Source organism: Tetrao urogallus (assembly GCF_951394365.1).
Source record: "Tetrao urogallus genome assembly, chromosome: 4".
Classification (NCBI taxonomy): Eukaryota; Metazoa; Chordata; class Aves; order Galliformes; family Phasianidae; genus Tetrao; species Tetrao urogallus.
In genome coordinates this window covers 4,077,963-4,222,141 of record NC_136817.1, presented here as the reverse complement: position 1 = coordinate 4,222,141, position 144,179 = coordinate 4,077,963, and the positions used below count along the sequence as shown (strand labels likewise).

Genomic DNA, 144,179 nt, shown 5'->3' with positions numbered 1-144,179 from the left:
TCAATTTTTTTCATGTTTTATCATTACAAATTATGCTTGCAGTATAATATATGCTAGGCTGCAGTAGCTTAGTTTTCAGAAACTCCAAATGAAGGATAGAAAATATCCAAATTTGTATGAAAGCATGAAAAGAATGCCTGTGCAGACAGGTGCCTGCGGTGACTCGAGCCCGTTCTGAAATGGTCTTATTTTCAGAGTTATTAAATGATACGGTAGCACCACTTCCAGTCTTGCTATTTATAGAAAACAGTTTTCTTTAAGCTATGGAGTAATCATTTAATTTTATATACTCTGCTTAACAGAATCCACTTAAGAGTATAAACTTGTGTTTTCAACTTGAGTTTAGTTGTCCGTGTGAAAGTATTTATTATGTGTGAGAGAAGTGAACTTGGCCTCTCAACACTACTGCAAGGAAAACATCAGAAATCCTATTTTACCCAAAAAAAACCAAAAGCATTTGACTGACTGGGTTTTTGCAGATTGATGCATCTTTGGGCAGAGCTGAATTCAGAAGCTCTTAGTCTCAATCAGGAGTTATTATGCAACAATAAATTATGCCATGGGGAAGTGTGATGGTTCATGCCAAAAGAGTACATCTTGAAGGAAATGGAGAGTTGACAGGACAATTTGGCAATCTGGAATTGAAATAGTATGTTAATTATCACCATTGTTTATGTAATTATTATTTAACTAAGCATAATCTCATTAACAAGTTCCTAAGAACTGTGGGAGGGAAAGTATTAACTGATAGTGCTTCAGAATTGGTTATGTCTGTTTTGTACTTCAAAAATAACTATCTTAATTCTGTATTTTTAATCTAGCACTCCCTTTGAAAGCAGTGGCAGCTCCTACAGCTGCGGGCAGTGTGTAGGGAGTTCAGTTTAACATAAGCTGCAACTAAACTAAAACTTGCTAGGTCTAGTCTTCCACAAGTCAAATATTTTTGTCAAGTATCAGAAATGCTTTGATTTTTGCATATAATTTTTTTGAAAAAATTCCTTCGCGTGTCTTCATGGTTCTGATATAACTGTTGAAACAACCACAAATGAAGTGCAGATGCAAAGATATCTGTTAGAAATTTGAATCTGAGTTCTACTTTTTTCTGTGTTGCAAAGTAAAAATTGAACATTTTCTTCATTCTGTTACTATTCTCACAGTGCTGGGAAACTTCAGCAATTAGTCCTCTGCTATCTGAAGTATATTGACACTGAAGGATGTCCCTTGGTTTCATTAGAGAATCTGGAGGGGATATTCCAAGACATTTCTAGGAAGCTTTTCATTAAGTCACTGAAGAGAGAAGGGAAACTGCTGCTCTGAACATGCTGCCTTAATAACTGAATTTGCCTAATTTTCAGTGTTGTTCACTAGATTGAATTGCTTTGCACTTCTTGGGCAAGTGGATTTCCAGCATCTTAACTGTAGCCTTACAAACAAGCAAACTGAAAGGAGATGAAATAGAGTTAAAATTCACTTCACTAAAGCTTACTTCAACCTTTCTTTGAAATTTCTTTATTCATCTCTTCACATCTAAGAAATGCAGGTATTTCATACGTGTATATATGTAGGTGGGCATCAATTATTTGATAGAAATATGTGTTCTCTGGGGTACCAAAAAAGGTATTGAATTGGATTGGAAGAGTCTTAGGTGAGAACATGGAGGAAGACTGCTGGCAGGGTGCTGAAGCTGAGAGCTGTGGTGTATGTTGAGGACTGTAAAGCAAACATGTAGCCTCCCAGACAAAAAGTGTGTTTTTTGAAGTCCTGGGAATACCCTGATGAAACACAAAAGCGTAGAGCTGATGTATTATTCTACAGTTCAATAGTAATAGGAAATGCAAATGCATTTCAGTGGTTTTTTTAATATGGAATTCTTTGACAAGATAGCTGTTGGAAGATACTGAATGCAGAAACAACCTTTTTCTCTAGCAGTATATTATTTTTCATTACAGTGTATTCCAGTTGCTTAAATGCGAGACTGTTCCATTACTTTCTAGTCGGAGTCACGAAAAAGAGATGTTAGAGCTGAACCGCTGATGGGCTGTGTGTGCTGATTTATTAGCTGAGCAGTTCTTCTCGTTCTGCTTTCCTTAGCTTTGCATACGTGGAAGTAACATCAGCTACTTATTCATGCTTTAGGTTTTGTATTAAGGTTTATGTACTGACAGCCTCACTTTTCAGAGTAGCCTGTGTGTGTTACATGTTGAACCGTTCAAGTTAGGTGATGTGAATCTGAGGTGTTAGAATTTTAGGAACTTGCCATGGAAGGGAAAACAGAATCTGGCTACCGAGTAAACAGAATTACAGTCTTGCCTTTTTTAATTTGAAATGTTAGTTGTGTTACTGTCTAGTGATTGACAGCTCTGAGGTCTGGATAGGGAGCCAGCAATGTGCAAGCAGACTTTTCTTCTCTGAAAGCACTGTTTCTTCTCTGCCTTAAGAACTGAACTCATCTACTCCTACCAAATGCTGTGAACTGGTGTGTGTCATGATCGCATCGTCCCGTGCTCAAAATTGTAACAGTATGAGCATTCCTAAATTAGAACAGAAGTACTGTAGTCCCAAACTTCATTACCGTTGCTGTTGCTGTTACACAAACCTTTCTCCTCTGGGTGTAACTTCACTTCAGCAGGAGTGTTGAAGATATTTGTACACTTAATGTAAAAATCCTTCGTATGGTGCTGTTCTTATGTGGAGTTGCAGGTTTCTTTGAAGACCAGGGATTTGAGAATTACAGTGGGCTGCAGTGTGGCTAAGGATGGCAACAAACAAGCCTGGATTCCTTATTCGCGTGGGCAAAGGAACTGTATTTTGTAGGAAGTGCTGCTACAGCTTGTGCTTCTGAAATCTGCTGTACTGGTCATTAGTCATTGGCACCAGTGGCTGTTTCTCCATCTCTAGCCTGAATCCTTAGTGCTTGTGCTGTCTGATGCCCTGGGAAGACCGAGCAAAGGCTGCACTCCATCTCCTTGCCAGCGCTGATGTACTCTGCTGTGCGGATGGATTTCATTTAGGCATTACAGAAAGGAGGATCTGCTTCTGGTATATTTAGAATCATAGAATCACTCAGATCGAGAAAGACCTTAAAGATCATCGAGTCCAATCACAACCCAGCCATCCTACCCTAACTCTAACAACCCTCTGCTGAATCATGTCCCTGAGCACCACATCCAAACAGTTTTTAAGCACATCCAGGGATGGTGACTCAACCACCTCCCTGGGCAGCCCATTCCAGTGCTTAACAGCCCTTTCTGCAAACAAGCGTTTCCTCATATCCAACCTAAACCTCCCCTGGCATAACTTGAGGCCATTTCCCCTTGTCACCATTGAAAAGAGAGCAACCCTGCTCTCACTGTAAGCACCTTTCAGGTATTTGAAGAGAGCAATAATGTCTCCCCTCAGCCTCCTCTTCCCCAGACTGAACAGCCCCAGTTCCTTCACTCTCTCCTCACAGGCCATATTCTCCAAGCCCTTCACTGGCCTTGCTGCTCTTCTCTGGACCTGCTCCAGCACCTCCATGTCCTTTCTGTGTTTTTGTATTGAAATGCTGCCAGGAACTTGATCACTTCAGAAATTGTCTATTTGTGCAATTCTGACCGTGGGCATTTCAAATGCTGAAGATGTTGCTGAGAATTTCTGCAGACAACTTTATTGAATAACCCGAACAGGAAGAAGCTTGTAAGCAGTGATTAGATAAATGCACTAGCAGTTTTCTAAGATTGACATCAGTCAATACAGAGTTTTTGTTAAGCTTTGGACGTAACGTTTTCATTAAGTCTGCCTGCTTTGACAGCACGGTTCATAGAGAAAGGCTGGGAAGAAGAGGAAAATGGTTGTAGAGACTGTTGATTTAATAAAGGCCAAATAAAAAAAGTAATAATGTAGTTTCTGTTTGGAATAACTTCTGACTGGTACTATCAGCAGACCAGAAGGAATAGCGTTCCCTATTTAATCAATTAAATCTTGCTTGGATTGCTGTAGATAAGCAACTCCGGTTCTGTTTTCTTTGAATTCTCTTTTGAATTGGTTGTCAATAAGTTAATGAAGCTATGGCAGCACGCTGTATTTTCACAGATGGCTGGACTGGTTTATTTCAAGTCCTATACATCTCTGTCTCAGTGCTGAATCTGTTCACTTCTTGTTAAATTGTGAACCATCTCACACAGGCATGTCTCCAAGCAGCATCTATGCGGCTTTGTACTCAAGGCTGCAGCTGATTCTGGAATTCACGTATTCAACCATCATATTAATATAAACAGAGAAAAGTCAACGTGGGGGAAAGGAAAGAAGGGTATTATGTATTCTGAGCACGAGATGCTGGAAGAGAGAGAAATAGAACGTTACGAAACGTGAGGTAGTTCCAAGTTCTTTGTCTTAAGTCTTTTTGCCAGGAATAAAGCCTTAATAACTGCTAATTGTGATACTGATTAAAGTATTTATCATACATCTATTGTATCTGGTAGTAACGCGAGTGAGTTAATCAGTATTGTAGAACTGCCTTTCATTAAATACAGACGAGTAACAATCTAACTTACTGATACTGTGGATCGTAGTGGTAATTATTTCATTATGATCACTTCTGTAGCTGTTATATTTTAATTCCAAAGGAAGTTTGCATAATTCCAGTTAATGCTAGTTGATGAACAAATAAGAAAAAAATCTTTTTCTGCCTTGCATAACCCTCAGCTGGGTCTTCTCTGTTTAGCTAGCGATTATTAACTGGCTGTCCTTAGAAATAATAAATCTTTCAGTATCTTAACAAGCTATATCTAAAATAAATAGTAGCATGGAGTGTGCTTGTATTTGCTTGTAGAAACATGGCAATTTCTGAATATGACAGCCATTCATTTCGATAGAAGTTTAAGAGCCCAAATGTTCTGATTACGTAGTTGACATCGTAAATCATTGCTGTCCTTGAAAGGCACCTTTTCTGATGCAGGATGAGGTCCTCATTTTCTCTATAGAGCTCTTTTCCTGGATCTCTGGAGCACGTGGATTTTGCCCCCTGTTCTTCTCATGCCTTTTGAAAAAAGGTTTGAAACACCTCTTCTTGTTTCCTCTGAGAATGCAGGATTGGCTCGCTTCTTTGGAGATCCTGGGGAGAGTCCGGTGCATGCTGCACCAAAGATGAAACTAAGCACATGAAAAATCAAAAACACGGTATCAAAATGAGTAGGAGGAATTTAAATTGTATATGGCAGTAGTGAAGAGTTGAGTAGAAGATTGTAGTAGATATTTACTGTGGAAGATTGTGAGTCCCTGAGAGTATATTAATTTCAAGGAGAGTCTGCACAGCTCTGATGAAGGTTTCAGTGGTTGTTAGAGATGAATCTTCCTCTGCTCTCCCCATGCTTTCCTCTTGTTTTTCTCAACTAAACTAGAGTTTGAACTTCAATCTCATATGCTACCTGACTTATGCTTTTGTGTCAGCCACTGTGAATGTATTCTGGGTGATAGCAGTTGTAATTATAGCATTTTTGTATACTGTAATCATCTTCCTGATTGTCAGCTAGTACAAGGGTATCTTGCAGAATAGGGAGAACAAAAGAACTGCAGAGTTCTTCCATTCTTTGCTTAACTACTTAAGTATATATATATATTTTTTAAATAAAGGGTATATACTGAAGTAAATAAGTTGGTATTTCTAATGATGATGATACTATGAAATACTACACCTGTTCTTGGTGTTGCTTGTTAAATTACTCTGCTGAGGTATAATTTCATGCCTTGTTAGAATCAGATGGGCACCACTGTAATTTGCTGAAGGTGACATAATGGTACAGGCTTAGAAAAAACAACTTGTGTTACTTAAGATGTTTGATACCAAATTTCCACTAGTAGAATTGAAGACAGCAGTCAAGACAAACATCCTGCAATTTCAGTGGGATGATGTGAGACAAAAGTGTCAGCGTGACTGAGTAAGAATATTTTAGTGTTTGGGTCAGTGTGCAGCTTTGCTTGTTTTGCAGTGCTGGTGAGTTTATAAACAGCATTTGTGAGCCACTAGCCGTGGCTTCCTTACCTTCTGAACATGAGGAAAGCTGGAGGTTTCTGCAGCCTGCCTAGCCAGTTGGTGATTACCAGGCACGTGCTTTCCTCCTGCTTTGCTGTTCTGCTGCGAAGTGGAAAGAACTCAGGTTGAGCTTTTATTGTTTTTGGATTCAGACGTGTACTAGAATAGCAGTAAACCGTATTGCATTCATTCCCATGTATCAGCCAGGGTTCTTGATGCAGGTGTATCTGCTTGTGGTGCTAAATACATACAGCGCTTTGCAGATGTGCCCTCGTTCCCCGTGCGCATTGTGAGATGCTGGAGTTGGGGCAGTGGATGTGAGGGGAGGAGAAGAAAGTTTATCTCAGATTTAAATAATACAATGCTGAAGGGAGGTTTTTCTAAGTTCCTAAACTACAAATGCAGGGATAGAAATGACATTTGTCCCTCTTAGCTTTTAGCTGAGGTTCATATGTGGGAGGTTCCCTGATTTTCCAGCATCGTAGCAGCTGTTTTCTTCCTGTATGTTGATGTGGCACAAAAGCACTGTGTCTTTTTATTCTGAAGGCAGTTTTGCGGATGCCAGTCTTAGCAAATAGGTTTCTACTGGAGACCACAGTGCCATTGACTTTCCTTGGCTTCCACAAAGCCCACAGGGATAATTATGAACATTTCCTTAATGTAATGGGCCAAGAACTCCACAGTTCTTTTGGGTTGACTGATGAAAGAATGATCTAAAGAGTATTTCTGCTGCCACTAATGTGGTTTCCTGGAGAAAGTATGATTTCTTGGCTCTGACTTGAATGGGAGAAGCAAATCTTTGTAACTACTTTTGTTGTAATCTATTTAAAAAAAAAAAAGAAAAAACTGCTCTGCAATGAGTCATAGACACATACTAGCTTGAAATCAGAATGTTCAGAGGTGCTTTTGCTCCACAAATAACGAGTTCTCCATGATTATCGGGTCTTTGTGGCTGCAGTCTTTTCTGACTCTTGTGTGTGCGTGTTGTAAAAACACTGCTTTTCAGCTGTGCAGTAATGTCTGGTGGGTGGCTGGTGCTTTGAGGTTCTGTATGACTTCTGTACTTGTTAGACTTTAATATAGCGTGGTTTGTTTGTTTTGTTTTTTTTTTTTTTTTGGCCAGGTCTTTGTAATATTTCAAAGTGACCATGACATGAACACAACGCTTATTTAAGCAGAAAATAAGCTAAAGAAGAGCATGTGAAATAGCTGTTCAGCTGACGAGAGGGCAGTGTAAATACCAGTGTTTCTTGTATATGTTTTTAATTTTGTGATCAGTCACTGTAAGCAGTCAATCTAGAAGTAAATTGGCACAACTACTCTCTTCTGTTGCCCACAGCTTTCTTTCAACCATGAAATATTTACTGTTAGCATCCTTTTTTCCCCTCGAGTAGCCCAGCAGCACGTATAATACATATTATATAGAGCTAGGCAGAAGACCTTGAGAAAACAAGGGTTTGTGCAATATTGACATCTCCAAGTCTGATATAGCATAGTCCCAGGCCTTCCTTTCCAAGTCCTATACATGTACAAATGCAGCTGAAGATCTGAACTTAGAGGGAGTAGTGCTTGTGATAGAGGATTAAATTCTGATGGAACTTTCCTGCGGTGATGATTGCTTTATAACATTAAGGTTTTGTGTCATTTAAAACAGGAGACTATTGGAAATTACAGAATGAAAAAGTGACATCTTGGGAGGCGGGGAAGAGGGCAGATGAGAAATGCCTTGAGGAAATGTCAGGTAAAGTCTTGCTCAAGCAGGTTACTGAGAGGACAGAGTGTCAGACAAACCTGCCAGCTCTGTTTAACTGGAGCTGAGTATCTGAAATAGAGTAGACCTAGCACAGAAGCAGAATTTTAAAGAGAGAAACAAACTAAAAGGAAGTCACCTTTTTTCTTCTGAAAAAACCTTCTAATTTTCATTTTTTTTAAAAACCGACATAAACCAGTATTCTAAGTTGTGTCACCATGAGCAGTATTTCTGTTGTATTTTAGATGTTTCAGCACGTCTGTAGTAATATTTTATGATTATTAATTGGACTGGTACTGTGTTAAAATCTTGGAAACATGCAGACATGAAACCATACAGGTGAGTGTATTCATAACCAGTAATAATTAAAAATTATTGTTTTATTATCTCTCAGAAGTCTGTCTAGGACCCAAACTTGGACTTGGCTAGTGTTTCCTAGAAACTCTGCTTTTAACTGTGTGTGTAGTCATGTGCCGACTCAGAATGTCATTGTGGCCTTAACTGCAGCCTGCAACTGAATTCTTTTATGTTTTATGTTTTAAAATTTATGATTTTTTGTCTTTGCAGTTTCATTTAATAGGCTTTTGCTTTCCTGTCTTTCATCCTGACAAATTTCATCTTCTTTTCTCTGTGCCGTTCATTGGTTTGCTTGTTTTTTATTCCTTATTCTTCTCCTCCAATTAAATGATCTGTCCTTCTCATCTGTATTTCTACAGATGAAAGTTTTGTAGCTTCTGGCTAAGTGAGCCTAACAGGTTGGGAGAGTTCACAGAGGATCTTCATGACTGTGACAGCTGTCTCTGTGAAACAGGCACAGTTTGCTCAAAAAATGCAGGGTGTGAGAGCATGACAAATTTTTTGTTTCGTTTGAGATTGTAGCATAATTTTTGCCCATTCATCTTCTCTAGTCTGCCTTCCTTCTGTTCATTATGCAGAGCTTTGATGTGATCCTGTTAGGTTGTATCTACAAGACGCTCCAGCGTGATTCATAGCTGTGGTCTGCCTTGGTGGTGGCAATAAAAATACCCCAATACCTGTGATTAATTGTGGTCTGTGAATGGAACAAGACTGCTGTTTGCAGACATAAGTTAATATTGTTATTACTGCAAGAAGTGGGAGGTGGAAAGGGCTGTAAATATTCTGATTTGCTAAATATGACATGCTTACAAAGAAATAGTCTTTTCCTGTGGGAGTGCCTGCTGTCTAAACGTGCAAAACATGCATGGGCTGAAAGTCGGGTTTTACTCGTGTGGCATTTCTTTTGAACATATAAACTTATTTCCTCCATCCATTTATCTCTTGTGTCACGACTGAAAGAATGTTTCTTGAAAACTGGCTTGTAAAGAAAATTGCAATGGAGTGGTGATTCACTGCAAACAAATGACAGGTGGCTCTTGAAAGCAGACAGTCATACATGCGTGCTAAGCAGTCATCCAGCTTGTTGGGTAAACTGGCCTATGTAATTCAAAGGAGAATCCTTACAGCTTTTTGTTTCCCATCATTTACCCCGAAAGACTTGTGCTCAGGGGATGGTGGGGAATTTCAGCGCTTCTCTAAAGGAAACAGTTCCCAAAATTGCAGCTGTAGGGCACCTGTGGGTCTTCTCTAAAACCTGATTTGTACCTGTTTTTAGCTGAATCTGAGAGTGGGCTTCACAGCCTGCAGCAAGAAAGGGAATATTTTGCCTTTGCGATATGAAAGTAATGAAAGTCTTGACCCAGTGCCACGAATAGCTGAGCCTTTGGTATCGCTAGTAGCTACACCTTGCGTGACCCAATCTCGTGGCACTGCACTTTGAAGTTAGTAGCTCAGCCCCGTCTCCAGGCTGTGAATAAGATTTCATTCTTTGCTGAGTGATAGCAGAGAACAAAACTGCCTCGTTCGTTTCTTTGTGTCGCGAAGGCATCTGGTTTCTAGTATTTCTGGTAAATGCATGTTGCTGTATTGTTATTATAGGTTTTATTCTCTGTGGTGTTGCTTCAGGTTTCCTTAGTACCAGAAAGGACTTCTTTTTTCCTTGGGTGTCTGAAGTGAGAATTTCAGTGGGATAAGAGTAATGGCTTTTCATTTTAGTTGGTTGAAACTCATTGGTTACATTGGAAAAAGCCAGTATGATGAGATGTGGGTTATAAAGTATCTTGATAGGCAGCTGAGGGTTATTGGAGGAGGTGAGCAAGAGATAACTAGGATAAAATTCTATTAATGAAATTGATTTTTTTTGAAGTAAATGATTATTTAAATATCGTACGTACGAAGTTGATCAATGGATGATTAGAAAAAGTAACTATCAGAACAGGGTGTGCCTTGTTAGCTTTTGTGAATACTCAAGGGATACAGTCTTTGTTCAGGATGCTTTGAGATGCATCCCTCTGGGAAATACTGAAATGTTGTGCCTGCGTCCTTGCCTGATGGACTTCAGGAATGGCCCCACTCCACTACAGGCTATCATTTGACTGAAATGGAGATTTGGCTAATGTTAGCAATCATTTGGTTTCAAAAGTATGGTTTCAGATTTCTGTTACTTTTGAACGAATTGGTTTGTTGATGTCATGAAGCATGTTTGATATCTAATGTATTGTTTTGTTGTTGTTTTTTTTTTATGGTAAGACCAAAATTGAACTTAATAATGAGGAAAGCTCAATTAAAGAGGAGTCAAGAAAACCTTTGAAAGGTATTTCGAAAGTTATAATGCTTTTCTTTTTTTTTCTTTTCTTTTTTAATACTACAGCTGGCATTTGCTTCTCATTTGCTGCTTATTAAATGAACGTTGTATCATCAAATAATGTCCAAAGCCTTTGTTGATTTCAGTCATTGGATTTACCTTGGCAGTTGCGGATATTTTCCACTGGTATATTCAAGGCTTTAAAATGATCACTTATGCGTATGCCTCATTAGACAAAGCACCACATGTTGAAGAAACAGGTTTTTCACACATTAGCAGGAGTTCCCTGTGGTGTGGTCTGTATGTAGTGTCTTCTTTGAGAGAGAAGATGTTCATGTGTGTTTGCCATACCGAGTACCATATTGATAACTAGATAACCTGCTTGCAGAATTTATTAACAGAAAATGGCTCCAAGTTCATAGTGTAAATGGTTTTGAAATGGGCAGCCTTCATTAGTTTCCCACTGATTTTAAAAAAAAAAAAAAAAAAAAAAAAAAAATTGAGGGAAAAAGGGAGAAACAGTGAAAATGGGGAAAAAGGTTGTGAAAAGTCCTATAAAAATGACTATTTCCTGTGATTTTGTTTTTCAGTCCACGTTTCCTAGTGGCAGCTGTTTATGAGTGCATCCTCACTGTGTAAGAGGCATGTGCTGCTTCTTTCTAGTCAGTGGTCTTGTTTATATCTTCAGTAGCAACTTCTAAATCTGTGTGATCTAAATCTGTGTGTAAATCTGGGCTGTGATCAATGGTTCTGTGTCAGGGTGCAGGCCGGTGATAAGCGGTGTCCCTCAGGGGTCGGTCTTGGGACCGGTGCGTTTCAGCATCTTCATCAGTGATACAGATGATGGCATCGAGTGCAGCCTCAGCAAGTTTGCAGATGGCACCAAGCTGAGCGGTGCAGTCGATGTATTGGAGGGAAGGGAAGCATCCAGAGGATCCTGGGCAGGATGGAGAAGTGGCCATGTGAACCTAATGAGGTTCAACGAGGCCCCATCTGCAGCACTGTGCCCAGGCCTGGGGCCCCCAGCACAGGAAGGGCGTGGAACTCTTGGAGCCAGTCTGCAGGAGGGCACTGAGATGGGCAGAGGGCTGGATCATCTCTCCAATGAGGAAAGGCTGAGGGAACTGAGCTTGTTTAGCTTGGAGAAGAAAAGGCTCCAGGGAGACCTGACTTTGGCCTTTTAGTACTTGAAGGGAGAGTATAATCAGGCTGTTTACGAGGGTGGATAGTGATAAGACAAGGGGGAATGATTTTAAACAGAGACAGGGGAGGTTTGGGTTAGATATGAGGAGAAAGTTTTTCACCCAGAGGGTGATGAGGCACTGGCACAGGTTGCCCAAGGAGGCTGTGGATGCCCCATCCCTGGAGGCATTCAAGGCCAGGCTGGATGTGGCTCTGGGCAGCCTGGTCTGGGGGTTGGTGACCTGCACACAGCAGGGGGGTCTAAATGATCATTGTGCTCCTTCTCAACCCAGGCTGTTCTGTGATTCTGTGATTGCTGGCTTAAGTTGAATCTTTCATCAGCTGAACCCCCAGATCCTTCTACTCAGGGCTACTCTCAAAGCATTCTCCACCCCATCTGTATCTGTGCTTGCGGTTGCCCCTACCCAAGTGGAGGACCTTGTACGTGGCTTCTTGAACTCCATGAGGTTGGCATGGGCCCACCACTCCAGGCTGTCCTGTTCCCTCTGGATAGCATCCCTTCCCTTCAGCTGCACCACTCAGCTTGTTGTATTCTGCAAACCTGCTGAGTGTGCACTCGATCCAACTGTCAGTTTCCCCTGTCCAGCTTCAGATTTCTACTCAGCCCTGTGAGCTACTGGAAAACGACCTTATTTTCTTGGAGGTGGGTTTTCCTTTGTGTAGTGTAAGTGGTGTCACAGCCATTGCTACTGTGTGGAAATCACTCTTCTACTGTAATTTGAAGGATTGTTAAATTCAAGCTACTCTTTAGGGATGTTGTTATCTTAAACTGACTTGTGAACAAGGACAAATTTTAGCCTGCAATGAACATAAAATGTTCATGTGAAGAAAACAATCTCGAGCATTTTGTTTTCTACTGTCTTGTTCTATCAACTAATTGCTTCCTGACCAGAGACTTCAGAGGTTTTTATAAGAGTTATTTTGTACCCTAGATTTGTAGTGAGTCTTAGAACTGTTCTGCTGTGTGATAATGACTAAGGTGGTAAGTCATTTTACATTACAAAATAGCCTATTTAAAGGATGCTGTGAAGAAACTTGGAAAGGGGGCAAGCTAGTCAATCTCGCTTACTTTAATACAATCTTGAAAATGAATTTCAATAGCTGTTTCCATGCCAGAGATTGACAGATCTGACCTTCTTTAAATTAAAATTCTCAATGACCACTTCTAACTGCCTTAAAAAAAAAAAAAAAAAAGGCAGTTTTTCACTGAGACACTATGCTTGCTTTGTCTAAAAGTGTTCTTTGGTAGGATGGCTTCAGAAAGTGTAGTGGATAGCAGCTTTTTTCCTGATTGATGTAGGCAAGTGATGAAAAATCCTGCTCAGCAAAGACGAAGCAGATGAGCGAGAAAGCTTGCCTCTCTGAAGTGCTTAGTGAAACTTAAAGAATGTGACTTCTCAGGGTGGTTTTTGTCCTAGTGCTGAAGTATTGGTGTAATCATAGAGCAAAGTAGTTTTCTTGTACTGTCCTCATGCGGGAGTTCACAATAAAAACAATACTTTCCTATGTTATTGAAGAGTATTCAGCTTTTCATTGAATCTTGAAAGAAAATTAAATGTAGTAGTTTAACTTTGTGAAAGCAATTGTCCAGGTAGATGTAAGATGAAAGTGTAATTAAATTACTCTTGCAGTGTTTAGGAAGCCAATAATGGGTATGCGAACAAATAATGCAACTAAGTCTGTTTTAGGTTGTGTATGAGGAAAAAATGTTTTTCTCAGAAAGAGCGGTGAGGCAGTGGCACAGGCTGCCCAAGGGGACGGTGGAGTCACCATCTCTGGAGGCGTTCAGGCACCGTGGAGATGTGGTACTTAGTGACATGGGTTAGTGGGTGGCGGATTGGTGGTTGGACTGGATGATCAGAGAGATCTTCTCCATGCTTAACTGTTCTGTGATGTGTGGGGGTGAGTGTTTAAGGCATGCAATCTGCAGAAATATCCAGGCAGAGTTGCAGGGAGTTGTCTGGCTATTTATGTTAAAAGGTACTTACACTCTAGCAAGTAATCTTCTCCTCCATCCCCCTGCCCAAATTACCATTGTGATCTCTGACTCCATAGGAAAGTAACAGAGAGACTCTTGCAAGCAAAACTCTTGGTTACTTGACAGCGAACACCATATGATAACCTGAGTAGTTCCTACTTCAGTGTGCCCCTTCGGAAAATGCTAACAGATCTGATAATAACATCACACCAGACCTGTCAGAAAATGCGTGAGGAATGTGTTTGCTGGATCTGGGTCCCCTAAAATTTAAAATGAAACAACTCTGTTATGGCAGTAAACTCATGCAGTCTGGTCTTGCAGTGGTCATCTAAAAGTGACAAATAATTGCAGTTATGTAAATACCAATAAAAACTAAATTGTATTAGAACTAAATATCCTTTTATTGATCGGGTGGCTTAGCTTTTGGTGTATATTTATAACGTTGGTGTAATAGTAACCTTCCTGTCTTTGGCTTGTCATTTATAGCACTTTGGAATTTTGTTTTTCTGGAGAAAATGAAGGGAAACGGAGAGAAAAAGGCTTGTGTATGTCAGCATGTGCAGTAGAATGCCTCTAGTGTGTGTTTCTATTTGTAATTACCTTATTTAATCAGAAATGTTTTGCGTCTGTTAAAGAAACAACCTTCTCTGTTTTCATTAGACTTGCCAGGCATGTAGAGTTTCAGCCGGGGAATGTGCTTTGTTTTGAACTCAGTCAGCAGCCCTTAGAAAAACTGTTTAATTAACTTTTTGCCAATGTCAATATAATTCTATTATCCTCCGAAGGCCGGATGAGCTCCCTCTGGTGGCTCATTTGCATTGAAGTTCTTGGCTTTACTTACCGATCTGTTTACTCAGGCGAACAGGGCTGCTGACCCTATGTATCAGTCAGGCATCAGTTCCTCGTGGGCTTACTTTTTAATTGAAAAACATCAGTAATTTCCTTACATAATGAAACACCAGCATTTAAATTCGCAGCAGTTTCAGTTTGTTAGCAGAGGAAATGAAGAGATACTGGGTAAGAAAGTAAGCAAATAATACTGAATTTATCTCCTTCCAAGTATAAATAGCGTAGTAGGCAGCAATAATTTAGGAGTGGTACTGACTTATAATGGGTCTGTTTAGTCTTAAATTTATGAAGTATTTGGATATTAAAGACAGTTTTTCAAGAATATGAAGTCCTTGTTTTAAAAATTATTTAATCCTGTACCTGAACTACAATTAGATGTGAACTGAATCTGTTTTAGAACTTGTTTAATCTGTTTTGTAGCATTAAAGAGAAGCATAACCCATCTCACTTGCATGCAGTTGTTTTAAGATGATGAAGCTAGAAGGTTTTGTGGGTCAGAAACACCAGTGAGTTCAAAGTGAATTTTCCACCTCTGTAATGTAAATTTCCACAGGTCTTTTTGAACTCCGTGCTGTTCTAATTTAATGGTGTCCTTATCATAATGGAATGAGCTATCCTCTCTCAGAAGCAGCAGGAGAAGCCTCAAAGCCAGACAACATGCAGGCTGGACATAAGGGTGAAAGCTTCCTCATATAGAAGATATCTTTTATTGAACTATTTTCAATAAAAGCTGATTATGGAATAGAATATCAAAAACAGAAAGAGAAATGAGGCTTTTGTAATATGAATATTTAGTCAGAGTTAAAACTCTATCCAGGCTTTTCTGAAGGAGGACTGGAGGAAGGGGCTGTTGCGAAGTGGGAACAGGAGGGAAATGACAATATTTTTTAGTTCATAAGAAGTAACTATAAAATAAAGGAATAAATGCAGAATAATAAACAGTAAGCAACTGTGAGAAGTTGACAAAATATAAAAGGTGTTCTCAATGAATATTCTTTTGAATTTTATTATCTTCTTGCATTTTCTTCAAGTCCTTTGAGCATTCCAGTATCTGAAGTTGACAAAGCAGCTAACGTGACAGATGGTATCTAAAAGTAAGCTTTTAATATTCACGTAGTTGTCGCATCTAGATTTTCAAGGTCTTCCCACAGTGCGCTGGCCCTGTGTCAAGTGATAGCTTTGAATCTTGGCCAAGAACTTAAGTCCAGTCTTTCTGAGTAACGCCATTACTTTTGAGGTTGCTGGAGTCAGTTTTGCAGCGTTTCACCTACGACTGAGCAGATGGATTCCACTGATTGCTTCATTTCAGTGTTTCTGCCGTAACCATTGTTGACTGCTTTCTGAGAGCTAAGCTGAATTACCTTTCACAAGAGCGTCATTAAGAAGTTACCTAATAAAGAACAAAAACCAGTGCTAAGTGGCTAATAGTGTAAGTGGCAATATCTGTATTGACCCTCTCCTCTTTAGTACCTCCAGGTTATTTTTTCTGTTATAAGCATAAGCCAACAACTCAGGCACTTGCCAGACAGCTAGGCTCATGTGTGCAGCTGCACAGCATGACATGCAGAGTTCTACATGTTCACCGTGGCAAAACTAGGAATGGTTTTGGTCATGGTTGTGTAATGTCATACACTGAGATTTTATGAAATAACAGCATCTTTATTTTTATACTGCTAAGGCTCACTATTGTTCCTAGGGAGAGCTGTGGTTGTGAGGGCAGTGTTGATCGTGAAGGTGAAGCTACCTGCACTGGAGCATCTATGGGCATAGATATGAGTTGGCTGCTACAATTTAGGTCTGTCTGTAGTGAGTTACCTGTGGTGAGTAACTGCACATCACTGCTGTGTAAATAGCTTCTTGAGTGCTTCTTATTTTATGATGGAGTAGCCTGCCATTCAGACTACAGGTTTGTCATTTAACTTCTTCTGTTTGTTTTCATGAGGTGTGGTTACATATAGACGTATCTCAAGTTGTCACTGTACTCTGTGAAAGTTAAGCCGTTTAGACAGCTGGCACTTTGGAGAACTTATGTGCAAGTATTCTGTTGTTTCATTGGGGTCACTGTGGAGTGATGAGGGAATAGTGTGCTTTGTTTTATTTATGTAAGATAAACTTAGCGCTAACACTGTATTGGAGGCATCTGTTTGAAAGATTTTACTGTTTGACAGTACAAATTAGTTGTTGTTGTTAATTCAACTATCAAGCAGACACAAAAATAATTGATTTTAAGAGCCAGGGGCAGCATCTGATTCAATTTACCATTGTTCTGTCGTTTCATACCTCACTTTCATTAAATCTAACCCGCGGTTCTAGCCCAGGTAAACTTGTTGATACTTCAGTTACAGCGTGCTTATGGAGCATTTTGGAATCAGAGGCATCCCAGAAACTTACCAAGACTGCTGAATACAGTGTCTTTTGAGGAGCCTCAAAATTGATGTGCATATTGCTTTTAGTACGTTTTTGGTGTATTGCTATTAACTGGAAAGATTTCTGCAGCGAGTCCTGTCAGTTTGTTGAACGGTGTTCCTGTACTGTGTTACCTTCATTTTACATTATTTTCCATAACCACTGTACGTACTTAAAGAAAAAATGTAAATGATGAATATATTTGCAATCATGAGCCCTGACAAATAGATATGTAGGAATCTCTGACAGACGAACATCCAGAACTTGTTCCCTGCAAAGCAGCAGAGATGGGACAGTCTCAGCTGCTCCTTTTGGTATTAACATTTGGAGTCATATATTTTCTGTGCTGGTGTGTGAGAGCAATTGGTAGGCAGTACCTGTGGTAGTTTGTGACTTGAGGGAGGTTGATATGCTATGATATGTTACTGAAGATGTGTTACTTGAAGTGAATGTCATTTGAAGGTAGGAGGCAAAGACAACAGTGAATCTCAGTGCAGCTTTAGTCCCTAATTCCACTCGTTTATGGCCCCTCTCTCTTGATACTGCTTACTGCCATATACATTTTTATTTCCCTTAGTGTAATCTACAGTGTAATTTGAACGGTTCCTGGTCATAATTACCAAAGTAAAATAAATGAATGCGTGCACCTCTTAAAATCCGAAGCCATCTGCAGCCCTTCAGGACCAAAGGCATGTAAATCTTTATGAAAGTCATGGGGTGCCTCCAGTGCTTTGGTGCAGGCACATATGAACGTCTAATGTAAGTTTTCTAAGTGCATTTATACTCTTGTTCTCAAACTTATTTACAGGAAACTGCACTGATAGAGTAACTTTTGTTTAATTGCTGGAAGTCTAACATCAGATTTCACCCTGGCAGCAGTCAGCTGTTTGTTTGCTTCAACAGACATTTGTTAATGATGCAGTATCTTCTCAGCTATTCTTTCTTGATTTGCTTTTTGAAATTTGTGTCCATTTTTGCTGTGTTCTTCTTTGTTGAAGAAAAAGATGCTTAGTAATGCTGGTAGTGAAATTGATTGATGTATAGTTATGTGCAGTACCATACATACTAACATAGAAAAAATACCCAATCTCATTGATCTGTTTTAAAGAATTGCTTCTTTAATACTTCCAGTACATGCATATTTATACTGCATCAAGTGTTACTTGCCAGCACTTGATTCAGTTGTGAGCCCAAAGGTGGACTGGAGGGGGAGCTGCGTCGGGGTCTGGTAACATGATGGCTGCATTCAAGTCTAGGCATATCAGCTCAATATGGTGACTTGTGATAAGACATCTCGCAACCATTTGATGTTTAACTTGCAAAGAAGACGATTTCTATTCACCTCGTTTAAACAACTTCTAAATTGTGCTTTTTATGAGGCTTCACTTAAATAAGAGTTCTGCTTTTAGCTGTTATTCCTGAGGCATCTCTGCTGGAAGCCTGCGCACAGTGTGACGATTAAGGCATACTGGTCAGAAGGCAGAGAAGAACAAGTCTTTCTGCTCAGGAAAATCAGAATAATTAAAAATAATCTCCCCAGTTATATTTTCACTAAAGATATCTTTCATGTTTGCCCTAATTCCAGGATTAACTTTGCACTGCAGTAGGTTTTAACTTCTGTTTTCATTCTTCTTAACTCTGGGAGATGGGAGAAGATCTAAGGCAATTTTTCATTGATCTAAAAATTTCATTTGGTTCTGATGGGATGTAATTTGAAGATGCTGTGAAGCCCAAGGGGTTGGTTTACACTGGTGTTGTTTTGTCTGTTTTAGATACCTGCTGCCTGCATTCTTAATCTAGGTGATAGAAACTCTTGCTCATGATAGAACTTCATTTTGTATGATCGTTATCTAGCGTGGGTATCCACTTCCACAGTACTGTGGTGGTCAGACTTGCTCCTCTAGGGTGCAAATGTGGGACAGACTGAAAGGTACAACAGGTACCCTGCATAAGATTTTCTAAAAAAGGTGATATTCTGTTCTTTCTCCTCTTAAAATTTAATGTGGCAGAAATTGCTGTTTTGAGGGAGGGGGAACCACACTAATTATTTGTGTGTGAAAGTGGTCTCCTTTCTGTCTTTTTCTTTCCAGTATAACAGTAAATTTTAAACTGATCATGCTCATAGAGATTACAGAATTCTGAGTTATCTATAGAACAGAAAAGAAAAATATTCTGTTTAGAGAATGCTACTGGAAATACTTACATTTCTGTGGGTTTAGTAATGAATACATGTGAATGATCACATGCTGGTATGCAAGCTTTATTTGTAGCTGTGTGCTGATAGAGTGCTGTTAGGCTGTAACACTGTAGACAAGGTTCTTTTCGGTAGGATCTATCTACAGATTCTTAATGTGCCTCTTCTGCCAGACTGTCATTTGCTGGTTGGACTGCATGATGGTGGTGGGCTTTTCCAGCCATAATAATTCGATGTTAGTGGCCACTGATGGCACTGGAGGTAGAGACTAGCAGTCAGATGGGGTGTGTGAAGAACTCTGTGACATGCTTGGAAGCCTTTGAGGGAGCGTGATCTCCCCAATGAGGTATTGAAGGGAGTGCACTGTACACGGTGTGACTTCTCTGCACTGTTTCTGAGGACATTGCATCTCATTACAGTAGTCTGTAAGTTTCAACCTTCTCTTACATCTTGCGTTCATAGCCAGTGTTTATTTTTGATTAATTATATGGAGTCTACCGTACCAACATCTATGGACTGTTATGTCTACAAATATTTTCTCTAATTCAGCATAAATTTTGGCTTAAAGGTCGTATGGAGACTTAGTGATTACAGATTCCTTCTCTCCTTGTTCCTTGCGTCACCGAGATTTGACCGCGAGTCACAATTGATCAGATACTTTTCTTAATGCACTGTAGCACCGTTGTGTGAATGAGTACGGTGAGAAGATTCTGATTAAATTAGAAATAAACTGCCTGTGTAGGACTTGCATTCTAGTCTGGTTTTGTCTGATTCTTACAGAATTGAGGGTTGTTGTGTTAGTTAAATTAGTTACTAACGATAGTCATGCAGTCCTTTGAGTGAGGCAGAGCTCCAGCACTCTGACTCGTTGGGCACTGTATTTGCTGGAAATTGTATTGTTTAGATAGAGTAACCAGATGGTCATCATAGGAAATGAGTGCAAGTTGCCATCTTTTTTCAGAAGGCAAGATGTGTGAGGAGCAGCTCTGAGTTTACTTGGATTTGCTCAGCCCAGAGCAGAGGAGCTCTGGTGGCTGCACGGGGAGTAGATGGGCAGCAGTGGGCTCTACTCTCTGGTGACATTGACAGCACCTGAGGGAATGGCATGGAGCTGCATCAGGGGACTATCAGGCTGGGTGATAGGAAAATCATACGTGTATTAATATCTGATGCAAAGGCTTTGGGTTTTCTGATTCTTTGTGGTGCACACGAAGAAGCAGAGAGTTAACACAAAACTGGAGTGTTGAACGGAAAAAATGATCCTGGCCCCAGCTCTGCCACTGACTTTTATGATATGCGTTTGGATATGTCCCATGTCTTCCAACAGCTTTCTTCATCTGGAAGCAGTGGTGATCTTCACATTTATACACAAAGCGGTTGGCAGCGTGGTTGTTTTGGGCTTGTTTTAACACTCTGGATGAGAGTCTTCTGGGTGGCAAGTAGAATATTTGGCATATGAACAGCATGGACAATGTCATGTTAACTTCTTGAGGTCTTGGCATGGTGAGCAAAGGTAAATAATGAAGCAGTTAAGCAGAATGCAAGCATGGATTTGCTCAATAAAAAGGCATATTCCTGCCTCTAGGTCAGATGTATTTTTTCTATAGCTGTTAATGGCATAGTTAGGTTCATTGGGAGGGAAAGGGGCCACGAGATTTAATAATTTTAAAAAGGACTAAGCACATCACACCCTTTAAGGTCTTTATTCTGACTAACTCAGAAAGACATGGATGAGATTACAGAGATTACTGGTTAACCTACAAATCTGATTGGAACCTCACGTTCAGATGATTTAAAATGGGGAATTATTGGCACAGTATTAAAAGGCACGTTGACTTTTTAAAACTTTGCTAGATGTGGAAATACACTGACAGAAAGCTCGTTTTGATACCTCAAGGTGCTTCGTTTTCTACCAGTGATTTTATCACAGAGGTAGGTGATCAGCGTGACAAAGCAGAGCCAGGTTCGAGGATTCTTAATCCGCTTGTTCCTCTGGAGGAAAGAAAGGAGTTTGTCTGTAGCTTTGAAACTTTTTGTTACGCTAAGGAGAGGTTTCGTTTACATTATAGTGCAGTCTCAGATTAATAGTTAAACGTTATCAGTCTGGGGTATGACACTTGTTGTTTTGGTATGCTTTCAAAGGTACAGTTGCTTTGAGAAGTGGGTACTTCTATTTTCTTCCACCCTGATGTATATTTGAAATTCAGAAAAATCTCCCTGTGCTAGCATGCATTCAGACTAACTTGGATGTTAACTGCAGATCAGTGTCATTAATATGAATATATACATCAGCAGTGCTTTAAATTCTCACTGTGTTGTTCCGTAAGAAAAAATGAAGCTGTATATATGCAGTAATTACTTGTGAGAATTAAAAATCATAGAATCGTAGAATCACTCAGGTTGGAAAAGACCTTAAGGATCATAGAGTCCAACCACAGCCCAACCATCCAACAGCCCTCGGCTAAATCATGTCCCCAAGCACCACATCCAAATGGCTTTTAAACACAGCCAGGGATGGTGACTCAACCATGCAAATGCAACTGCGTAAAGCTGGATATGAAGATGATTTATTCCAAGTCAGAGTCATACTTTATTCTTAATTGACAACGTATTAAAACATTGCTGGTGTTTACTCTGTTTTATTTTTCCTTGCTTTCATTCCTGTATTCTTCATACAGTGCCATGGATTGGATTTCTGATCTCAAATATATCTTCACTTTTTCTAAAATTAAAACCAGTTTTGTGTGAATTTGTAGTTTTTATCAAGACTAACTGATTTTTTTAAGAGGTCCAAATGTTATATCTTCTTTTCCTTTCCTCTTATCTGTTTTTGTAATGCTGCATCTTGGATATTCTTTTCTTGTGTATTTTGAGGGTAAGGGAGGTGGTGAATTGGTTTTTCGAGGGTTTTGCTTTTTGTAGGAGAGAGCTGAAACTGTTGGATGGGTGAAGTTCATGTAAACTAAGTGTTCAGTGCAGGTGACTGCTGTAAAGATGCAGGTCTGCCTTTGGCTTGCTCCTGGGGATGTCTCAGGAAAACAAGAGCCCAGCGAAGGGTTAACATTTTACTATCAGCTTCAGAAAGGCACATTTGCAATTGCTCCCAGTCTTGTCTTCATTTTTACACCTCATTCACTCACCGCTGCTCTTCACTTGAAGGCAGATCCTTTGACCTAAGCAGATTATTGTAGACGCATGAAGGACACAGCAAGCTCCCCGTGCTTTTGAAGGAGGAGATTTTGGCTCCAAAATAGGGCACTAAGCTTTTCAGCCTTATGCTGCTTTACCCAGTCAGCACAACTGCGTTGCCTCTGGGTGCTTAGTGGACTCCTGTGGAATCAGATGGGAAACAAAAGCAGAAGTGGCGGCCGCTGCAAATGTGGGAGCCTGTGCCGTTAAAGGGAAGCGATTGCTAATAAGGGCCTGCGAGACCTAGGTTTCCTTGGTTTCCATGACAGTTATTAGGTAACACAGAAATTGAATTGTCTCCCACAATGCTTTTGAGGGCTAGGGGGGAAAGGGGTGCTCTGGGGACATGGCAGAAGAGTTACGACTTGCAGCAGCTCATCACTCTGAGAATGTGGAACTCTGGATTATTACACCTTGCTACTCAGCTTGCTGTTTCTCATTTGTCTTTTCGGTTTGCTTTGCTTCACGTTTTTTGAAGGAAGACCCTGGCATATGCTACACAGTTTCTCAAATAATATTTTCCCGTTTTTATTTAGAGCTGAGCTTGGCAAAGCAAGGATATGAACAATTATACAGGTGGGCTACTCAGGGGGAGTGAAGATATAAGGCATCCAATCAGGCATTGGCAACCTGCAGCACTGTAGAAATGCCTCTCCAACAGATATCTGTAGTTCCGGCGCAGGAGACGGCCAGCAATGGGAGAAGTTCAATGGGCAGAAACAAAGAGAAGAGCAAGGAAGTCGAGGTAAGAAGGAGGCTTTGCTTTGGTACGGTACAACTGGTCTGCCTTTTGTAGCCAGTGTTTGCGGCTGCTCAGCAGGATGCTCTGTGCTGTAGCTTTACCCAGTGCAAATGGTTGCAGCCTGCTTTAGCATGCTGAAGCAAACTCCTCTGAGAACATTGCAGCTTTATGAGGAAAAAAAAGAGCACGCTGGAAGAAAATAAAAGTAGTTACAAACTGCGTTGGGGAGTGGGGAGTTTTAACATTTTCATTTCTGAGCTTGCAGTCCACTACTGCTGACAGACATTGTTCCTTAAAGGTTTCAAGTAGCAGTTGCTTTATTGTGGTTTAAATGCAAAAATAGCTTTAGTAAGATTCCTATCTCTGTTTAGAAACAGCAAAGTGCCATGTTAAAGCCTGCCTTTCTGATGTGCAGGTGTTATTCATAGCAAACGTAGGCATGAGCTCAGCAACTTACTCTTTATTATCGTTTAAAAAGCATCAGTGTTTTTTGATTCATAAACATACAAGTGTTCCTTCAGTAGGTGTTATATGCTGTTGTTCCAATTAAGAAGAAATTGTAGCCTCATATTACACTATTGGTGCCATTTTCTAATGGTGCTTTCATAGATAGAAATGTTTTTTCTCTGCATAGATAGACCAAAAAGATTTTCCAACTAAACCAGACATCCCTCCCCACGCCCAAAAAAAAACAAGCAGCCTGTTACTATATGTAGCAGTAGATGTACATATCAGACATCTGCTGTTTCTTCTGGTTTTTTTTTCCTTCCTTGTTGCTGTATGGGAAGTAAAGAACTGTTGGAAAAAAAAAAAAAGAAAAGTCATGTCTTTTCAGTATTATCTGTGTGATAAGGCAGTAAGCTGTATCCCTGTGTTTTGGCTTGTTTTGTGGTGTGTTTGACCTAGTTTTCAGGAAATTGTTAAGTTCAACACATGATTGATACTCCTTGCATGTTTGATTGTAGAAAAATATTGGTAAGCTTGCAGACTTTTCGTGTAGCATGCCTTTTTTTGCTCAGAATTTGACTCCTACAAGTTCATGGATTGTGGTTATGCTGTCTTTGAACACCTATACACGTTGTCCTTCTCTGGAAGTAGCCCCAGTTACTTATTGGTAGTACTGATATCAGAGTGAATCATGTCTAGATATCTCTGTTCTGAAACAGAAAGCTTGTGCTTTGTTATTCTTTTGTTTTTTTTGTTTTTTTTTTCTTCTTCTAGTGATTGGTTGAGGGTCAGGGTTCAGGTGGAAACTGCTTTGCAGTAAGACTTGACATTTGAAAAACAGAAGCATAAAACAGCCTTGAAAATGTATGTAAAAATGTAAAACATGCCTGTGGCTATAAATTGTTTAATTACATTATGCTTTTGGCTTTGTTATTAGACTCATTGGAGGAATACTTGGAACGTGTGTACAGATCAGATAAGTGTGGTAGTTAAAGGGGGAATTATGGAGCTTCTGAATGAGAAGAATAATTTCATGTGCTTTTATTCTTTTTTTTTCACTCGAGGGCTGGGTTGCAAGATTTCATTAATACTTAAATATCTGAGAAAAACAAGAGACTTTTCTTGAATTTTTGTAACTCATATAGCAAAAAATGGCAAAATGACCTGGTTGGTTAAGCTCCTGCAAGTTTTCTTACTTTCAGAAGAAAAAAATTAAATAGCAAATGAACCCCCAGCTTCCAGTTAGCCAAACTGCCCTCTGCTGGCAGAGCTGGATCCTACTGCACAGATGCGTGCTTCTCCCTTATGGCTGTCCTTTGCATGGTGTGATGGACGTGGTAACTCGAGTATTGTACTGTTTTTCATATCACAGCTACATCTCAAGTAAATCATGAAGATCAAGCTTGTTTTGTGGATGTGCTTTGAGAGCCTCAAGCCTGTTGAAGTAGTCTTCTATCCCTGCCTTTCCTGCACGGAGTGGTTCTCACAAAGGGGAACTTTGTTGCTTACACACAGTGTTTCTTTGTGTTGCTGGGTTTACTGCTTTTCAGTTGCTCTGTGTTCATGGGAGTCACTGATACTGTTTGTGCGAGTACCCGCTTCCTCTGCCTTTCCACTAGTAGGGATCTTGAAGTGAAAAAGCTAGAGGAAGAAGTTAAATGATCATCCTAGGGTGATGAGAGCATCAACGCGTGGAAAACTGAAGTATTTTCCAATTGCTAGGGTAGCAGTTCTTAGGATTGTGTGCCAACTGTTGTTCTTGCTTGGGAATTTTACATGAGATGTCCTTACACCAGTGTTCACTGTGAAGAAGTGTTCATCTTCTGCCTCATTTGCAAAGCTGTGTGGAGAGAATGGTTCACCAGGTTCTCAGTGAATTACTGACTTAAAACTTCTGTTGCATACGATTCACGATGCAGCTCATTTTATAATGCTCTTCTGTGCTTTCAGTTGCTTGCAGACATGCTTTATCTGAAAGATTTTGTAAGGCACCTCGCTCACTTAACAAGGACTGCCAAAGTTGTAGGATGCTAAGTGCAGTATCTGTTATGGGCCTCTTCATTATTAATTATGGGCCATAGGTGCCTATAATGGAAAAATGACAAAAGTTAGGAGTACCAACATGATAATGATGGCTAGGGGGAGCTTTTAAAAGAAATTCTTCTATACTACATCCCTTGCTTGAGAAAAAACTTCTCTGCAGTCAATTCCTGTAATTTTTAGGTGACTTGCCTCCTCAGTAATTACTGAAGTTGTAGTTAACAAGAGTTTGTGCAACAGATGCAACTAGGAAGCTGCAAGTGTAATCTAATGACAAGGTAGCACTGCAAATGGCGAAGTGTTTTTTGACTTGTGACAGCAGCACTGCACTGTAAATCCATGTGCAGATGCAGTACGTTTGTTTCGATGGCTCTAGGAAGGCTTACCACTCACTAATGGTGATAGACTTGGCCACAGCGTGTAACTGAACAAGTTGTCTTGTTCTTTATTAATCTTACTCTTTATTAATGCTGTTGGAAAAGATTGTTGCAGTAAGGAAGACTGAAGTGTAGAGTATTGGATTCACACCATGATGTGGACTTCTCTGGGATTCAGCAGTTAGTTCAACTTTATTTAGTATTTGAGAAAAGTCATAGATGTACATCGAAATGGCCAAGAAGGCCAAGGGCATCCTGGCTTGCATCAAAAACAGTGTTGCAAGCAGGAGCAGAGAGGTGATTGTTCCCCTATATTCAGCACTCGTGAGGCCGCACCTCGAGTACTGTGTCCAGTTTTGGGCCCCTCGCTGCAAGAAAGATATTGAAGCCCTGGAACGTGTTCAAAGGAGGGCAACAAAGCTGGTGAGGGGTCTGGAACACAGGCCATATGAGGAGAGGCTGAAGGAGCTGGGAATGTTCAGCCTGGAGAAGAGGAGGCTCAGGGGAGACCTCATTGCTCTCTATAACTTCCTGAAGGGAGGTTGCAGTGAGCTGGGGGTCGGCCTCTTCTCTCGTGTCATCAGTGATAGGACCAGAGGGAATGGCTTCAAGCTACGGCAGGGGAAATTCAGGCTGGACATGAGGAAGTATTACTTTTCAGAAAGGGTGGTCAGGCACTGGAACGGACTGCCCAGGGAGGTGGTGGAGTCACCGACCCTGGGGGTGTTCAAGGAAAGACTGGATGTTGTGTTGAGGGACATGGTTTAGTGGGAGCTACTGGGAATAGGTGAACGGTTGGACTGGATGATCTCTTAGGTCTTTTCCAACCTTGGTGATTCTATGATTCTATGAAACTTGTGGTTATGTTTCTGTGATGGAAAAATGCCCGCTTTGGTTTCTGTTTTCAGAAGAGTTTGTTACTAAAACTTTTAATCAAAGTGAATTAAGTCTGTGACCTAGAAATCAGGACTCCAAATCTTGTAGTTTTTGAAGATATTGACTCGATTGCATTGGGACTACATCAATGAGTGTTCCCCATTTTGTATTTGTATAATGTTTAAACAGTTTTTCTGGACCTGATTTTCTTTATTCTGGTAACAAAGAAGAAAGGCAGTGCCTACGTTTCTTGAACAAACCAGATTTGAGTTGTTGGTGGTGTACACTGCTTCATAGAACAGCCTGTTTACGTTGTCTCATGTACACAGCTGGATTATTATTATTTTAAGGCAAGGTCAAGCACACAGAAAGTTGTCATACATAAAAAATTGGACGGGATAGCTGAGTGAAGTTGAGTGAGCTTCTCAAGAAACACTAACTTGAAAACCTACCATGACCACTGTGCAAAAAATGCGTGCTCAGACTGGTAGTACTATGTTTATACAAGCACAGTTACACAACCTTTTTACAAAGGATTAACATAATTGTGATCAATTAACATAATTATGATTGTGATCATATGATATGATAACATCATTAACATGATTTTTTTTCTTCTTGTGCCTACTACATTCTTCTATTCTTAATATATTGTTGTTCTGACAGAGGTGATGATGCATATTATTTTCCTTCATAGAACCTCATAGTGCGTAATAAAATACAAGGAGGAATTTTCTCCAATATATATAAAAACTGAGTGCTGCTGCATTGGTTTGTGAATGTGTCTACTCAAACATCTTTCCTTTCAGATCCCCAACCCAATGTTTATCATAGTTTAAATTTAATTCTGCTGACTGCACAGCTTTGTGATATGGAAGAGACATAGGACTATACTTTATTTTTCAGCAATGATTCCACATTCTGCCATTTGCAAGGCAGAAAGGCTGCAACTTTTGAGGCCGTAATTATTGTCCAAGTAATACTTGGACATTTAGGGAGACAGTACAGTGCATTAGATTTGAATCTGCTATTTTTACTGTGATGTTTGTGCCTTAAAAAAAGAAAAAAAAAATTTGAATTTGTTTTTGAATGTGATGTATGTCTATTTATTGTGGAGCTTGCTTTGTTTTTGGAAACATCTTCAAGTCAGAAATCAAGCTGAAACCTAATGGTGATTTCAAATGCCATAGTAGTGTAGCTGCTAACATTTACTTCAAATGCCAGACTAGAGTTAAAGCTAATTTTTTCCCTAGAGCTTATAAATAGGTTAAGAGATATTGCCATGATTTTGAGGGACAGGTGGTAGCCTAGTGTTCTTAATGGGAATATATTTTTTTAGTATGTACCCTCATGTGATGCTTGCTTAACTTAAAGCAGATGTAATGATATTAGCATTTTTAAAGGCATTTTCTCGTGTGTTACAAGAAAGTACTTACATATCCCTGTGAAATTATTTTCATGGCAATTGTGAAGCACAGAGGCTTTTGATTCTTGAAACCTGTCTGTAATTGGAGAAAAATATTATAGTTTTACATGTCTGCCTTTTGTTTTATTGCCTTATAACCTAAAGTCCAGCAACACGTTGGATTTTTTAGGTAGGGAGGCACAGTATTTAGTGTAGTTAAATTTGTAAATGGCTTTGATCACTTTATCAGAATGTGAAATCTAAGTGATTTACCAAAATTTCACTGATAGCAGTGCTAATCAGAGGTATTTTGGTTCATTTTCTTTTATGCATGTCTTGAGGACACAGGATAAATGTCTTGTAATTCCAGGAAATTAACGTGATAATTTTTGTTACCGATAACAGATGTTTGTGGTTTTGGTGACAATTGTCTTGCATTCTGCTCTTCAATTTTCATAATTATAATTTAGCAGTTGAATAGATGCAGCCATCTATTACCTAACACACAGAAATGCTGTTACAGGAAGTGTAAGGAGGTTTGTTTCCAAGTATAGCTGTGTCTAAAGCTGTGGAATTCCCTTCTTTAGGAGGTTGAATTATCATACAACTAGAGATGTTGAGGTAAACGGGGAGGCAGAGGTTGAACTCCTGCATATGAATTTGCTTACTGACACCTGCTTTGACACATGTTGCTTTTTCTTCAACGTATATAACACACTTCTTGTGATGTTGTTAAATGCACTATATGACAAAATCTCTGACCATGTGTATGTCAGTGTTTAGTGGTATTCTCAAAAGACATAGGATGTTATTCTTCTTTTCTTGACGTGACCACTGTTTGGACAGCCATACTCTGCTTGCATGGAAATCCACTGTATCTGCAGCTATAAGGCACTTAATGCTTGCTGGTGATGTGTTTCTGTAATGCTGTGATGATAAATCATTTCTGGCTTTGATAGATGGAAATGTTTCCAGAAGGTATAGCTGTAAGTCTATCTGTGAGGTCCTTAAGATGCTTTAAGAGTGAAATTAGCTAAGCCTTCTGACTCCTGTTCAGGAACTGTTACTACTTTGAACTGGCAGTTTCGTGACAGTGACAGAAAAGGGAGGTGTTACTTAACACAGGCTGGGTTTGTTCTACTAATTTGGGATCCTTTTATCTTTTTTTAATTTCTTGTGGGTAAAATCCATTTCTCCTGTTATCAGTAAGAAATAAGGAGTTTTCTTGGTGTGCTTATATTAGCTTCCTGTAAGACACTGCCTGTTCTTTACAGGCTGCTCTTCCTGATAAGATTACATAAATGATACTGATTGCATAGCATGATTGTCAGGCATCTTATGAAAAGAAGATGGTAAAAGCCTATTTCAGCAACTAGAGTTGCTGTGTATTGACTGTGTGTCAAATAGCAGCATTGATTTTAAAATTGGTCTTCTCACTGATAAAGGACTTGAAGCTTAAGATTTCATATCTCTGTAACTTGCTTCCTGTACGTTTATAGACAGTGCTTAGGATCTGCTGACACGTGTTCTGGTGCTGATGAATTCTGTCTATAAGAAAGTTTGATGTTCACGACTCTTTATCTTGGAAATTCCTAGTTCCAATAAATAGAAAATTGCAGGCAGTGAGTGCACTTTACCTCTCCTACTCAAAAATAGTTTTTACTTGAAAATAGTAGGCTTCACTTTTCATTTCAATTGGATTTCCTTCTAACGTTAGTTGGAGATTATATGAAGGGAGCATTTGCTGTATTAAAAAGTTAATGTAACTTTTTCTCTCCTAAATAGTTGCTGCTGTTGGTTGTTTTTTAAAGAAATAAATACGAAACCTTAACAAACCAACCAGATTTTTAAAAAAATGGACAACAATTCCAATTAGCTGTTGTTGTCCTGTCTTCAGATATGACTTCCATTCACTTGAATTTCATGACTGGCTTAGATGCTGAATTATGTTGAAGTAGTGATTGTGATTGAGGCAGTTTACTGAATTGATTCTAGTTCCTAGACCTGGTAGCTGAATGGGGTTATCTGGAACTGGAAACAAATCAGGAAGCAAAAAGACTGATAATTTGCCCCAGGTACCATTCATACTGACTTGTATCATGAGCTGTTGTATATGATGCAGTTCATCAAGTTATCTGGGATAGGGCTTAATCATCAATAAAGTGTGTTCCAAGACTCCTTTAGAGGAACACTCTCAAATCTAAAGAGCATTTTAGCACACAGCTCTTGTGCTCACGTATAGCCACAAAAACTTGTTCTCATTAAAGACAACTCACTGATGGGGAGATTCAGATGACTTCAGTTATTCATTTACTTAAGGAACATCAGGCAGGCTGAGAGACTGTGGGTGTGCTCACACCTTAGCAAAACTTGTGATGCCAGTTCTACAGGTATATCCATTTTGTCTAAGTCTTGCTATCTGAACAAAGTTGACCAGCTATACAGACTGGAACTTCAGTATAGAAAGGTGACACTTAAAGCAATACAGTTACAACAGTATTGTTACAACAATAATTAGAAAAATGTCTCTTAGAACAAATAGATGAATTGTCTGGATCTATGTTTTACAGCATAGGCATGCTGAAACATTTCAAAGCAGTTGTAGTGTAATACCTCCTTGATTTTGAAGTTTTGCTTCTGTTCTTTGGTTTGTTTTCATGTTGCATCCTGGATTTTAAAAGCAAACAAACAAAAAACAACCCATACAAGCTATTTATGGTCATTTTTCTCAGAAACTCTGTGGTTCTGCAGAACCTTAAAAGGAGGCTTCTCCAGTCTATTCTGTAACATTTCTGAAGCAACCTGTTGCACTGCCTTCACTGGTTTATAGGACATGAAGAAGATACGTATAACATTTTGCCATCTTGTTACCTGTTCCAATTCTCAGCAAGAAATCTTGGTGTTAGTGCAGGTCTTACATTTCAAGAACCTGCACCAGGTGAGGTTCAGGTTGAATGTTAGGAAAAATTTCTTCTCAGAAAGAATGGTATGTTACAGGCTGCCTAGAGAAGTGGTGCAGTTGCTGTCCCTGGGGATTGTTAAGAAAATAGGTAGGTAGATAGATAGGAGGCCAGATAGGAGCAAACACAGAGGTGGTATTGCTATGAGCTCAGCCTAGTGGCATGCCTTGCCTGAAATGTACTTGGAATCTCATCAGTGAGTAATCCCTGTAAGCCAGTGTCTGCAGGTAGCACTGTCTGGTCCTCCTAAGCTGCAGTGGATTATTTGAGTCATTCCTGGCTCTTTGCTGGGCCTCGTTAAAAAGTCTGCTCCAATTTAATAAAAATACATATATAAAAACTTCTATATACACGCATATGTTCACAGATTGCATTATCAAGCTAATTGCAAGACGGTAGATTTTCAGGGAAATTTGACATTGTTTCTTAGTAACCCTGCGCCAAGAATGAGCTTAACGTTCTTTACTCTGGGATTTCATAATCTAAGCATCTGTTACCAGCAAGGCTGGATGGAGAATCTTGAATTCATTTGAGATTTTAACATAAAATTTGCTATTCTTCTGAGTCGTCGTAGTCCAGGTGTCGTGGGAGAAATACTTCAGAATTGATTTTTATTTCTGAAGATGATTTTATCCTTATTGTCAAATAGTCTTATGGGGAGTGACTGAGGGAGCTGGGATTGTTTAGTTTGGAAATGAGAAGGCCCGGGGGAGACCTTACCATCTGCTACAACAACCTGAATGGAAGTTGTGGCTAGGTGGGGGTTGGCCTTTTCTTTCAGCTAGTGATTGGACAAGAGGAAATGGCCTTAAGTTGTGCTAGGGGAGGCTCAGGTTGGGTTTTAGGAGGAATTTCTACTCAGAAAGAGTGGTGATGCATTGGAACAAGCCGTACAGGGGAGCAGTGGAGTCACCGTCCTTGGAGCTGTTTAAAGAAAGGGTAGGTGAAGTCATAGTTTAGTGGGCAGTATTCGTGGTAGGTGAACGGTTGGACTGGATGATTCTAGAGGTCTTTTCACTTCAGTGATTCTATATTTCACTTACCTTTCACTTTCTGGCATAATAGCACTTGCAACTGGGTAGAATTGGAGAAATGAGTGTTAAACGCAGTCTTTAAAAACAACAAAACAGCTTGTTGATGTTCTAACTGCTCTATGAAGCAATTAGTCAATGTATTCTTACCTTTGAAATCAAATACTGAGGTAGTAAGATGGATTGTATGTATCGTTACATTGCTAATAAAGAACATTCTGGTGACACTAAAGGCTAATACTGTAACAAGTCATGGAAATACAAGTGATATTATGTGGCATAATAGGGTGACAAGTTTCTCAACTGTAGCGCGAATACTTATTCCTGCTTTTATGCTACTTTAGCTTAATGAGGAAGAACTCAGAGTGTTGCCTCAGTATTGCTCTGAATTGCTGCAGAGATGCTTAATGCTGAGTTCTGCTTCAGATGTCGTTTAATGAGGTAGATTTACTTACTAACCTTCCTATAAGTAAGAAGAAAGAAAGGCAAATTTCTGTGGTGGTTGGGCTCTTTATTCTTATTTCGTCATTTTGTTCTGTGTACCGAGGTCTTTTTACTCAGCCCATAGCTGTGCTTTTCTCTTATAATCTAGAAAGCATTTTTGAAACCATAAACAGTTATTTGGAAAAAAAACCCAAAACAATAAAACCAAAACACACCATAAACCTCAACAACAAAAAGTTGTTGTTAGTCTGCAGCAGACTAACCTTCTGAAAGCTTGAGTTCCCTTTGGAGGAAGTTACCATGAGGGAAAAATACATTTTCTATGGCCTGCAGGGAAGTTACAGGGCAAAGTTTCTTTTCCTGTTTTTCCTGTGATCTTACAAATTGTTCCACCCTCCAAATTACTTGTTAGGGATGCTGAAAGCTAGCATACTTTAAGGGAGAAAATACAACAGAAAAGAAATAAGGATTTTTTTGGAGGTTTCCTAGCTTAGCTTACTTTGGCAGGCTTCAGTGAATTCTCCAACTGTGGAAGTGTTCACTACTCCATTCACTGTCTCTCCTGAGGGCATGATAGCTTGATCTAGGGATGAATGTGCCATGGAATAGACTTGGGACTCTCTGAACTGATCTAACTGCAGTGCTGATCATTTGTGTGCTGTAGAAGAGGTGGAGATAATAAACATTTAAATGCTAGCAGGTGTTTCTGGTGGTTTCAACTCTTTTTTGGGATAGGTACAAAAAGAAAATGGAAGTGCAAATCCCTCAGCAGGAAAGAATCGTAAGCGTTCAATTGGCATATTTAGGTTAAAGGTACGTGAATATAAATACAAAAATACATTTAAAAGGTAGATGAGCGTGCCTAATATTGAATGTTAATGCTTGTGTTCACAGAATCACAGTATCACAGAATCACCCGGTTTGGCAGGGACCTCAAGGATCATGTAGTTCCAACCCCCCTGCCTAGCAGGGCCACCAAACATACACATTTAGACCAGGTTGCCCAGGACCCCGTCCAACCTGGCCTTGAACACGTCCAAGGACGGGGCATCCACAACCTCCCTGGGCAGCCCGTTCCAGGGCCTAACCACTCTCCTTGTAAAGAAAGTTGCTGGTTGTTGCTGGTTGTTGCTGGTTGTTGCTGGTTGTTGCTGGTTGTTGCTGGTTGTTGCTGGTTGTTGCTGGTTGTTGCTGGTTGTTGCTGGTTGTTGCTGGTTGTTGCTGGTTGTTGCTGGTTGTTGCTGGTTGTTGCTGGTTGTTGCTGGTTGTTGCTGGTTGTTGCTGGTTGTTGCTGGTTGTTGCTGGTTGTTGCTGGTTGTTGCTGGTTTTCTGATCTATCGTGTTTTGGCTGGGTGCTAGTTCATTTCAGATGAGAGAATTTAAGAAATTAACGAGGCCGTCAAGCATTTTTTATCTTTCTGGATTTGAATCTTAGTTGATATTTTACCTAAACTCACCTTAGCTGAAGGTAGACTGAGATTTTCATTCTGAGTATGAAGGTTAAGGAGTTGTGCTGGGTTGTAAGAGACAGGTCTGTGTAGTACTTGAGCTTCTGACCTGCAGATACTGAGATACCCAAATTTCCTAAGGTAATCTTTTGACTTCTCATTCTATCTGAACTTTTTTTTAATGTTTTGGCTGCTTTACATGGTTGGTATCTTAGCTTCATCTAACATGACCAATTATTTCAGGTTATTGAGCAACGTGTAAAGGAAGTGCATGGGCTGTAAAATGTGTTCTGTATTAAATGTTAAGCCTGTTCTCTGCTAAGAAATTTCTTTTTGGCATGGCATATAGATTGCTTTTCTATCTATTTGAGCTTCTTGCAGCGTCTTGTCCTTTATAGTAATCCAAAAGGTTTTATTTTATGCCTCCATGCAGCTACCTAGTGATGAAACTCTAAAATGTTAACAAGTTGAGGCTGTCAGAGATGAAATAAAAGCACCTATAGTTGTTGGTCTGTACAAATACTCTTGTGAGTGACAGAGAGGATGAGAAATTGTGAAAAATTTGAACCAGTCCTGCTCAAGTTTACTACAGCTTTTGATTTAAAAAGCAAGAAACAAAAAGGTTTTGGAAAAACTGGGGGACAGTGACTGCTAAAGGACATGTTCTGCTTTGGATAGAAAGGACATGTTTCTGCACGAAACAATATTGTACTTTAACCAGATGTCCTCGTAAAGTTAGTCGTCATTCATATGGTGTTAAGGCCACCAAAAAACACATTATGAAACATTGGCCTTCACTTCTGCACCTGAAAATAATATGTCTAACGAGCTATTATTTGTCATGCGTGTAAAATTGTGGGTATAAAAACAGCAGAGCGTGTCATAATGAAAATCAATTCTAAACACTTGGAGCGCTCGAAAAATGTGCCGTAAAATTCATCTTACACAAAAGGAGGTAAATGCATAGGCAATAAAGAAGTGCGCAGCCAGAGTGCCTGTGATTTTAAATGTGTTTTTTTTCTACAAAATAACAAAAGGTGTAAAGTAAAAAGCTTTCCAGAACTACCCCCTCTGGTGTGCTAAGCAGCTGATAGAAGGTACCCCTTGACATCAGTGGCCATAATCATCCTGTATTACTGCGATCTTGTATAACTCTTATGACGTTTGGGAGTAAAAATTTGTAGCTTGAAGGTACCAGACCAGTGAAATGTGTGTGTGTGTGTATGCCTGCAAGTCCCAAATCTGACTCGAGTACCCTGAAGTCTCTGCCATGTTTAGTAATTATCTAACATAATTACTTTTTCACGCTATCGGGGACATTTGAACGTATTTCTGCAACTGCAATAATTTATTTTTTTTAAATATAAAACTGCAGTTTCAACTAAGTGTGAAGTTGTGTGTAACAAACAGTAACTCATCAACTAATTAACAACAGAACGAAAACCCTATTTTGAACAAAGAATGTTGAAGCTTGCGATCAAACATTTTAGGATTCGTGCCTTATTTATACCTCGGGCATTTGGAATTGATGTGTGGGAACTTACTTTGAAAGATTTGACTCAAATTATTACGTTTTGCTCATTCTGCTTATGTGTTCCTCCCAGCTGCTTAAAGCCTGTACCTTATTTCCTATTTAGCTTTTAGAAATGAAACTTGCTAATACCTAATGTGCTCCTACTTTTCAGTTCTGGAGTAAGAGATTCGGGGAGAAAAAGAGCATATATTAAAGCTGAAATATTATGTGGCTGTTAAATGCAGAGATGGAATACAGCATGCAGTGTTAGATTTGCAGAGCAGCAAATAGTACTTATGATCAAATGATGTTTTTTGACTGCACAGCTCTAATTGAGAAACCTATAGACTTGAAATGGGAATAAAGTTCTCTGGATCATTTATCATCGCTCTTGATGGTCCAGTCCGGCTCCCTTTCCTCAGGAGGTTAGTTTAAAATGAGATGATGGGAATGGACTCTTTTCAGCACTTCTTATTGCTGCTGAATGTAGGTGGTAATGTAGGGTTATGGGGTTACCCATTACCTGGGTAACTATTATTTCCTGGCCATCGGTCACAAATTCGTTACAAGGACATAAAGCCACCGAGCAGGATAAGCCTTCTAATTTAGTGATTTGGGTAAGCTTCCCAACTGTTAGCTATGTTATCTGTGGCAGTTATGTTTGTTTTTTGGGCATGTTGGCTTCTTGGCAGACAAGTATAGTTCAGACCCTGTGTTTTCTGAGAAGTGCCTTCAGATGAGTGTTACCCTGTGTATGGGAATGTATTTATTCCTTTTAAAGAAGATAAGCAACAGGAACAAATCCATTTCAACAATATCTACTATTACTGATGCTCAGCAATTCCCCTTTTGAAGACATTTTTAGCTGCTCATGATTTTGTTGATCATTAAATGTTTGCCCTAAGTACTCCGTGCTTTCCGTAATACCTTCAGAATACCCTTTAAAAACTTTCATCCTGCTCTCTAGAGTTTGTTATTCAAAAGCTTTAAACTTGTTTTGCTTTCAAGATGCAAAATGTCATGCTGTTTAGCAGTAAACAATAAAAATATATTTGGATAGGTACACAAGCAAAATTTACAGCCACAGTAAACTCAGGAGAACACCTTTGGCAGTCTGCTACGAGTTTCATTATATTGCACTGGGAATGTAATACTGTAATCCTTGCATCAGTTCCTTTTCATGAGTCAAAATCACAATAAGTAAAAAGAGAGAACGCAGTATCGCGTGAGATACTAGTAGAAGGCTTTAAACGTTTAAGTTAGATATGATGAAACTTTCTAACCAGATTAGGCTTCTATACAAAAAGCACATTTTCTTAAATCCCCTCACTCCTTTTTCAGTGTATCTAATGACAATATAATGTTGATACTGCAAACCTTTCTCCATGCTCCTCGGTTCGTAATTGTCATAAACTGGACATAGCTAGAATGACACCAAGAAGTACAAGCAGTTCTTGCTGAGAGACATAGTGGAAACAGGTGAAGAATGATGAAAAAGATGATAGAACAAAACAAGCAATTTATGGAAAGTGGATCTGTCATGGCGGTCCATACAGTGTTATATATCTTAGTTTTAATAAAATCCATTTTTTTTCTGCTTACTTCTGAATGTGCGTTTGTGAAGAGGTGAAGCCAACAAGACCGAGTGCTGGGCCCTGTACTTTGGTCTCAACAATCCCATGTTGGACGTTAGGAAATACTTCTTCTCTGAGAGAGTGGTCGGGTGCTGGAATGGGCTGCCCAGGGAGGTGGTGGAGTCCCTGGCCCTGGAGGTGTTCAGTTAAGGTTTAGGTGTTGTTCCTCAGGGACGTGGTGTAGTGGGAAATGTTGATAGGTAGACGGTTGCGCTGGATGTTCTTGTAGGTCTCTTCCAAGCCTGTTGGTTCTTTGATTTTTACGTTCAAGAATGTCACTTCCCCTCACGAAAGATTGAAGTGCCTGTTGGAACTTACAAAAGTAGAATCATAATTAGTTTGTTTAAAAAATAATTAATCTTAACACAATTTACAAGATTCCCTTCTTTATCCATACACAAAAAGCAGTAAATGTTTTGAGATCAACATCCTTGGGAGTCACTGGCAGTAGCAACTTTTTCATTCCCCCACAGATGAGCAGCGTGGTGTTACTGAAAATGTTGACTGAAATAAGGGTGTTTTCAGTAGATCCTAGAGCATCAGAGTAAGCAATAAATAGAAATAGGAAACAAACATTTGATTTCTTTTTTGTATGTTTTCTAGGTAATTTCAATTTGATTTGCTATTTGTAATCCACAGTACTTATTTTCTCAATAATATCGCAGTTTCTAATTATTATTAATACACTACCATTGCTGTATTATTATTAACAGCTTTTTGTTAACAACTTTTTAGTTGTTCCTGAAGCTTTGCTGCTTGTTAATTATGACTGCACACGTTCCACCTGCTATAGGACCGTATTTCCTATGTCCCTGTTGCTTGTAACATAGCAGTTCAGTTTTTTGCTCCGAATGAGCTAAATGGAGCCTTGGCTCTTTATGATTCATGTGCAGTAAATGTGGTATGAAGTAAGAGAGCAGAAAAATCCATGTAAAGCCATTGCAGAGTTCTGCTTCTGCAACCTGACTAGGATCACCAAAGCCTACACTTTGGAAGTTTGAAGTTTGAGTCATAGCTGGTTTCTGGACTGTAGTCAGCACGGCTGCTTTACTGCCTTAGGTTCAGAATGTGATGTGATCCCATAACCTGTATGTGGATTAAGATGACAGAATAGCAAACGATTAGCAATAATAAACTGGGCCTGCAGTAGTGAAGATTACAAAGGTATCGTTTAACTCAGTATTGCAAAGTTATTGTACCCCATTTTCAGGAACTGACTGTAGTTAGACTCCGACTGACCAAAATATCTTGGTGCTCAAACTGATCTGATGGAGGTTTAGGTACTGAATCTCTTCAAAAGTCTTGAGTTTGAGGTACAGCCGTAGAAATTTAGAACCGTTTTCTACAGTGGTTAAAGGAGCTGATCTTATTTCTGTTTTCATTTTTAGAAAGCAGTGAAGTGCATTTGACAGAGATGTTCTACAAGCTTACCATTGCTCTTCACGTTTGCAAGAATTTTGCAACCAGAGAGCAGGAATAGAGTTATTTCAAGAAAGAATAATGTTTATCAGGACTTAGTTCTTAATTTTAAGGTTACTCTAAAATATTTTTTATTTATTTGCTGAAAAAGTAATTTGGAATGTAGACCTTGTCTTGGAGGAGCATACTGTGAGGGGATTTTATAAGCAGGAAAAACATTAAGAACCTATTTTAATTGGCCCGTGGTAGCATATTTCCAAGAAACTAGATTAGGTGTAATTGTCTTGGGAGGTTAAGCAACCCTCTTATCCCCATTAGTGTACTTACATAATACACATTTTAATACCTTCTCACAGTAAGACTACTGCTAAACCGTATGAGATGTGCAGGTTCCTGGTGTTGTCCTTTCTTGATAAAAGTCTCAGAAGAGTTATCACATTTCCTGGAAATACGGTTTATTTCCTTGCCCTCTTTTTGATGTAGCCTATTACCAGCAGTTGTAATTTTCCCACTGGCTTTGCCTCATGTATTTGGTTATTCTAAATGAAGGAGAAAGGTACTGTGATTGTATGCGTTTTGTTGGTCTCTTGGAAGGAGGATTGCTCAGCTAATTCATATAAATGCAATCTGCTGGCAGAAATCAGAATTAGGAAAAGAAGGAACGCGATTTCGGGATTGTTTCTGTAGGGAGGAAAAATGAGATTTGGGGCAAATATGTAAGAGAATTAATTGTCTCTAACTTTGCTAATAAGGAATGTTTATAGTTATAGAGAGTCTTAAAAGAATTGAACAGGTAACATGAGTTAACAAAAGTATTTCTTGAATAAGCATTAGTTTAAATGCAGTGTAACTACATGCTTGGCAAAACACTTGCATTTAATTCTAGGTTATGACTTCTAAGAAAACTACCATGTGGTTTTTCCTTTCTTTGGTTCTTTTTTCCCCAGAAGAAGGCTTCAGACATGACAGTGGGTCAGTGTTTTCTCTGTTTGGACGTACTGCATTTATTGCTTCATAATGCTGTACTTTTGTGTGTGTTTGAAGCTCTCAGAATATATATTAAATAAACCTTTTGGGACACCACTGCAAGGAATTTGTTTGAAAGCTTCTTGCTTTGATTTCTTTCCTTTGTTTTTACAACATATGATTCAGGAAGAAAAGTTCTGTTTTGGTTAGTAGTTCACCTCTTCCTTAGGGGAGAAAGATATTCTCTAACCACGTTTAGATAAGGAAAAATGTAAAAGATGAGGGTTTGGGTTTTTTTGAAGGATGAGAATAACATACCAAAGATGCAAGGCAGTCTGTTTTTGATGCTTTTGTCTAATAAGATGAATTATTTCTGGGGGACTGCGTTTTTAAAGAAGAGGGATGTACTGAATGAATGCTAAATAGAAGTACTGTGTGAGGTCCTACAAAGACTTCTTAACAGAGACTTTTTGAATAACAAATGTGTGTTTTTGAGTAGTTGATTTGTAGCCATTTGCTTTGCTTTGAGTGAATGAAGTATACAGTGATCATAGCAATAATAATTTTATTTCTTTTGTCAATATTCATGTCTGTGAAAACAACATAGAATTCTTGTATTTGTTTGTTCTACACAGTAATTTATTGTTATTTCACTCATCTCTTATTCTGTCACCAAGTTTTGTATTTTCCCAGACTGTAAGCTCATGTAGAGTGATACCAGGTTTTTTACTTGGGGAAGTTGCTTATTTTTTATTCCTGTTCATTACTTTCATTTGCAGCGTTAAAACAGAAGATGATGCAAAGCGATAGTTTTGATTCTATTCTTTGTGTGCAATCAGTATTGCTTTACAAAATTCCAGGCACTTTAATCTGTGTGAGAAGCAGCGGAATTGCAAAGCTATGAAGAGAGAATACTGTGTAGGTTGTGGATTTTTTGGATGATCCGTGAGTAGACAGGAACTGATGATCAAATCCTAGGCAGATTTGGCAGCGTTTACTTTTGTAAATTTGTAGTATTCAACATTTCACAGCAAACACTGAAAAAGAAATTCTGAGATCACACCACCATTTTTACTGTTGCTGATTAGAAACAAATTGCAATACAGCTGAATTCTATACTACTAAACTGTTTAATTCATGATGCTTAACTGGGCAGCTTCGCTGCTGGCTGAATGGTTCCAGTAATGGAATGTGACAAGACGAGAAAGAGTATTTTAAAATACCACTTTCCCTGTAGAATTGGCTTGCTGCTGTCAGTGCACCAAATTCAAAACCAGACTGCAAGTTGCAGGGTGCGTTGCAGATCCTATTTGCAGCAGTGTTCATCTACTGCTGTGAAAGTTTAAATAAGTCCTGTAATGGAGAGTGATAGACACACAGTGGAAGGCATCCACATGAGGACCACGAGCTGAAAAATGACATGCTTTTTCATTGTTGGATTAGCCATTTTTTTGTATCTCCCCTCCTTTCCATGCCTTACAGAATGTTAGGTAACACAACTTCGCACAGAACTTGCTGTAAATTTTACCAATCTATTGAAGTACTCTTGTTTTTACAAGGATTTTCCTTACAAAAGTGTTTATACCGGTGCTAAAGCTGCCAGAAAAAACAACGAAACAGGTTTCCCTTAAGCTCTGATAGTTTTTCCTGCTCCCACCTCTTATCAGGCTGCATATTGATAGAAGTATTGTACTTGCATCTCATTACTCTTTGCCACTGTCTTGTGTCCACCTCAGTGCTTTATGTTTCTTTCGTCCCAGAGCATATGGAGCATAATCACAAGCAGAACACAGCATGTGCAGTAAGGAGGGAGATGTGATCATATATACTGCTCTCGATTCCTTTAAAGCTGGGCCTCTTGGCAAAGTATTTGTTTGCCAGGCCAGATTTCAACTTCTTCTTCATTTTCAAATGGAAGTCTCTCTTCTGTGAAGAACTGCTTCCCTGCTGAATCGCACCCTCCTTCTGTTGGCTTTGAATTTGTCAAAAAATATGCTGTAAGAAACTGTACTTCATTCTTTTATGTTTCTAAAACCAAAAGGATTTCATGAGAAAAAGCTACCTGCAGACATGTAGTATCAGCTGAGAAGTGAAACGTTTCAAATATTCAAGACTGCCTTCAAAAACAAGGCAATTAAGTATATTCTAAATTCTAGCTTCTGCTGATAGTCTTGTCATGAAGCTGCTCAAATCATCACACAAGAGGTGTTACATGTTAATTTGTTTAAATTAGTGTAGGTGGATGAGTTGTTGATTTCAGATTATAACACTTGAGGTTGATTCTTTCAAAATTTAGAATGCTCTGCCATCTACTATGTGTTTAGTTCTCCTTAATAAGGAGAGATTTATCATTCTTCAGGCTTGCTAAGCAGAGAGAATATGGAAGTCCTGATACAGAATAATGTTCATGCAATGGTAGTTTTGTCCCATTTTCACGCAAGTTTCTTGGACTTTTTTGACCTGAGTTACTCGAACACAATTTTGTACTTGGTTAGAAATCTGTAACTCTTCAAATGCCATTCAAACGAGGCAATGAACAGTGATTAATTAATTACCTTACATGCAGGAAAAGTAAATTTTCTATGAAAATCAGTGATCCATTTTCATTATTCGATCAAATAAATCTCTAGCAGAAAAATGATGTAAGGAAGGTGTGTCAAGTGAGAGGCCATCAAGATGTCCTATTCATTAAGGGAAGGTACATTATATGGACATATCAGTCCATTTGAGAGACATGATCTGATCCTCAGAAGACTGTGATATATGGTACTGTTTGATTACTTAAAAGAAAAAAAACAGTTGTAACATTGGGAACTCTTTCAGAAATCAGTGATATTGTGCCCCCTTGCTTTCCCCACCCTCTGCCCCTCCAATTTTTATTTTACCAATACAAAAGTCTAAACTTGCTGGAGAAAAAAAATCTTCATATTAAGAATTTCTTTAAATGTTACTGATGCTAGAGACTAATCAGCTTAGTTATTGACTTCATTTTTTTCTACTAAGCTGAGAAATTTCTTGACGAACTGTTGATTGTTGAAATTTATTTCATTTATTTCTGGAGCAGATGTTTATTTTCTGTGTGAGACGTAAATTGCAGGGTGTGGTAGAGGTGATGAAGTTTCCACAGCCTTCAAAAGTTGTTGTAAAATAGCACCAGCTGCGTTCCCATGGGCTTATCACTAAAATGCCCTGCTCCCATGTACGTGATCCTTGAAATTCTGGGAGTGACAGATTTCATTGAGTCGGTTCTGAAACCAAATAATACGGATTTGCTTAATTAGGCGAAACATCATCTTGAAATACGAGATTTCTACTTCTTTTCAAACTCTCAGAAATCCTTCTTAAGTGCCTGAGCCCATATGTTCTTCATGCTGTGCGAAACTGTTCAGAGGGAACAAAGCCAATTAAAACTTCAGCTATCAAGTGAAACTAGGTAGCTGAGCAAGATGCATGGTTCCATGGGTGTGCATGAAGGATTTCAGTCTGTCGCCGAGGACTAGTGGGTGTTGAAACCCAGCACACTTCTTTTTTCTGTCGGCTACTGGAGAATTCCTGGCGGTTCAGGTAGGATTGTGGCAGTGCTGCAATGCAGGTTGGGCAGAGCTGTGGTGAAGACACTTCTGTGGAGATGTGGCAGAATGAATCTTGTGCAAGGTCATCAACTGCAAGTCTGGCAGCCCCTTCCAGGCTTTGTGACTGATGGCCAGGACTGCTTTTACCTCCTGAATGTGTTAGGAATGGAAAGGTAGGGATCTTACTGTGCGGCAGATTTCTTTCTACTCTGTTATAGTATGGAATAATGTGTGTTGCAGAGGAGAAAAACAGAATGACGCTGTGTATCTGTGAAAGACTCCACAAATGATGCTTGTGGATGTCACAGGTTTAAAATGAATGCTCTAATAACAATGAAAATCTTGCTAAAAGGTAAATATTTATATATATTTTTTTCTAGTAAAAGAGCAAGAGTGAGAGAATAGTTAAGGGAAGAATTTTTCCTTCATAATTCTGGCTGCGTGCATTGCAGTGAGGATTGCTCATTGCATAAATCCTGCAAGAGTACCTCGTAGAAGCATCTTCCCTTGGAAGGGGCCATGGTAGTGAGAAGAGGTGGAAACCTGTATTTCACAAGAATCAAAGCTGGGGAAAAAAAAGAAAAACACCCCTTAATTGTGAGATAATACATGCACAGAGCATGAAGGGAGCTGATGGACGGAGAATTTTCCTGTTCACTTGAATGTTTTCTCACAAAATTTGCCAATGCTTTTGGTGGGGAATTGTTTTTGCTCAGGTGTGATGTGGCTCCAGCTGGCTTTGTTAGCAGACCTTTACAGGCTGTGGGTCCTGACTTTTTTGCAAGGCCCTTTGATGCAGATTTGCTTACCATCCATTTTACTTCTCACCTGCTTCTTGCCTTGTAACCCACGCAGCTGCAACCATCCTATGCATCAACAAAAGGAGAATCAGGCTGCTGTGAGGATGGCTCTGTGACATATCTGACATGCAGGTGGTTCCACACCTCTGTGATCAGCGACGTGTGGATGATGAAGGCCTTTCTGTGCATTTATTAATGCTGTAGTCAAAGCTATGATGAAATAGAGTGGTTTTGTTCTGCTATGTTTTGTGGGTTTTTTAGTATTTGCTTTTTTTTTCCAGTTTTTTGTTGGATTTGCCAACTTCAGTGGCTGCCTCCAAGCAATGCTAAGTAACTTGCAGAATTGAGCGATCACAGTGGAAAACCTTGGGGCTGTACTCTTTCCACAGTAGAAATAGTTCCTTTATTCCTGTGCACGGTTGCACACTTATGATATCTTTGCAGCACAAAGCTTTGCATGTTCTTTGTTAATAATTTGATACCTCTTTCAGAAAGCAATGATCTAAAGAATGCATCTCCAACATTTTGGCTTACTGGGGCCTCAGTCAGTGAAGAGGAATTGTCATGGGCTGTGTGTACCTGTTCTCAAAAAGTAATGCCTCCTGTTTATTTCCACGAAACAACACCAGGTACAAAGAGCACAACAACTCCATTTGACAGAGCACGTTCTCAGCTACAAAGCAACATTTTTTCAGTGTATTCGCCACCATGAGCTGTGCATTTTCACCAGTGATGAACAAGAGCCTGCATTCTGTGCTTGTAAAAACCCGCATGGCCATCCAGAACACGGCTTGTCTTTTGTGCTGCTGTCTCCGCTGCTGCAATGCACCTTCCCCCACCTCGGTGTGCTCACATCTGCTGTTTGGTCTCCATCAGTAGTCAGCAAATGTCAGTGAATGTCAGTAGGTACCATTTTTTCTGCATGGAGGAACTCAGTTACGCACCTTTCCTTAAAAGTACTTCCGTGTCAGCCAGCACTTTGCAGGGATTTGTCTTATGGCAGCAAAATGTAACAGAACATTGCTGGGAAGGTTCAACCCCTGCTGCCGTAACACCACCATCTGCCTCTGACATTGTGGGCTAGCAAAACAAGATAGGAGACGTTACTTTCAGAGCAGCCCTTGTAAAATATATGGTATTGTTAATATATAAGAAAGAAAGCATTTTAATTTGTAATATTGTTTTCTTAAAATATTAAAAAAAGAGGAAAGGAAGGAAACGGTGAAACTAGGGGGATATCTACCCTTGTTCTTGTGAAACTAAAATATCTCTCTGGTTCAGTGGCATCGACTGGAATTCTCAGTGAGCTCTGAAGGTCTTCATCAGAGATTTTTGATGAAATTCTAGTCTTTCTGTCTTGAAAGTCCTTGAAAACAGTTTTTCAAAAATATACATATTGCCAAAAAGTGATGATACGAATGAGGCGTGACTGTGTAGAAAGGGGTTTTTATCTCTGGTAAGAGAAGGACTGTGAAAGTTGGGATGAGAGACATAATCAGATTTTTTAGTTGAATATCTGATTGGATCTCTATACATTCTTAAAAATTTGCAAGTCATGTATTTATACCAACTGACAATAGTGTCGCAAACATAAACTGATGATTTTCTTGCAATCTTGAAACCTATTCTCAAGCCCTTCATCAAGAGAGAAGGCCCAGCTGCATATTCTTCACTGTTCAGAGGACTGCGTTAAGCCAACATACCAAAATGCATACAGTTATTTGCCATCACTTGAGTCGGCACAGCACAGCATTGCCCCCCCTGTGCCCTGCTTTCAGTTGTCGCTGATGGCTGGGATGTTGTCAAGTTGTTGGGTACTCTTAAGTGAGCCTATCTCAAATGTTAAAAGCCAGTCAGTGTAAGGTGCTGTTAACCTGAGATTTGGCCTTGTAAAACACAGTAATCATAGTTTGCAGTCTTAATGTACGCTTGTTCAAAACTAACCTTTGTAGTTTAAATATTTACATACATGGGATCTTCAGAGTTGCAATAAGCATATGTGTGAAATTTAGGTTTGTAACAACAATAGCTCTGTTATGACTTATTGTAGAATGCTTTTAGCATAATGATTCCCTTAGCAACATGTCATTCATCAATTCTGAATATATGATAAGTTCAAAATGTGCTGGAGAGGTGTCTGGAGATAACTGGGGGGTGTTTCTGTAAGTAGCTTAAAAAATTTGAGAAGATTCTATTGGAGTTCCTTCCAAGGACAATTGTTCTTAACCTAATAGTCTCAAAACAGAAATAAATAGAAAATAAATAAAAAAAACTCCTTGGGGCACTGTTACTGGGAATAAAAATCTTCCTATTTCACCTGTTACCTATCAAGCAATCTTGATTTGGTTTCAGCTTCTTGACACAAATTAGAAGATTGAGCGGCTGCTTCCTTTTCAGAAGAATATTTCACGTATTTATCTTCTATTTGATGAGTGAAGAGATGAGTTATTCTGTAAAGCAGAGTCTGAACGATGAGCCTAAACTGTTAGCAGGGAATTTTAATTGATGCCATGCTGAGAATGCTGCGGGTTGTTTACTGGTAGTTCTTAACTTGAGAGAAAAAGGTTTTCATTTTGGGGGCACATAATTCCTACTCCTGATTGCAATTTGTTTCTAAAGGGAGGGACAAAAACCAGTGAGCGTGAGATATCTCCTGTTTTGGTGTATTTAGTTCTACTGCCATATGGTTTTTATTGTAAGCCTGTGATAGCTTTCTGCTGATCTGATAAATTGCCTAGACTGATTAGTGGTTGTCAGTAAAGAGCGTCTATACAGTATTGTCTTGACATCTAATTAGATGTATATAACCAGCATCCTCTGATATTGCTGTGTTAACTGTAATGTAGAAGACTAATTAGTAAACTCCCATAGTGTTTAAAGGATGTGCCTGAAATTGTTGTCAGTACATTTTGATTATTTTGCCAGTTTTTGAATATGGAAAGCACACGTTCTAGTATGCTGAGAAGATTCCATCCCTATTCATATTGCAGGACTAGTTCTCCAGTATTTTTTTTTCTTTTTTAAATGTGGCAGCAGCTAGGAGTAAAGGAAATGTGTAATTTTCACACTCCTGATACCATGCCACTTCATACATGATTCTTGGTGTTTCTATTTCAGGCTACTTTTATAACTTATTATAACTTAAAGGACTGTATGAAGCCTTCTGTAACAGAGCTTCTGCACCACTCAAAAACAAATGTGAGTTGGCACCCTCATTCTATGCTGCTCCTTTAGTGGGTGGAAAAGCAGCTCTCTGGATTAAGATTTTGCATATATGCTAACAACTCAGATGCGTTTCTTTTTGTTCTCTTGTGGAACTTGCATCGAAGTGTCACTTGAGAAAAAAAAAAAAACCAAACCAAAGCAAAAATAAAAGTTGTACCTGCCTTGTTTGATGAAGTGATCGTAGGTATCAGATAGAATTATATTCTTAGTGCAAATACGTTTTCTATTTTTGCATGTTCCAGTTTGTTTTAGTGCAGGAAGCTCAGAGGAGAGCAATCTTCATTTTTTTTCTTCTAAAATAAGTGCTTGAGTCGCAATAACAAGCAAGCCCGTGTGTGATTATTTTTACCTTTGCTTTTCCAGATGCTCCTTACTTTTGCAGGTGCCTGGCCTGCAGTTAAATACAACCCTCACTTTCCAAATTAGTTTCTCCCTGTTTGGATTTCTGAATAAGCGTTAGAGCTGAATGTAGGCCACCTACTTACATGTGCTTTCACTTTTCTCCCTTTTCCATTATTTCTTGTTTCTTGGGGCAAACTTGATTTCTGTGGAACTCTATACATAGAAGGGGTCTTGAGTCAAGTCCTGTTTGTTGAGCCTGTGCTTAGCAAGTATGTTCTCCTGCATTTGAGAAAGGGAGAGTGGAATGACCTTGGCAAGCGTATTCATTCCCATTATTTAGTTTAGACTTAGAGCATGACGTGTTTTGAAATTGTGAACAAGTATCCCGGTCATGTAGTAAAAAGTGGTTTGTTCAAATGGTGGTGGTTTGTAGATTAGCTTTTTTGAATGTTTAGTAAATTTTGTGATGTGTTGGTTATAACAGGTTGCCAGAATTTTGTTCTTGAAATTCATGCTTATGAACTCTTTCAACAAGAATTCCTAGTTAAGTACATTTTTCTGGAGAGAATGAAAGCATTAGTGCCATTAGTAAGGAAGGATGCTCACTTACTTAAAGTAGCAGCAAGCCTTGGTGATCAGATATTCCTAAGTAAACAGTTTAAAAGAGAAGAAATATCTAAGTACTACAAATGCTATTAAACATTAAAGCAATAAAAATGTGTGAATTCAGTGTAAAATGTGTAAACGTCCCAATGAGTAAAACTAGCCTTCAAATAACTGTACGGCTTAATAAAGGAGACATAGCCTATGGGTCAGCTCAATAAGCCGCTTAATACAGAAGTATTTCACTGATCAGGAGTACACTGATGTGTGGTGAATGGTGTAAGGCACCTGTGGAAAGCTAATATTTACCTCTGTTGCATCCCCTCTTATAGGGACCACGGGAAAACAAATCATTCAAAATGATGGAGTGCTCAGGCGTTATGGGGTAAGGGCCCATTACATACAGATAGCTTATTATTAAATGACACTGCAGGGCTTACTCAGGCCGGCGGTGAGCTGATTTGGGACCCCACGTGACTGCTTAGGGAAGTCTCCCACTGCTGAGAAGTGGTTCCTGTGAGGGCAAGGCTTATGGCTTAGCCATGGGGTTAAACAGCTTTTAGAGCAGTCTGTGTTGTAGGATGGCTCGGCGTTACGTAGCTGGACCAGGTCACATCCAAAGCTGCCAGCAGCATCTCTGGCACCATGCTGTGCTGCATACCTTTGTCTCAGCCCCAGCATTCAGCACAGTGCGATCATCACGTTTGGAGGAAGTAGTAACTGCAAGGTGGTACACATCAGTGGGTTGTCAGAGTTACAGATCAGAGCTGTAGAGTGGTGAGGTGCTGGAACAGCTGCCCAGACAGGCTGTGGATGCCCCGTCTTTAGAGGTGTTAGGCCAGGATGGATGGGGCCCTGGGCAGCCTGGGCTGGTATTAAGTGGGGAGGTTGGTGGCCATGCATGTGGCAGGGGTTGGAGTTTCGTGATCCTTGAGGTCCCTTCCAACCTGATCCATTTTGGGATTCTCGTTCTGTGACCTTTCGGGTGGCACAGGATGGGACACTGCAGTACAGTTCCTTGTTTGCATTTTATGAGGGCCTCCTGTTTTATTCTGTTAGCTCTCCATATCAGAGGCGGCTGTTGGTTGTGTGGCTGAACCTTGTGTTAACATTTTGTCACTGTGACAGGAGGCAGCAAAGAGAGTCTGACAAAATGGTTTCTGACATGGAAGTGCTGTTCAGGAAAGGTGTGTAACTGAGTTCCTCCATGCAGAAAAAATGGCGCCTACTGACATTCACGGACATTTGCTGACTACTGATGGAGACCAAACAGCAGATGTGAGCACACCGAGGTGGTGGAAGGTGCATTGCAGCAGCGGAGACAGCAGCACAAAAGACAAGCCGTGTTCTGGATGGCCATGCAGGTTTTTACAAGCACAGAATGCAGGCTCTTGTTCATCACTGGTGAAAATGCACAGCTCATGGTGGCGAATACGCTGAAAAAAGTGGTGTTTTGTAGCTGAGAACGTGCTCTGTCAAATGGAGTTGTTGAGCTCTTTGTAGCTGGTGTTGTTTCGTGGAAATAAACAGGAGGCATTACTTTCAGACTGACCTACGTATAAAGAAGCAAAATAAATATTCTGTATGGAAAATAATTAGTAAGTCATGATGGTATTGCATGATAATGTCTTAAGTTTTGTTCTGCTGTCAGTTCATTAGTCATTTGTCTTCATAGTCCGTGAGATAATTCTATAAAAACTTTATTGCTGTATTGGTTTCTGGTTGCATCTAACTTACTATTTTTAATACGTTGGGCTTGCATGAAATTTACTCCTGCTTATCTACCAATGCAAATTTTTAGCTGTTTTGTGACTAATGAATAGTCATGAAATAGTTACTTTGAATGCTAGTTGACAGCAAATTCAGACACCTCTGGAAACTGACATAAAGATATTTTCTAAAAACTACAGGATTTTCTGAAGTTAAAAGGTGCAATTTGGTACTCTTTTGGAAGTTATTTATTAGAACACTAATTAAAGTTAAGTCCACAGAATAATTGAATGGCCTGGGTTATTTAGTTTCACCTCCTCCCCTCCCACAAGCAGGGTCGCCGACCACTAGACCACGCTGCCCAGAGTTGTACAGTTGTAAGTTGTATTGTTTATAATAAAGAAAATCGTGCAAATTATTTTGAGGAAGGCTTATGTTCTTATCAAGGATCAACTGGTTATACTGACCAAAATAAGAACCAAATTCCATTTGACGAAAACTTGCAAACAGAGCTATTGAAGGCAGAAAACTTGGATTCCTTCTCAACAAAGACAAAACCATTAAATGTTCATTACCACTAAACTGAATGAAGTGTACTGTTGCAAGTAATTCTTTTTCGTACTATTAGGCTTGTTCTTCTAACACCTCCCACCACTTCTGATTTATGTTATGAAGATTATCGCTTAGGATCTGATCTCTTCTAGATGAAACCATGGCAGATGGCCTCTTCAGGGTTTTTCAGGATAAACGGATTCCAGTTATTTAAGTTACAAATAATTACTGGCTTAATGCTGCAGTTACTGGCAACAGCTTGAATAACTATTCCGTCACATAAATACATTATATGTCATCCTAAAAATGAGTTGTTTTTTGAATTTCCATGAACTAAACAGAAAGGTGGGCATTAGTCTGAAGGCCTACATTAAAATTAGGATTCAAAGAGCTATAATAATACTTTATTGTAATAGCATTCTAATTAGACAATAGTTATTGACAGCTGCCAGGCAAGACTGTCTCCAAAAAGTAAATTGCTAACAAAAAAAAAAGTTGAAGTATGAGGTGTAGCCCTTGTAGTTCTTATGTTTGTGGTTAGTTTAGTGAAATAAATGTGTTCTGATGAATAAATAAATAAATCCAAAGAGAGGCCAGAAGATTGGAGAAGTGTCAGCATAGTTCTCTAAACTGAAATTAGTGGAATTCTCAAGGGTGCCCCCGAATAGTTCCAAACTAAGCATGAACTTAATGTATTAGAAGCTTAATAAAAAATGGAGCAAAACTTGAAAGCTTATTTTATGTGACAGAAATACCATTTATAGAAATACCAACACAAGAAGTGTTTTCTTACTGTGTAACAATAAATGAGGAAATATTTAGCGGTCATGTTTTTATGCTGTGGTTGTTTGATAAATAATGCACAAAAAAGTAAAAAGAAAATGCACAAGAAAGAAAAAGAAAAGATCTTTAAATAAAATACTTATTGGAGTGCTTTTAATTAAAAGTTATCGACAATGATGTCTAACCACCTTCTGTGTCCTTAAAGAATCAGCAGAGTATACACTCAGGGAGTAGGCTGACTGTAGTGGGTTTAATTATTCTCAGTTTTTGATTTGAATATATAGAATGTGAACCAACTAGACCAGCACTGAATTTCTCACAAGTATTTCTGTCAGTTTAATTGGGGTGCTATGATTGCTGTCCTGTCACTCACCTTAAAAGAGATCCTGAAAATTAAAATTATCTGAAATTAGGTAAGAATGGTATTGAGGCCCAGTGTTGATAAAGTAACACTGGCCTTCTGATATAGCCAATTGTAAGAGCAATCTAAACAATCAGTGTCTTCAGTTCCAGCACTGATGACCTTCGTCTGCTACAGGTGCAGTGTGACAGGCCTGTCACAGAAACAGTAACCAAGCTGGTCACAAGATTGAGGATTCCATATTTAGGGTTGTCAGAGAAAGATGGTTTGTGACTGCACAAAAAATAGTATTTGACAGAAGAACTTCCATTAAAAATACATTTCTGACTAAGAGGAAATGCTTCTCCTTTTGGACCAGCTGTGGTCCAAAGTAGCATGTGTAGTTGGACACTTGATGAAGTATGATTTTCCCTTTCTTTAAAAATCCATTTTAATTTGTTACCCATTGGCTGTCATTTGAAACAGGGCTGTTTAGTGATTTAATTATGCTTTTCAGCCATCTAACCTTTATTGGATTGAAAAACCTTCTGCTTCTGTCATTATATTTGAAGTCAGTCACGGTCTGCCTTATTCAAGGTGGCTTTTATCTCATGTGATAAGCACACTTCTCTAAATAAACTATGTGGAACAGCTTTGGGGTATAGACTTGTCCTTCTGTGTATGTAGAAAGCAAGAAGTCCTTTAAAGACCTATCTTAGCCTCCTATGCCTAGTATGTTTGGATAACTGCACACATAACTTTGTTATTTTGTGGAGTCATAGAAAACGCCCATCTGGAAGGGACCCATAAGGGTCGTTGCTCCACACAGCATGGCCCAAAAATCAGACCGTATGATTGAGAGTTGTTCAGATGTTTCAGCAGGCTCAAGGCCATGACAGCTGCCCTGAGGAGCCTGTTCCAAGGCCTGGCCACACTCTGATGAAGAACCATTTCTTGATATATGACCAGACCCTCCCAACACAGCTCCATGCTGTTTCCTCGCGCTCTCTGGCTCTCCAGCACTACTTCTCCATGCCCCTTAGAAAGACCTGTAGGCCACCATGAGGCCTCCTTTTAGCCTACTCTTTTCTGGGCTGAAAGAACTAAGGGACTTCAGCTGCTCCACATACTTTGTCCTCTCTTTGCCGCCCTTCTTTGGACACTCTGTAATAGTTTTATGTCTTTTCTGTACGTGCCCAAAACTGCACACAGTGTTCAAGGTGAGGCCACATCAGCTTAGAGCTAAATAAATGTAGTTTATTTAGAGAAGTGTGCTTATCACATGAGATAAAAGCCACCTTGAATAAGGCAGACCGTGACTGACTTCAAATATAATGACAGAAGCAGAAGGTTTTTCAATCCAATAAAGGTTAGATGGCTGAAAAGCATAATTAAACCACTAAACAGCCCTGTTTCAAATGACAGCCAATGGGTAACAAAATGGGTAACAATCCCTTCCCTTGCCCGCCTGGCAGTGCTGTGTTTTATGCATCCCAGGGTATGGTTGGCATTCCTGTCTCCTTGAGCACACTGTTGACTCATGTTCAACTTGTCAGCTAAATCCCCCCAATCCCTTTCAGCGGGACTGCTTCTCCAGCACCTCATTGCTGGGTCTGTATGCATAGCCAGGATCGTTCCTTCCCAAGTGCAGGATCTGGCACTTGTTACTGTTCAGCTTCGCATGGTTGGTGGTTGCTCAGCTCTCTAGTCTAGTTCACTCTGCAAGGTCTCCTCACCCTTGACAGAGTCAAACGACTTTTCCCAGGTTAGCATCATCAGCAAACTTTCTCTAAACACCTAGTTCTACATCCAAGTTATTTGTGAAAACATAGAAGAATAATAGCCCTAAAATGGAGCTATGGAGATCCCCACTAGTGACCAACCACGTAACCCCATTTACTGTAAGCCTTTGGGCCCGATTTGTCAGCCAGTTATTCTCTCATCACACTATAATTTTGTAGAGCTGTATGCTGGATGTTTTATCCAGAAGGATATTTTGTGGCACGGCCTTGGAAGCTTTACTGAAATCCAAAAAGATAACAGTTGATGCATTGCTTTCTGGATTTTCTGAACACTGCGCTTACTGCTGGTCCTATGAGTCCCCTGAAGAATGTCCATCTGCCACTTACTCAGTATGGTTTATACACATGCACTTCCCACTCGTGCCTTTAGGGTTGATTAGAAGCTTTGGTTTAAGCTGCTTGGCAATTGCACGTAGTTAAATGTATGCAAACTCGCAAAGCGAAAACATGTTATTTGTTCTTGTGTTTTTTTTTTCGAGGCTCTGTTTGTTTTTTTTTCTGCTTGGGAGTCAGATGCATCTTGAATTTCATGCAGGGATTTTGTGGAAGGATTAGGCAGCCTTTTGTCGTTCACCTGTAGACAAAAACATGCAAGGAGTGCATACTGTTGCTTTCATTTTGAAATTTCTGAAGAGAATGGTGACACCTAACTTCTGTTGAACAAAACATTCCTTAGAGTTACTGTGAGCAAGAACCTGTAGAAAAACGATGTATTAAATTATGGTACAGAGGTTGCTTATTAAAATGGTTTCAAACAACAAATAAAATCAAACTCTGCATAGCAAAATACAAACTTGGCAATGTATAAACATATATAAAGATATTTTACGTAGTATACGTAGGCATAAGTACTGCCTGCTTCTTCTAACACATTGACATTCTCTTGCAATCTTCACAGTACAAAGAGGTAGAATTATAATGCTGAGAACAGACCAAGGAGAAAGAAAAACGCTGTTGTGGTTTCTCTGAAGAGATTTGAGTGATTTAAAAATGCTTTCAGCTACACTCAGAAGGTGTTTTTTTTTCTGCCAGAAAGAGTATGTGGACTATGGAGACAATCATTCCAACATTTTTAGATCTTTAGAAAACCAAAGGCTTCCTTTGAAAGCCTTTAAAGATTTCTTGTCACCCCTTGGATGCAGTGGTTGTATAGTGGATAATCGAAGGAATTTTACCTGCAATAATATTTACAGGTGTATTTGCATATTACATTGATTTTATTTTTAATGATCAACTGTTTTGAGTAATGCATGAAGTTTGAAACCTTTATTATGACAGATTCGGGATCTTGAAAGGCTAAGGAAGACTAAAATTGTGGCAGTACGTAACAAAAAGTGGTAAGCTTTGGATTACTCTAAGTTAGAAATGATATTGTCAGTTGTGGTAAGGAGAAATTAAAATAGTCTCTCTCAAGCCACTGAGAATTGATTGGATAACACATTTAAAAATTTAAGAAAATTCTAGTTGATTAATTGACCGCAGGCTTAAATAAACATGTAATTTAGGCTAGTTCTGGAAAACTGAATAATCTTAGAATATGGCATCTACCCTAGAGATGAGAGTTGATTCTGTGGTTCTGTTTTTGAAGAACTGCCGAAGTGAAGCGCTTCTAAGCATGGCTAAGTTACACCAAAGCTTTGTTTTGCTGTTATAGATAGGAATACAGATGGGTATAATTGTGTCCTTTACTCTTCATGTAGTGCTGAAATCTGTCATTAAGAAAAATGAGAACGTTTGAATTCAGAGTCTTGCATCTGCTTGGTTCAGAAGAGTTTGACTGTGTATATGTAGTAGGTATAGAGGAACACTGGTACCGGTAGACTTTAATTGGTACCATCTTTCTGGGTGTCACTTGAATTATTTCTGGGCTTGTGTGCTAGTTTTTGGTCTTTTTTTTTTGCTTCTGCTGAATTATATTGAACTGGAATGCAGCACTGGGATGGCTATATATATTCTAATATGATTTATTAAAAAAAAGTAATTTTTGAGCTTGAAGTTGAGCTTCTTATGTCTAAAAACACAGAGTTAGTCATTATGCTGTTAAACTGAGGTTATACTGAATTGTTCTTGTTATACACAGCAGTTGTAGGATAATATTGACTAGTTGGTTAAGTAGAGCCTATGGCTCCCTTGTGGTACAAAAGCAGTACAAGCTCCTGGGGCTTTCCAATGCCTCCAGACCATGAATTTGCATTTCCATTCAAATCAGAATAATTGATTGGAAGTCACAGCTTGATAAGACTTAAACAAGCAATACACAGCGAACAACAGGGACTGTATTTCTCTTGCCAGAGCTCCGCAATTGAAGGCTATTTGCATTTAAATATTCCTGCAGATCTGCTCCTGGAATATTTTGCTGATATGCCAAGTCATGCAGTGTGTTAAGGCGCAGGACAAATACCATTACTTTGTCGCTCTTTGGACTCTTCAAACACAGAGAACAAAACAGTTTAGCTTAGGTAAAGAATATAATGTTTTGTGCTTGATTAAATTCTGGTTTATGAAAATTGCTAGATCCTGGTAAACAGTGGAAAAAGCATGAACATCTTATGTACTTCATCTTAATTCCGCCTTTGGTGAGGCCTTTGTTACCCGAATCTAATTGTGTTCATGCTAAGTTTACCATTTCTTTTCCCTTGTAAGATTAATGAACTGTTTTATTGCATATATCCAGTTAGTTTCTAGTAAATCATCCTTAACGAAACCTCTATTGAATCTCTAATTCTCTTTGTCCTTTTCCTTGCCAGAATTCTAAGTAAAAATTGTTTCCTTGAGGAAATACGTATAAAGTAATTTATAGGAACTAAATTAAGATTTTTTTTTTCCAGGCAATTTATTTGCTATAGTTATTCTTCAGTTGAATAAGGAAATGCGAAATCCTTTCAATTACAGTCTTTATGGTTGCAGGCATCAGTTTGACTCGTCAAGGCAAAAGCAAGATTTGCAACTGTTTTGAATAATTCTTTGTTCTCAGAGGAACCGGGATAGGACTGTGTGGATTTAGTGAGAAGATTTCCTATCTTCACAACTGAAGGCAACAAATGAAGGATTTAATGATCTTTTACTGAGGGATGATGATGGTGGTAGTTTTTAGAATGGTCTCCTTGCAGATCCTTGCAATGAGGCTTTGCTGCAGTGCGCTGCTGCCAGACATTCTCGCTACACTTCTCGCTACAGCTGTGGCTCACGTCGACACTGTGAGCTCCAAACTAACATCTGTTTTAAACAGGTTGTAAAATTTCCAAGAGCATAGACTTCTTGCCAGCTGACATCATAGAGGAGCAAATTGCTAAAATGTGGTAGACTTAGCTGTGTGGAAACTCGTAACGGCTTCAAGTAGTTGCCTTTGTCAAACTGAACTACAGATGTTGTTTAGGGTTAATTCTGCTTTGTCAGTTTTAAGTACTAGGCATATCCAGCTGTGCAGAAAATCATTTTGTAGAACATTCCCTATACCAGGTTCATCTGTGATCAAATCAAAACTGCAGTACAAAACACTGTGTGCTCATATGTGGTATGTGGAATAGTGTTTTCAGGTTACATTGGCTCATACTCACCCAAGTATGAGGATTAGATGGCTCCAGAGGTGGTGGATTTTGACTCTACACTGACACGTCTCTGAAAGAATTCACTATACTACATGCAGTAGTATAGGTTTGTTTTTGCTCATAATTTACTTGAGATTTAGTAGACAACGGAGGTTTGGAAGCAAAGAAATAGGCTGATGCATAAAACTACTTTGAAATGCAAGCCTAAAATAAATATAAGGTAATAGTTGATAAGAAATAATAGAATATCGGTAAGGTTCTTCAGTGAAGACCTGAACCTTTTGCTCTTTACGTTGTACTCTTCTGGAGCAGACCTAAAGTAAATTAATACATTTATTTAAAATGTATTTTTTGAAGTAGGTGGGTTTGGTTAGTTTTTTTTTTTTTTCCTCCAGCCAAAATTAATCCCTGGTTTCTGTGCATCTGCACCAAAAAACCTACCACCCATGTGTATAGTGAAAAGTTCTTTTAACGAGTTACAGATGGATGTTACCGAAATGGAGAACCACTTCCCCAAAGCTGTTGTTCTTCATTCAAGCGGAATGTAAATTTGACTCAGTATCCCTTCTACAGATTTCACTTGCTGATTGTATGTTAAGTAATAGCTCTTTGCTTAGCCCCGAGTGCAGGCATAAACAGAGCAGCAGCAGCTCTTCTCTTTTCATTCAGGTTGAACTGAGCAGCGTCACACCTCTAACGGTATTATAAATCCTCTCCTTCACTTGAAAACCTCACTTATGGGACTGTATGTGAGGAAATGCCATGACAGGTTCCATAGCAGCAGAACCAAATGTCTTGTCTCATTTTGAAAACTCTAAACAATACTGAAATAGTTTCTACTTGGAATTCCAGAGGCATAAAGATGCTACAGAAGCAGAAATCGGACTGCACTGTTCCAGCCCTGCTCAGTTGATAAATTGTATTTCAGCCCAAACAATGTAGTAATGAGCTAGGGTATGTAGCAGAAGCTAGAAAAAATAATATTGGATGCTTCTTATTTACTGCTTGTTTTTCCAAGTTGCACAGTAGGACATGTGCAGATGTTTTCCCTTCTGTTGCTTGTTCTGATTCTCTGGATTTATTTCATGATATGTTGGCTATACAATGAAGAGTATTTAAAGCACTTGGTATGCAATGTTCTGCTAGCTGTGTTCACAGAATCAATGAAAATAAACAGCCTCCTTAAAGTTTGCAAGACAATGGATGCCCTGATCCAATGGAAGTGGAAGCTACTGCTAAATTGGTGGCAATGACTTTAGTCTGTGCTTCATTAGATTTCTTGTTTTGAAGCCTTTGCTGGTCTGTACTCCAGTCCTGAAAGAAGCAAATGACTGAAATATTTTGTAATTGAAAAATGGGTTAGAAAGTTCAATTGCATAACACTAGGCACATTAAATAGATGCTACTTTGCCATGTAGGGTCCTTAGCATTGTTTTATGTACGTTCCAGATCTATTCAGTCTAGTGTTGAAGTACTAGTCAGTCAACCTGGTAGGTTGATCGTCTTCTTTACAGTATTTCATGATGTTACAGAGTAAAACACTTACATTCAAAATGTTATAAAGAACCAGATTACAAGTGCTTCAGAAATAGTGGATTAAAAATAAAGCAACTTTAAGTTACGTTAATTAATTAAGAATGTTTTGCTCTGAAGACCTGCATTATACAGTATAACTGGAAAAAGACATCATTGCTTATGGAAGTTTCTTATATTTAAACAAACATTAAACTTAGTAGTGTAGTTCTGGAATGTTTTAGTATTACTTAAAAGGCATTTTATTACCGTTACAAACAGTTGGCATGTAGCATTTTATTGCTAATGTGCATACATGACTTTTGGCTCTTTTCAGTAATATATCCTAGTTTACCATTTCAAGCAAAGGCAGGTATTGTGCTTTGTGTGGGGATGAGTATGCACATATGTGTTTTCACACTGTTGATTTAGGTTTAATATCTTCCACAGTGCTATTCGTAGTGGTTTCAGGTAACGTGAGGTTATGTGCTATATGGATTTAAGAGTGATGTGATTCTAAGTTACTTTGAAACAAACATCGTTGAAAATAGCACTTTAATAGAAAAAATGACAACTTAAGGAAGATTTAATTTGGGGAGAAGGCACTGAACTTGCTGACACTAAAACAGTATTAATATGTGTAACCTGCACTGAAAGTGCATAGCCATCTTCGATCCTGCATGGCATAACCCTTCAGAGTACTTTAAATAAACATGTTCTAAAAATGTGCTTATTCGCTTGTTTAGATACAACTTTAAAAGCTGTTGTTTTTAAAGGCATGCATCCAGAGACAAGCACGCAAGAAATTCCAAGTGTCAATGTTTCAGGGACTCTAAATTATTTTCAGAATTTCAGAAATTGAGAAGGGATAAGTGGAAGGAGAAAATGCTGGGCTGGTGCCAAGCGATAGCTCGTAACCCTCACAGACTACCAAACAGCACAAGAACACCCGAGGTCTCAGGTGATGCGTCGCATAACTCTACTCTGGTGAGTGAAAAGTTGCATTTTATGATGGTTGCATGCACAAATGAATTTCAGAGGTGTTAAGCTCTTTTTTTTTTTTTGAATGCAGTGTTTGCCTCTGACTGCATTGCCTCAATGCATGAAGCTTTTGAGTTTATGTCTACATACTCTTTCCACTTGCTGTTTCTTCCTCTTTTCTGTTACGTATGGTCCGTTCTGACTTGCATGCTATTAGTCAGTATTGATGTTTTTTGAATGATAAAAGTCTTTACACAGGAAATGAACTGCTTTGGATTGCTTAGATTCTTTGCAGTCCTAATCAATGCAATGATATTTGGTCCCTGGTGATTACAGCTGGACGTTATCTACAGGTTTGCTCTTTGCTCCTGCCTGTAACAGGAGCAAAGTGTGATATGTCTACAGTTGTGCTAGAGAGATGGAGTTTTAATTGATCTTAAAATATTCCACATGATTCTAAAGTAGATGGCAACTGTTCTGCATGCAAAACTCTCGATAGAAGATGTTCAGACCATATTTTGACAATACTAAGGTTATCTTGAATTGTATCAAGATACAGTAAATTCTGAATAAATAGCCTCACCGATGATAACTTAAATCGTGGAGTTTTCACTCATTCACGTAAATCCCTTTACATCAGTAGACCTTCCCAGGTGAGTAAGCACAGTTATTTGTAAAGACTTCAAAGTGACCTGCATGTAGGAGCAAAAATTGAACATGTGTTCGCTTGTCTTAAACTGTATTGAAATTGTCATCTGTACCAAAACCATGTCTGAAACATTACCAGTTCAATCTGCCTCATCCAGTTCATTACTGACTTTAAGACGGGCACAATGTATTTCTGTCCAGAGGAGCACAAGGAGCTGCTCTTCTGTTGTTGGAACTTGTACACAGTAACGTCTAAATAGAAAAGTGACTGATTCCTTACAGCCACTGATGAATGTGGTATTCTGAAGAGAATTAGGAAGCAGTGGTTTGTTTGAAATTTGTTGGCATTTTGTTAAGAAAAGACCCTACTTAATATGGCAAAATTCTCTAGTTCAGTATTAGATTATACAAATAAGTTTCTTCTAAGGAAGAAAACAACAAAAAAATGGCAGCACTAAAAATTCTAAATTTCAGTTTCCTTAATATAGAAATCTATTATTATTATAACTCATTTTTATCTGGAATTATTTAAGATAAAAAGGAAATGAAAAACAACGATTCGCAAAGTGAGAAATTTAATGTATGTTATCCCCCTATTTAATTGTTCTTTTTAATTTTTGTCTTGCTTTCATTTAATTAATAATAATGTCTAGGTAATACTAGTCAAAGGAGACAACTATCAATGAATTTAAATATGTGAAAATTTGCATATTTTGATTTCTAATCGATTGCTAGTCACTTAGCTTCGTTTGACATTCCAGAGGTAAGCATGCAAATCATCCAAGTGGGATTTAGCAATGCTGAACTGGGAATACAGTTCATAACAGTTGAATCAGCAGAGTTAGCATGTTTTATAGTAGTATGAGGGTAATTCAAAAACTAACCTGTGTGAAAATCTAGATTGCTGCATAGGTGATGAAGTGCCTAAAAAAAATGGGGAAATATACAGTTGAGGATGATAACAAGTCCTGTAATGTCATGATTGGCTGTAGAATAACAATTTTCATAACAGACAATAGTATCTCTTGAGGCTTATCAGGCTTTCCTCTGCATTTGTCTTCACTTCCTGCTTTCTCAGCCATTACTCTTTCTATAGAACACTTTGTCATTAGATAGAAGACTTGTATCATAATCTTTTTCTGGCAGTGTCTTTCTAACTTGTGGACTGTAGGCTGAAAATCCCCATTTTACTCGTGAGGAAGTATAAAATCTCTTTTCAAGGAAGTTTTTAAGTTTTTATTTTGGTTCGTTGTAGACTTCCATTGTTGAAAATTGTTTTCTATGGTCGTATGTGCAGACAGACTGTAGGTGGTAAGTCTGTTTTTGCTGGGAAGCAAACTTTGCTATCTTTATTTGACCTCTACCATATTCCTTTGGTGGATACTTCTGATTAATCAGAATGTCTTCTCCGGGGCACATCTAAAAATGTTGCATCTTTGCCAAAATTCATCCTTTTAGCCTCACTGCCTTTGTTACCTGGTAAAATGCTGGACTGTTGCAATTCTTGCATTTCCATCCAGTTCCTCAGATTTGCTCTGCTGCTGTAAGGCTTGTATATTTTTTGAATCCTGCAGGAGATTGAATATAGTAGTATAAAAATAGACTGTAAAAATGCCACAGTTTGCATGTAGCATGAAGTGTTGATAGCGATGGTAATTACTCTTCACCATGACAACAGGCTCATGCAGTTAAATGGAGATGTAGCCACGTGTGAGTGATTCTGAAAGCATGATTCTGATGTATGGGTTTTTAATAGCTGTTTCATAGTAAAACTTTCCCCGCCAGTTAATAAATACACTGTTTGGAGAAAAAAAAAATAACAAAAAAGCAAAACCATTTCTGTTCTGCGTTTTAATACAGAAGTTGTCTTTGAAGCTCCTTTTTAGAACTTCTGAGAAGGCTTTTCAGAACAAATGTTTGTTTCCCTTTAACCCTAGAACCCCAAGTGGTCATTTCACAATGCCACTTTCCCAAAGGGTAATGATCCGAGAACTGTCCACACGTTTTATTAAGTGGTATGAAAAGAAGTATTTTCTGTACTTGTGAAAGTAGGGAGTCTCATAGAGAAGAAAGCAGGTTATGATCATTAACAAATTGCTCACTGACATTAGCTATTTTTTTCATTAAGCAAGTAACAGAGGTGCAGAAAGGCAGCGCAGAAGGGGAAAAGAAAAGGAAGTCGTCCCATGACGTTACTGAAATAACATGGAGTTAAATAAAATCAGTTACCCCATCTCCATTTAACTGATGTTAAAACGTTCTGTCTTAAATCGGATACATTCTCAAGTATTTCAGAAGTCAGTTAAATGCTGTTGGAAACATTTTCCATAATTATTCAATTACTCTCTTCAAAATGAACATGATATTATCCCCAGACTTTACAACTTCAGTCTAATTTATTTGCAGATTGGAGTCTTTGTGTTCAATTCTAGATGGAACTCTGTATTCAGTAGAGAGCAACGCACTGATTCTGAGCTAATTCTTCCTGCATATGCTTTTTCTAAATTTTAAAAGTTCATCTTTCCTAATGTCCATAATGAGATTTACTGAGGAGCTATGTTGTAGCACTTCAGCTTCTTACAATAGTTTCCATGTTCGTATGAATATCTTAAAAGGTCTTGTATGTTCCTGCTCATGTCAAGTCCTGACTGCTGTGATACTAATTATTCCACATCCATTAACATACTTATCATACTGAGTGGGTTTAGAATCACTTTTAAAATATATTTATATAACGAAATATTAATTTAAAACCAAACTTAGGCTATGTTAAATCTTGACACAAAGGCCGTCTCAGTTCTCAGTGTATTTGCCCCTCTGTTCTTTCTCAATCATTAGTTTTTACTTTAAGTTTGCAAGAAGACCCTTTTCTATTTGATTTTGTTTTAAAAGATTAGTTTTTGTGGGTTTCTCTATTTTTTTCGTTAGCTTATTTGGATGATTGGTTTTGTTTTCCTGGTAATTGCTACTTTGGATAATACTTCTTAGTATGTTTTTTTTTTTTTTCATCTATTTTTGGGATTTTATCTACTGTATTTATCTTTTCTGAAATATATGTTCGTTTGCACAGACATAAAGTTGCTGCAGATTTTTTTTTTCCTTGTCTTAAATGCAAATTCATGTTTTTCATCTTTCCCTTTCTCTGACTTTTGCTGGATTGAAAAAAGAGTAATGTTTTCTTCCATAATTGAAAAGATTATGGATCTTCAAAGCTCGTAATTCTGTGCAGTAGTATTTGCATTCTTTTTTGTCTTCTGAAAGATTAATGGATATGATTGAAAAATTTCAATTTTAAATTCTTTATACATGAGTCACTTATCTCCATACTGCATGTATCTTTTCATACAGTGATCCTGTACGCTTATGTGTTTATTGTTAGTTCAAATGATTTGATGGAGATAGATAAATATTTTTTAACATTGGTTAAACTATTTCACTAGAAGCAGAGCTGGGTCTTTGCATACCTTTGCCCAGTGTCTAGGCTCTATTCATGTCCTAATTCAGACCATGGGCATTATCAGAATATATGCTCTTAATAGTTATGTAAAGCCTGAATAGGGTATGTATTGGTCCTTGGTTTGGTAAATTTTGTTAAACACATGAAACTAATGGGACGTGAACATATACGTAATGCTGAACTGTAGTCATTAGTACATATCATACTCCCCACTTAAATTGTGGGTGAGTGTTTATGGATGGATAGTCACGTGAATAAATAGGTAACTTATGGTAGAACATGGAACTGTGTGAAAGTATTTAATATGATGCCATCTGCTTCTCCAAGAGAAAGTAAAATACACATTTCAGTTGTCCATTTGAAAAAGGCACAGGGATCCCAAGTCGCTGGGTTTGGTCTCCTGAGGGTAAGTGAGCACGGTTGTAGTAAAGTCAGTGATCATTCCAAAATATAATTAATGGAACAATGGAAGAGGCCAACCGTGAGGATCAGTCTCTTTTCCCAGGTAAGCAGTGATAGGACGAGGTGATGGCTTTAAGTTGTGCAGGGACAGGTTAAGTTTGGATATTAAGAAAAAAAACGTTCTCAGAAAGAGTGGTGAGGCATTGGAACAGGCTGCCTGTGGTGTTGGTGGAGTTATTGACCCTTGGAGGTGTTCAAGAACCGTGTAGATATGGTACTTGGAGTCATGGTTTAGTTGGCATGGCGGTGATGGGTTGGTGGTTGGACTAGATGATCTTGAAGGTCTTTTCCAACCTTAATGATTCCATGATTCCGGTGATGATGTACTGGGAAGGTTATTGTTGGAACCATTTGGGGTTTAATTTTAAGTTCTACTAACTATATGAAGAATAAGAGTAACAACAGTTTATCTAAACGGCAAAATTTAACACAGAAGGTCTTCATCTGAGCTTGAAGTGTTTGCCTGAGTTTTACCGAGGTAGTATAATTCCTTCCTGAAAATCCTGGGAAATGGGATCCCTGTAGGTTTCTACTAACAGTGTGAAACTGTTACTGTTCATCTCATGGGTTAAAGGGATGTTTAAGACCAGTGTTTCAATTTGTTGTAAGGAAATTGTGTAGTTTAATAACCTAAAACTAGATGTAAGTGATGAAAAAAGTAATTACCTAAGATAGAGTTGGCTTCACCTGAATTGCTTTCATATTTGTATAACTATTAAGTATACGTTACATTAATTAGGCTGAACAACCAGCTTGTAATTCAGCAACCCTATACTTAGAGAATTCTGTAGAGACACTGCTTTTGGAAATCCACTTCTACTTTTAATGTAGTAGCCAGTGTGCATATGTGGATAAAACTGTGTAAAAGAAAGAAATGTAATTTCAAAAGAGCCGGAATTATTCAGTCTGACTAATCAATTATATGCTGTTTAAATCTTCACTTAGGCTTTACAAGAATGCTGCTGGATGCAGCATACAGCATGTTTAATTACAGAAAAAAGAAACTGTTAAAAATATTACTGTCTGTGGTTCAGATGAGTCACTGATAAATTCTGTATTAGATTGCTTGTGGAATAATGCATGAGATCTGAATAAATTTTTGGGGTGTGGGGAATTCTAAATATATCAGCTAGTGCTAGAGGTTTGTATCGCAGCTGGACCGGTCCGTTCTGTTCCTCTGTGCTGAGAAGCTGTTAGAGTCACTTATGGTGACTCTAGATTAACCTCTCATAGGGTTATTAAACTTCTGCAGCATTTCAGTAAAAGCCAGCATTTATTCTGGTATTCTTAGGCTAAAGATTCCTGTTGCCATTTTTCACTTTGTTTTTTATTTGCTTCACTTTTTATTTCCTTTCCTTGGATGGTCTTGAACAGAGCTTTCCCGAATGCTGGCTTCAATTTCAGAGTACATTGCTGTTATTTATTCAAGTAAGACTTTGTTTAGCTTTACACTTAAGCATAATATTTCTTTTTTCTTGGCATTATGTATTCATTTTTACAAACATTTTTGTTTGTGGATTTGGCAAGAAATTACTTTTTCTGGATCAAATTACTCTACGAAGGCATTTGCAATGCATATTTGTTAAATATCTGTATAGCTGGTTGAATAGAGTGCATTCGGTTCCTTTACTCTTTCCCCAGAACATTCGGTGCACTTTATTTCTCATAGCAGCATGCATCCGCAAGGTTGATTCAGATGTCTTTCATATCAATTATTCATAACTTGTTACTTTTTTACAGTTGAAGCTGTCTAGTTAGTCTCTCTCACTTAGGAGAAAGGCTCATCTTTTAAGTGTGGAATTTTAAATGTGCTAACTTGTAGTTTTGCAGAGTAGAGCTGTGTCTCAGTACAGCAGAGCTGTTTACATAACTTTTGACTGAAATCTCAGAAATGATTTTTCTAGTGATTTTTTAATATGGCCATAAAAATTTTAGATGTGGTCAAAAATGCAAAGAGCCCCAGAGTGTACAACAAACAGTCTTACGGGTACTGAAACAAAAAGACCAGTGCCAGATCACCATTACAGTTTTTATCTGGAAAGGAAGTTCTAGAAAATGAGGAAATCAGACAGGGCCAAATAATTAACCTAAATTCTTGATAAGGTGAAATGGGTTAATCACAGTTGAGCTCTGTAAAGCCTTCAGTGCTGTTATTATCTGAGTACCTACCTTGTAATGAGGAAGCCACGTTTACGGGAAGCATCAAATAAATGTTTCTCCTTATTCATTTGTTGAAAGAGTAACGCATGCGAGGAAAGCTAAGGTTTGTACTTAGGTTAAAAGAAGCTGATGTGAAATGGTCCTGCGACTTCTAAAATTTCATGCTGGTAATATTAGATGCTTAATTTAAATTACACATTTGCACAGTACTGCCACTCCTGAGGACCCATATTTTTTTCCATGGTATTTTGCAGTACATTATCACTCAAATTACCAGATGTAGAGATAGTTATGGGATAAGCTCTGTACTATGCTGACCGCCACTGTCTGTGCAACTCTGTCCTGTAGGCAGAAATGTGTATATGTAATTTGCTTTGGAGACTGTGTACTTATACTGGCGCCTGCTTGAAGTACGTACAGGAGCTGTTTAGAGAAGGTAGAGAAGGGTAGGAATCAGAATTCCCCTCATATACCTCATTTTCTTTGAATTTCTCATTAGTTTAAATTGTACCTAATCATGTAAGTTTTTGCGGATTCTGCAACTGGATTCATTCTGTTCTTTACAAATGCTTCCAAAAATATGATTTTAATATAAAATGGGCCTGTATGACTAAGTAGGGAAGCCTTTTCATGCATTCGTAGTAGTGTGTGAGTTCTGCTACAGACAGAAGCGGGAGAGAAAGTATACTGCAGAGAGCTGTATGTCCCTTAAATACAACCCTAATACATTCTTCTGCTATGGTATCCTCTGTAAGAGTCTTCACAGCACTATGACTTACATGTGTTAGTTTAGTGCAGTAGATTAATATAAAGCACATCCTCTCCGCAGCTCGCCGTTTTTCTGATGCAGTGTTACGTCAAAGTGTCCTGGAGCCATTTCAGCCTATGTGCTGCTATGTATTCCACCCAGCCTGCTGTGGGCTTTCCTGCAGCATGATGAATCTGCACGTATGAGGACTATCTTGGAAACAGTGGCAGAGCTTTAAATTAGTTTTTTAATCATTCATTTAAATACAGTGCTCCGTAGTTGCTAGAGGAGATTAATAACACTGAATGTATATAAAAATATATTAGTTTCTAGAGGTATGGACGATATCAATCTCTAGTTTTGTTTAGCTCGGTTGCAGCTGAAATTATGGCCTCCTTTTTATAGCAAAGAACAGCAACAAGAAGTGCTGGAGTAATGAACTGAAAAGGAAGAGTGATTATGACTATTATGCAGGTTAAAATGCTGACTTTCACTGTAGGTAACTTCCATGTGAGTTTCTGAAAGTCAGTTCTACTTTATTACTTCAGCCTCTGTAATGTGATCCCAGTATCATCCCGAATGATAGCATTTGGGATAAAATTTCACTTACAATTGTGAGGTACTTAACCCCTGCAGATACAAAGACATTAGTCTTATCGTGGTTGACAGTGGAAAAATAAAGTAAGTTTGGAAAACCAGTACAGTGGGGGAGAAGATAGCACAGTAGTCAGAGTGGTTTTCTAGAGATGAAGCTTCAGACAGGCTGAGGAATTAACAACATGAAGTAGGTTCTACAATGCATATTCTCATTATTGACTCAAATCTTGATCTGGATTTGTAGGAAAAGCCAAGGCTATCAATTAAATTATAAATGGATAATGGATATGTGTGAATGTTGTGTTGCATCTGTTGACCTAAACATAGGACAACTTGAACATAGGAATTTCTGTACTAAGATGCAGAAGAACTTCTTTACAGTCAGAGTAACGGAGCCCAGGAACAGGTTGCCTAAAGAGGTTGTGGAGTCTCCTTCTATGGAGAAATTCAAGACCTACCTGTGCAAACTAATGTAGGGAAGCTGCTTTAGCAGCAGGCTTGGACTGGCTGATCTCTTGAGGTCCCTTCCAATCCCTGCAATTCTGTGATTCTGTAACTGCTGGATGTGGAAGAAATCTGCCTGACCTCATTAGGCTAATTACATCTGAGGTCAATCCACATATCCTTTCATGAAACGAGAGGAGTAATAGGATGAGATTAAGAGGGGAAAAATTAGGCTAAATTTGAAATCAGGAATGAAAACATTTGTGTGTGATGTCTGTGGTAGTGTTTTACTATTCCTGATTTTCTGTCCACATGTTTAGTTGTGGGGTTTTTTTTCCAACCCTCTATCTCTGAATGAAATACTGCCTAGTTTTTCTTTCCTCTATAATTATTTCACTGGATTTTTTTTTTAATTGCACTTCTTTGACTTTTTGCTTCTGTGAGACGGAAGGTATTCCATGTTGCACAGATTTTCTTTTCTCTCCCTTCCTCCCTCCCTCCCACTTGAAGAACATAGGAGATTGTACACTTTCAATATAATTCCACTTTACTCTTCTAGAGTATGGCTTCACAGTGCTTTGAAGTTCCAGTCAAGAGTCGGTACTGTGTTGTGAAGCTGTCTTCACTATCCAACAGTTCATAATTATTGTTCTCACTGTAAACTGCAGGAAGAAATATTTATTGGGGGTGTGTAAATAGGGAGAAAAGGTGTATTGTACAGTAAATGTGATTATGAAAACTCATTTACTGATTAGACAATTAATTTGAACATCTTGGTTTCCTCTTAAAAAGAAACCACCCAAAACAGAGAAAAAAATATCCAAGTCTGAAGTAGCTGCAGAACTGCCACCGCTTTTATTTCACATAGAAGCTGCTGAGTACAAGCAGAGTAAGTTTGAGTGCAGGTTGAGTAGGTTTGTAGTTGTGTGTAATATAACTTTGCTGTGAGAGTGGTGAGGTGCTGGAACAGCTGCCCAGAGAGGCTGTGGATGCCCCGTCCATCCCTGGAGGTGTTGAAGGCCAGGTTGGATGGGGCCCTGGGCAGCCTGGGCTGCTATGAAATGGGGAGGTTGGTGGCCCTGCGTGTGGCAGGGGGTTGGAGCTTCATGATCCTTGAGGTCCCTTCCAACCCTGGCCATTCTGTGTTAACTTAATAAAGTGAACGCTGAACTAGGAGACACGTAGATCCAATGGACTTCAGATCACTGTGGATGAAGAAAGATCAGGCATTACAGGTGCTTCTGAGAGCTCTCAAATGTTTCCGTTAAGAGTCTGGGCATGTGGTGCATTAAAATGACGTGCTCAGACTTCATGGGGAAATAGAATTGCAGTTATTTAGATTTAAGCATATATAATTTAGACTACAGTGTTTCCTGATGCTGAATTAACTGAATTTATTTTTTTATTAGGAAAACCTGAGTTTACTTAATCGTGCTTAATGTTTGTTTTCTGTGGGTAATATTATTTCAGAACGTGCTAATTGCTTCTTGTAATCGTTGTAATCTATAAATATTAATGTTCATGAAATGCTAATAACAGCTGATAAAAACAAAATGTGAAAAAATGAGCAATTGAATTAATCAATTTGTACTGATTTTATAACTGCTTAGATAGTTACTAGATTGTCAAAACATCAATAATGTTTCGTGTTGAACTGCAGTAGTGTTAGGGTAGTTTGAATATTTTATAGAGAATAACTATGATTTTCCTTCAGTTTCTTTGCGTATGTGGTTTAAGGCCATTTTAATTAAAACTGAGATGATAAATTCCTGAGGATTGAAAATCTTATGCTTAGGATATCTGAAATTATGTCTGAGTTTGGTCACTTGGCCAAGTGCGATTTTTAGGTGCAAAGTCCAAATCAGAATTCTGCAGTGTCAGAACCTGCTTGAAATAACACGATTCACTTGGAAGGTTATTTTTTGTTGTGTTTCTTTTTCTTCCCAGTTAGAAAAAAACCTGATCCTTTTTTTCCATGCTTTTTTTTCAATCATTACATATTCACGGTTCAGCTCATGCACTGAGCAGCAGGGTTGGGCAGTACCATCTCAAGGCTGAGTATTCAATATGCTGATACTCAAATCTAAACAGATTTTGGAAGTGTTTCATGAGTGCCTACGCTCTCGTGGTAGTATAAGTTTACCTATGCAAATATGCTTGAAACACACTGTAAAAATGTAAACTATCATCGTTAATTAATTTGCAGTTTCTGAAGATATTCTGAAGATCTGTTGAGGAACTTTTGAGGACAGGCAGTCATCTTGTTTCTGATTCCTATACTTTAATCGTAAGATCACTCTTCTCTTGCTTCACATGAATGTTCATTGTGTTCTCTTTCTAGCCATGGATGTAATAATCATACGATATAACCATTAATGTAAATGTGTTTCTCAGATAACCTTTTTACCCATGGCTCTGAAGAAGTGATTAAAAAGTAAATAATTCAGCCAAGTGTAACAGTAAAACTTGGTTTCAACAGTGCAAGTGGTCTGGAAGCTTTTTGTTTATGTACATAAAGCATGCAAGTAATGCATGTCTACACACAAGAGTGGCTCCAAATCCACTAAATTACTACTAATCTTCAAAGCAAAATCTACTTTTTCTTTTAAAAAAAATACAGAGGAGCTCTCTTACCTAATTCAGATAGGACAGAATGTCATAAACATTTTAAAAATCTAACTCATGCCAGCAGCACTCTGCCATTGCGCAGAGCCTTGTCTGTCACTGACAGTACCGTGACTTCACATTGTGTAGAGCTGTGGGGAAGACTGCTGCATGGCTCTTGCTGCATTCTGTCACGAATGCACTGCCCTGCATTTAAGCTGGCACAAAGATCTCATCCACCCACCGCAATTTCTTTGGAATTACTTAATGAGGAAGAAATTAGGGTGTAGGTGCTGTTTTTTTCTAGCATTTGTAGACCCATTAGCAGAGATTTTTGTTTTAAATAATAATGTGAATGGCAGTCACATGAGCTAATACTTTGTTCAGTCAATGCCTGTCATTAAAAATGTATTGCTTAACAACTTCCCAGATGTACGAGATATGCAATTAGCCTGGTAACTTTGTATATTTATTCTCAATTCAAAGCATTCAGTAAAGCAATTGGTTTCTTGCAGATAAAAAAAATAGAAAGCAATTTGTGTTCATACATGAGAAAATTCAGTATGCTTTGGTTATCTATGCACTTAGTTTATTTAGGGTTAACACATAAAGGAACAGTGTCTGCTCCTTTCTCTCCTTTTATCAGTGTTCACAAGTGACTATCAAATTGTCTATCTCAGATAGCATACTTAGGTCCAGATTCTGCTTTAATTATAAAAAAACACAAATCCCTACAAGCAAATATACACTTTAGTTTTTAAAGCATTTTAGTCATCTGGAGATCTCATATTAACGTGAATTTTCTTTGTAGGGGCCATTTTGTGAGTTTTTTCTTGTTTTATTTCTCGTTTTCTAATTGTGTGGTATAGGTGAGCTGTTTCTTTACCAAAATATGCATATAGATTACTTTCTGTTTCTGAAAATGTTACTTTCTGATAGAGTAGATGGGATCAGAATAACTTTGCTAGTCTCTTTACATTCAGAGCAGAATAATGGGATAAACACCACGTGTGTTGCTTGTTCTGACATGAGAGACCGAAAACCCAGTATTTGTATTTTCCTTATTATGACTTTGTATTTTGCTCGGACAATACAAATTGTCTTCTTCAGAAAAGAAACCAAAAAAGCCTTCCATCCAGCTTGCAGATTCATAACATGACTGTCTCAGGGGGATAAAATAGAATTTCTCATTTAGATGTGTTAGAACTTGAAAAAGCTAATATATTTACTGTTTCCTACCTCTACCGAATTAAAGCAATGCTCGTTTGAACATCTTAGACGTGAGAATTAAGCTACTGCTTCATGTGCCATGGTAAAGAATGAAGAGAGAAATAGTTATTTTTATAATGGGAGGTGTAGGAGGAATCAACTGTGTGAAACAGAAACAGATTTACTCCTTTCTCTTTCAACCCTAGTGCTCAATGAAGTCCAATACTAAGAAATGCTGGCTTTTAAAAAGCATTGCTTAGAAAGCTGAGAGTGAAGACTGAATGTGTTTACTTGAATGCATTTGACCTATGGGTTATCTTGGAAACAGAATATTAAAGAAAAAAACTGATTCTTAAGTGTGTCTGTGAATAATGCCTGTTCTAGAAAGTTTTTACTGTTCTCTAATAGTCCTCCAGCTGCTGCCTCTAGCTTTGGATGGTCTGAGGGTGGTTGCATTCATGAAGATACTGAAACTACTTTATATTTCTCAGTACATCCTATGCTCCAAGAAATTGCTGTGATTAAAGTGTCACAGTCTTGAAGTTGGTTTTGCCTCCTTCTTGGTAACTTCCATTTTTGTACTGTAAATCTTACCTTCCACCAGTAGACAGAGTGAAATTTTGCTTTGTCTTGTAAAAAAATACTGTATTTTCCATAAATGAAAGGCCAGTGATTGAGGAGTTCATTTGCTTGGAAAAGGTTTTTTCAAAGGTGATTTCAAAGATTTAGGTTTATTTTTTTCTTATTTCAAATGATTAAAGCTTTTCAATGCTTTTTTAACTTGCATGTTACATTCAGAGTATACATATAAATATATATGTTGTTTGCTTTCATTTCCTATAGTGTAATACATTCACAGGCGTGTATATCTGTCATCCCCATTTCTAAAGGTCTTTCAGTTGGGAGGGATGTATTGTAGAATTTCATTTCAAAGTCTTAATAATGTTCAGTATGGATGTCGTACAGAGATTCACCTTCCTTTTACAGAGAAGGATGATCAAAACTAATTTGTACTATTGTACTTTATACAAATTTTAAATATACTTTAACTCAAATCATATTGCAAGTATGCTGTTTTTAAGAGGAGTGTGTTTTTTGAAATGAGCTTCTCTTTGTCATCAGCTTAAAAACTACACTGTAATCTGTATTGATTTGCAAAATCTTTTCTGACTTCCAGATAGGAATAGATCTGGCAAAAGCAGGGCGTACACAAATCAACCGCAGAAGATTTAGCCATTGGTGTTAAAGATTTATGCCTGATTTGATGGTGCATCAACTCTCCTTTCTTATCTGAGTAGTCCTCTTGGCTGTGAGAGGATTAATTGTGCAGGCGTCATAGTAAAGCACAGGGAGCTAAGATGGGAGACCTAACAGAAGAGATTTATTTATTACGACTTTACCAAGGGCCATCTTTTTCAATTGGTGAGACAACTGAACATATTCACACATTAACACATTCCTTAGCCATAGGCAGTGCGTCCCAAAAATACTTACACAAGCTGAGGATTGCAAAGCATGAAAATATTTTGGGCCCACCTGGTGTACGTGCGTTCATTTATTTTTTCTCCTCATATTCCTTCTCCCTATTCCTTTCATCTCACTGTGGAGGAGCAAGTCAGTACAATAAAGAAAATCAATCCTTTCTAGCTGTAATGTCAGGAGCTGTTATCTTGTGGAGATAATCAAGCTTGGGCCTGGTAAGAGATCAGCAGTATAAAAAAAACCAAAAGAATAGATCTAAAAAACAGGTAGCTCACTTCTTGACAAGTTTTCATTAGGTTTTTTTCAGCACATGCTGGTTTTGTGTGAGTTTTAAATTTATCTTTTAAAGGAGCATTGTTTGGAAAGTAAAAATCAAGAAAATGCCATTCACTGCTGCATGCTTGAACACACAGCAATTACAACATTAATTTTCTAGTTTTCATGTTGCATAGTGGATACAGCCTTTCTGTAAGCACTTACACAGGTAAGATACTACTTAGTATGCAGTAATGATGTCATTCACAATAAGCTTACTTCTTGCTGTAGTTGCAAATACAGTGTTTTTGCATGAGGGTGAGTAACTAAAGCAAGCAATACACTGCATTTCTGGTTTGCTGCAATATGGCTGAGGTTGGTATTATTCATTGAACTTAAATGTTGAAATATTATGCTGCTCTTAGAGTTGTTTTCCTGTTTTGTCGAACAGTGTTGAACAGTGAGAAAGCTGTAATGAAATTCAAAACTGAAGAGCTCTTTTATCTACATAGAAAAGGTGGACATAAACATGGTTATCAAAGCCAGATTGGTCCAGAATCAAATGATTTGGGTGGTTACCAGTAGATTCATCTCGCCCACTGTCAAATCTCCTCCTACAGCTGCCTATAGAAGGATGTACAGATCACTCCTCTGTAATATGCTCCTCAAGTTTAGAGAGATTTGCAGTCACAAGTCCACCTCATGGAATATCACAGGATACTTTGCAGCCCTTGTTAAATGTTCTTGTTTTCATTAGTTCCTCCAGTTGCTTACCTTTCAATATCCATCAAACGTTAGCTTTTAACATTGCTCAAATTCTCTTTGATTTTTGAAATTGGACAGAGTTCCAATGTTTAATTACTGTGTGAAGAATTACTGCCTGCTATTACCGTTAACCAAATCCCTGGGCTCCTGCTTTGGTGTGTATTGAAATAAGTTATCAAAACTGATACGGGTTCTTTAGAAAGATTGCTCTTAATGCCTCCTTCATAGCCCAAATTTAAAAAAATTGGAGGAGTCCCTGAGGGCCTGGCACACGTTTGCTGTTTCTGAACAGTTTTGAGACTGTTGTGTGAATTTTGCAGTACCATTATCACTTACCAACCTTTGGATGAATCGCAATTCAAGAAATTGAACTAGCCAATTTTCTTTTCTTTTTTCCTGTGAGAAATGTAAAGAATGTGAATTACATTCAAAAGCACAGTAAGAGGAGAGCTACTCCTGACTTCTCGTGTATCCCCAAATAACCGGATCAGGAGGAGATTTGCCAGCATGTGCACAGGTGCTGCAAATTCAATAAAAGAAGAGAGGGGAAGGTGACGTTCACTGTTCCGTTCTGGCAGATCCCACTGTTCTCTGTTCTTTGCAATGTGCCTGGCCACTGAGGGAATGAGTGGCAGGGAGATGGTGCTGAGCAGAGCGAAAGCTAATCTGAGATCTCCATCAAGGTGTGCGCATGCTCTGCCTTCAGCTTCGTTGACTTTGCTCTTTTGTTATTTCATAGAATCATAAAATGGCTTTGGTTGGAAGGGATCTCAAGGATCATCAAGCTCCAACCCCCTTGCCACAGGCAGGGCCGCTTCCCAGAGGTATTAAAGGGTTTGTGAAGTGGAGTACAAGTTCAGTGTAAATAAAAACTGCTGGCTTTATGATTGATAAGGGATAGAAGCTGATACAAGAAGGTGTGCTGTAACAGCAGTTGTGAAAGTTCTCAGAGTAGATGTGAGGGAGGAGAGGAATGGTTCGCCAAGATTTCCTCTACAGGCAGCACCTGGGAAGAAAGGCTGATGGAACCCAGTCAAAGTCCCCGGAGAAGTCAACCCAGTCAAAGTCCCCGGCATGAAGAGGCCTCCTCTGAATAAATGTGGAAAGGATTTTGGGTCCTAATCTAGTACCCAAGGTAGTTCTTTTATGCAGTTGGCACTAGAGTTACTGTTATTAGGCAGAAGTGCCTGGAGTTAAATCAAAATGGAAAGCTTTTTGTTTCTACGTGAAAACAGATCATCTGAAATCAGCAAATGTGAGTTAGGTTTTTCTGAAGAGCGTTCATGAGACGGATCCCATGTTGTTTCTGTAAATTCAGCAATGTGAAATGATCATACATGTTTCAAGAGCGATTTGGCATGCCTTGGAATTACGTATCTTTCACAGCGCACTAGATTCTTTGGCATTGCATAGTATGGTTGGCTAAACAGCAAATGTTGGTGAAGGTATGAGGCTGAATTTGGTCTGTAACGCGTGCAGACCTGCAATACATAAGTGCTGTATCGTTTGTAGACATTTGGCTTTCTACTTCAACTCCCAAAGTCTGATCTAAATCTTTCCCTCAATTTCATTTCATAGTTATTTTTCTGCCTGACGTATTTACATGGGAAGAAGGCTTTCATCTGTCTTCATGAATTATGCAGACAACTGAGTTATCATGCAAAGGTGGAAAAGGCTTTATGTTCAAAGACTTTACTGGAATCGTATGCTATCACTAGAAGCTCTCTCAATGGAAAATAATAATTAAATTTTTGATGTGATTTTATTGGGATGAAAAGCCAAAAAGGGGAGATGAAGACAATCAATGCTAAAATGGGGAAGGGCTCTGCAGGCTGTTGTCAGACTGGTTCTGGGGCTAGGATTGCAGGTGACCTGTTGAGTTTTGCACTCCGTAACATTTTTAGCCCACACTGGGGAGACATGATGTATTCTTTAGCTAAAAGTACACAGACAATGAACTTCACGGTTGCATGGAGAGTTTCCATATGGTTCCATATTATATATTATCTTTTGTGCCTGTTACCAGTTGTGCAGTCCTTCAAATTGTGCACTTATATTTAGAAGTAGATACTTTTTATTTATGCATTCTGTTAGTTGAGTGTATGGTTAATTTCATCTTTTTGTTATCCTATACCAATTGGCTCAGAGTATTTTAAATTGAGATTTCTAAGTGTTACATCCTTAGAAATGAGATAGTTAGCTTTTGTAAGAGAATCTTGCAGCATTTATGAAGCAGTCTGTTTTAGAAATAGCTCAGGGCTTTATAGGTTGGGATGAATGTTAAATGTGCTTTCTGTTGTTCTGTGTCACAGAGACGTTAGGATGTGTAAATGCAGCATGTTGAAGCAGCTGCCCAGCTGATGTTTTAAACTTGGCAGCAAACTGAATTGTCATGATTTTAGGAATTTTAAAATTATTTAATAATTACACATCCTATTCTATGCATGCTGTGCTGAAGTATATGTTAAGGTGTGTCAGTTAAAATTGTCAGCCATTATTAAATTGTTAACCATAGTTCATCATATCATAGTTACCATAGTTTATCAGAATAAGGTATTCATTTATAAAGAAATCATTTATTCCAGTTACTTAGTGAGTGAAAAAAGGACATTGGGTTCCTGCTACACTGATAAATGTCAACATATATTAGGTAGTTTGTGTAAATGAAAATGTCCACACTGTGATACGGGTACTACTTCAGCTGTATGATCAAGTACATTTAATTTAAGGTCGTCTACTATTTCTGTAATTTAAAAATACCACCATACATGGATAAATTATTTGAGTTTATATTACTTTTTTTTCTTCTTTTCTAATGCTAAGGTATTTGAGAATAACCCGAGGTACAAATTCTGCATTGCTTACAGATAATGGGAAATGTACAAGTCTCCCATGATGCCAGCAAGAGCATCTGCGTCCCCAAATTTACCCACGAAAATAATATATAACTTTGTTGTATTATACCCCACTTCCCTTAACCACAGGAATTTCCAAAGTGGTTCAAGTAAATGGACTTTTTGAAGAAGGAAAATAGCTTTTGTTAAAAAAGGTAAACTAGTGTTAAAGGTCAACTTTTTTTTCTTTTTTAATTCTTATTTCAGTGGCTATAAACATACCCAGGCAATTTAGCGAGGGGCTGGGGGGTGTGCAGGGTAGCTTCTGTTTTATCTTAAAACGGACTTGAACTTCAAAATAAATCTGGTTTTCAGAAAAACTCCATCTGTAGTGCTGTGTCCAGGTCTGGAACCAGCAGCACAGGAAAGACAGAGAGCTGTAGGAGAGGGTCCAGAGCAGAGCCACAAAGATGATCAGAGGGCTGGAGCACCTCCCATACAAAGACAGGCTGAGGGAGCTGGGCTTGTTCAGCATAGAGAAAAAGAAGGCTGCGGGGTGACCTCATTGCAGCCTTCAGTACCGAAAGGGAGCCTACAAACAGGAGGGGAATCAACTCTTTACAAGGGTTGATAACAGCAGGACAAGGGGAAATGGTTTGAAGTTGAGGGAGGGAAGATTGAGGTTGGATGTCAGGGGGAAGTTCTTTACAGAGAGAGTGGTGAGGTGCTGGAACAGCTGCCCAGAGAGGCTGTGGATGCCCCGTCCATCCCTGGAGGTGTTGAAGGCCAGGTTGGATGGGGCCCTGGGCAGCCTGGGCTGCTATTAAATGGGAGGTTGGTGGCCCTGCGTGTGGCAGGGGGTTGGAGATTCATCATCCTTGAGGTCCCTTCCAACCCTGGCCATTCTGTGATTCTGTGAAAAAGGCGATGTAGGAAAAGGTTTCTAATAAACAGGTAGTGCAGGACTTGTAACGCTGGTGGTAGCTTTCACTGGGAACATGAGCAGGCACATTCTATTAATTCTTGTGTTTTCTGTATTACAATGACTTCATTACAATTATGCAGCCATGTAGCCATGCTCACATAGCAGGTTTCAATTTATGAGTGAATGGAATAAACAAAAGCAAAATAAGCATCAATTCTAATCATTCAAACTGAAGCTTTGCATGCAGTGTGCAGGTTTGTGTTAAAGCTTTTTTGATTGATACCCAGCTGAATGGGACTTTTGCACTGTAAATAAAGTCTGAATGAAAAAAACAGGGGCAGCATTGCATTTGGTTGATAATGGTAAGCAGCATGCTGAGCACAGATTGGAGATAACACACAGGTGTACTGATCTGCATGTGTCCTGCTCTGGAGTCAGTGGCACAACAGTCAGTTCGTATCATAGCCAGTCCCAGTCTTGCACATGTGTTAACAAGATTTTCATGGAAAATATGAAGACATATTTTCTCACTGCCTGTTCATTTGTAACCGGAGGAAGACATACGATCAAAACAGAATGTGCTCCTTTCAGGTGCTACAGCTGTCATGGAGTTTGTCCGTTTAAGGAAGATTAAAACATGGTTTTCTTCAGCTTTTCCCCTCCCTATTTTGTTCTGCAAACTTGTGATGGTCTTACATCAGATGTGGGTTGTCCAAACCATGCCGTTAGACAAATGCAATTGCTCTTCAGAAACTTTTTAAATAGACTGATTTTAGTGTTCTGAGAGATTAAAGCAGTAACATGATGCATATGCAGCTGGGTATGATGTGATCTGGAAAGTAAAATTTACTTCTCTGGTTACAGTTCTGCCCTGCTGTCACAGGTACTCACTTTGTTTCTGTTTTAGGTTGTGTGAATCTGAGTTCTGTAACAGTTTTATTTGCTTTTCAATTGAATGTTTATTATTATCATACTCAAATCAAACAGTGAAATCTAATGCTGCATCTCACTGCCAAAACTGAGTTGAATAAACTGAGAATATCTATTTAAATATTTGCTGGTATCCTTAGATAATCTTCCATCCAGCTTGTAACTTAGTTATATTATAGCATACTAGTGAAATGTGTGGTGTTACAGAGTCATAGGAGATGGATATTGGTATGTGAAATGCTTTAGAATTTTGAATACAACAAATCCTGGGCAATAAAACTGTGAAAGTTGTGTAGATTTTGGAGTAGTTTTGTTGTCTATAACTTCATGTCAACTGAACTGGCAGTTACTGGATCAGCCGTGCAGTGCGGGTGGAAGGGGAGAAGAAGAAACTTCTTCCCATCAATAAAACATCTCATTAATGGATAAGTGTTGTCTAGTGGAGTTTCCCTTACAAGCATTTTACTGTCTAGTTTCTCCCACAGGCAGATTTGCAGTAGCGCTCCTTCAAAGTTTTATAGTAATCTTACTATGTAGAATTCACTGCAAACCATTCGTTGTGTTGGCATTAATAATTTGGAATTTCAAAAATCACAGGGGAGTCAAGTTGCTCAAGGAAAAATATTTTCCTAAGCAAAAGTTTAGGTGAAAATGGGCAACTGTCTCTAATGAAAACTAAAAAACTTTCTTTCCATCCTTTATTCCAGTCACTCGCTGCTGTAGTTTTCACATTATTCTCTAACTTGCTGTCAAACAGTGGTACTTTTTTCTCCTTCTAGTGGGACATTGTTTGTCTAACAACTAAGAATCCTGTGTCTTGCATGAATTTACTCTGCATATACTTTGGGCCCCCATATTTTGTGCAAACTTTGGCATATCTCAATTTTTCCCATCCCTGGTAATCTACTGCAAAAGTATTTATACATAGTAGATATCCCATCTCAGCCTTCATTTTCGATAATCTAAAGCAGTCAAACTCTTCAAGCCACCCTTGGAAAGCAGACTTTCCATTTCTCTAATGATTCTGCTGGCCTTTCTGCCCCCATTCCAGATTCAATTAATCTTCCTTACGTGACTGTCCTTGACCGTGCCATTCTGTGATCTCATCAGGGCACAGCGCAGCAAGGATAATTTTTTCCTGATACTTTCCAGAAAGCATTCATCTTTCTTTTATCGTCGTTTAAGAAAATGAGTATATGGAAAACTGTCATTGAAGATTTTGGATTGAAAGTTGCTTATACGAACGACTGTGCAAAAGTGAACGTATCATTTAGTAAGAGAGGAATTGCAGTTCTAATCTTGAGCAGAAGGAAGGGTGCAGGAAAGTAAAGAAGCAAAGTTTTCTGCTAGATATTCATTATTTGGCGTAGTAGAGATGGAAGCTGAATATTCAGTAAGAGGTTTCTACCTTACATGATAAAAAAGTAGTAAGGCTGGTACGAAGCCAGGTTGTTTATTTACCACTGAAAAACACTGAAAGTTAAACGTGGCGATTTAGAATAGGCTACTCTTAGAGTATAACTATCTCTTCTGGAAAAAATGGCCAGTATGATCTCGTTGGGGGAATCAGAAGTCTCTAAAATCTAGTTCAGAACTACACTGGAGTGGAAAGTAGATTTTGGAAGCTTACTGTGGTGAAAAAGCCTAACCATGTTTAGCAACAACGGTGTTTCCCTGTTCAGTGTTCAGAGTGGGATAAAGCCAGGACTCTTATTTTTTTTCTCTCATGCTCCCCACTCTCTTCCTCATTGCTGTTCCTTGACTGGCCTGCAGAATAAGCTCTGCTGCTTTTATCTGCTGTAGCTATCTGTGCACTCAGAAAATGGGGATTTAGTTTCTGGGGTGTGTATCTCAATGTTAATTCACTTATTGCCTGCTACTTTACACGCCTAAGTATTTTTAGATGGCACTATACAGAGCAAGAACATGATCTGTAAAGTGATATCTTGAGCAGAATGTGCAGAGATACTAGCTTTGAAACTTGGTGAAAGCTTTAAGTGTCAAGGGGATGCTCAGGTGCTGTCACAGTTTGCCTGTTATTGGTCCAATACTTGTAAATTGGCAGGGTGTTATTCCATTTTTTATTGTTCTAAACAACGTTTAAAATATCCTGTCTGCAGTCTTGAACACCTGTGTGACTCTGTTTTGTTTTATTGAAAAGGTAAATTTGAATTTTACCAAGTTTCTCATGGCTTAATGTGCGTTCTCCACTTGGTAAATGAAATGCCTCTAAATATCAAAGTGCTAAGTAATGAGGTCATGCTGTCAGAGGTGAAGCATCCTGTGTAAGCATATGTTTGATAACTAAGAAGGAAAAACATGAACTTCCCTTAGATATGTTTATAATAAGTGAAAGGCTAATCTAAATGACAGAAAGATGAGCTAATCTGGTACTAAAGCAGATCTACAGATTCCTGTAAAGGACAAATTGGTCAACTAAATTCATACTAAAAATATAGGCAAAGATCAGATGCTTCAGAATTATGTTCTCTGGTGTGTTTACCCCCTTTTAACAGTCATTGCATCTTTTTGTACAGCTTTTCTAACTCACTGAGTTTGGTTTGTTTATAAATAGTAGTAATTTTTTTTATTTTAGTTTTCCTTAACTTGTTCTGTGAGGAATAGAATCTGGATAAAGCAGTGGACGATGGACTAAATTACAGGCCTTTTTCAAGTGTTTTTATGTACAGGTTCTGTTTCCTCAGTGGGAATTTTCCCAAATGTTGATGAACTAGCAATTTATGGTTCAGATCACGTTGGTTTCTTCTGTGTGATTTCATCTAACCTTCAAGCAGTCTGAATTCATGAGAAGTTCTGACATTTACATAAAAAATGATCTCACAGTTTTCAGTGCTGTTGAGTTTCCAGGAACTATTATGTATGTTAGTGGCAGCAGTAAGTGCTGAGTCCATCCCAAAACCCTTGTTTTATATTTGTCAAGATGTCTTCCAGCACCGAATGAGTGAAATATTGTTAGATGTAATGCCTGTATAACAGCTCTGTTGAGTGATGCAAAATGTTCTCACGTATCCCTGTCTTGGTCATCAAAATGACAAATACCAGTTTTATCATTGCCCATTTTACGTCTATTAAAGGCAAGGCAACTGATGGCAAATTGGAAGGATGGTGCTGACTGAGGCAGTGCTTATTAACAGCCACTTACAGTATGGAGCTAAGTCCTTTCACTTGTTCAGACTTTGAAACTATCGCCAACTAATTCGATTTGATGTTCTCTTGTTCTTCTACTGATTGCTTGGAGAATCATTTGCTATCTGCCTTACCTCTCATGGCTTTTTGTCCCTCTATTGCATTTGCCTCTGCTGTCCCGCTTCCCGTTTGAACAGCTGTAGTTTGTTTCTTGTGTGGGCACCCTTCCATCTATTGATGGTACAGATTTTGTAGTAGGATCTTGATCTTCATGTGCTTGAAGGAAGAAAGGAATTATTGCGAATGCTAATTCATTTTGCAAGTTGCTGCTTTTTACTGTCCCTATCTTTTTACATAAACTCATCCAGAGAGTGTATTTCTTTATATTTTCAACATATAGACCTACCTTAGGCTTTTTTTTTTTTTTTTTTTTTTGTCTATGCCCAACACAGAGGTGTTGAATGCAATATAAAAAAATGTGGTGGAAAATTCTGAGATTCTCAATTTTTGAAGTCTGGAATAAATACCTAAGTGTTAAGGCAAAGAAAAAGCTCCTGTCCAACAGCTCCATGAGCCAAGATGCAGAATTTCATTCTGACAAATTTGATCTCCAAAGAGATACAGGTGAACCTCAGCTATCTTCATAGGCATTAATATTGTTATTAATTTCTCTTCAGTTTTGAATATGTTTATATATAGCTTAGAATGATAATGCTTTTTCTAATATTGGGTTTGACTGTGTGTGCCAATATGAGGAACTGCAGAGGTGCAGTCGTGTCACCAACCATTCTAAAGCAAAATACAGAGAAAGAAAGAAAAGAAGAACGGCTTGCCTGTGCTAACTTAATTGATAAACTGTCTCACAATTGACTTAATCATAAGAGGAAAAGAGCACAGATGGTCTGATAAGAAAATGCATTCCTCTGTGGTGCCCACAGATGAATTTGAAATGATTATGGCAAGGAACCTTAGGAAGGAAAGTGATTTTCTTTTCTTTCAGCTCCGCTAAGAAAACAGAATACAATACAGTGCATTTTCTAGAAAGTCTTTGTTATGGCAAAGATGGCTGTTTGTAATGCATTGCAAATGCATAATTAATAAACTAGTGATACAGTGAATGTTTATGTGGCAGGTAAGATTCTTGTCCGACTGAATTTATTGAAACAAGTAATTATATAAAGCCTTTTACTGATAATTCATTACTGTATGTACCTACAGCGGTATATATAATTTTCACCCTAAAAATATCACAAGCTGTTTATTATATTTCTCTTTATTTCCTTTTTCTGCTGTTTAAAGTGCGTGAGAGTAAAAGAAGAGAGGAGATTTAGTTTACCAGTATTTAATTGCCAAATATACAGCCTTGTTTCCGTGGAGATCAGCACACAACTGACTCACTGCTGCTGCTGCAGAGCCTGTGAAGGGAGCACCTGAATGGATTATCGGGTCAACATTTGACTGTACTAAATAGTTAAATAAAGCATGGGGATCATTTATTTTTGGCTGCAGCGGAGGTTACTGATATCCCAGTATCTACTCTGAGGTTGCATTAAGGATCTGTGAAAGACATGCAACTTTTCGTCCTCTGCTCGTGTTTCATGTCATGTTTTCTCAGGCTGTAACAGCACATGTATGAATTACAGCCCCTGGAGAAGTGCATTGAAAAACTAAACTGAAAAAGCTGATGTAAATACGAACTCAAAGCTTCATGCTCTGTGGCACTGGAGTTTAGCTTGGAATACAGTGCAGATTTGATCTGTGAAAAAGTGTTGCTTCTTTATGATTGAAGTGGAAGAGTAGATCCTTGCTGCTGACAGGGCATCTCAGCTGTGGCATGGGGAGATCTTCCTTGCACCTTGTAGATCCTGCAGCTGGCTCAGCGCTCCTAGTACTGATTTTTGCAGTGAAGGAACTGCAGCTAATTGCAGACAACCAATTACTTACATATGAGGAAATAGAGTGTGAGAGAGTGACTGTAGGGTTATGAATATGAATATCTGACTGGAGACAGTCGAGATCTGTCTGAACATCTATCTGTATGACCTGCTGTAGGGAACCTGTTTTCAGTGATCGCTGGAGGTCCCTTCCAACCCCAACACTTCTGTGATATTGTCCATTGCATGAAGGGAGAGCTGAGACATTTGTATGGTTTTTCTCTCTCAGTTGCTTTGTATAAAGAGTACTTTGCCTTATAGGTATTTTACACCATGTAGGCCTGACCTATTTTATCTGTGTAATACTTGATGTTCTGTCTTTTATCTAGATCTGCTGAGCATATTTTAATTCGATTTGTCTAGGAAGCATAATCCAGGGAAGGAAAGGATCTCACCAAGAGTAGTGCAGGCTGAGATAACTGGAGTGGCTAAGATATCCATGTTCTGCAGGAGTGTGATTGTGGCTGCCTTTGTGTGCTCTATGGAGAGTAGGCTTCCTTTATCCATTCCAGCTAGATGATGTGTAAAGAGTAGTCACAGTTTTGTACTTCCCATTTGTTACAGTCCCATAAAACTAGCAATAAAAGGCAGAAAACAGTAAAAGGATTTTATTAGATTAAAACAAAAAAAAAAAATTCCAAGTTAGTAAGCATCCAGTGGTTTTAAAAGAGAAGTCATCAGGTAACTGCTGCTATTGGGGATTAGATTTTCCTCTTTTATTATCATTAAAATTTCTTGTGCTAATCACAATATAAGGTTACGTTCCTCATCATGCTAGTTGGCATCACATAGAGAAGTTGTGTCCGTTTGTCCTTGTCTTCCCTTCTCAGTTAGTCTCTCATGTAGCTGAGTTCAGTTCAGTTTCTGTAGTTCAGTTTACTTGCTTTGAATGCAAAAGGTTGATTTTTTTTCAGTGCAGATAAAATCTGGATGCTGACTTTTATAACTGTGGGAAAACAGAATCATAGTTTAAAGAACCTTCCAACTGGGATACATATTTGAAACATACTCAAGAAAGCGAAGATTTTTTGCCCTAATGGGAGCCACGTAGGAATAGTGGATCACTGACATCCAGAAATATTAGAATTATTCAGAATTAGACAAAAGAAAAAGTGTATTATTGAAGCGATGAACCATACAGATGAGCTTGGAAAGAGGGAAGTTTAACTTAAATTGTGATATTGAAATTATGTCTTCATAGTTTGTTGTGAAATGGGAACAATGAAGAAGATACTGAAGTTCCTTGTATTTTTCTGTGATCTTTTCTGCTTTCTAGCTCTGTAAGACAGCATTAAACTAAGTAAGTTCATTGGAATTAAGGTGTATGCATCTCTCAGAAGATCTTAGAAGAAAGAAACTCAACTTCGGAAACAAGTAAAAAAAAATTGGTTTGATACCTTTAAGCCTGAAATTGAATGTCTAGTCCTTTATCTGAGGCTCTTCTACTTCTTTCTTCCCTAGTGTCTCAGATTGTGAAAGTGCCATTTTGCTTGTTAATAGCAGATAAGAATGCTCTTTTGTCAGATGTGAAGAAAGTAAATTGGAACTGAAGATGTTTTTTAGATCTGAAAGAGTCACTTGGACGCCATCTGCATTTTTATGGCTGTGTAAGTCAATGCAGAACTGGTTCTCAAATATGCGAAAGATCACGTTGTTGAGGATGCTCTGCATGCATCATACTGCAAACTGTGGATCGCTGTTAGAGATGAGTGAGCCAGATCTTCAGTGGAACTGGTTCGTGGTTGACACTGCCTAAGTTAGCAGATAAATATCTGTTTCAGGTATACGTGACAAAGCGTCACTTGTTTTTTGCAATAGTAAGACTGCACTGGAAGTCATAGAATCATAGAATCGCAAGGTTGGAAACGACCTGCAAGATCATCTAGTCCAACCACCCTCCCATTCCCAGTGCCACAAGCTACTAAACCATATCTCGTAGCTCCTCATCCAGGCGCCAAGTCCTTTCCAACACAGCCTGCTACGAATCCAAAAGTGCGCTGCAGACTAACAATCTAGAGCATTTATGATGTTGAAGACCTACCACTGTGAAAAGAAGATATGGTACCTGGTTAGAAACCAACAGTAGTAATTTGTATGTAATTTTGTTTCTTACTGTGTGTTCTGACTAAGAGAAGCGGCGTTCCTTGGTGAGAAAATGCCTAAGAGAATAAAATGGGATCAAACGTGCTTCATTGTTGCCTGCAGTAATGGAAAAAGAAAAAAAAAAAAAGGCAAAGCAGAAGGTATTAACTGATATTTAAGATGGTAATTAAAATGTTTCCTGAATGAGGGACTAAATTTCAGTGTTTCTGACAGCTAGAGCCTATGCATACATACAAACATAAATGCACAGACTGTTATGTGCACATACCGGTGCCAATTACAATGTCAGGATGTTGCTCCCGACTCATTAGTTTAAATTCTATGCAGTAATTAACAGATATGAATAAAATAAATATAGTCTATTCTATGTTCTGGTAAGTAGCTATTTATAGCCACTCTGGGAAAGTTTGAATTATTGTCTGTCCTAATTATGCCAAGGACTTTTTTATTATGCCGGGTTTGAAGGTCTGACTGGGACTAATTAACAACCGCTTACGGTGTCTCTACATTATAGCTAATCAGATAATTTGGCAGAGCCTCTTTTTATATTTCAGCTCTATTTTTCTGTTCTTTCATTTATTAGTCAGATCTGGATTATGAACTTGTGCTATCAACAGTAGAATCTTCCCTTGTCTTAAGAAAGGCTTTTTCTCTCCGTAGAGCAGTCTTCTCATGATCTCTTTCCCCCAGACCTCCTCCTTCTCTTCCCCTTGGTGTTTCTCTTTCCATCAGACATACTTCTCTTACAACACAAAATGTGCCAGGGAGGAATAGTCAGGAAGAGGTGTGGTGTGGTGTTGTGTCTCTCAGCCCACCTTGGAGATGAATATGTAGGTCTCATCTGTCTGGGAGGAAAAGCTCCATAAAAAGCCCCCGTTGTGAACATCTCTGACTTGCTGTTCAATCCTGCTTAGAAATATATATGATAAGTAACATAGCTTCCACGCTTGTTTTTACTTACATTATTGTAAGTAGAAAATAAGGTTAAAACTTAGCCTTTTAATTAAACATTAATGTAGCTATAAAGAAAAAAAAAAAGCAAAAAACACCTTTGTATAATGGTTTACCTCTACCCTCTGGCTGAATAAATGAATATAAATTAATAGGCAGGATTTGAGCGCTAACACTAAGCCCAATTCAGCTGTAAATTCTCCAGCTCCCTTTCACTACTGAATATATGGGATGTTTAAGGAAGACTAAAAATGGGAGAAAAGGAAAAAAAAAAAAGACAAAATGAAATAACTATGGCCTCGATCCTGAGCCTTGCTGACATAAAGTACTCCTGACATAACTGAAATAAAAATCCAGCCATTGCCACAGCAGCTCTGCTAAGTAGAGTGTGAGTAAAGGGCGCATCTCTGAGTTTTTGCAGTAGCAACCCTGTATTAATTTCTGTTGCTATATTCTTTATGAGAAGGTTCAGCGACTTTACAGATGCCAATCAGACAGAGGTCACATGTAGCAAAATAATTGTCTCTGTAGCGGTGCTCTGTGGTGACGTATATGGAAAATTCCTGGTCTGATAGTTTGTCTGCCTTGATGGGTGACCTGTCATTTATGAAGGATGCTGAGCACTGGATCGAGTCATGTAGAAATAAAAAGTTGGAACCAATTTTAGAATTAGTTCTGAAGCAGAGGGAAATTCATTGCCTTTTTTAAATACCTGTTATTTCTAACCTGAAGCTGTCTGATTCCTCCACATTTTTTACAGGTAAATACGAATAAATGTATCCCTCAGTGAGCTTTCATGAGGAGCTTTGTTGAAAATAAATATTTGATGGATCTTTGTCATTGAAGCACTACACTTTATACTTTGCTTTGACATTAGAGAAGGAGTTGCAACATTCAAATTTAACGTGAAGATCACAGACTAATTGACAGACTTAATGAGTGTATAATTAAACAGTGAGCCCCAAATTATCTCTGATAATTTAACTAATAACCTCAGTTAATCTAAAGTTAAGATGTACTTTGGGATTTACAGAAGAGAGGAAAGATGCTGATAAGTCAGTCTGTGGAATCTGTGTGCATTTTGGATTCATCTGGTATGACATTCCTTCATGTTCTTGTGTTTATTGTTTTCAGTTTGTGATTGTAGGGTTTCAGATGTGCTAAGGCAGTAGTGCTGAGTGTTTGAATCCTTTGAATGTAGGCCTACAGGTACACAAATTACTCAGCTGGTAATATTTCTGATTTTGTGGCTGCCTCTGGCGTTAGCAATCGCCAGGGTTGAAGCCAAGTTCTCTTAATCCCACTTTCATTTTAATATCAGCATTTTATGTGATCTCTTCTTACAAGTCCATCTACATTATGCACATGGAGATCCTTGAGATGCGAGTTTGCTGGATGGACAACGTGTCACAAGTGACATCTGTAATAATGAGTTGTTTGTTGTTCTGTTTCTGTTGATTTTTTTGTTAGCACTTAGATTAACAGAGTGCTACTTCTCACTTAATGAATCTACATGCTATCTTACTGCTTTTGCCATGGGCTCCTTTTAAGGTGGTGTAATATGAGGAATGGAAGTGCACCGGAGTGCTTCTTGTTATGTATCTCTTTGGCTTCTTTATTCCATCACGTTATTTTCTGAGAGGATGGAGAAAGTACTGTTATAATTTATATAAGTGTAAATGTAGTGACCCAAAAAGTAAAGCTATTTTCTAATTTTGTTTTGAAAACTGTTTTATGCAAGCTTCTGATAGTTTATTCCTGCAAAGCAATAATGTCTAGTTTGCCATGAGAACTAGATTTCCATCACTGATATAGGTGTAACCAAATTCTTCTTGCCATTTATAGAATTAGGACTGCATTTTTTACATTAGTGTGACTGAAAGAAGAACTTGGCCAAGATCTTGCATATTAACATTAATAATTATAGTTTGAGTTAGCTTGGGGGTGGCAATGTATGATATGTAACTCAAAGCATTCTACAAAGTAGCTGGAGAATAATTTAAAAATTACAACTTCTTGAAATCTTGGGCTTAAGAACACCAAAGTGCAGCAGCAGCTTTTTCTAATGTATGTATCAAGGTCTTACATCAAGAACTTAATTTTATCCATAGTTCTTTTTTTCTATACTTGTTGAAGTTTTGCCCGAATACTGAGTTAGAATAGCCAGTGATTATAATGACATGAGGCTACGAAAGAGAAAATTCTTTGACGTGATGGAAAGGGAATGGGAGCTGAAAAACAGATTGTTATGGAAATGGTATTTATAATGCAATGTGTTAAGATTCTGGCCTGTCACATACGCTTAATTGTTGTGATATGTAAGTACCATATATTGATGTACTCTGCTCTGGAATTAATTTCCATGTTGTTTAGCTCATTTTCATTCTTTTTTTTATTTTGCTGGGCCACCTGAATCTATCAGATGCCTAGACAGCCTTTAGAGGAGTGGGAAAAATGCTATTTCTTTTCATTTTCCCTTTTACCTGGGGGAGCTTGAGTTTACAGTTTATAGAGACAGTGATGACCTAAAACCTGTAATCAGATAAAAGATAGATATAAAAATGGTGATAGATGAACATACAGCATGTAATCAAGGCATTTTTAACAGCTCTGTTTTAACTGGGATACTTTGACTTTGTATATTTAATTAGTCTTTTGTCCTTTGATAAATATTTGGCTGTTAGACAAGTGCTGGGCCAGTCGGAGCCTTTCATCTCTGGTATTAAATGGCTGCAATCCAGCAGGTCACAGTAACTGGCAGACAAGATAGTGACCTTTGGAATCTGGCCTCAGGAAGAAATTAGTTTGTCTTTTCATTAAAGGATTCGAATATATTGATACTTAACAAATAACAAATGGAATGCATACCATACTGTGAATTAGAGTTTTGGATGACGTGGTCCACAGACAATTGTCTGTATCTTCTTTGAAAAAAGGCAAAGAACAAAATAAAACAAAAAAACTGTGTTCTGACCACCGAAAGTGTTCATACAAGAAAGGATCATTGCATGGACCTGATGTTTGGGGAAACATTTCAACAGATGAGGAAAGGATGCCTTACGTGAAAGAAAGAAGTATTCAGCTTGATAATCGAGTTACCTTTGATTAGAGTTCAACATGGCAATGAAAAGATTAAGTCATCTTCACCTTAATGAGGGACCCATGAGTGAGCTCCCTCAGGGTCTTACAGAAAAGCAAAGTTTTATGATGTACTGCGAGCTTTGGAAAATAGAGATAATGTCTATAAATCAGCACCTCGTAGCAATGAAAAAAAAATCACCAACTTATTGATCAGGGATGAAAATGATTAGATATGTTATCTGGATGTGGTAGCAATGTGTGTAAATAATAGTACTGCTTGATTCAAGAGTGCTGCAGTGAAGTTTGTGTTGCATTTTTGTTCATGGCACAAGAGAGATAAAATGATAATTTGATGTCATAGTGAAAAGGATTCTGTTTCACTGTCTTTTTCTGTAGGTCAGACCTCTTCAAAAGTAATTACATGGTGTGAATACAAGTGATAATTAAAAATTTGCTTTATTTCACTGGACAGTGATGTTTAGTAACGCGTATGTCGCACTTACGTAGCAGTAATAAAACAATGTTGAACTGATAGTCACAGAAAACAGAGTGACAAATTAAAACCTCCAGACCATTTGTTATGTTTGTATGCAGAGAGAGAAAAAAAATTGGTGGTTGTCTTCATTTTCTGTAGCTGAGTAATGCCAAGGAAAAATGATTTTAAAATAGCATTTGCAATTTCCAAAGGTAAGGTATCTTTACCAACAGCAGCCAAACACGTTTCTCGTAACATGTCTCTGCTAATAAATGAATGTGCATCAAGCATTAGTGCAATCATGCAGGCTGTATATCATTGCCAGGTGATTTAGATATTAGCAACCAAGAGGGTGGTTTTGACATGCAGAAATCTTTCATAAATCCTATCTGTTGTAACTGAAGCACTCTGATTAATGTAGTGAAATGATAGACATTAAATAGGCTTTAGTTAGACACTGATATTATAATAACAAAGCTCTGTTTTTGCTGAAGAGAAGTATCAGCAAATAACAGTGAAGCACAAAAATGTTAGGGAGGTGTTTGTAGGACAAGATATGATTGTAAATGTGACAAATAAATCTTCTATAGAAACTGGCAATAATGAATTGATGCAATTACTCTCCATCCCTGTAGATTACTCTTCTGACTCTAAAGAACATAGTCTTTTAAATACTTGTATGCATAGGGAAAAATTTACTTTCTGTGTCTTTTTATGTCGTTCCATATTGTGACATGACGGGTAAAAACAGTGGTATTTTTGTACATTTATTTTTTATTATATCTCTTTACTTTTCCTTTTAGTTTGCTTTTCACTGTTTTTTTTTTTTTTTAATTGTCATTTTTAATTAATAGTTTCTTCAGATTTAGTTAGCTACACGATCCCTCACTGCATTTCTCATTCAATTTTGTCTGTAAGTAGTATTCCATTCATCTTTTTTGTACTTGGTCACTCAATATAGACTGGTTTTTAAATTCATAGAATCACCAAGATTTGAAAAGATGCTTGTGACCCAGAAGGCCACCCATATCCTGGGTTGCATCAAGAGAAGTGTGACCAGCAGGTTGCGGGAAGTGGTTCTGCCCCTCTGCTCTTCTCTCCTGAGACCCCACTTGGAGTACTGTGTCCTGTTCCGGAACCATCAAAACAAGAGCTGTGGGTCCAGAGGAGGGCCACAAAGATGATCAGAGGGCTGGAGCATCTCTTCTATGGGGACAGGCTGAGAGAGCTGAGGGTCTTCAGTCTGGAGAAGAAAAGGGTTTCGGGGCCTTATAGCAGCCTTCCAGGACCTGGAGGGGGCTACAGGACAGCAGGGGAGGGGCTTTTTAGATAGGCAGGTAGCAATGGGATGAGGGGAAATGGTTTTAAACTAGAAGAGGGTAGATTTAGGCTAGATATCAGGAAGAAATTCCTTCTTGTGAGGGTGGTGACACACTGCAACAGGTTGCCCAGTGAGGTTGTTGATGCCCCCTCCCTGGAAGCATTCAAGGCCAGGCTGGATGAGGCTGTGAGCAACCTGGTCTGGAGGAAGGTGTCCCTGCCTATAGCAGGGAGTTGGAATTAGGTGATCTTAAAGGGCCCTTCCAGCCCAAACCATTCTATGGTTTAATCCAGCCATCCACCTACCACCACTATTTCCCCAGTAAACCATGCTTCTTCATTTCATCATCCGCTTTTTCTCAGTGTCTTTTTAAGAAGTAAGTATTGGCAAGTTTCACTTGTCCTTCATCCCACACTTCATAATTTTTATCTCTGTGGTCAGCCCTGGATAAAGACAGGAATAGTTTCAATGCTGTTAGAGGGAAAAATGCCACTAGGAACTATCACCTTGTCAGCTTTCTCCTAGTGTACAAACTGAAGGGTAATGGCAGCTAATTACAGCAGGTTTTTCATGCAATGTAATGCTTGTAGCTTGGTCTTCTCCGAGTTCTGACTGAATCAACAGGAAGCAGTACTATTTTAGATGTAAATTGTTTTTCATTCTGAGAGTGACTCAGAACACCTCATCATAGAGGGCACCCTGTGAGTAAATGCTCGTAGTTTCTCTGAGTGTTAATTCAAGTAAAAGAGTAAATGAAGTCTGTGTAGTTTGGAAAAAACTGTAATTATGAGATGACCTCGCTGGTCTGCTCATGAGATCAGATGGTAAGGATATGTGGACATTTTGTGTCAAGTCCTGTGCAATTGGAATCTTCCCTGTATCCATAAGGGGGAGATTTATTGATATGGGCAGAAGGTGAAAATTTTTACCTGAATATATATATATATTTTTTAATAACAACAACAACAAAAATAAAATGCCAAGATCACTGAGAGTATATGCAAAATGTAGGAGAAGTAAACTAACGAGCAAGATGATTTGTGAATGTGGGTGAAGGTAGAAGTAGAGTGAAATTCCAAGACATTTGACTTACATAACGTGAATGTAGGCTCAGTAATGTCAAGCCTTATTTTGTTGCTGCATTTTTGTAGGGAAAAAATGATAGAGCAAACATGAATGTTTACAACAAAATACATCCCTACATCAAAGGAGGCAGAAGGACCCCCTGGCACCAGGCTGTGTGTTGTTTTCTGCCTAAGTTTATGCTGAGCACCTTGCAGTCCACCTCCTTGAATGGATGTAAATGGAGAGAGTTTCAAAACTGGATGCGTTCTGTTGAAAGTCCCAGATGCTGGCACTTCTTATTCACATGTCTTTCTGCAAATCCCTTCAGTTCTCTTCGGTAGTTTAATAATTAGATACTTTGAACATAAAAACGTATCGTGAATTTGAGATAAGGTGTTTTAGCATCTCGTTTGCTTTGGATGTTCTTTCCGAAAGATGTTCTGTTGCTGAGGGATATGTATATTACTTAAGAAGTTCTGGTATGTCAAAAGCATCACAGAATAGCTTATATTGGAAACTTCCCCTGTGGTAACTTGTTCAACTTGAACCTGAGTCATACGGGGTTCAGGGTGGGTTTCTGCACAGCATTTTACTGACTCAGCTAAAGAAGTAAATAACCTGTAGCAGCTAGGCAGCAACAGCATGGAAGACTGTTCTTGGATCAGTTTAAGATTTGTTCACGCGATCATTTGCTCAGTGAGTGGAAAGTGTGATCTCCTTCAGGCTCTGAACTGAATCACATGGCTTCTCTTTGGGGTCTGAAAGGGCAGAGGGATATGCTGGCTCCCAGTTCCTGGTTATCCTAATTGCTGTATGAACAAATAGACTTGGCTTTCAGTAAGCAGGAGGTACTGATGAGCCAAAGGAGTTAAAGATCCTTTGCCTCCTGCGCGTGCTTTCTCTGTTGTAAGATTCTTGCTCACCCATGTATGCTGTTTTCTGAAATCCCAGCCTTCTGTGGTTTTTGTTTTGTTCCTTTCCCCTTAACCTCGTTAGTATAAGGCAATGCCAGAAATCATTTTCCGAGAGAAGCCTCTAACGAGCTTCTTATCAGTCAGGGGGAGGTATGTGACACGCACTGTAAGTTTATCAAATTGTGATGAATTTCTTTCCAACCTTATGAATCTTCTATTTGAAATTTTGGCAAGGATTTCCAGGGACTTCTTGCTTTTCCTGAGTATGGTGCAGCAAAGTCAAAAAGTGGCTCTTGATGTGAGCTGCTGAAGGAAGGAGGTTTTGTCAGGTGATGTCTTTCCACTTCAGAACAGTTTCCAGTGCTCAGCGTGTGACATTTTCTGGCAGTATTCTCTCAACACCTGTACTGTGTTTCAGCACTGATTCACTGTTAGATTTATTTTAAATATAACTCTGTGCTTATTTTGTGTACTTAAACCAGTTTTGACCTCGACATCTGAGGAAATACAGAGAAAGTAGCTAGTTTGTGTAATGTGGAAATTACCCATGTGATTGCAGGTGGAAGGATAATTGTGATACCCTTGTATCGTAACAGCAAACCTGCTAATGGCTCATCTTGGCCTGTGAGAAAAATGGTTCTGAGCCTTGTTAAATTGCAGTTAGCATTTTCAAATTAAGAGCATACTGTATCAGTTTCCAGGATGTGTCTGATGCTTGTTATCAGCTTGTGCTACAAGCAAGCTGCTACGTTGTGTCCAGTGAGACTGATGTGATGTGAGGTAAGAGAGAAAAGGACCCAACCGCTCTAGAAATACCTGTACAAGAAGCACGTGTGATAACGCTATCATACGCTGTGTAGTGCTCTTGGAATTACACGTTTCACTTTAAAGAAAAAAATGCTGAAGAAGAAAGTAATTTCATAAGGTGTTCTATAAACTGCATCCAGAGGAGGCCTACAGGGATGATGCAAGGGCTGGAGAACCTCTCCTGTGTGAAGGCAGGCTGAATGGAACTGGGCTCGTTCAGACTGGGAAAGAGAAGGCTGTGGGGAGGGCTCATTACTGCCTTCCAGTATTGAAAGAGAGATAATAAAGAGGTGGAAATCAACTTTTTACACGGGTAGATAGTGATAGGACAAGGGGGAATGGTTTAAAACTAAAGGGAGGAAGATTTAGATTGGATGTCAGGGGGAAGTTCTTTACAGAGAGAGCGGTGCGGTGCTGGAACAGGGTGGCCAAAGGCTGAGGATGTCCTGCCCCTTGAGGTGTTTAATGCCAGGTTAGATGGAGCCCTGGGCAGCCTGGTTTGGTACTTGATCTAGTAGCTGGCAGCCCTGCCTGTGCCAGGAGGATGGAACTCGATGATCCTTAGGGTCCCTTCCAACCCCAGCAGTTCTGTGATTCTATGATTGTTATTGCAGCCAAAGTACCAACATGAGGTTTGTATGGTCTTGTGTGTTGCGAGTGTAGCCAGAGAGATCTTATTTGCAAAAGGAGTCACAGGGGATATGGCAACTAACCTCTGTGTGCACCTCTGTGTGATTCTTCTGAAGGGCATCCCAACAGCCCACTAATAGGGAAGTTGCCATAGATGGCTAGCTACCTTCTACCAGTATGTATGTTATATATTGTGCAGATACTATGGAAAGTAAGCAACTTATAGGATAATACTTCTAGGTAACTGCTTTATGTCATGTTGGATTAATTTGTTCTCACAGAATGGCATGTCTGAAGTGCTTTTGGCTTTTCTGTGATGATCAGCTGTTTCTGTACAGCAGTGGTGTACGGTACAGACCCTCAGTCTGCTAATGTTAACCTTCTGTGTGGGCTTTTTGCCTAGTGACCTTGTTGGTGGTTTGTCGTTACTGGTGAACTTCTTAGTGAATAAACCCCTTAAAATGTATCAAAATTGTGATTTGCTTAAAAAGAGATCAGTTATTTCTTACGTTTAAAAAAGAAAATAAATATTCTTTTTTCTCTTACTCACTTGGATATAACCTCTCAAACGTAAAATAATACTGAATGAGTGGGAAAACAATCTTCATTATCACTGTTTAGCAAGCCTGCAAGAAAAACATTCTTCAGTACAGAAAGTTCCTCTTCACTGATGGTAAGGAAATGAATCAGTTGTTCTTAATGATATATTTCTTAAAGATAAGTCATAATAGAAGCGCACAGGCATTCTTTAAGGACAAAATTTCAAGAGATCTTTCCATAACTGTTCTATTCTGTGCTTTCTTTGTTTGAGCAATCATGAGACTTCAACGTGAACATGAGTGAGGAATTCTGTCTTCAATTTATGTTTATTTAGTGCAATTTGGAGTATCTGGAGCTTGTTGTAACTAAAGTAGAGGAGATAAATGCCATAGTGAAGAATGCATCGTGTGAAAATCCTGGAGAGCTGCAGCCAGGGGACGGAATTTAGAAATGAATCTTTGAAGACAGACAATTAAAAGAGAGGAAGTTAGACTTCCAGAGTTCACTACGCTGTCAGAAAGTACAAAATATTTATTTAGTCCTAGTGATGGGGGATAAAGGTTGCATACTTCCAGCAGGGAGTTTCTCAACTATGAACCCCATTCATATTTCCTAATGGTGAAAGGAGAATTAATTTCATGGGTCTGTAACTTTGATTATTTTGAGGTCAAATCTGAGCTTCTCTGAACATTAACCAAGAAATATGAAGTATATTTTTCATGGATATAAATGAAGACATTCAAAAGTGTATATACTGAATGTTGTCTAAAAAGTATAAGAAAATGGTAATTTATTAAGCGTATATACTAAAGCCACGGTACATAATGTATCACAGAAGTAACAATAAAATCAAAGAATATGTCAGGTCAGGAGGAGTCATCTGGTTCAGTTCCCTGCTCAAAGCAAGGCCAACCTCAAGGACGAGACAGAATGAACGCCTGATAAATTGAATTTTTCTTTTCCAGAAAGAATTAAAAAAGAACAACAAAAAGATATTCTGAAAGTTTCACCTGAAAGTGTTTAAATCCTGAGAAGAAGCCTGTATACGAGAATAAAATGAGGAATGATGCATGGTCAAGTAGTTCAGTGATGCTGGTTTTTTGAGAACGTAGTGCTGCTTACTGCTAGCGAAGATAAAGCAAAAAGAGTGCAGCATATTAGTATTTCCTGTATAAAAGATCGATGATGCTAAGGGAAGGAACAAAAACATGAGCTGCCTGTGGTCTGGAGGAAGAGAAACATAGAAGATAAATATGAAACAGCAAATAGGTTTGAAATTTTCTGTAGGGACTAATAAATTAGTGTGCCGTGTTTGGTTTTCATTGGGTGTGCTTGCTGGGGTTGAGGTTGAAGTAACTGTTTTAATAGAAAAACAGCTGTTTGCTGATAAATTGCCTCATTCCTTTTTCTCTTATTTCTCATTTTTCTATGTTTGCCGTTGCATAACTGTTCTGTGCTACAAATTAACAGGGAGATGCCTATTTGTAGAGCAGAAATGTGCATGAGAAGTGTAGGAAATTCAGACGTTTTAATGGGCGGCTCCTGTATTTTTCTTTCACTCTTTCAATAAAAGATGAGGAGAGATGGAAGGCTTTTCTTGACATATACATAGGGAATTACTGTCTTATTTGTCTGCCTGCTACAGGGATGCATGCATTGCAGATTAAACTGCAAAGGTGAACACTCTGCTTTGGTTTGTGTGCCCCTCTCCCAGTACGTAATCTAACAGTCTTGGATGAGTGATATCTGATTCAACTCTTGCTAGGTAACAATACATTTTGTTTGTATAAATATTTCTCTTCAGTGCTTGAACCTATATTTTCACTGCTGAGAAAAGTAGTTCTGTAATTACCATAAGATAACATGAATTTACCATGGGAATGAACATTCTTTCCAAAATATTTTTTACCTGAAGTAGCAATATATTCAGCTGAAATGCTGAATTGATTGCTGGAGAAGCATAAATATCGATCATGTAATTGTACCATTGCTGCACTTCTTGATTTGAATTACCAGAGGAAAAACAAGCCAGCAGACAAAAAGGTCATGCTGTAGAAATGTAGCTGTTGAATGTATGCATCATTAGTGGATTTCAGACTCTTGCAAGGTGTTTTCTGTGGAGGTGAGAGGATAGAGGAGTGAATGTTAAATTGAACCACGTGTACCAGTAGCTATACTTTATTCTTCTTGGAATGTGTCTGGCCAGAAAGTCATATACTGCTGTTTGGTCTTCCTGAATGGTAAGTTGAACTGTTTGAGTAGGTCTGTGTCCAGTGTAAGCAGGGGGATTTCATTATTTGCCACACTGTGTTTCTGTTCATACAAGAGCAGCAGTTTTGATGTGAGGCCTCGATGATGCATTAATCAAAATGCTGTGTAAAAAAATCACCTCCACCAACAAAAGAGGACAACAGTAATTAGTCGCTAACGTTCATTTCTTGCAGAACATCTTTCCACTGTCTTGATGTAAGTCATCTGAGTGCTGTAATGGTTTGGGTGTTGAACTGTCTTCCGCTGTGTACAGTCAGTGACCAAACTGAAAAGTAGAGAAACTGTATATTTGCAATCACAAACAGAGTATTTCTTCTTCGGTAGAATTTGCAGGAGATAATTTTTTTTCATCTCCTAATTATGTTTTCCAGAATGACAAATCCCCAGGGCGTTCCACGAGTCGATCAAGTAATATTTCAAAGGTATGTGAAATCTATTGCCTTTAGGAGAAAATCAAAGCATGCTAAGTGGATTAAGTACAAGATAGTACTCTATCCAACTATATATGCGTATTTTCATTTATTCTTTATAGACATGAAGTTTTTTTGGGTTTTTTTGCTGCATATTAATATGATTACCAAGTAAAATCCATCTTAAGGTATGAATATACAATTAGTCCTTAGTGTAATACATAGGAATAATAAGTAAATAACAAGTGCACACTTTCTGCCTTCTTTCTACAGTTGCTCAATCTTACATTAACGCTTGTCTTAAGGTAGAATTACCTGTTGATGTTTCTCCCTCTGCTCCATCCACTCAAATAATAATAGTTGTTATGTATGAACTCTTTTGGTTAAATATGGCTTAAATCTATTCCAAAAAGCCAAGATTTAGGGGAGGCAAAAGCTCAAAACTCACTGTTTTGGAATCCCAATCTCTTTATCTGCCATGTTTTATGTTTGCATCTGAAGATGAAATATTTTGCCTCCAGTGCAATATTTTGCCTTCCCTACAACATTGTCAGCAGGGTGCACAGGAAAATGTTTACTTCACAGAACCTTAAAAAGGAAAGATTTGTTACTTAAAGAAACTAAGTGTATGTTAGATTCTGCTCATTTACATTGAGAAGAAGAATTTAAAAAGAAAAAAAAAGGAAGGATAGATGTGATTATATCTAGTCTGTTGTCGGATGTGGCTGAATCTCCTCCTGACTTGCCCTTTTAGAAGAAGTATGTATACTTTCAAACTTGATCTCAGTCAATTCTATGTGTTATTTTCAGTGAGAGTTTTAAATGCATGTCTGTAGTTGCAGTTGGTGTAAAATGATGTGGGTTTGATATCATTTTTTTCAACTTCTGTAAATTTCAGCGGCCCGTGTTACACCATAGCAAATCATGTATATATATTCACTAATATGAGACACAACGGTGTCATTTATTTTGAACTATTTTCTACAGAAATCAGTATAGATGCTTATTTGGAAGTGTTTGCAGCTTTTTAAGTGGCATTTTAATGAGCTGGATTTTCATGCATGCAGTTAACTCAGTCTGCTTTTGTTGTATGCGAAGCTACCTACTAGTGAAGCTTGATTGGAAATTTAGTTTGTTGTGTATTGCTTGATTCAAAATGCCTTTTTTGTATGATAAGAGAATATGCATGTATTCATCCTGGAAACATTTGCCCTTTCAGGTTATTCATTGAATCATAGAGTCATAGAATGGCCTGGGTTGAAAAGGACCACAGTGCTCACCCAGTTCCAACCCCCTGCTATGTGCAGGGTCACCAACCAGCAGCCCAGGCTGCCCACAGCCACATCCAGCCTGGCCTTGAATGCCTGCAGGGATGGGGCATCCACAGCCTCCTTGGCAACCTGTGCCAGTGCCTCACCACCCTCTGAGTGAAAAACTTCCTCCTAATATCCAACCTAAACCTCCCTTGTCCCGGTGTAAGACCATTCCCCCTTGTCCTGTCACCGTCCACCTTCTTAAACAGCCATTCCTCCTCCTGTTCATATGCTCCCTTCAACTGCTGGAAAGGTGCCTTACCAGCACCGTTTTATTCAGTGGGAGGGAGAGCATTTCTCCAGATGGATTTGCTCATCCATCTCTGTGTTCTTCTCCAGCACGTTACTGCGGCCACTTATGTGGTAACCGCTGAGTTGATTGCAGGTTTTTAAAAGTAATCTCACATGATTTTGTACTCTCTATACTCTGCCTCTGTCGTCGTGCTTCTGACTGACAGGCAGCTATGGCTCTCCTCAGTGAACATCCATCTGGGATATTCACTCATTATCTTCAGCCTGCACCTCATTGAAACTGCCCTGGGATTCCAAAAGCAAATACTTCAGTTAGCTTTCCAAGCAGAGACGGTTAGGAAAGTGTATAGGAAAGTGCAGCTTGTTCTGCACTTCTGGTAATAACCTAGACTTCTTCTATAGACTCAGTATATCAATAAACAGGTCATCTGGCATTCTTCCTGGCTAGCACTGGGATTGATGGATTGTATTTGGAACTGATCTCTATTTCATGCTACCTTTCAGTGATGAGATGGAGCCCGAATTACTGATTGTGGCTTTGAAAGCTTACCTATTATAAAAGAAACAGAAGTATTGGATTTGTGTTATGAACCACCTTTCCTGTTTAAATTTTTTTTCTTTTTTTTTTACTTTCTCTCCCACCAATCTCCCAAAGTTACTCTTAAGAACCACTCTGGATTTCAGAATTAGAATTATTTTCTCTAGGTGTGTTTAAACTCTTAAGTAAATGAATAGAAACAAGAAAAAACCCACATTTGTTCATTAGCTATTTGCCATTGGTTAGTTCTGTGTATTGTATCTTTTCTCAGTAAATTGTTTATGTGCAAGTGACTTAAGAGGAAATCCAGTCTGATGAGGATCTGTGGGTTCATTTTTCTGTTTGGGAGTAGCTAGTGGAAAAATTGTTGTGTTTGCATTGCAGCCCATAGAAGTTATGCTCGTATGTGTTGGTGAGGCTGCCTGGTTGTGTTAAAATGGAAAAAACGTTTCTAGCACGTTGTAATTATCTTTCTGCATGTTAAGTACAAATCAAGAGCTCCTTAGAGGAGAATTTCGTATTTCAAATTCTCTGTTGGTAGCTTTGGGCTTATTTTTCAGTGAAACTCAGACTTGGAGCAAATTTTTGTTTAAGCTCAAGTGCTTCTCAAAAGCAGGTGTCAGTACACTTCTTGTTTACCAGTCTCTGAAGCAGCTATGTAATAAAATTCAGTTAATTTACATCAGTGAGACGACTGTTCTGGAATAGTCATTGTCATGACATTCATTAGTCTGATTTAATATATGAAAACCAACAGAGAAAGTAAAGATGGTAAGGATTGGTTCCACTGTATGTTTGTCTCCACTGTGTGCAGTGATTTCTTATGTCAGGTCCAGCTCCTCTCAGTGATACCAAGTTTTAGGTGAAGTATGTACTGCAGCCAGTTTTCTGTTTTGAGCTGCTCAGATTTTGGGAGAGGATTACTCCAGGATAACTGTGGCATGATTGAGTCCTGAAGAGTAATTGTGTGGCCCCTTGCATTTTGATACAGGGGACTGTACAGCTAGAATCAGATCAGCTTACACCATTCTTCCTATTCTCTGCCACTCTGACACCACTCACAGATGGCAATTCTCTTCAGATTGCCATGGATTCCTTTTCTTCAGCCCTTTCAAAGTGTAACTCCTAGTTTACTCTAATGAACTCTATTTTAAAATAGCCCAGTAAGTTGATATAAGGTTGATGTAATGTTCAGTCTTAACAGAACCGAAAGCATAGAGCTTTTAAAAAAGAAAATAAGCCGAGAGCAAACAAGTCCTTGCTCTTGTAAAGTGCAAAATGTCAGCCTTTAAAAGCACTGTTACAATGAATAATACAATGTATACAAAACTGGCATTAAAATTTGAGTGTAAATGTTATCTTAGTCATCTAAATGATTCTTCTTGCTCATAAACAAAATCATTATTTTCAAAGGTGGAGACTCGCTTAGCTCTTAGCTCTCATTATGATTCTACTGCTGTTGAAAATAACAATAAAGAGCAAGCAAGTAAGTGAAAAGTATTTTGTTCATCAAAACATAGAGCAGAAAAGGCAAAAATGAGAATGAGCTGCAACAGCTTAAAATCATTGCTGATTTTTTTTTCCTATTATATGCAAATGTGTGATTCCTTTGACACCAGAATGCTTTGTGGCTTGTCCATGGAATTCATTCTCTAGTTGCAGTAAGCTTAACGAAAGGAATAACTGCAGAATTACTTACGGCTGCCTGACATATGAACTTCTAAATGAAATTGCATCAAGTGTGTCTCAGTTTCAGGGCCCAACCAGCAGAAGATAATACACGTTCAGTTTATTCTGGGATATGGTTGGCCCTGTTTTAAACTAGTGCTCTATTGAAAAGGAACGCATGCAGAAAAACAGTGTGATATGTCATACAGATTCTGTTTTCTTAAGTCATGATTCTTACCAACAGTTCATACTGAGTTTTCCTAAACGTATACCACCAATCCAATTAAGCAAACTTTACATCTGCACTGATATAAAATTGCCCAAGGAGGCTGTGGATGCCCCATCCCTGCAGGTATTCAAGGCCAGGCTGGATGTGGCTCTGGGCAGCCTGGTCTGGGGGTTGGTGACCCTGCACACAGCAGGGGGTTGGAACTGGATGAGCATTGTCCTTTTCAACCCAGGCCGTTCTATGATTCTATGAAAATTACTCTTTTGCTTAAAGTTGAGGCTTTTTGTATTTCAAAAAATATGGTGTCTTCTGTTTTTTAAAATGGTGTGTTAGGATTTCACCATCTTTTGGCTTAGTCATATAAATATTCTCTATGCAGCTCTTTTGCTCTGGGACATTTAGATCTCTTTCTTCCGTAGGGCCAGAATAAATAAATATTACATAGGCACACCAGGCTGTTTGAGTATAATGATCATATCCTCACATGTGCACACATGGGAGAATTGCAGGAATGCCGTATGATTGAAAGCTGTTTAGTTAGTATACTGCAATATTTTGAGGCTTTATGTCCTGGAGGTGGAGGGATATGTAGAAATGCATACTGTCTTTGGAAGAAAAAAAGCACAAACAGTGAATACTGATATTGGCTGCTTTGGAAGTAAACTCTGCAATCCAGTAGCGAGGAGGTGCATGTTTTCTGCTTCACCTTTCCTTGGGCAACATTTGTTCTGAGCTCCTTGCACACAGTCAAAAGCTGCTGGCTTCAGGGCTCTGCACCTTTTGCAAAAAGAGCAGCTCCCTTTGGGGTTTCACTTGCATAATTCGGTGAATCAATGAATAGTGTAAGTTTTTCTAGGAACTGTACAATATTTTTTGCTAACAAAGCAATACTGCCTAAAAAGAATGAAGAGAAATATAAATCAAAACTATTGCGGAGCTGCAGTATTTATTCCTTGCCTTCAAAGACTGGTGGAAGGAGGGGAAAGAAGACAGGAGAGAAATAAAACACCTGGGGAAGAAGTGTGCCAAAAAGAACACAAAACCAAACCTTGCTGTGAAAGTAAACGTAACAAATTGAGTTACCAGTTCCTTTAATGGTTGCTGGACAGCCATCAGTCGGACAGTAAAGATGTCTAGGTCTGAATGCAAGAGCTTCATCCTGAATTACCAAAGAGAGGGAAAAAAAAGAGCATAAGTTTCAATTCCAAATGGAAATGGGATCCCTGAAGACATGTTACAGGATACACCTGGCTGTAGGTTAGGATTTGAGCCTGAGTTATTTCAACCGTGTTTTTGATCTTTTTAGACCTGAGAAATTACCTTATTGTCTTACAAACTCATAAAAGTTCATAAACTTACAAAAGTTTATGAAGACTGATGTGTTCTATAAAAAGCTACACTGTTCACCAAGTAGGGTTTCCGAGTGTAAATATGCAGACTGGATCTCCTGCTGAGCCTTATTGCTGTGCAAACTGCTCTAATCTTCTAAGGTATCTGTTCCTTGGGGTACCATTATTTTAATAGGATAAAGCTTCAGCTTTTTAACTGTATTAGCAGGTGGGATCTGGAGGATTCTGTGATGCATTGCTGCCATAAAGCACACTTAGTGTGAGCATAAAAGCATTAGTCATATTCCCTGCCTGCCCTGCCTCCGCCAATTTTCTGTGGCTTTCTACCCAAGCTGTAGGCTGAGCAGCTTTTTGAAGTGCCTCTGGCCTTCCTTATTCAGAACAGAGGCATTAGAAGATTCGTTAACCTTTTGGGGGTTATCTGTGAGGCCATTTGATGTCAGCTGGGTTGTTATTTTGAAGCCTAACTCCGTTCAGATATGAACGCTTTGCACTTGTGAAACGTGCCTTTGCTGAGCTCTTCTGTTAGTTGCAAATAGAGCCCTTTGCTCTTTAGGAGAATCCATCCCTGTTCTGGACTAGGTTCAACATGCAGTGCTAAGCAGTAGTTGGTCAGTGAGGAGGACTCTCATTGTTATCAACTGGGAACTTCTGTCAGATTCTGAACATCATTACAAGGCAACGTGGGTTTTCAATTCTTCCTTTTTTGTCATTTGCACATCATTCTGTCCCCCCCTTTTCTGTCTTTGCTGCAGTCCTTTAACATGGAGACACGAGGGTGACATTCCATTCCCATTGTGTGACACAATGATTATCTTGCTTGCCTTGGAAATGCCACATCTTACCAGTACTGTGTTTGAAAAACATATGACCAACTTCTGTTGAACATATCAAAAATAATTATGAATAAGCTCCATGTCATGCTTATTAATTGGATTGCATATCCTTGATGCATCTCAACTGGCCAAGACAGCAGAAGGTGGTGACTGGGAATCTCTACTAACAGTATTTTTGAATTGCCAAACCCAATCAGCTGGAGTTGGTGCTACCCTCAGGTATCTTTCTTGTGTTGATGCTGTAGAGAGATGAGATGCCTTGCTTATAGGATTGTCAGACAACTTTATTTGGAATTATCACCCTTAATTATGTTGCTGGTATAATTTGCTTATGATAAAATTAGCACAGTGCTAGTTTAGTGTTGCCATTCTGATGAGCTGCACAGCATTGCTGTCTGAACTAGAAGTCAGCTCAAGGAATACTATTTTTAAAAGAATTCATTGTTCAGCCTGCCAAGTGGAATTGCAGTCCACTGCATCAGTCTGATCCTTCTATGCAGTGAATGCAGTATCTGAAAATGTTCACTGTGCTAAATAGCCATATAGCAGTGTGACAGCAATTCTGACAGTAAGATCTGCGTGCCTGAGACTGCTTCCATCATCTGTTCTATATACATTCCCATAAGAGCTCATTAGCAGGATGGATACGTATGAGCAGAATGTATACAAATGATCGTGGTCTGACCAATAGACCTGTAAAATAAACTTGATGCCACATATGGAATTTTGCATTTTGTTACCGAGACCAGCACTGAAGATGATTACAAAACAGAAAGTGTATATTTTGAGTGGGGGCGATGAACTTGTTCAGTGCTGCTTTCTGTGGAAGCATGGTGTATCAGGCAGTCCAAGGTAGCAGCAAGTTAATGATGTGTGCAGTGCTTTGCCGTGTCAGCGCGGGTCGTGCTGTCAGAATGTGAGTGGAAGTGCGAAAGAGATTTGGGGTAAAGTTCTGGAATGGTCTTCCAGCTGAGCTGAAATTCACGTGTTATTCAAAACAAGTCCTTCAGTGTGATTACGTTCATGTGGCAAACTTGACTTTAACAGGTCCTTCCACTTCTATTGAGTTTAGAGAGAGAAATCTGGAATTATTTGTAAAATAAGACCCCCCCCCCCAGTGCCTGCGAGGCACAAAGGGTCTGCTGTTATCCTAAGTATACATCACAAAATGAGTATGAGAAACACTAGCATTTTCAGTTTTGGATATCACTGCATAGCTCACCTTACCATTAGAAGCTATTGTAAAGTAGATAAAACCAACACTTGTGTTTAGAAGTTGTAGAAGCCTGTTGGACAGAGCGTTCAGGTCTGAGAACCTGAGTTATCTCACACATAAGTCAGCACGTTGGAGTTCTCTTGCTTTGTTTTTGAGTATTCAATCTGCACGTAACCCTTCTGCCTGCTCAGATGTCAGGTTTGCTCCAGGAGGGATTAAACAAGCAAAAAGCATTCGTTTTTCAGGAATGTGTTGAAAATTGTTTTAGGAGAAAAGAAACAGTGCCCTGAGTTACGTGCAGCTGAACAAAACGTAATGATGCCAGTGCAGGGGAACTAGAAAGTAAATGTGACTGAGCAGGGCTGAAACTGTCCAGACCTCTGTGCAGCCGAGAGCGAAACCTAAGATTTAAGCAATCAATTCATAAAATAATTAGGTTTCCGCCTGTCTCCGGCCCCAAACAATAAGTGTAAAAGCTTTTCTAACAATTTGTTTTAATTCTTGGCTTGAATCCAACCCTCTCAAGAATTGCCAGGCTGACTTCCTGCCTTAATAGCTGCTGGAACGGTCTTGAACTTGTGCAGAAGTACAGTACAGTTATTGTGCTGTTTTGATGTTCTCCGTGTCCATTCAAAGGGTAAAGCTTGTCTTGGTGGTGTGGGCATAACCTGACCGCTACTGAAGATCAAATTTGAGCTGTATGTAACACAGATCCAGGGAGAAGCGCTGATAAAGTCCTGCAGCTGCAAAGAAAAAAAATAAAGTAACAACCCAAAAAAAGGGGAAGTAGGGATGAATTCAGTACTGTACCCTCGACAGGGGCTGGATTTCTTCAGCTGTCTTTCACCTGCTGTTTATCTGGAGGGGCATTTTTTCAAACTGTATCAGCATGTAGTCCAATGAGGGAGCTCTGGTGTTTGTGTCAGCTTTCCTCTTTAAGTAGCTGTGCAAACAGCTTAAGGTCTGCCCAGTCACTTAAAACAGAGTCTAACAGGTCACAAAAAAGGGGAAAAAGATTACATACCCAGCTATGCATATACCATTGTTCATAGTGCATGTAATCATATCCCTTCAGGGAACGTGTAATGATACTTTGCTTTTGTAGAAAAGGAGATTTGATGTATGAACTTTTTTTTTTTCCCTCATTGATACTCGTTCTGCAGCCATTCTGGTGTTCCTCCATTGCCTGGTGGTCCAAAGCACTGAAATACCTTTTGAATATTGTGCCTGAATGCTCTACCGATTTGATTTCTCATGTTAGTTTCATTTTCATAGCTCCTCTGGTCTTGTGATAGCACATGACGAGGTAAATAGGAGTGCCTGAATTCTTAAAGCTAGATTACTTGAATGCAAAAGCACTGCTGTCAGGTCTCTGATGCTATCCTGATAAGAGCATTATTTTGTCTCCATTTGGTGGTGGCACTCACAGGGGCACAGAGTTCCATACACAAAGGTAACGTCCTTATGAATTACAGGAATGGTACAGCCTTAAGAATGCTATACATTTCCTCACAATACTGTAGCAGGTGAGTGAAGAATCACAAAGCTGTGGATTAGAACTTGGATTCCATATAGCCGTGCTGCTGAAAAAATGTGAGACAGATTGAAAGGGTTTTCTGTTAATGCCCTCAAAATAAGTTTGCAGCAGAAGTATTGAGCCACAGAGTTTGCAATTTGTAGCAAGTCTTATGAGCAAAATGTTCCATACTAAACCTGCTCTCTCTCTCTCTCCCCCGCTGTTTGCAATTGTGATCAGTTGTGTAGAGCTGCAACCCTCACATTGGTCTTTCCAGGCTCATCAGTTTGATATTTTTCTGCTCTTCTTGAAGATGGAATTGCCATAAAAGCCTTTTAGAACATACTTTAATTTCCTTGATGTTTCATCAGTCTGCTCAGCATAGGTTTACTTTGTGCTCTTCATCACTCAGCATTATGTAAATGCCCTTTATTTTGTTTCGAAAGGAATTGTTGTGATTCCATGAGTTGCCTGCGTGAAATAAAAACAACACCCCTTCCCATCAGACATTTACGGTAGGTAGCAACCAAATTGAAATCTCAGATGTTGAAAGCTGCTTCCTCAAACAGTGACAAGAAGTAGTCATGAGCAAATGACAGCTGAAACACTTCAGTCATATTTAGTTCCACAAACAGGTTTTGCTTTTGGTCAGGCTTCCTGTATTTTTGAACTTGCATTTGTTCAGCAGTACGCTATGAACAGCAGCAGCAGCAGCAGTTACTTTAATTTTGTCATCATGTGGCAAAGCAGTAAAATATCTGCAATGTATTTCATGGACAAAGATTCCAAACTGTCTAACTTATTTCAACAGGCAAGCAGCCCTACAACAGGAACAGCTCCCAGGAGTCAGTCACGATTGTCTGTCTGCCCTTCCACTCAGGACATTTGTAGGTATGTGCTGAGAAAAATGTATCAGATCAGACTGATATTTGTTATTGCCTTTATTAAGTAATATGTAGTGTATGTAGTTCTTGCTTCTGCGTAACACTGTCCATAATTTCATAGACTTCAGTTTTTTTCTTGTGATCCGTTTTGTTTCTGTTTTGGCTTTTCAGTTTCATACCACAATTCACGTTCTCCTTTTCATCCTTTTTTTTCTCTTTCCACCCATCCATACCATTTCCATCCCTTTCCTTTGCTTACCGCTTTGTCTAGATCTACTACTTTGCATGATTTGTCAGAAGATGAAGTTGAACATGCAACCCCAGTCATGGTGCTGACCCCTTCTAATAGGGAGTCTGGTAAGAAACAAGTGAAACGAAGGTTTAGGCGGAAAAGAGAGACTGGAGACAATGGTGAGCATGCAGAAAAGCAAGGAAAGGGGAAAGACTGCAAATTACATCCCGAGGCTGCAAAATCCAGCTGGAATGCATCTGATTCATCATCGTCCTCAGATGAAGGTCAGTGGGCTCAGGCTAGGAGGAGAGCAAGGGAAAAAGCCAGAATGTCCAGGAGAGGGAGAAGGAATAAGGGATCATGCAGTAACCAGGATGGGTCTTCAAATGCTGTTGAACTTGTCACTCTGGAGACAGCGGGGAAAAAGAAGCAGGACATATCTGACCCCGAGAATCCTACTTTAAATCATCGCAGAAGAAGGATTCCAAGGCTTAAGGAATCACAGTCTTCGGCATCGTCTCAGGAAGCAAGGATTTCCTCACGAAAATGTGGAAAAAGCAAAGGGAAAAGCTATTGCAGAGATGGGCAAGCTGCATCTTCGTGCCTGGGGCGCAGTAAAGACATCAAGGACTGCTTTGCGGAGGCAGGCTCTGGCAGTGATGCTCTGGCTGCCCCAGACAGTGGAGCACCTTTTGGGGCAGGGCCCACAGTGACTGACACTGGTCAGAAGCCTCCAGTGTTGTATGATGACTGGTCTGATGATTTAGAAGTATGCAGGTTAGTCCTTGATAAGAAAGATTTTACGTTTGTAGAAGGGATTTCTTACCACCGTGGACCTGTTTGATTGCCTTCTGTCATGGTTTCTCTGTCATAAACTGCTAGACAGGCTGTAAGAAGTAAAACAAAACCTCTGCTACAGAGAAGTTAGCAGATATCAGTCTGAAGGTGTACTTCCCTTATTAGAAAAGCAATAATTCTGCAAGGGAATCAAATGTTTTCACACGCTAGGTTTCTCCTCGGGAGGATGGATCAGAACACTGTGTGCTCTGATGGAGTATTGCTGTTTCACATCTCCAGCCAGAGAATGAGGAGGGTGCCAGGTAGCTCAGTGCAATGGGATATAGAGTTTTTCACTGTGAGATGATTGGTTTGAATCCAACTTTGCTCCGTGTCATTTTTCATTGACCTATGCGGAACAAATACGTGGTCTTGACTCAGTGCCATTACCACAACAATCTGATGGATGGTGCCTGCAAAATAGTCAGGCCTAAGACGTGCAGTATGCTGCACTGCTCAACACCTCTGCACTGTGAACATGTAGAGGCTCTCAGTTCAGTAGCCACCACAAAGACTGGAATGGCACAAAGGATGTTTGGGCAGAGTAGGTGTTAGAACAAGCTTTCGAGAAAGAAAAAGCAACACCAGTAGTTCTTCTTAAAGAAGAATTGGTTTTTGACAGTTTCATATCCTTACTGTGAAACATGCAGTCAGAAGGTGTGTGCTTTCCCTGGAAACGAAGTCAAGCTGCCCAGTTCTGAGCTAATATCTGAATTTGAGTTACAAAACTGGGTGGATGTGAGCTAAGCAATCACGGTAAATGAAAATGTGCTGTCACCTAAGTTCGACAGAAATGAAACAAGATTGTGTTCTCTTTTAAAACTTGCATGCTTGTGTTGGCTCTCCTCTACAGAGTGTAAGTCAGGATGAGGCTTAGTTTGTTGATGTGATGACCAGAAACGTCTTATTTTCTTTGCTGTGAAGAAATTTGCGTGAAAATGTGAGCAGTCAGAATGAGTATGTTCATATAGCAGGCGTGCAGTTTCAGGGTGTACTTCAACCTGGTAACACATTTCAAAGATCCAAATGTTGAAAAGAAAACTAGAGAACAGGCAGGCATTGTGCTTTTTCGTAGCAAGAGATAGAAGCCCTTACTCACACAGCTAGTTCTGTGCTCCCTGTTACACTTACCAAGAATGGGCCTTTCAGCTGTCTGATTGTTGTCTCCTACGGTAATTTAAGAGTGTTCTGAGTGAAGTCCACCTGTGTCTGTCTGTACATGAGCTTCCACAATTGTACCACGCCATGGGCTTGGCACCTCTTCACCCTACCACCACTGCTGTGTCTTTGTATTTCTGTAAGTGTGATATAGATTTTTGAAGCACTTGAAATAAGTCTGCCTGGAGTGATGCAGAAATGTGCAAAGGTAACTACTACAACTGCAGAGTTGTCTCAAATTTCTGAATCACCAAGCGAGCAAGTATTGAAGATAAGATTCTATCATCCAGTGTCATTGGTACAGTACATATATAACAGGACCACTTAGTCATTAGTAATAGAAATATTCAACAAATGAAATATTTGGATCTTTCTACAGGCTTGCCTGCAACGCTAAAGATAAGGTCACAGCTTTCTAACTTTGTCATCTGTAGATCAGTTCTGCCACCTAAGTCTCCAAACTTAGACTTTGCTTTCAGATGGAAAGTGAACTTCAGAGTTTGTATCTGTCTTCTCAACTCATTCAATTTCATTATAATTATTCAGGGCCTTTTTTGCAATAGGGATGAAATTTTGAGGTGTGCTTGCAAACTTTCCAGCTAGGCTCTTGGCTAGTAGAGGAAGATTGAGAACTTTTGATGGAGACATGTTCCTGTGCTCGCCGTCAGTCGAGGTGCTCTCTGGACAACCGGAGCTAAACCCAACACAGGGGATAACTTGACCTGTGGTGCAGAATTTGTCAGGAGTCATAATTGCTCTTTTCTTCATTGTCAGGGATAATGATTTATTATTTGCTGTCACTGCCTGGTGTATTGTAGGGATGAATACGCATTGAGGAAGAACACTACAGAATCAGCAGCGTGTTTATTTTTCATAGCTGCTAAGTTATGTTAATAGGAAGAAAAAGAAAGGTATGTTTTTACTGCGGTGGTTTCTGTTTTTCAGATCAGGTCCATGCGCTTGGTTAACTGAGCTGTGGCATTTCTTTTCTTCAGATTCACAATCTCTCTGCTTCTGAAACAAAGAAAAAAAAAATCATTTCAATAAAGATGTGCGTATGTACAGTAGTTATTTTTTTCTACATGAGAAATACAAAAGGCTTTTTTGTTACAATTGTTCCAAGACTGGAATTAACGTAGCTGGTTGTGATGTGGAAATCTTATTTTCTTGAAGTGTTTCTGAAGGTTTTCATCAAAGATATTCCTGTCTTGTAACTGATGTGACAAAACTGGCTGAGAGGAATGTATCTCACCTAGATGGGGTGAGTGTGTGAAGATAGAGGATTCTTAAGCCTATCCTGGCGCCAGTTGTTTTTTCTTCAAATGTTTTGCTTTACTTCCTCATCCATTACTGGCAGTGGGAATACATTTATACATGCAGGAAAGAGTATAAGCAGTTTCCTCTATTTGCATTTAGCTGCATTTGTGGGAATGTGACAGGAAGACAGAAGTGTGGTGCTGTGGTGCAATATTTAGCCGGACTGACTCAAGCCTCTTGGTCACCTCAAGAGAGCCATTTCCCCTTCTGTATTGCTCTTTCTGTGTTTCCAAAATGATGAAACAATGACATTAATGACAATAATTCTTTACAACCTCTTCCCTGAACGTATTTCTTTCTTCTTGAGTCCCTTAGAAGGAAGGCTTCTGCCCCTGTGATTACAGACAACTACATAAGTTCTGTCAATTCTGGGTTGCTGTAGCACCTATCCGTTTATTTATGAGATTCACGGAGTGGGTTTTCTACTGCCTTCTGCCTTTCCTAATCTGCCCTGTTTCTGAGATTCTCCTTGTGTATGCAGTTTGCCGTGTGGCTTAAGGAGCAGGCTCAGAAGTGTCTTTCTCTGGCTTGCAGGAGGGTTATTTCCCTGAAGGAAGAAGCTGTGTGTGGGACTTGATAAAGAATGGATTGTGAGGATTTAGTCCTGTGGCTTTTCAGATAGGACCTACTAAGCAAAGAAAAAGGATTAGTTGATAACACACCAACAGTTAGTGTATTGCAAGTGCTTTATGTATCAACTCTGAGTTAATTATATGGTATATTTCTTATTTATGTTGGAAGAATTGAAAGTTACTTTGTTTGACTTATGTTTTCAGTGTAAGATCTTTCTGTAGCACTGATGCAGTCATGTCAGCAATAACACTAAACTACAATTAGCTGTAAGAAACCACACACATTTAGATAAGATGGGATTCCTCACTTTAAAAAAAAAAAAAGCATACTGGAAGTAGAATGCTGATCACTTTGAACTCCATAATGACTCTGTATGAGTCAGGTAGAGGAATGCCCTCATTAGAGGAGTAAATAGCACAGCAGAGCATACGAGAAGACTGTTAAGAATTGCCAGAAGTAGAAAGTGGATTAATGAAGTTGGATAATGAAATCTGCAGAATCTCCTTGAGATATCACTTTTGAAAATCATCTTTAAGTTCCAGCACATGAATTAAACAATAGTGGATATTTCTGTGTGTTAACACAATCCTAGATAGGAAGAAATGGTACGCGCTGCTCTATACAGGAGGCCGTATGACTGAGCAGTTTATCTCTGTGAAATCAAGTCTTTTAACACTTTTTTTCCGTAATATTATTTAGCAGAACCTGAAAAAGTAGTATACTGCATTAAAAACCCTTAAATCCTCCATTCCTTGCATGGTATGGTGCTCTCAAACTCAACAGACAAGAAGCCTTGTCTGAGGAAAGAAGATAAACAGAGAAAGATATGTAGACTCAAATACTACCACTGAAATTGCACACTCATGTGAAATATTTATAGTGAAACTGAAGTTGGATCCAGAGAATAATTTAAACTGTGGTGCCGAATGTGTAGACATGAAATACCATCCAGAGTCCTCCAGAATCGCCAGGAACTGGAGGATGCTGAACTACCAGCTCGTAGTGCTTGGCTGAAGGGGCTCTTTAAGCCATCTTCCTTATGTTCATAAGCTGCTACATTCCCTATTATGAGCCAAATCTCTGAATATTTTCCCACCTGTTGGCTCCTCATAAGAATTGCTGTTGCTGTTTCCTTTCCTGTTTAAAGCTTTCTTGTTACAAGTGACATTTTGATAGGAATCTCCTCGTCTAGATAATGGTAGTTCATCAACCTCTGAAGCAGTATCAAATCCTGGTTAGTTTTCTTCTCTGATGGTTCCTGATGGTTCAGAGCCCCATCTGTCACCTGCTTAGCCATCTGGTTTTGCAATGTCCTTTGGAAGCTCTCTATGGTTCAGTACAATGCAAGATTATCTGAAAGAAAGCAAGCATGTTTTTGTTGTGGTTAGGGTCACATACGGAGGAAGAAGTGAGTTCTGTTTCTGCTTCTTTCTCTCAAAACCTGTTATTTTCTTTATCTAGCATTCAGTTAATGAAACAACACAGTTTCCTGCCAGAAAGTTTGGGTGAGAGGAGGTTTGAAGGGTCCTATTAGTAAGTACTTAAAGATAGCAGTGTTCCACAGGTGATTTTCTTATTTAACTTCAAATAGGTAAGTAGAAAGAAATCTAAATCCTTTCATAGGATGCAGTCCTTAGTCTCTTTGCCTTGTATCAGTGCAGTAAATCTTGTCTGACATGTATGTTGAATTGTATTGACAGTGCATCTGAGGGAGAGATTACTTGTAACTTTAGATGGTTAGATATCCTATTTATCACCTATAATGGAAGATTAATGGAGGGACAAGAAACGCTGACAAAATAAATGATGGAGTGTACTTTTGCTAATGTGATTTGCTCTTGGGTCTCTTGCAAATTTTGATCACGTTTACAGAAATCAAGAGAAAGCTTTGCCTACACTGATATGAAATTACACTGGTGTGGTGCAACGTTTTGAAAATGTGTTTTTCTCTAGTCACATAAAGGCAGCTGCCTGTATAATATAATGGAAGGGCAGGAGTGACAGGGAAGAGGTATACAAATTGATTACATTTGGTATGCAGAATTAATGTGCTTCATTCAGACTGTGTTTAAATGGAGAAGACCGGTTTACATTTCGATCACCGTAAGATTTAACAGTGGGAAAAAAATGGAAATGAAATTGGGAACTAAAAAAAAACAAACCAAAAAAAAAAAAAAAAAAAAAAAAACCACAAAAACCCAGCCTGCAAAATAAAAGCAAGCAAAACATGGCTTGCTGTAGTTAGCAGGTTGATAGGTGAACATATTTAGTGATTTTTTTTTTAGTGATAAACTATGCAGGAGCAGAGTTTGATATTTTTCCAGTTTCTTTAATCATGAATAATTTACTCCTTTTCTGTGAGTTGTTCATAAAGTATTGCCTTGTCAGCGTTAGGTTCAAACTATCTAAAAGCACACTATATAAGCTGGGGAAAGGGGAGAACGTTCTTTTTCTTGGACAGGAGAACAGATTGGGCTTTTTAAATTTATCAGGTAGTAATAAGCAATTCTGGGGAGCCTTTTGCAAACCTGTGGAGTTTGTTCCTTTTGGTCCAAAGAAGATGGCCTAGGAGCACATGGTAATTCATGCTGGTGAATCATCTGCACGGCTCTGATCAAAGACAGGGATCCACTTGGCCCAACATTTTACAGCTGTGTTGCTTCCCCCTGCCTCAGCTGCCTTCAGTGACAGTTAGGTACTGCTATGAGATGTATCACCAAACCAGGTAGCAGTCTGTCATTGCATAATCGTTACCAGTCCAGCCATGCTTGCCTGCGATGGGAAACATTTTGACTGATTTTTCAGTCTTTCCTCACCAAAAATAACATTTTTTAGAATAGACACATTTTTGAGAAAGTTTAGTAAAGCTCTCTTATTTGCTGTGCTTCTTTGCTGTAGCAAAACCCTTTGTCTATATGCAGTGGCCAAAAATCCTTGATCATTTTATTAGCCGCTTGGATGGCTTCTTAATTCCCTAATACAGAATCCACTGAAGGAGTTCTGGGGATGCAAAATTGCTGCCAACTCTTTCCCAGCTGCTAATTATGACATTCTTACATAGCTTGAAGCTCTAGCAGGGACATGCTGATAGATTCTTATCCTTAACCAGCCCTCTTTGACAACAGTCTACAGAATCAGCTGTGTAGATAATGTTCTAGGGGAGTGCTTGCCAAATAATTTTCATACTGCACATAAGATGAAAAATACATGCGTTTTCTTCTTGGCTACAGCAGCACAGAAATTGGCCTATTTTCTTAATTACTAAAGAGTAAAGTGGATTAGTGAAAGACAGGTGAGGATAACTGCTGTTTTTCCAATGAGAGTAGAGATTAGCAGCTGTGCTCTTAAATAACACTGTCACCTTGCATGTGATGAAAAAGCTCCGAACGTGTTTAAATCTATTTGTGTCTCTTGTAATAAGCATCTCAGGTAATGAGCAACCATGTAAGGTTACCTAGCATTTCTAGATCCTAATTTTGGTTACTGTGATTTTGCCAAACTAAACCACTGTCAGGAAGAACTGAACATTTTCCATCTGAGCTCTTTGCTTAATACTTATTTTAGCTGACCTTTGAAACTGAGATTGTATGAGAGGTGTTTGAATGAAAAAAACCCCACAACTTACTTTGATGAGATGTGAAGGTCAATCATCGGAGATGTTTCTTGCTTTATTTTTCTGTACATGAACCTACATCCAATTAGCACATGAATGTCTGCACAGGGCTGCCATCTTCTTTCATACTCTTCTTTCTGTCTCTCAACTTTTGGGAGAAAACAGGACCAGGGGAAAGAAGGGAAAATAGTTCACTGACATGGATTTAAAGATAGTACCAAATTCTCAAGATGCCTCACTTCTGATTTCCTAGTTTAGCAGCACCTTACGATTTGAATAAAACAGATTTTTATATATGCACTATCAAAATGCCCTTCAGTGAGGTGATAGGCCTTAAATTACCAGCAACTCCTTTGGCATAGTCATTATGGTACAAAGTTTAGTATGTCACACACAATCAAGCACTGTATTGTCAGTGAAGTTTTCAGCATCATTTGGATGATTATTTGATTGGATTAATCTGAACAGAAAAGGGATGCTGAGAAAACATATTTTAAATTGTTTCTTCTCAGTTAAACTTCAATTTCTCGTTTTCATCTCCCTCTAAAAAATTGCTAACTTGAACTGTTCTGTTTTTGTTTAGGAATTGGGTTCTGTGTAGTGAACGTACAAAAAAATCTACAATAGCTTTTATATGAATTATGCAAAATCCTTCACAAGAACAAATTTTGTTTTCAATGGACCGATTTTGATTTATTTTTTTTTTCTCAAATCTTCTGGCTTTCTCTCTGCTAACTTAAGGCATTATAACTGAACCTGTTATTTTAAAGCATTTTTAGCAGGTATGTGGAGTGTTGGCATAAATTCCTCCACTTTCTACACCTGTGCTGAAGTTGTGGAAGCAAACCAGAGCTAGAGAATCACTGTCGCATAAAAACTCAAGCAAAAGCAAGACTGCACTAGGAGAGTATTACCTACTAAAATTTCATGGCTTTCTTAAACAAAAACTAAACACAATGTACATATGTCTGACTCAGCTGGTTGTCTGATAGCTCACATATGCTGTGTTGTCATGTGTACCCATGATTTTTGGAGCCTGGCCTCAGCGCAGCCATAGCACTCATCTTTTTTCCCTAGACAGTGCAGGCAGGAATCTCAGAAGCGCTAAGCTGCCAAACCTGCAAAACAGAAATAACAAAAAAAATTGCAGGCTCGGTAAAGGGATTCTAACACCAGGGTCTCAGTCAGACAGCTGTCTTCCTTCCCTCCCTGCCGCTGCCAGGGAGTCAAAAGCATTGCTGTATAATGCAGGCCATTTTTCTAGCTAAGGTCTAGAAAGTTGAGGAAAGCTGAATGCACAAATCCTGTAGGTCAGCCTGAGCCATGAACCACAGCCAGTGCTGCACTGCAGTTTGTGCATAAATGTCCATCAACTCACTTCTGAAGTATGTAAGCCAAAGTTATCCCCAGGCCTTTCAGGTCTCAGAGGTGGAAATTTTGAACAGTTGTGCTGATGTAAAGATAGATGACTAGAATGGAAGCCCTGTGCTGGCCACCTGCTTTAGCTACACTTCAGGTGAGTCTATGCTTTGTATCCCCACCTCAGTTTGCACCGCACGTTTTTCAAAGCCGCTGTTTATAATTTATTTCCTTTGATCTGTGATAATAGTAAGCAAATACAGGAAAGAGCAAAACCACGGGAAATTCTGTTTTAGTGCTCATTCTAAGGGAGATGTTAAAAGTTAGTAAAAGCCTTATTGAGCAGCTAGCAGGGATTTGTTTCATTCATCGTCAGCTGTCAGTACCCAGCTATCTTTGAAGACTGTTCTTCTGAGTTTGGGTAGCACAGGTTTCTTCTGAGCTCAATTGCTTCTGGATAAACAAATAATGAAGACCTAAACAGCACCAAAGAGCATTCAAGCTAATGAAAACCATGCCTCTGGTTATGTTCTCTAGACTTCAGTTCCATTTGAAGTTTATTTTTCTTCTCATTACGTATTTCTTGGTTGGAAAGCTAGAAGAGATCATTAGATTATTTAGCTGGGACTTCTTATATTGTACATTCTTAATGTCACCGTGTTATTTATATATTTAGCTTGTAACTTATGTACAACAGAAGCACAAGTAGGATGTATAATTCGTATGCTGTTTTTTGTGTAACTATTCCTACTGAAGAATGCTTTTATTCATTTCAAATTTGCACTGTCACTTTATCTGAAGATCCCAGTGGAGTTTTAGGATTGTATTTTAGCACTTGCAATAATTTAAAACAATTCTGGCAATAGTAGAAAAAACACTCTTGGGTACCTAGTTCAGCTGTATAATTTCTAAATGGTTTAAATGCTAAGCCTGTAAAATAAATTATGTATAGGTTGAATTTAAATGAACAAAGAATACTAGCTTTCCTTTGGGAAATAGCTTTAATTTAAAAAGAAAATGATGTTTTTTTTGTGTAATTCTCAGCCGGGAATAGGAATTTGTTAGAGAAATGACTATTCCCTGTTCTGACAAATTCAGTTCTACTTCTGCTGCAGGTTCAATCAGAAGACAGCATACGGCATGTTTCTGTATAACAACTAAGCCACTGCTGCATTTAGCTTGAGACAAAGACAAGATTGCAAATAGAGTTCTTGTGAAGTGTCTGTCTCTAAACTAGAATGTGTCCAAGACACAGGTGGCAGGTCTTTTCCTCTCCTTCTGCTCCCATGTGTAGAAGATGCTTATGGGCACCAAGTCGGACACTGAAAATCTCACTTTTATGTGTCATGTTTCCCAGAGCTTCATTTTTTTCCTAGCTTTTTTCTTTCCTGCTACACATCTAGCAAAGCAAGCTTTGTTCTGCTTTCTCTTGATTGTAGATTTGTTTTCTCCTGCCTTTAGGCTATGCCATGAAAGAACAGTGAAGGTGCTGTTCTCGATCCATAAAGCTTTCCTTTAGACCTTGAGCTCTCATCCTCATGCTTGTAGATGTGGCAGCCTGTGTGTGTTGCGCACAGTCCTTCATGGGATCTTTGCTGGGGTGCCTGCTCCTTGGGTGAGGCAATTACCCTGCCTCCTATGCCCAGCTCTAGGAAGGCTTATTCCCTCTGCAGGGCTCTCCTCAGCCCTTTTTCTACCCCAGGAGAAATATGGCCACCTTTCCACAGCTGTTCCTCAGACCAGACTTGCTCAGATTTGTGCATGTATTTGAGCCTGCCTTTCCTAAGGGCTGGGCTGAAAGTTTTGTTTGCGTGACACAAGGATCTGTGCTGTTGCTTTACTTCCCTATTCTGAAGTAACAGTTTTCAGACTTCCCCCCCCATCCCCCTTTCTGTGCCAGTCTGACTCTTCAGACATTCATTAAGCCTCGAGTGTTTGGTTGTGTTTTATCTGAGATGTAGATGGGAGTTACTCTTCCTGAGGTAGACCCTCCTTCCCTTCAGGTGCTTGATTAGCCCTCATGCTTACTGCAGAGCTTGCTCTGCCCTAACAGGGATGCTTACAAATAAAGCTGACGTTGTTTTCAACGAGTGACTGTTCTGCTGTGATCAGGAGTCTGTCTGGAATAGGGGAAGATCATCCAGACGTTTGGGCATAAGTCACAGGAAAAAGACATGAGATTGTAATGTGATGACACTTACTGCATGTGAAACTGCATGTGGAAAGCTCTGTATCCCATTACAAGGTCATGACACCTCTGAGACCGCAGTCTGTCCTAGGGTCTGCTTGCAGCTGTAGTTTTTGTTTTCCCAGATAATGAAGATACCTACTTCAAAGGGATGGTGAAGAGTGAAAAAGAGAAAGGATCATGGCTTTCTGACACCCGCCTCCTAGAAAACATGGATGTGTGTACACGTTGCTCCAGAGAGAGCTCAGATTCTCTAATTCTTTTAACTGTGTAACTACTAATATGTATCCCAGGAACTTACTGTACTTTTCATACTGGATATTCTCAGTTTGGCATTAGATTACGCTGACTTTGGGTGTTTTCTTTCATTAATTACAGACCAAGAGCTACTCAACTCTAACTGTAAGAAAGAGCACAGATACTTGTCATAAAGGCTTTGCTATGCATAAACAGGAAGATGGTGTTCTTCCTATTGATTCACCTTCTGCTCACGTAGCCAATTCAAAGGGAAATAGCTTAATGAAGCGAAATGACTAAGTGACAGAAGGGAACAAGGAGTATGGTCACAGGCCTTAATCTGAAAGGTCGTCCACCTCACGTCTTACAAACGTCGGGTCTGAAAATGAGAGTAAACCAGTGCCTTTGCTATGCTGATTGGAAAGTTTCCTCACTTGCTCTTGCTGTCTTCCTTGTCAGGATCTGTCACTGTGAGGGAGACGATGAAAGTCCCCTCATCACGCCGTGCCGCTGCACGGGGACCTTGCGCTTTGTGCACCAGGCCTGCCTGCACCAGTGGATTAAGAGCTCAGACACGCGCTGCTGTGAACTCTGCAAGTACGACTTCATAATGGAGACCAAGCTCAAACCTCTTCGGAAGGTATGCTGCTTTTGTATTAATTACACTGCAGTGCCAGCTGGCTGGAATGGCTGCACAAAGTACCAGCAATTTAAAGAAATGTCCAAAATGTCTTTATATTCGCTGTTATTAAATCTGTCCCGGAGATTTTGTTGTTGTTGTCGTTGTTGGCTTATAAGTTAATTATTTTACAAAATGAATAAAGACTCTCTTTCCACATGCATGCAATATAAATGTGCAAATAATAGTTTTTTGCATTTAGAATATTCATCTTCTGCATTTTGCTATAGTTTGATCTGCCTATTTTTAAGCCAGAAAGAAATCTTGCTTATCACGTTTTACTCCTGAATTACACAGCTCTCTTCAGCCATTAGTTCTTACATTGAGTGCATAACTTCTGCTTGAGAATTATGCTTATACTAACGTGGAGATGGCAGTTATGAAATAACACAGTCAATTTAGCTGCATCTGTTCTAACTGTTACACTTGTGGGCAAATTAATCACTTGTTTAGTTAATGGCCCCTAAACTACAGGGCAGTCTTGCATCTTGAAAGTCAAATCTGTGTTATCTGTACACATCTACTTTCCAGGATAAATCAACTTAATGGTACCAGGGTTGTCAGTGTGGGGAAGGTAAAGGGTTTGATAAGCATACGTGGCTTTTGTTCTCTTTGGAGTGAATTTCTCCTGTAGGTTTTCTATAAAAACGCGTTCATCCATTTTGGATTTTGCCACATCCAATTTGAAGCCTGAGTCAATCTAGTACATGGCAGCTTTTGACTTAAATTTCAGTGAAAACCATATAGATGCTATCTGCTTATAGCTAATATATGCATATGTGGTGGTGTTTTGAAGGCAGAAGACATTTTGTCATGTCAGCCTTGCATTGGTAGTACTCAAGAGAAAGTAAAGCTAACAAAATCCCTGCTCATTTTTCATCCAGAGATATTGTCCATTAAGTCCCTGATGATAACTGTTGCAGAGAGTGCTGGAGTTGATTTGACAAGCAGAGCCTGTGATAGGAAGGAATGCAGATCTTGCCAGATAGACTGGCAATTGAAACAGATGTAAATCAAAAGATGATGGCTTAAAACTTAATTACATTGATTCAATTTTTAGTAATAGCAGACAAATTTTAGATAATGTGACGGGAAGGAGATAATGGTATGAAATCCCCTGTCTGCAGCATACCTTTTTTGCAGCTAGCAGTGTTTTAAGCGTTATGTTAGATAATTAGTGTCCTGAAAATCAGGAAGATGTATAGCATCCTACATGAAAAGGAGAGAGAAATGTGCATAACTGTTGATATCACAAGTGCCGCTGATATCAGAAGTAGTCACTTCTAACTGTGGGTGTTACCACTGCCACTCACCCCCATTTTTGTTTTTTATTTTTTGCATGTGGCTGAATTAGTGCAGTACTGGCTGATTTAAAATGTCAGTGCCGTTCCTACAAGTCTGTATTTTCTTAATGGAATGATTAGCACATTATTAATCTCTTCAGCCACATCCCATTGGTTCTCAGGTATGGTTTTGATTTCCACAGTAGCAAAAACGAGGCTCCTCTTTCAGAGGGAATAGTTTTGTTTTGGCTCAAGACAGTGCTGTAGTTTATCTCACCTGACAGTAAAAGGATGTCAAAATACCTCCTTCAAATGCATTGCTAAAAAATATTTTTCAGCATGATGTGGAACCAGCATCTAATTGCAGAGCCTGCCCTATAACTGGAATTTGGAAACTTTTTTCACTGTTGGAAGTTAAAATTGATGGTGTTATTTACATTTATCGCTTTCCAAGCATGACAGTTTTCGTGTGTTGAACTAAATGTATGATCCTTAGTAAGTGTATGCACTATCATCACCATCTTTCACAGATTTATGAAATGCTATCCAGGTTATGAGAGGCTGTTTGATAAAGGGTGCGTTTTGACAGCTATAGCAAAAACAGGGTAAGGGGGAAAAGAATTTTTGTAAGGAGATTTACCATGAAAGCACAGCTGCCTGGTAGCTTTCCAACAGAACATCTTTTTTAAAAATCGTTAAAGCTCTGTTTTGTTAAAAGCTTCATGCTTTGCAAAAAAAGAAGACAATCCTGGTGAAACAACATGAAGTTTCTTGCTTGTTCATCATGCAAGCTCTTTTGGAGCCTGGGAGTCCAGAATGTTGTCTGTGGGGCGCTCCCAATACTGCCTGAAGACTGCCAGAGACCACAGAGCTGTGGGACAGGCAGCTCATAAAGCTGAAGCTCTCCACAGACTTTATTGGAAGACCTGAAAGTCACTAAGGTGCCTCTAGGACTTCCAGACTTTCCTGAGCTGTAGGTTTTGCTAAGGCCTGGCTTTGTACTTTGTGACATTCTGAAAAGACATTTCATTTCAGTGTTTCTCTGACAAATGACCACAGGTATAGTTCCAAAAGGAGACTTCTTATTCAGTTCCCTAAGTAACTCATTTTGTTTGGGGGAAAAAAAAAAAAGAAGTTTGCCCTAAATTGAAACTTTCCGGCCAGCTCCAGAAGAAGCTTTTTCCATGGCCAACAGACCTGGGTTTGAGGAGGTATTTTACTAAGGGTCATGTTTCCCAACCTATTTTGATTTTTAATTCGTACCTTACTTACAGTGTGAGACTGTGGAGTTAGGTTCTTGACTGCACATTGCTTCATTCTGATGATCTTCATCACAGAATCACAGAATGGCCCGGGTTGGAAGGGACCTCAAGGATCATGCAGCTCCAACCCCCTGCCACACGCAGGGCCACCAACCTCCCATTTCATAGCAGCCCAGGCTGCCCAGGGCCCCATCCAACCTGGCCTTCAACACCTCCAGGGATGGACGGGGCATCCACAGCCTCTCTGGGCAGCTGTTCCAGCACCTCACCACTCTCTCTGTGAAGAACTTCTCCCTGACATCCAGTCTAGCCTTCCCTCCTCAAGCTTCATCATAATGCCTCTGCAGTGCTCCAAATACTGGTCTGCTTAAAGGAAAACTCACAGGCCACAGAACTAAATTCCAGATACCTACACGTTTTGGTAGCATCACAAAAGCAGGACTTAACTATAATACAAAACTGTTTCAACTCAACCGGTGAATTACCATCGTTATTCATGCACATTTTGTAACCATTTTTTAAAATCAAAGTCTCGAGCTTTATAGCAAAATCCTTTTTGAATATCAAGCCATATGGCTGTTAGCACCCAAAGGCGACAATGAGCAGTGTATTAGGTTAATATCATTCAATATATCTCGATTAAAATCAAAACCCCTGTCCCTGTATGGGCTAGTAATCTAATTACAGAGTCCCCAAAAGTATCAGATGCCAAATACAGCTTAGGTTCATCATTTTACTGAATTTTTGCATCGATGTAATCTTTTTAAGTAATGATCAACAGGCAGTACACGTGTCTCGTGTATTTTGGGAGGTCTAATTACTTGTCTAAATATAAATTTAGGGATTAAATATTAAGCATTGCTTACCGTGTCTGTTCTTATTTCTCCTGGTCTCGGTTGTGACTGTCTGTGGCTGTATAAATAATATGGTTGCTGTACTTTTTACAGTTTGCAGTGCATAGCGCAGAAATTCTTGTCTATAATAACCTTATTTATCAAGCAGGGAATTACAAAGTGACAATAAGCTTGTGTCAGTTTCTTATTGAGCTTCCTCAGGTAATAGCTTCATCCTGAGCAAATCACTTTTTCATTAAAAAGGATGAGATCCTGATAAAGTAGCACCTGCCTTTTGTATCACTTGCATTTGGTATCAAAAGCAGAGTAGAAACAGGAACCGTTTCAAAATATTTGAGTATGAAATGGATTAAAGCACTTAGAATCCAGAAATACCTTCATATGGAGATTTCTCCACCGTGTCTGTCATTCTTCAGAGTATTTTTCGTATTTAAATTTGGCAGTCTGCTTATGACTTCTGGTATCTGATCTTTTCCTTTGATGGCTTATCCCAACAGATTATTCTGGGGTGTCAGATATGTCTGTTTTCTCTCTTGATTTTGTTTTCCCTTTGAAATGCTTTACAAATAGTGCCTTTCTTATGTGTAGCATCAGTAATATGCCATTGCTGCCTTGTAGTACCTGCTGATCATTAAGAAAGAACAAGTCATTATTTTTGCTTAGGGAAGCACTACACACCAGTTAATGTACATTGTATTTCTGATTTGGAAGAGGATTGGAAGTGTTCTTTTAGAATTAAATGATAAGTTTCTGTTAAATTAAACAGAAGAAAAAAACAGTCTAAGTCTACTGATAATGCAAGAAACTTATTTTGAACATATATGTTCCAGGCTGGATGTGGCTCTGGGCAGCCTGATCCAGTGGTTGGTGACCCTGCCCATGGCATGGGGGTTGAAACTAGGTGATCTTTGAGTCCTTTTCAGTCCAAGCCATTATATGATTCTGTGTATCTTCTAAGTATTTACTCCCCTTGCATTCTGTATTCTTATTTTATTGTGTATTGATGAATAGCAGTTCTAAATCTGATAAAAGATGCATTTCTGTGGGTCTTGCCCCCTGAACTCTGTGGAACTTCTCATGTCCCCACCCGCTGTCATTAGAAGAGAAGGAAGGAATGCTCTTTCTCCCCTTGGTACCATTTATTTTAAAAATCAGCAGCTTGTAATACAAGTGATCAAGATTCCATTCCAGCTCTGACTGCCATACAGAATTGAAGAGTTTAAGTCTCAGTTGCAGATATTTGCTTCACTGCTTCCCAGAGCAGGGTGTTTAAGTCCTGGAGAGAAGTCTTGCGACAGACTGTCTGAAATTTCACACTGCATATGGAAAAGCCCAGGTCAGTCGTATCAGTCCCTGGATTAGTGGTGATCCAGTTAAATCACCTTGATTAAGGAAGATGTCAGCGGAGGGGTATGGCAGTGATTTACCTGCTGGATCAAAAGCAAATGCTTTGTTTTAACAGAAGTGATTAGAGATATTCTGGCTGCCCCAAGGCCATCGGATCAGGAGGAGCTGTGTAACCAATGAGGGTTTGAGCCAACAGGCAATGTGTGGTGCAGGGTAATGCTCAAATCTAAAAATCAGTAAATCTGAAGGCTCCTCAATAAAAGGTTGATTACCTATGGAAGCAGCAGAAGAAAGTCAGAATTGTGCTTTGAGTGCTGAGGTGGGCAAAAGGAAAGTCCCGGAGTCCTGTTTCTCACCCAGACATTATGTGCAGGGGCACATCTGCTTCTGTTCCCTCTGTCTGAGTTAAGAGAGTACAGGGTGCCTTTTTTACAAAACAATTGTCACCAACACTACTCTAAATCTAGTTTGTAGAGCTCTTAGCTAGTGTTAGCTGATTGAGCTCCCTTCCAGGTGCTCAGTGCAATCCCATATGAAGAGTAAATCTTAAGAAATATGTCTGCCTGCAGGGACTCATTCAGAACTGTGTGGATAAATCTTTATTTGAAGAAATCTGGTGGCATGCGTGATAAATTCAGGGAGGGCAAAATATGTTAAGGGAATTGATTTATTTTCGGCTAAAAACTTGGAGAGTTTGTCTTTATGCTTTTTAGTTAGGAATATGCTGCTGACTGCTGGAAGGGAAGCAACCTGCGGGGATGTCGTTGTGAAATCAAGCCTGGTCACCATTAGAAACCTCTCCTGCCCCCAGAGCAGACCCTCAGAGCCAGACGTGACCGGCGGTCTCCTAGGAACAAATGAAACTCGGAGCAGTCATTACCGGATAGCAAGTTGTTTACTTCTTCCTGCTCTCAGCTCTGAAGCATGTACCATCTGGCTTTGTCATCACTTTTCTAATAAGGCTTATGATAAGAAGTGATAGCTAATATTGCATAGGTCAGGTAGCGTTGACTCGCCGTGGGATTAGTTGGCTTTTAACTCAATTTGGTGAATGCTTTGCAATCATTAACATAGCAGAAGATCCTACATTTCCTTTTGATTTCTGGTGTAGCTGCAGAGCGTCGTCAAGGCAACCTGCTTCAGTGTTTTCTTTTCTCAGAGTAAACCATCTCAAAACATTGCTAGCCTCAAATAATTTCTTGTAATATGCAGGGTCAGACACTTCAGCAATATGCACAAAGGCACAGAGCTATTACTTCCTTATTGGCCATCACGTCATTGTAGTGAATAACTCTGTGCTCGGGGGAAAAGTGTATTTGAAAGCTTTGAAAGTTAAAATAATTCTGTAGCATTTGTATCCCACTGTGATGCTTTGAGGATGCAAGGAACTACTGTGTTCAGACAACTGTGTGTGTGATATTTGAGAGAGTAATAGAGCGTTGCTGCTAATTTATCTGTCTGTGGGTAGCATGCTGTGGTTCCTGGTGTTGTCTTGTGTCCCGTGCCCTAAGAAGAGTAAGGTATCTTACCATGCTTGCGATGGTAGAATTTGGTTAGGCTTGCATCTCTTTATTTATTTCCCTTACATGCAGCACAGCTTTTATTTACACAGCTGTTCCAGATCCCAAAGGCAGGAGATGCTAACTTGTGCCTCATGCTTTGAAACCATCATGGCATACCCTTGGCTTGCAAAAAGGCACTTTGTTGGGATGCCAGCCAACAAAAAAAATCTAACACTAGAGAATGAAATGAAAACTGTTTCCTTTTTTAATTAACTGCTCTTATCTAAGTTTGCTACTTCTGCTGCTCAGTAGCATTTACAAATGCAAAGAGAATTCAGGAGATTGTCCCACTCGAGCTATTACTGCTGTTACCCACTTCTGCTCACAGACACAAACGTGAGCTCTGGGAGGTACAAGTTCTTCTGTGCTTTCTGAAGCTGCAGTAGTTTTGGTCTGAGCTCTTTTGGAGATGCAGCTTGCATCAGAAGATTTCATGTCCGTTTCACGTAGAGGATTCTACTCTATTCTGCAGTTCACATCAGTTTCTCAGTTATTTTTTAATTGGAATCCTCTTTTTCTTTCTAAATTTCATTCATTTCAGTGTTTCATTTTTGGAGCCTGCTTTGCGAATTGCCCATAACAGAGGAGGGTTGGATTAGGTCTGGCTCTGACAGCCCCTTAAAACTGGCTTTACATTAAAAAGGTAAATGGCACAGAGTCCTTAAACATAATGTATAGTTAGTAATATGAAGTTTAAATAACAGGATGATCCCAGACGTTGACTTAAACGGCCATTGCTGTTCATGCTCTAATGGCAGCAGGCTACTATTCGTGATCTGGTGAATGTGTCTGTTAGTCTCTCACTTAAGTAACACACCCAATTTTACAGTGCTTGTTTGCATCAAAGTGATTCTGTGTGAGAGCTGATGATGCGAGTATGATCTGAACTGAGTTTTAGTTCACAAGCTGATGCTTGCTTACTGCTGGAATGCATGCTAAAAATGGATTCTCTTGAGTGTAGCAGTTGTATGCATGGTACTTGATCAAAATTCTGATCATTTGGGAAAATTGTCATTGTTTATTCCCCAAACTTTTGATTTTTGCTGTTAATTGAATTTTATTCCTGTGGCATTTTATTAAAATTACTTGAAGTGAGAGCCTTCTCCTCCAGGAGTGTAGGTCTTTTATCATCTGTTCTAGTTCGTATGTGACAAAATTGGAATGTAGGGTGTTTGTTGGTGTTCTCTCACATTGAATAGGTTCCCTCAGCTCAGCATGCCAGAGCACTGGGCTGTAGTTTTATGTTAATTACTGTAGCTTTTCCTCAGCACGAATTTCCTGTATTTCATTTTTATTTAATTGGATCAAAAGAGTGTCTCCTGTGGAAACACTAAAGTAGAGAAAGTAACTGTAGTTATTCATTTGGAAATCAGCAGTATTCAGACCATATTTACAGATTATGGAGCATGTCAGCTCCTTTTTGCAATCTTGGGAAGTGGCACATCAGCCATGTATGTATGTAGCATATACCAAGTTACAAAAACAAAGTACATCTAGATGTATTTAAACAGAAATATATTTAACAATGCATGGGCTTTGGTACTCAGGGGTATAGAAGGCATATTTTTGTAATGGTTCAGGCTGATTTAGTCAAAGAAAGAGGTTAAGTTACATGTTACTTGCAGTGTAGGTCAGTTGCTCTCAACTTTGGGAAATGGCAATGATATAACATGCATAAAGCAACAAGAGGAAAAAACTAAAAACCTCCTTGTTCAGGACCACTTGTGCTATTTAGTGGGTGGTAGGAAAGGAGAGGAAGAATTGTGCCAAGTTTGTTTGATCTGAATGAGAGAAGGGCAGAAACACCTCAAAAGACTCCTTCGTATGCAAACTCACCTCTGTGCCCTTCCCTCCCCTGCTTACTGCTGTATTTCTCTCTGTTCATCTTACAACATGTGATGCTGAAGAGACGTGGACTGTAGAGCTTCAGTACATGGTTCTGTAGCTCAAGTCACATGTAAGTTCTACTGGCAAATGACTTTAGGCTTCTATTCTGTAAGATACAAATTAGAACTCCAGTGAATTTTTACATACTGGTGAGAGTGCTTTAATTATGAGAATCGAGGACATGCTTGCAAACAAAAAAGGCCAAGCACTTGTTGTACAAGGCAGTAATGTGAATTTTCATGTTTGCACTAAGAGAAGGCAAACAAGCGAAAATAGGTGGACTATTCTGTTGTAACTTCTGGAGAAGACGTTGTGCACCGTTTACAACTACAACTAAAGAAAAAGCGCATTGCTTTAGCTTTTCAGTTGTCATCAGTTTCATTTCATCAGCTCTGATTTTGAAATGCACGTTTCAAGTTATTTCTCAGCAGGCTAGACAATTAGATACCGAGGAAATGAGTGTAATGAGTGTTGAATAGAAAATGATTCAGGTAAAGACTTCTCATTAACAAACTTAAGGTCATAAATTGTAAGTGCGTGCCTAAGGGAACACAATGAAGATTCATTCTTCTGGGAATTCGGTAGTAATTGGAAAAGACTGAAGAAGGTGCAGAGGCGTACAATAGCGTCTGGTGGGATGTTGACCTTCGGCACGCTGCCATCCACCTCTCTAATTTCTTTTCCTACTTCTCTTTTGCTCTGTTAGCTTTCTTTTGCTTTTTTAAGACCCAAATACTCTCAGATATGTGAAGACAGCCCATGTGATTTGGTGTTCAGAGACAGAGACCCTAGCGTGAGCTGCTGAGAGGTGGTTTGCTACGGCTGCTCTACTGGAAGAAGGACTTGGGGCTGCTTTGGCCACGTCACATGGCGTTTTGAGTCCAGCACTGGACATGTCACAGCTGTTCTTCAGTCATCATAGAGCACAAACCACAAAATGCAGCACCCTCAACCGCTTTGGCTGGAAAAAGTAATCTCCTTTTAAATGGCCTCGAAGCAAAATTATAATCGAAAAATTAATTAAAATGCTTTTTAGCATGGTAGGTTGATCTTTATTTTGGTCTAAGTTAGTGCAAGTTTTTTTTTTGAGGCCTGGACTGTGATTGCAGTACCTATGCTATGGAATGACAGTGGAAGGAACAGAAGCAATTTTAAAATAAAAGCTTATGATAGTAACAGAGGCTGGTCATGTAGACCTCTATTAAGGAAAGAAAGTTATGTTGTTTCAGCATTCAGAGGAACCCTGGATAGTAAACACTTCAGATAATACACTTACATTCTATGTAATAATGTAAATTACTTCCTTGTGGATAGGAGCTAGGAAGAATCTTGCAGTATGGAGAGTTTGTGGTATAACTATTTGCCACGGGGTTTCTTACACATTTCTCTGAAGTATCTGGTGTTGGCCACTGTCAGAGACAGAATATGTATGACAAGGACATAAGATCTGGCAACTCCTATATTGCCAAAATGTGGTGTTTCTTCATCTAGTTTGTGTTGGAATGATTGGGATGCAGGTACTGAAGTTCTTCTGGTTGGTAAATGACAAGTATTCTCAATGGTACTTCCAGGTTGCAAAAACAGCTACTTCATTTTAGAAATGATCTTTTCAAATTGCTTAATATCCCTACTTTGCACTTTTTAAGGGTCTGCTAATTGACGACGAACATAGTCAGAGATCCCGTAAGTTTGTGAAGGGTGCTCAAATGATTATATCACTCAAGTCCAGCCTTTTTAGCTGTTGCATTGAAAAGAAATACAGGGATGTCTTCATTATGATAAAGCTGGTCCTATGCAGGTGATAATCTCAGAGTATGCATCCAAGTTAGATTTTTCATTAAGTAGCTCATGCGTATTGCACGTGAAAGGGAATTAAGGTGTTTGTCTTTAGAGATGCACCTGAGGTTTAAACTTCTAAAATAGTTGTTTAAAACACAACACAGGCGTTAATTTGCACTCCAGCTGGGTTTGTGTAGTGTCACATGGGGGACAGAAATAGATTTTATGTAAACTTGAGGCACGTTTGCCAGAGGAGGATTTGTAGCAGTTAATCTAATGAGCTAACTAGGTCAAGGTAGGGCTGTGCATGGATATGGCCATACAGTACGCCAGATGACATTGGGTGGGGGGGGGTTAACATTTTTATTTCTGTTATTTTTGTGCTTAGTGGCAGGGTTCTTACTCTGGTTCTTTCAGGAGTTCTTTCTCTGGGATGCATCTTCTGACAAAAGGCGATCGCAAACAGTGAACTCACTGAGTTCTTTCTGAACGCACTCTGGAAACGTTTGGGGAACAGAACAAGGAGGTTTCATGGCCCATTCCTTTCAGTTTCAGCCAGGAGACTTGCTACGTGCTGTTTGCATGACAGGTGCTCCACTTGGAGCAGGATGCAGCGAGGCATGCTTTTTCCTTCTTTAAGATGCAGTCCCTCGGGTACAGACTGTAACCACACGTTGTTTAAATAGCACAGTGTGCTCCAAAATGCTTTTCCTTAAATTACAACAATTCAGGTCTCATCTCTGATCGATACTTCAGATCTGCATGAGGCTGGCTCGTTCCTCTGATGCGGGGAACCCCGTTGTCTTTCATTACTGTTATTTCTTCCTCTTCCACCCATTGCACAAATCCCATTCCTGCAAACTACTGTTGAGCTGCTTTCCTCCAGCTGTCGTTTGATAGCAGTGAGCCTGAGCCAATTAGGACTGCAACAGGCCACCAAAGAGCCCTCCCTTCCCCACAGACAATAAATAACTAAGCTGCAGGCATGTGCACACTGCTGACATATCTTCCCTGCTCAGCTCACCGCTCTGTACGCTGCTCCAGACCGTGGGAGCTTTTTTAAAAACACAGCCTGGATCCTTCAGCCTATTTTGAGAAAAGAAAGGTGCTTTTCTGAGTACCCCTAACCTGTGTGCAAAATGCAGTTTCTATGACAGCCCCTAACGAAATTAGCCTACATTTTGCATGATTATTTCAAGATTGAGGTTGGTTCAAAGACTTTCTTTAGAAAATGTTGCATGACTTCGGCTGTGAGAACAGAAGGAAATCTGCATGCATTGTATCCATTGTCATTTCTTTGCTAAATAATGGCTGTAGAGAAATATGTCAGAACAGGAAGAAGATTTGACATCAAGAATGCCATTGCCTGCTCCACATTTCTCTATGAAGCCTCCTCACGTGTAATTTAAAAATAAGGTTCCTGCAAATGCCTGGGAGTGAAAAGCCCAGGCACTCATTCTCTGGCTAAGCAGCTCATTAACTTCACGTTCACTTTGGCATCTTTGGTCATGAGCCTCTGCAGAAAAAAAGGACCTTTTGTTTTGAAACATGAATCTTCAAACCTGGAGTAGATTGAGAATTGCTCCGGGAAGTCTGTGCAGACAAAATTTGGTGCCCAAGGATTGTTACCCCGAGCAGGAGCTGACACGAGGACACAGAATTGTAAATCTGCAGTCTGACAGTGGGCAAAGGAATACAGGCAGCAAAGCTTGCAGAGGGCAGTTCTGTGGAAGAGGAACAGCGTTGTGTGAACGGTGCAAAGCTGTTGTTTCTGCACTGGGGGCATCCTGACACTGCTTTGTGTCACACCAAGCTCCGTGTGCAGGAGAGAACTAAAACTGTGCGTGTGCTTCTCTCTGTAAGTCGAAAGGCTGTACTGGTATTTCTCGGAAGCAGCATCTTCAGGCCCTCAGGCTGAAGAGGATATTAAAAAATATCCCAATCTATTTGTTGCATATTGATTAACGGAGGTTTTATTAATGTCACGTGGGGTGGCAAATTGGGTCCTTCAGAACAAACATCAGGGATTTTCTCAGGCTGTGTGACAGGAAGGGGAAGTGGTTTGACAGAGCCTGATTTAGACGTTCCTTGGGTACGAGGCTGTTCACATCTTTTCTCTCTCTCCCCCAGAGGACTCGTTTTTAATTGCAAGAGTGAGTTATGAAGCCAGCAACTGTTTCCTCTAAATTTCTGATTAAGATGGTTGGTAAGGAGCAAAACACAACGTAGAAATGTACAGCAGGGCACAAGCTTGTTACAGACCTCTTGACAGTGAAGCACAGAACTCGGGCTCGATTGCATGGCGTGTTTTAGAAGCAGCTGTAAGTGCTGATCGGGCTGGGAAGAGCGGTTTGGTTTTCAGACAGCCAAAGCAATCCAGTTTGTTTCCCTTGACACTTGTTTTGCCCTGGCTTGGTAGGAACTTCTGCAGCACGTATGTTGTCTCCCACCGCCCTCCAGTGGTTCGCAGAGCACGGTGCAAGCTTCCCTGGGATACATGCTTCCGAGGAAATTGCACTGGCACTCTTATTTCAGTCATTAGCAAAAATGTGATGCAGCTTCATGTAGCTGTGGGAATTGAGGAAGCTGGGAATTACCACCGAGCTTTAATCTAATGGGAGTTAAGGAGGCATACCTACGATGTGGCAGCAGCTGCCAAATGCACCCATCCAGCTTTAGCATACGTGGAGCCTTGGACAACAGAGCACAAGTAAAAGGACTTGATGCTTTTACTGTCCAGTATATTGTTGTTTCAAAGCCTTTGCTATGGACTTTCAAGCAGTTTTTATTTCATCTGTTTTTGCTTTTGTCCAAACAAGTCTGTGCTAACATTAACATTTAAATGTTAGATTTAAGCCTACTGCAAAAGTCCTAAAATAGCAAATTGCTCATTTAAATTGCTAGCAGATCACACATCTAGCAGAGAATGACGGCAGTCACAACGCTCACTGTTCATCCAAGCTACAATACGTGTTTAGGACAACAAAATTACCTCATCTACCACAGGGATCACCAGGACTACTGGATGAATGTTATAATTTGACTTCCCTGTCTGAGCTCAGACCACGGTGACTCGAGTAGAAGGACAACTGGGACTACAGCTGGAGCTGAGCAGACCAGCAGCATCGCCTTGAGTGCCACTGAGCAGCTGTAAACTGCTCCCAGGAGCTCAGATCCCCCTTGCATCCATTCCAGTGAGCAAGATCGTCCCTGTGCCCTTCTTTTTTATTGCAGTTGTTTGGGTGTGATGTTCCAGCTCTGTAACCACCTGGTGGCCTCTACCGTTCTGTTCTCAGCCACCTTTATTTCTGGTGTGGTAACATGGTTATAAGAGACGCACGTACACTTTCTGGTGGCAGAAGGGTCCAGAGAAGAAGCAAGACTTGCTGTGCAGCCACATGTCGAGTGTTGCATTCAGTTTTGTGTCCCTCACTACAAGAGAGACATTGAGGCCCTGGAGCACGTCCAGAGAAGGACAGCAAAGCTGCAGAGGGTCTGGAACACAAGTCTCATGAGGAGTGGCTGAGGGAGCTAGGATTGTTTTATCCAGAGGAGGCTCAGGTGAGGCACTATCACTGTCTACAACTCCCTGAAAAGAGGATGTAGCAAGGTGGGGGTGGTCTCTTTCCCATGTAACAGCAATCAGGTGATGGCCTGAAGTTGTGCCAGGGGAGTTTCAGGTTCGTTATTAAGAAACATTTCTTCTCAGAAAGATTGGTGAGGCACTGGAATGGGCTGCACGGGGAGGTGTCACTGTCACTGGAAGTGTTGAAGAAAAGGGAAGATGTGGCACTGAGTGACACGGTCTAGAGTGGTCACAGGCATGGATTGATGGTTGAACTGGGTTATCTTGTTGGTCTTTTCAACCTTAATGATTCTGTGATCATGGGATGTTAGCAAGAAGGTCCCGCTTTAGCCCATTTCTGCTGTATTGCTCTCCCCTTTTTGTAAATCTCAGCTTGACGAAACTGTCTTTTTTTTATTTAAACTATTTGGCCTGTTGTAAATTTTTCCACCTACAAAATGTTTACATTTATATTATTGAGATCAACCTTATTTCTAAATTTTCAAAGTCTGCATGGAAAAGATTTGACTTTGCATTCAGATGAACTCCCAAAGGCTTTTGAGTGTATTACAGAGAACAGAAAGGCTATCATGAGCTGCTGATACGCATGGCAATAGAAAATTCAGCATAGAATTTCCCCTCCAGTAAAACAGAAGCTTAGTATAAGAGATGACTGAAAAAATCTGTTTAATTACCAGTTCATTTGTCTTTGTATTCTTCACTGAACTTCCACAAAGCATCTAAAGCTACACAAAGTGTTGAAGTAGAATCCTTTCTTCCTTAAGGACGAAGACAATTATTTCTGTGGCAAAGAAAGCGTCTTGCAAGGCTTGAGTTGAATTTTTCATTGCAACAATGGTCAAAGTCTGCAGGTCAAACACTGTGTAACCTGGACTCTGTTAACAGACACGATATGACTGTAGTGATAAAGTCCTTTCTAACCACTGTATGCTACTAACACAAACTACGTGAACCTGAGGTTCTGTGTTTTATTGCCTTTTTTAATGCCTCCAGTTTTTCCAGACTTATCTTTAAAAATCAGCAGCCAATTTGGTTCAGCTTAAAGATCTACTTAGCATAGGATGCCATTTCCAACAGCGGCCGTAAGCAATTTGGGAAGTTTGTTACTTCCTCAAACCAAAGCTTCTTGTGCTGCTTCCCAGCTGCAGCCCAGGTGAGTGTTTGCATGGCTGGGAGATGGGTGGCACTGTTGTATCACACTTTGCACTTGCTGTGTTCCAGCTATGGGCTGCAAGATCGTTCATCAGAATCAAGGCATTTTGCTAGTAAATGTCATATTCTTCTGTCTGGTTTAGAAGGCAAGCATTTACTCCTCAGTGGAGCTGCACTTCTTAAGTTTGTATTTTATGGGAAGGCTGCTTCACCACTGCGTTCCTCTAATTGTAAGCAACTGAGACTATCTCAGAATGGTTTGAATATTACAAGCTAACGTTTGTGTTTTCTTCTCAGCTGTGGATCAGGTAAAGTCAAAATAAACGTTCAGCTTTTGACTTGTCTGTTAGCAACATGTTGTGGCTGTACTGCAACAAAACGGCTTGAGGTGTCATTCACAAATAGCTAAAGAACAGAACTCTTCTTCCTCATTCTTCATTCCCGGGAATCTGTGCAAATGAGATCATTATGTATTTTATGGTGACAGAGCACACATCACTGTTCTGTATTTTACTGTGTTAAGTCTATAGAGGCAGCATGGCCTAATTAGTTTCTTGTCATATATTTCACAAGTCTAATTTTCTTTCTATCATTTTTTTTTTTAATTGTAGTGGGAAAAACTACAGATGACGACAAGTGAGAGGAGGAAAATAGTTTGTTCAGTCACATTCCATGTAATTGCAATTACCTGTGTTGTCTGGTCATTGTATGTCTTAATTGATAGAACTGCAGAGGAAATTAAACAAGGCAATGATAATGGTAAGTGTCTTTCATCTTCTATCTTGTTGATAATGCAGTGGTTGGATTTGAAATGTGGCTACGTAACCAGTCACATTCTGTTCTCAAGGAACATCTCACTGATACGTGGCTACATCAGACACTTTAATGCAGAAGTAGTGAACACATCTGTGTTAAAAGCTTGTGTTATGCCCCTGCAGAGAGATCTCAGCTGAGTGTAATCATTAGAGACGGCTTAACTAGCCTACTGCTTCTTCTTAAGTTAATCTCCCTTAATGAGAAAAGCTTACACAAAAAGATGAATCAAAATCAAACCTCTGAGTGAAAGCTCAGTTCATAAAATAAGAATATATTACCCACCTGAACCTCAGTATCCTGTAAAAACATAATAATCATCATCATTATTATTATTATCATCATCCAGCCCCCTGCAATAGGCAGGGACACCTCCCTTTAGACCAGGTTGCTCACAGCCCCATGCAGCCTGGGATTAATCTAGTTGTGTTTGCTGTGGTGGCCAAAAACACTGGAACAGTTTAACAGGAGAAGTTGTGGCGTCTCCATCAAGGGAGATACTGAAAACCCAACTGGACATGTTCAGGACAACCTTCTCTAGGTGACCCTGCTTGAGCAGGGAGGTTGGACCAGATGATCTAAAGAGGTCCCTGCCAACCCAAGTTTCTGTGATTCTGTATTTCAAAAATAAAAATAAAAAACCTCAGAAATTGAAAAAAGTCTGGGAGAGAAGAGAGCGGGGAGGTAAATTATTGGAAAAGCTTTAGAAACAAATTATTCTTAATTATCAGTAATTTCCAGTAATCCTTTGGGTGCTACATACAGGACTTCAGCCTGATTGTGCCTACTGTGCACCAGGGAGTTAGTTAATGTAGAACTAACAGATTATTCAGCTGGTGTGTTTTGTAGCAGATTAACTATGCAGAAACGAAGTGCTCCTTTCATTAGCTTTAGCTTACAGGTTTTATTACAGTTTGAATTCTGAAATTCAGAACTCGGAACACTGATTTATTGCCCCGAAACATTCAGGTAAGTTGATAGAATTGAACGTGTCAAGGGGAAAAAAGAAAAAAAAGAGAATTAGCTACCTGATTTAATTTCTGAAAAGCATTTACTATGAGGCCTGCAAGGTCTGACAGGAGTCACGATGCTAGCCTGTACTCTTCTTTCTCTAGTTGGAAGATTCCAATTGAAGACATTTAAAAAACACAGCCCTTTGCCTGAGGAGCAGTAACTTACCCTTGTGAAGACACGTTCCCAGTTCAGCACTCCTGCCTTTCTGGGATGTCCCATGCAGTGCTACCCCTGCTAGTGACACTCAAATACTCTTCTGCCTGCCACGCTGAGATGGCAGAACTCTCCTGTTCCTCACTCTGAAGTTTGGTCACATGGCAGTCAGTCACGTTCTAATTCACTGTGTACAAATACAGAGAAGTTAAAATAAAAGATGTATCATGTATTTAGAAAGGAAATAGGCTGGTTGTAGAATTTACACTTAAAAGTGCATGTTTAACATAAATAGGTTACAGTTTGGACTGCACTTCCTTGTGTGTGGAGATTATATTGTGATCTACTGCTTTCTATTTCTAGTCCACACTTGATTTAAGTCTTAGTCTGTTCAATCTCAGATTCAGTCTTAAATATGAGGAGGTTGATTAAAAACTCTTTTTTTTTTGTTCTGAATTGACTTTAAGAATTAGACATTAGAGGGACAAAGATTTGTGCTGCACTCTCTAGTTACAGGGAAAGTAAAACAGGCAGAGTTTTTTGCCTGCCTTGTTAGGTAGATATTTGATACTCCTGATGATATGCAAGAAAAATAAGTAAGAAGTAGCAGATAAATACATGATTCAAAGTCTTGGTTTGTCATTTTTCTAATGCCCTGAGGACAGGACTAGGAATGGCTTTGTAGTTCTTACTAGTAGAACATCAACCATCCCATTTGTTCAAAAGGAGGGAAGTACGGGCGTTGGATGAGCTGAATTTACACAACTGATCAGCCAGTATGAATTTACATAAAATGTGTGAGAATTGCAGTAATGAATCTTGGTAGGCTCAGAAAGTATTCACAACATGGATGGAACTCGGTGTTTGCCAGATGTTTATGGATGATTCTCCACACTAAAAAATGAACAAAGAGATGCCTGAGATCTAGTTACAGCACACAAAAACAAGTGTTGGTGAAGAGAGCTCTCCTGCCCACGAACTTGCTTGCTGGGAGGGAAAAAAGAATTTCTACAGACCCAAATGTGTGTAATGAGCAGGGAGAGAGATTTGCAGTTTGCTTTTCCCTCCTTTCATCATCTCTGCTTCTGTGGAAATGCTGGGGAAAAGACACAACACTGGAGGAAAAGAATTTTAACTGTGTTGAGGAGGGGAAAAACTTACAGCCCCGACCAGCAATAGTATTGCTAATATTGCATAAGTCTAAAATTCCTTGTTCAAGTGTTCATCTCAAATAATATTTGAGCTTTACTTTCCTCTTTACAAATGCAAATAAATAAAAGTATAAGCCTCTGAATTGGCAAACCTGTCACTGGTCTGTGGAATGGCAATTTTAAGTATATATTTTAAGTATTCTAGAACTAATAAGGCACCAATGCTAGGGAATCGAGTTTCAGATAAATTTGCTCTGCTTGAAGAAACTGGCCTGGGCTTAGCTGAGCTTTGTCTCTTCTAATAAAGCTCAAATCTTTGAAAATATGGCAATCTTGGAATGCAGAAGTGTGCAATTCACTATGCCATACTCTGGCTTAAGCAAAAGATGATGCATCCTGTGCTAGCACGTAAGGAGCAGCCAGCAAGCACATCCTTACTGCTGCAGCGTGGAACAGACTCTACAGGAAAGCTGAGCTGTTTATTCATCTTCTGCATTTTGTGTTCAACACTGCAGCAATGGCTTGCTGGTTCCAAATGTCATAAGCCACTGACAGGTCTTAGATGCAGACCGTGCTGTTTTCATTGTTAGGAGAATAGGAAGGAGATGGTGTTTTTTAAAAGCATTTATTAAAGATGTTTTTCCCAAAAGGAAAAAACTGACAGTTGGATATGCTACCTTAGCAAATAGCGCTTTGGTCATTCTGTTTTTCCCAGAAACAGATTTAATTAGCAAATTCAACAAACCTCAATAGATTTTTCCACGTCAAGTTGAACTAAAGAGAGTGTGTGATTAGCGAGACACAGAGTGCTTTACATTGGCTTTGCATGCTTCCATTTTGCTGCAAATTTCAAAAATTAATTGGCCAACGCCATCAGTTAATACACTAATTAAGTAGAGGTATTACATGAAGGCTGATCCAAAAGTATTACCTCCTGATTTATTATGCTGGCCCACAACGTCAGGGGAGGATGTTGGCGATATGGCAGTAGAGGCTGAATCCTCCCTCCAGTATTCCATAACGTTTTGTTGCTGTGTGGCAGGTTGCTCAAAGACTGACAGCTGAAGCACTGATACAGAAGTCTTAACCCTCATGTATAGTGTGCTGAGCACATCTGTAATGTGATGAGGCAGTGTGCAATGGAAGGAAAGTAGCTGTTCCTTTACATTATGCTACGGAATGTCTGACAAAAGCAGATGCAGTGATATGAATTAACGAGTGGAAGGCTGTTCTTAATGCAACAGGAGTTCATTCTGTTAAAATCATAAGATCACATTTAGGTCAATGCAGATCCTGTTAACATTTTTCGTATCAGATCCAAAGACAAATGCTTTTGTCTCTCGCTCTTTAGTGTCAGCATCCTTAGATTTTTTTTTTCCCTGCAAGTATCGGTGTGATTCCCATTTATTCAGTGTAATTGATCAGATAAAGATTAAGGCAAAAATAATAACAGATAAAACCAAAACTGTAAAGTTTTACTGCACAGAAACAGAAATTCCTTTTGACAGTGGTGAATTCTGGAGGTTGTACAAACAGAATAGTAAGAAAGAAAGGTAGGCAAAAACAATGGATCAAGAAATTGAGTTCTTTCCACTATGTTTTTTTACTGTACCCTAGCTTCAGACTAAAGCTAGAATTGGGACATTGTAAATGTTGGCTTTCCAGATACTGTAACACTGCCATGTTTCTAGGATTATATGCAAATAACAGTTGGTGAAGATGTGCATAGTATTTCTGGGCGTACAGTGGGTTCGGTTGTGGTACTTTTATTTTTGGTTAAGGAAACATATGGGGCTAAAAAGGTTGGGGTTTGTCTGGTATGGCTATATCAAGCATTAGAACCCCTCTTGTGATCATGATTTGGTCTTATTTGGCCAAATTGTAGAGAGATCAGAAGCGGGTGTAGTTTCTTGTCTGTCCCTCTACCTATGGAGAACAGGAGCATGTTTGTATTTGGGAGTGCTTACAACTGGCTTCTTTTAACACACGTCACTGACATTGAGTACTTGATGTGCACTAAAGGTGGTAATACATGTTTTGTTTCCGAGGTGTCCTCGAATGGCCGTTTTGGACAAAACTCGTGGTGGTGGCCATCGGATTCACAGGAGGCCTCGTCTTCATGTACGTGCAGTGTAAGGTTTATGTTCAGCTGTGGCGCAGGCTGAAAGCCTACAACAGAGTGATCTTTGTTCAGAACTGCCCAGACACGGCCAAAAAACTGGAGGAGAAGAACTCTTCGTGCACTCACAGCTCGGATGTCAAGGATGCCGTGGTGGTGCCAGTAGCACAGACAGGTACAAACTCTCAGCTGGCAGCTGAAGAAATGACATCTGAGGTCATGCCAGTTTGACAGAGACAGCACTGTTTCTTCCTTGCAGAATAAGGCATAGTGTTTTCTACACTACAAATGCTGAAAGAGAGTAGAAAGGACTGTGCATTTTTTGAGTAAAAACACAAAACACAAATCCCCATGAGGAAAATGGATCCAGCAAAGCAACTTGTTACTGTATGGAATGTGACCATTTGTGAAGTAGTTTCTCAGCTAGTCAGCGAGTGTAGTGACAGTGGAAGTGTAGAAAGTGCAATAGAGAACAGGTTTAACAGACAATGCCAAACTCATGTGACGAGATTATTATTATTTTTTTTAACAAAAGAAGATTGGATGGCTGGGCTAGTAGACACAGACCTGCTATAACCATTTTGTTTACAGGAAGCAAAACCAAACCTTTCACCTGTTTACTACTGAAAGTTGTATTTGCTATTTACCTTCCTAAAGATGCACTTCAAAAGTGTACCAGACAAGAGATATGCATTAGGAGAGCTGAAGAGCTGTACTGCAGTGTGCACTCTCTATGAAGTAACAGATGTTTGTGTGACTCCATTGGAGCCTGCGTGTTTGGGCAGCTGTGTCAACTGAGGATATGTGAAACATTTGAAGGGCAGCACTGTTTTTGAATATGCCTGAATTTTTGACAAGTAGGCAGTTCCAGCCAGTATGAACTCATGTCTCCATAGGCTACAGATATGTAACTGCATCTGTCAGCAAAGCAGCAAAACAGGAAGGAGAAAAATAGTAGATCATGTATTTAGAGCGGCAGCTCGGCTGTTTATTTTATTTTGTAAGAGTGAATTTGATTTATTTTTTTTTTCCTAAATAGGATGTATGAAGTTTTGAGGCAAAACTATAAATTAAAAATGCATGCAAAACCATAGAAATTGCTATTGGCAGAGGTCTGAGAAAGGATTACACCGGCAAGATGGAAAGTATTTTTCATCTCAAGCTTGTAAGATTCGTGATACAGAAAGCTACACAGGAAAGGGTATAAGCAGGTGTCTTAAAGGAATGTTAGCTCTTATTCCCCTGTTCTGAAAAGTTAGTTTTTATCTTCCTGACTGCAGAAATAAACCACTGGTTTCTCTCTGTACAGGTAAACTTGAAATGTTAGATATTCAACAGTTCAGTTGTTAATTTCATGTTTTGAGCATTCTCATGTAAGAATGAAGTGCAGATAGCATTAAAGGGTGCAGTAGGTAAAATGAATGTAGATGTAATATTGTGTCTAACAGGCTGAACTGCATAAAGAACACATTTTGTGATTTGCTTCTCATATCAGTGATGTTTGCCATCAGGACAGGACAGCAAGGATTGACTTGGAGTAGTTATGTGTTGGCTTAGACAAGCCTACAGTTTGAACTTACATATATTTAAAAAGTAATGTTTAAAGGTTTGAGTTCTTTTGGTATTTAGCTAAGCAAGAAAAGCAAACAGGCAAATAAAGAAGCAGAATAAAGAAAGTAAGAAAGCACAGGTTCGTTCACAAGAGGAATTAGCTGTATTTGCCATGCACTAGTCTTCTACAGAAGCCTTGCAGTTTCTAATAGTAAATTTCCTCTTTACAAATTCAAACATCTCCAGTTAAATAACAGAATCATCACATTCTCCCAAATAGGAAGGGTGCTGGGCCTAAACTGTACTGAAATTCATTGTTAGGTGTTCCTTTGTGATTGTGTTTAATGGCTTACGTCTCAGGGACCACAGGAAATGGCAGTATTAGTGAGAATTTATTCTTCTCAGAGCATTGTATTCCTCTTTTAGAATCACTTGTGTAGTCTGGCTGTGACTAAGTGCCATCTGGCTAGACAGGGCACAAACTCTCAGTGCCTGAGAAGGTCTGAAGTATGTATTAATAATTGCTCAAAGTTATTCTGGATGAGTTGGATTAACATTTGATTCTTGTCATATAAAATAACTTTCCAGTTCTTGGAAACTAGGAGAATTGGAATTCTAACAGCTGCCACTTGAAATCAGATAAGTGAGTACCCAAATAATTTCTGTTTACAACTGCAGAGAAAACTTTACAAGGTCTGTAGGAAACCATGACAAGTACCAAGGACTGCCTCATAACTGCACATGCTTAAGGTGGTTTTCTAACAGTGCGTATCTACATGCTAAAATGTAAATCTCATGATACCTAAAGCAAGTCAGACACTTAAAATCAGTAGATGCATCTACACGTTTGGAATTATGTCTACAATTAAACATGATGAATCACAGCAAAGTTGGTTGACAAGAAAAAAAAGCATTGTTATGTAAGTACTGGATGATGTGCTGCTGTCATCTAACAGGCAGTGACCTCGCTACTTCAGGCAGCTTGTTCCTTAACCTGCTGAACTGTCATCACCCCATTGAAAGTACCCCATATTTTGACAGCTTACCAGAGACTCATTCATTGTTCTGTTCATGAACAAGCATAACATTCAAATTAAAGACAAATAAATACTTGAGGCTTCTGCAAGCAGATCTCTTCCATCCAATGAGATTACTGCTCCTTTTAATTAATTTATTTATTTTAAACACGCTGTAGAGTCAGCAACAGAACAGCTTGCAAAGCCATTTTATACTGACAGCTTCGAAACACCATTTGGCACTCAAGTATTTGTGCAAATGAGCTTACAGTTAAGTGTAAGAATGGAGGAAGGCTTTGGTTGAAATTCCTCCACTCCCTTTGAAATATTTATTGGCCAGCAGGAATAGCAGCAGAAAGAGACACTGGCTGCTGCAGTGTGCAGCAGCAAGAGAGATTACAGCAGCTCTGATGCAGTGTTTAAACTCTGTTAAGCATTACAGTATTAGCCCATGCATTTCCTTCTCCTTCGGCTTTCAGGGATTTCATGCTGGGTTGGAATTTGTTTCTGTAGCAGGGTGAGACCTCTTTGAGAGGGCAAGGAGCTGCCCACAGCAACATGCCTTAGATGCAGGTCTGCATGAGTCATGGTGGTGCATGAATTCAGATGCTGGCCAGCTGCTTATCAACCAGTGAGCTTTCTGTCTCGCAAAAAGGGCAGCTTTCTAAGCTGCAAAAACAGCATCCTGGTTTTTTTGTTGTTTTGTTTTTAATCAAATGAAATACCAAATACAGATCAGTATCAAGCTACCTGTGTAGCCACTGTATGTCTCAGGCAAACAAACACCCCAACAGTGGAATTTAGCTTGGCTACAATCCTCCAAGGGCTGAACCTTGCTCCAAGCTGCCATTACTGAGAAGATCCTAATCTGCATTCTGTTTAAGTGAAGCTGCAATGAAGGTAGGTGGAAGTAATCTGGTGTGAGAGCTCAAATTTTAAACAAGATACTTTTAATCTGTGGACATGCACGTTTCTTCTCTTGGCTTAAGACACAAGCATTATGAAGTTTATTTCAACCTGGCATAGATATACCATTTTTGACTATCACTAGCATTACGAAGATGATCAACGAGTCCAACTGTGCCATTCACACACTGCTTTATCTGAAAGCAGTGCTTATTTTTATTGTGTAGAAAGAAATAGTAAGTTCCCCATCACCAAGACAAACCGCTTC

At 39.2% G+C, this 144,179-nt stretch overlaps 1 protein-coding gene across 1 annotated transcript; it reads left to right on the top strand.

Annotated features, from left to right (window-relative positions):
• Positions 1–59,217: 59,217 nt before the first annotated feature.
• Positions 59,218–140,669, top strand: MARCHF1 (membrane associated ring-CH-type finger 1; the record flags this gene model as incomplete). The annotated part of the gene is made up of 6 exons (XM_079534248.1): positions 59,218–59,319; positions 98,444–98,494; positions 108,211–108,290; positions 120,257–120,437; positions 135,800–135,947; positions 140,368–140,669. 6 exons carry the CDS (start codon positions 59,218–59,220, stop codon positions 140,667–140,669), a joined length of 864 nt encoding a protein of 287 aa, XP_079390374.1.
• Between the last annotated feature and the right edge of the window lie 3,510 nt (positions 140,670–144,179).